The sequence below is a fragment of the Carassius carassius genome, chromosome 25 (assembly GCF_963082965.1).
Source record: "Carassius carassius chromosome 25, fCarCar2.1, whole genome shotgun sequence".
Classification (NCBI taxonomy): domain Eukaryota; kingdom Metazoa; phylum Chordata; class Actinopteri; order Cypriniformes; family Cyprinidae; genus Carassius; species Carassius carassius.
Window position 1 is genome coordinate 28,908,357 of NC_081779.1, and position 144,179 is coordinate 29,052,535.

Sequence of the window (144,179 nt, forward strand, 5' to 3'; positions counted from 1 at the left end):
TCCGAGTTCCCTCTTTTGTTTTGTTTGTCTCTTTGGACTGTTTGTTTTGGATTACCCTTTTTGTTAAATAAATGTACCTGCAATTGGATCTCTCCCTCTCCTTGTGTTTTCCTGGTGCACAATCGTCACAGAAGGACTCCATCGCAAAGATCCAGCGGTATGTCTGCAACAATTTCCTCCCCAGCCATCAAGCGGGAGAGAAAAGGTTTTGAGGGCACTCGCCAAGTTGTGTTCCGTGGGACCAGGGGAGGTCACTCCGGAGCAAGCAGTCGAGAGGAGGTCCGGCAGCGATCTCCACTGTGGGCTCCCGTTGACCCGGGGTTTGGTTGGGAGCCGCCATTTCCCCACTATGACCAGAGAGGGGAGAGGAGACGCAAATCGGCTGAGCCAGCGCCGCTGTGCAAGATGGCCGCCAGTCCTGTGCCGCTGCACAAAATGGCCGCCAACCCAGCACTACGAGGCAGCACAGCGCCAAAGCACAAAGTGGACACCAGTCCAGCTCCACAGTGCAGGATGGCCGACAGCTCAGCGCCAACGCACAAGATGGCCGCCAGCACAGCGCCAAAGCACAAAGTGTTTTGTAACTCTAGTGATTCTAGTAACTCTAAGGAGAGCAGTCTCAGTACTATCATACGGTCTAAATCCTGACTGGAAATCTTCACATATACCATTTTTCTCTAAGAAGGAATATAATTGTGAGGATACCACCTTTTCTAGTATCTTGGACAGAAAAGGAAGATTCGAGATTGGTCTATAATTGACTAGTTCTTTGGGGTCAAGTTGTGGTTTTTTGATGAGAGGCTTAATAACAGCCAGTTTGAAGGTTTTGGGGACATATCCTAATGACAATGAGGAATTAATAATAGTCAGAAGAGGATCTATGACTTCTGGAAGCACCTCTTTTAGGAGCTTAGATGGTATAGGGTCTAACATACATGTTGTTGGTTTAGATGATTTAACAAGTTTATACAATTCTTCCTCTCCTATAGTAGAGAATGAGTGGAACTGTTCCTCAGGGGGTCTATAGTGCACTGTCTGATGTGATACTGTAGCTCACGGCTGAATGGTTGCAAGTTCGGGAGTGAGTTCAGCTTCCTGACAGCCTGATGGATGAAGCTGTCCTTCAGTCTGCTGGTCCTGGGCTGGAGACTCCGCATGTCCTGGAGGGAGGGGAGAGAGACACCAATGATCTTCTCAGCTGCATGTGTGCTCTCCTGAAGTTGGAGTTGTGTAACGGTGTGCAGTCACAGGTCAGCAAAGTGAAGTGAAGGGGGCTCAACACACATCTTTGGGGGATCCTTGAAGGCAATTCATCATTGAATTCAGTGATGTCATCTCTGTTCAACTTAAATAGTGTCTGTGCATTTATTTGCAATCAAGTCAATGATATCGCTGTAGATGAAGTGACCCCAACTAAGCAAGCCAGAGGCAACGGCGGCAAGGAACCGAAACTCCATCAGTGACAGAATGGAGAAAAAAACATTGGGAGAAACCAGTCTCAGTTGGGGGGCCAATTCTCCTCTGACCAGACGAAACCAGCAGTTCAATTCCAGGCTGCAGCAAAGTCAGATTGCATAAGAATCATCTGTTTCCTGTGGTCTTGTCCTGATGGTCATCTGAGACAAGGTTTTACAGGGGATCTGTATCTGGGGCTGTAGTTGTCCTGGTCTCTGTTGTCTTTCAGGCATGTAGAGGTCCTTTCTAGGTGCCAATCCACCATCTGGTCTGGATACATACTGGATCCAGGTGACTGCAGTGACCCTCTGATCTGGATACAGACTGGATCTGGTGGCTACGGTGACCTCGGAATAAGAGAGAAACAAACTAAAATTAGCGTAGATGCCATTCTTTTAATGATGTAGCAAGTACATAGGGTGTTATGGGAAGTGTTCCCGGTTACGGTTTACCTAATTAATGCAGCCTAAAAATCCTTTAACGGATTTGGATATTAAAAGCATATTAGTATGTTATGTGTAAGCCAGGTTAAAGAGATGGGTCTTTAATCTAGATTTAAACTGCAAGAGTGTGTCTGCCTCCCGAACAATGTAATTTAGGTTATTCCAGAGTTTCGGCGCCAAACAGGAAAAGGGTCTGCCGCCCGCAGTTGATTTTGATGTTCTAAGTATTATCAAATTGCCTGAGTTTTGAGAACGCAGCGGATGTGGAGGATTATAATGTAACAGGAGCTCATTCAAATACTGAGGTGCTAAACCATTCAGGGCTTTATAAGCAATAAGCAATATTTTAAAATCTATACAATTATGATGAGGAAAGATGAGGACCCAAGAGCGATAATGCAAAAGGAAACTGCTTTAATTGAGTAGCTTATCAAAATAACCAGCCTTCGGTAAAGCCAACAAAAGCAGCCGAGGATCCGGCACCCAAAAGGTAAACACAAAGTCTTTTCTATAATCAGCAACAGAGGGGTCGGGCCGGCGCTCGGGCCGGCGCTCGGGCTGTGTGCGGAGATTGGTGTCTCGCCGACCTCCTTTCCGCGCTCTAGATAATCTCAGGTGGCGGGTATGGTCACTGTCCAATGTACTCGTCAGCACCAGCAGGGCTGGCCAGAGAGCAGAGCAGCAGGTTAACTTAAGACACTGTTAGATCTGACCTGTGACTGGAGTATGAGAGGCAGGGTAGGATCCGGCACGACAGGACAAGACAGGACAGGAACGAGATGGCTGTGAAGCTGCAGCAAACGAAATAATCAAGCAGAGAGCACAAACACGGGAACAAGAAATAGCCAGGATGATTAAGGAAAAGAGAGAACAGGTGTGAATCTATTAGCGAGACAAAGGAGAGATAATGAGGGACAGCTGAAGGGGTGAGTGAGTGTGGCAAAATAACCAGCAGAGGAGGGGGAAGAGAAGGAAAACCGAAACCATGACAACAATGTTTGATAGGGAGCCAGTGCAGTGTTGACAGGACTGGGCTAATATGGTCATACTTCCTGGTTCTAGTAAAAAGCAGTTGCAAGTAAATGATGTTTATTAGAGAAGTATTGCCAGGCTGGGTTGATGGTGGGTGACAAAGGGACCTTGATGACAGCACAGACTGGTGAGGAGGTGATTGAGTGAGCAGGTGGGTGATGGTGAGGGATCCGTATGATGACTGGTAATTCCAATAGCGACCGAACAGGAACAAGACACAAACGTAGCTGAGCAGATGGAACACAGACAAGAGCGGATTAATCGGAGAATGAAATACAGGCTTTATTTTAGATACATGAAAGGCGGGATGAATTCTCCTGTACGCTGGAGGAAGTTTAAGGCGGACTGCCACCGTACTAATTATCTTGGTGACAGTGAACGGGCCAATAAATTTGGGAGCCAGTTTTCACACTTTTTGACCCACGACGTATAGGGGAGGCTTAGACCGGTGGCGGTCGGCTTTAGCCTTGGTGCGCACCCCCACTTGGAGTAGAGTCTCGCGGTCTCTAGTCCAAGTACAGTGACACCTCTGGACAAAGGCGTGAACGGAGGGGACCGGAGATTCAGATTCAGTAATCTACAAAATTCACGCCAAAATTTGTACACAAATTGGGGTCCCCTGTCGGAGACCACGTCTGTTGGGAGGCCATGTAAATGAAAGACGTGATCTACAACGGTCAACGATGTCTCCTTGGCTGAGGGTAATTTAGGCAAGGGAATAAAGTGGGCCGCCTTCGAGAACCGGTCCACCACAGTCAAAACTGCCATGTTGCCCTGGGAGGGCGGGAGGGCGGTAATAAAATCTAGTGCGATATGGGACCAGGGTCTCGAAGGGACCGGCAGCGGTTGAAGTAACCCATCAGGAGGTCGATTGGAAGTCTTACCAGTGGCACAAACCGAGCAAGCCAAAACAAAACTGTGAATGTCACGAGGCATAAGTGGCCACCAGAATCATTGCTTGACCAAAAATTTAGTACGGTTAACTCCTGGATGACAAGCCACATTAGAGCAATGCAGCCCACTGAATGACGTTGGACCGTAATCCCTCCGGCACAAATAATTGATTCGGTGGGCACCCGGGCGGAGGCGTTATCCCTTCTAAGGCCGTCTTGACCTTCGATTTGACCTCCCATGTGAGTGTGGAGACCACTAATGTCTCAGGTAAAATACACTCAGGAGTAGACGGCGTTTGGAACGGTCAAAAATGCGCGACAAAGAATCGGGTTTGATGTTCTTGGAACCCGGGCGGTACGAGAGAGTAAAATCAAAATGCCTGAAAAAAAGTGCCCACCGACCTTGCCTGGAGTTCAACCTTTTGGCAGTACTAATGTATTCTAAATTCTTGTGGTCAGTCCATACTATAAAAGGAACCCCTGAGCCTTCTAACCAGTGGCACCATTCCTCCAATGCCATCTTGACTGCCAACAATTCTCGGTTACCAATATCATAATTGCGTTCGGCAGGGGATAATCGATATGAAAAAAATGCGCACGGGTGCATCTTGTCGTCTGATGGAGAACGTTGGGATAACACCGCACCTACCCCCACCTCCGACGCATCGACCTCCACCACAAACTGACGTGATGGATCAGGGGTGATTAGGATAGGGGCTGAAACGAAGCAGCTCTTCAGTTTGGCAAACACAGCTTCGGCTGTGTCTGACCACCTGAACGTAGTTTTGGGGGAGGTCAAGGCGGTCAGAGGTGCGGCTAGTTGACTGAAGTTGCGAATAAAACGCCGGTAGAAGTTGGCAAACCCCAGAAACCTCTGTAGGGCCTTACGGGAATCTGGACTTGGCCACTCTACCACAGCCTTAACCCTCTGGAGTCTAAGGGTATTTTTGGGGCCTGGAGAAGTTTTGTCATGCCCTGACATTTGTGCTTTTTTCAGTTTCTTATAAATATCTAAATGGGTAAAGACTAATATCACTGTAATCAGCACAAACTGGGCTATAATAATATGTGAAATATATGTCTGTACATGATTGTGTTTTTGAGAAAAAAAATATTATGCGTGGTTAGTGAAAAACTAAAAATTTTAAAAAACTTGAATAAGGCAAAAAAACACATAAAGAACAATGGTTCCCGGGATTTTTGAGAACTGGAGCTTGTAATCTAGAATTTTTCTTATAATGAGCATAATGAGCTGCATAATGAGCCATTCAGTCATCTGTGCCACTGTGAGGGAAGAGTTACAGGAAAGAATGTGAGAACAAAATAAATCTATATAATTTTATGTTTGTAGTTTATTTAGAATATATTTAATTATCCCACAACATAATTTAATATCCACTTGGGGGAGCAGTTAAACAGTTTATTAGAAACAATCAAAGCTGACTTTCAAACAAATTGTTTGGCATGCTTACTCCAGTCACACAATCCTTCAGAAATCCTTTTAACAATCTTATTTTCTACATAAAAAAAAAAAAAAACATTTGTTGTTATTATCATCATCATTATTATTAATGTTGAAAAGAGCTCAGAATATTTTTCTGGGTTTTTAGGGGGAATAAATTGAAAGAAAAGCATTGTTTTTACATTTGTTACAGTTATCTATTTGTTACATTTATATTATTTACATCAAGCTTTTGAAGGGTATAGTGTTGTATATTGTTATTGAAACTTTATAATGTTTCACTTGATTATACATTAAGTCGGGAATTATAGTTTGGAAAAAGTCTAACTAGTAAAACGTTTACACGTTATGTGAAAACTAGTACAAGTATATAAATAAATAAAAAGAGACTTACTCATGTTTATGATCTCTGCTGAATAAAGTGCTTCATTCTTTTTTTCTGAGGAAATCCATTTCTCAAATCATCAACCACATCACATCTTTTTGGGGTGAATTATGTGTTATTCCTCTCATCGCGAAGCAAACAGTAAAATAAAAAAAAACTTGAACAGTCTCGCTGCTTTTTCTTCTGTTATGGGCATATTCAAGCTGCGTGCCTCAGTTTGAATCTGAATAGCGCGTTCGGCGCGGGGGCGTGGTCACATGAGATATAATGAAGGGAGACATGAAAAACAGACATCGCGTTGTTTTCATATGGATAACTTTATCAAAGAATATCTGTTTTCGGCGGCACTTGTTTAGTTTAAAAAAAGACATGTCAAGCTTTCTATAGATATCTCTCTCATGTATTTTCGGAGTATTCACGGAGTTACAGTTCATTTAAATGACGTGTTTGTAAAAGAAGATCAGCGCAGACAAAGGCTGCAGACAGCGCACCTTGTTTGTTATCTTTATTTTATAAGTGCACAAAGTTTTGTTGTTATTATGTCTGTATCCAAAAAAAAGTAGACCCTCTACAGGTTCGATTGATGTATTGCTCTTATCTGTACGATTAAAACTGAAAGTGTAATTTAAGTTCTTTTCGGGGTTATCAGGAGAAAATGACTCAAAACGCGTATCCGCGTTAATCGACTTGAGAGGGTTAACCTTCTCGGGATCCATGCGTATTCCCTCAGTCGACACGATATACCCAAGAAACGGAACAGACTGTGCATGAAAAGCGGATTTCTCCGCCTTGACAAAAAACCCATTCTCTATCAACCTCTGAAGCACTAGTCGAACGTGCTGCATGTGTTCCTGGAGAGAAGAGGAAAAAATCAATATGTCGTCCAGGTAGACATATATGAATTGATCGATCATGTCTCGCAGCACGTCGTTGACGAATGCCTGGAAGACCGCTGGGGAGTTGGACAGCCCAAAGGGCATGACCAAGTATTCAAAGTGCCCTCTGGGGGTGTTAAAAGCCGTCTTCCATTCATCCCCCTCCCTGATACAGACCAAATGATAAGCATTACGTAAGTCCAATTTCGTGAAGATCGACGCTCCCTGCAACCTCTCGAAGGCTGAAGACATCAACGGCAAAGGTAAGTATTCTTTACCATGATGTTGTTCAGTCCCCGGTAATCAATTAAAGGTCGCAGCGATCCGTCTTTCTTCCCCACAATAAAGAACCCCGCCCCCGCTGGAGAAGAGGAAGGGCAGATGAACTTCGAAGCTAGAGAATCAGAAATAAATTTCTCCATAGCCTCCCTTTCTGGGACAGAAAGTGAATATAATTTGGCTTTAGGTCAGAATCAGAATCAGAATCAGAATGAGCTTTATTGCCAGGTATGTTTACACATACGGGGAATTTGTTTTCGTGACAGAAGCTCCGCAGTACAACAGAATGACAGCGACAGAATGGAGAAAAAAACCTTGGGAGAAACCAGGCTCAGTTGGGGGGCCAGTTCTCCTCTGACCAGACGAAACCAGTAGTTCAATTCCAGGCTGCAGCAAAGTCAGATTGTGCAGAAGAATCATCTGTTTCCTGTGGTCTTGTCCTGGTGCTCCTCTGAGACAAGGTCTTTACAGGGGATCTGTATCTGGGGCTCTAGTTGTCCTGGTCTCCGCTGTCTTTCAGGGATGTAGAGGTCCTTTCTAGGTGCTGATCCAGCATCTGGTCTGGATACGTACTGGATCCGGGTGACTGCAGTGACCCTCTGATCTGGACACAGACTGGATCTGGTGGCCACGGTGACCTCGGAACAAGAGAGAAACAGACAAATATTAGCGTAGATGCCATTCTTCTAATGATGTAGCAAGTACATAGGTTGTTATGGGAAGTGTTTCCGGTTCCGGTTTACCTAATTAATGCAGCCTAAAAATCCTTTAACGGATTTGGATAATAAAAGCATATTAGTATGTTATGTGTATGCCAGGTTAAAGAGATGGGTCTTTAATCTAGATTTAAACTGCAAGAGTGTGTCTGCCTCCCGAACAATGTTAGGTAGGTTATTCCAGAGTTTGGGCGCCAAATAGGAAAAGGATCTGCCGCCTGCAGTTGATTTTGATATTCTAGGTATTATCAAATTATCAAATTATCAAATAAACTCAAATTGAGTTTTGAGAAGGTAGCGGACGTAGAGGATTATAATGTAAAAGGAGCTCATTCAAATACTGAGGTGCTAAACCATTCAGAGCTTTATAAGTAATAAGCAATATTTTAAAATCTATGCGATGCTTGATAGGGAGCCAGTGCAGTGTTGACAGGAGCGGGCTAATATGGTCATACTTCCTGGTTCTAGTAAGAACTCTTGCTGCTGCATTTTGGACTAGCTGTAGTTTGTTTACTAAGCGTGCAGAACAACCACCCAATAAAGCATCACAATAATCTAACCTTGAGGTCATAAATGCATGGATTAACATTTCTGCATTTGACATTGAGAGCATAGGCCGTAATTTAGATATATTTTTGAGATGGAAAAATGCAGTTTTACAAATGCTAGAATCGTGGCTTTCTAAGGAAAGATTGCGATCAAGTAGCACACCTAGGTTCCTAACTGATGACGAAGAATTGACAGAGCAACCATCAAGTCTTAGACAGTGTTCTAGGTTATTACAAGCAGAGTTTTTAGGTCCTATAATTAACACCTCTGTTTTTTCAGAATTTAGCAGTAAGAAATTACTCGTCATCCAGTTTTTTATATCGACTATGCAATCCATTAGTTTTTCAAATTGGTGTGTTTCACCGGGCTGCGAAGAAATATAGAGCTGAGTATCATCAGCATAACAGTGAAAGCTAACACCATGTTTCCTGATGCTATCTCCCAAGGGTAACATATAAAGCGTGAAGAGTAGCGGCCCTAGTACTGAGCCTTGAGGTACTCCATACTGCACTTGTGATCGATAGGATACATCTTCATTCACTGCTACGAACTGATGGCGGTCATATAAGTACGATTTAAACCATGCTAATGCACTTCCACTGATGCCAACAAAGTATTTAAGTCTATGCAAAAGAATGTTGTGGTCAATTGTGTCAAACGCAGCACTAAGATCCAATAAAACTAATAGAGAGATACACCCACGATCAGATGATAAGAGCAGATCATTTGTAACTCTAAGAAGAGCAGTCTCAGTACTATGATACGGTCTAAATCCTGACTGGAAATCCTCACATATACCATTTTTCTCTAAGAAGGAATATAATTGTGTGGATACCACCTTTTCTAGTATCTTGGACAGAAAAGGGAGATTCGAGATTGGTCTATAATTAACTAGTTCTTTGGGGTCAAGTTGTGGTTTTTTGATGAGAGGCTTAATAACAGCCAGTTTGAAGGTTTTGGGGACATGTCCTAATGACAATGAGGAATTAATAATAGTCAGAAGAGGATCTATGACATCTGGAAGCACCTCTTTCAGGAGCTTAGATGGTATAGGGTCTAACATACATGTTGTTGGTTTAGATGATTTAACAAGTTTATACAATTCTTCCTCTCCTATGGTAGAGAATGAGTGGAACTGTTCCTCAGGGGGTCTATAGTGCACTGTCTGATGTGATACTGTAGCTGACGGCTGAATGGTTGCAATTTTATCTCTAATAGTATCGATTTTAGAAGTAAAGTAGTTCATAAACTCATTACTGCTGTGGTGTTGGGAAATGTCAACACTTGTTGAGGCTTTATTTTTCGTTAATTTAGCCACTGTATTGAATAAATACCTGGGGTTATGTTTGTTTTCTTCTAAAAGAGAAGAAAAGTAATCGGATCTAGCAGTTTTTAATGCTTTTCTGTAGGATATGTTACTTTCCCGCCAAGCAATACGAAATACCTCTAGTTTTGTTTTCCTCCAGCTGCGCTCCATTTTTCGGGCTGCTCTCTTTAGGGTGCGAGTATGCTCATTATACCATGGTGTCAAACTGTTTTCCTTAACCTTCCTTAAGCGTGAAGGAGCAACTTTATTTAAAGTGCTAGAAAAGAGAGAGTCCATAGTTTCTGTTACATCATCAAGTTGTTCTGAGGTTTTGGATATGCTAAGGAATTTGGATACATCAGGAAGATAACTTAAAAAGCAGTCTTTTGTGTTAGAAGTGATGGTTCTTCCATACTTGTAACAAGAAGTAGAATTTACAATTTTGGCTATATGAATTTTGCAAAGAACTAAATAATGATCTGAGATATCATCACTTGGCTGAATAATTTCAACACCATCAACATCAATTCCATGTGACAGTATTAAATCTAGAGTATGATTTCGACAATGAGTAGGTCCTGAAACGTGTTGTCTAACACCAATAGAGTTCAGAATGTCTATAAATGCTGATCCCAATGCATCGTTTTCATTATCAACATGGATATTAAAATCACCAACTATTAAAACTTTATCTGCAGCCAGAACTAACTCAGATGTAAAATCACCAAACTCTTTAATAAAGTCTGTATGGTGCCCTGGTGGCCTGTATACAGTAGCCAGTACAAACATAACAGGGGATTTATCATTAACATTTGTTTCTTTGGATAATGTTATATGAAGTACCATTACTTCAAACGAGTTATACTTGTAGCCTGCCCTCTGAGAAATCCTGAAAACGTTGTTATAAATTGAAGCAACACCTCCACCTTTGCCTTTTAGACGTGGCTCATGTTTATAACAGTAATCTTGGGGGTGGACTCATTTAAAATAATGTAATCATCAGGTTTTAGCCAGGTTTCTGTCAAACAGAGTACATCTATATTATGATCAGTGATCATATTATTTACAAAAAGTGTTTTCGTAGAAAGGGATCTGATATTCAATAAGCCAAGCTTTATCATTTGTTTATCCATATTGCTTCTGTTTTTTATTTGTTGAACCTCAATTAAATTGTTAATCTTAACTTGGTTTGGACGTTTTTTGTTTTTTCTAGTTCGGGGAACAGACACAGTCTCTATAGTGTGATATCTAGGTGAAAAAGTCTCTATGTGATGAGAATTAACTGACCTCTGTGACGGGAGGCAGCTAGCAGACGGTCGGTTGAGCCAGTCTGTCTGCTTCCTGACCTGGGCCCCAGTTAGTCAAGTATAAACACTAAGACTATTTGCCATATTTCTAGAGAGAAGAGTTGCGCCACCCCAGGAGGGATGAAGACCATCTCTTTTAAACAGGTCAGGTCTGCCCCAAAAGCTCGTCCAATTGTCTATGAAACCTATGTTATTCTGTGGGCACCACTTAGACATCCAGCCATTGAGTGATGACAATCTGCTATGCATCTAGTCACCACGGTAAGCAGGGAGGGGACCAGAGCATATTACAGTGTCTGACATCGTGCTTGCAAGTTCACACACCTCTTTAATGTTATTTTTAGTGATCTCCGACTGGCGAAGTCGAACATCATTAGCGCCGGCATGAATAACAATCTTACTGTATTTACGTTTAGCATTAGCCAGCACTTTTAAATTTGCCAAGATGTCAGGCGCTCTGGCTCCCGGTAAACATTTGACTATGGTGGCTGGTGTCTCTATATTCACGTTCCGTACAATAGAATCACCAATAACTAGAGCACTTTCATCAGGTTTCTCAGTGGGTGCATCACTGAGTGGGGAGAACCTGTTTAATGTTTTGATCGGAACAGAAGAGCGGTGTTTTGACCCACGACTACGCTGCCTCACCGTCACCCAGTTGCCCTGCTGCTGGGGCTCTGTTTCCGGAACTGAACAATGTACAGGAATCCCTGAGCTAGACGCATCCAAAGCCGTATCTAGAGCCCTAACATTTTTACTATCCTCAATTAAAGTTTGGATGCGTGTCTCTAATTCTGAAATCTTCTCTGTCAGCCTAACTATTTCCCTACATTTATCACATGTGAATCCCTCATCAGCGACAGAGATAGATAAACTGTACATGTGGCAAGAGGTGCAAGAAACAATGATAGGAGAAGGCATTACTCACCGTGCTTGATGAAAATTCTTACTGCGGTTGTTTGTTGAACTTGTGAAAAACTGGAGCGAGGGAGAGGAGAAAAGAAAACAGCGATAGGTTCGAATGAAGACGCTAATGACAAGCTAACGAGTGCTAACGCTTTGCAGGTGTACTGCACTCACGGAAATAAAATAAAAGTGAACGATCAAAGTTAATCTGATAAGATTGATCGATAATATCAGAAATATGGTGTGAATTAAGTTATATTTTACCACTTTAAAAAACAGAGAGTGATAGTAAGATAAAGATTCTAGAGAAAAAATAAAAATAAAAACAGCTACACGGAGCTACAATTTGCTACAGAAGGCCAACAGGAAGTAGAGAAAACACTGTCCAACAGCGACACCCGCAGGCCAAGAGATGGAGACTTACCTGACAGTAAATCTATGGCACAGTCATAGGGACGATGCAGAGGGAGAGAAGCAGCACGAGACTTACTGAACACTTTCTTCAGGTGGAGGTACTCCGCGAGCACGTTGGACAAATCCACTGCTTCTTCCTGAAACACAGACATAGAAACAGACAGACAAGCAGACACTAGACAAGACTCATGACACTTGTTACTCCAGGCCAGGATGGAATGCAATTGCCAGTCTATTTTGGGGTTGTGACGGAGGAGCCAGGGATGACTAAGTACTATGGGTGCAAGGGGAGAGTCAAGGATGTAGAATGAGATGATTTCTGAGTGGTTGCCTGATGTGATGAGGGTAATGTTTTCAGTGATGTGTGAGATGACCGGCAGTCTCTGTCCATTAAGGGCGTGAACCGTGATCTGGTGAGTGAGGGGTCTGAGGGGAATTTGTAGTCTGCATGCGAGTGCATAGTCCATGAAATTACCTTCAGCCCCGGAGTCCAGAAGTTCTTGACAGTCGTGAAATCGTGCTGACCATCTTAGTCTTACCGAGAGGAGCGTAGATGATGATGAGGTCTTCTCGGCCGAGATCCCACCCGATAGTAGCCTCATACTTACTACCAGGCTTGGCCTTTTACCGGACAGATGTAGGCGTGATGACCGGTCCCCCCGCAGTAAAGGCACAGATCAAGGGACCTCCGCCTCTCCTTCTCCTCCTGGGAAAGCCGAGATTGCCCTATCTGCATCGGCTCATGATCGTAGGAGGGGCTGGCCACGTCCCCGCTGCTGACTTGAAGATCCGTATGGGCTCTCGGTGTGGGATTGGGTAGGTTACGTCATTCTACTCGTGTTAGTCGTGCATCTACCCTCAGTGCCAGCTCAATGAGCCCATTGAGTGAGGTGGAAGGTCCAGGGCGTAGATCTCCCTTTGGACACGGTCAGCCAGCCCATGCAGGAACATGTCCCACTGCGCCTCCTCGTTCCATTGACATTCCATTGGTGCGCACCGACAACACATTGGTGGTCTCTTATATCAACCACCAGGGAGGTCTGCGTTCGCGCCCCTTGTACAAGCTGGCACACCAGATCCTTGTGTGGTCCCGGAGCAAACTCCTCTCATTAAGAGCAGTATATATTCCTGGGAAACTAAATATGGGAGCAGACATATTGTCGAGGCAGGGGCCAAGGCCCGGGGAATGGAAGCTTCACCCTGAGGTGGTGAAGCAGATATGGAGAGTTTTTGGCAGAGCTCAAGTAGACCTCTTTGCGACTCAAGAGACATCACAATGTCCCCTTTGGTTCTCTCTAGTTCATCCAGCTCCTCTGGGACTGGACGCTATGGTACAGACCTGGCCGAGGCTTCGTCTGTACGCCGAGGAACTAGGGTTACATACGTAACCTAGAGACGTTTTTGTTACATCATCAAGTTGATCGGAGGTTTTGGATATGCTAAAGAATTCAGATACATCAGGAAGATATCTTACAAAGCAGTCTTTTATGGTAGAAGTGATGGTTCTACCATACTTGTAACAAGAAGTAGAGTATGATGTCGACAATGAGTAGGTCCTGAAACGTGTTGTCTAAACCCAATAGAGTTCAGAATGTCTATAAATGCTGATCCCAATGCATCTTTTTCATTATCAACATGGATATTAAAATCACCAACTATTAAAACTTTATCTGCAGCCAGAACTAACTCGGATGTAAAATCACCAAACTCTTTAATAAAGTCTGTATGGTGCCCTGGTGGTCTGTATACAGTAGCCAGTACAAACATCAAAGGGGATTTATCATTAACATTTGTTTCTCTGGATAATGTTATATGAAGCACCATTACTTCAAACGAGTTATACTTGAAGCCTGCCCTCTGAGACATCCTGAAAACATTGTTATAAATTGAAGCAACACCTCCCCCTTTGCCTTTTAGACGCGGCTCATGTTTATAATGGTAATCTTGGGGGTGAACTCATTTAAAATAATGTAATCATCAGGTTTTAGCAAGGTTACTGTCAAACAGAGCACATCTTGACCTGGGCCCCAGTTAGTCAAGTATAAACTCTAAGACTATGTGCCATATTTCTTGAGAGAAGAGTGGGCGCCACCCCAGAAGGAATGAATACCATCTCTTTTCAACAGGTCAGGTATGCCCCAAAAGCTCGTCAAATTGTCTATGAAACCTATGTTACTCTGCGGCCACCACTTAGACATCCAGCCATTGAGTGATGACAATCTGCTATGCATCTAGTCACCACGGTAAGCAGGGAGGGGACCAGAGCATATCACAGTGTCTGACATCGTGCTTGCAAGTTCACACACCTCTTTGTTATTTTTAGTAATCTCCGACTTGCGAAGTCGAACATCATTTGCGCCGGCATGAATAACAATCTTACTGTATTTACGTTTAGCATTAGCCAGCACTTTTTAATTTGCCAAGATGTCAGGTGCTCCGGCTCCTGGTAAACATTTGACTATGGTGGCTGGTGTCTCTTTATTCACGTTCCGTACAATAGAATCGCCAATAACTAGAGCAATTTCATCAGGTTTCTCAGTGGGTGCATAGAGAAGAGCATTGTTTTGACCCAAAACAATGTGGCAAGAGGTGGTAAACTATACATGTTGGAAGAGGTGCAAATAACAATAGCACGAGAAGCCATTATTTATCGTGCTTGATGAAATATTCTTTCCACAGTTGTTTGATAAACTTGTGAAAATCTGGAACAAGAGAGAGGAGAGGAGAAAAGAAAACAGCGATAGGTAGAAATGAAAACGCTAATGACAAGCTAACGAGTGCTAACGCAATGCAGGTGCACTCCACTCACAGATTTAAAATAAAAGTGAATTATCAAAATGTATCAGATAAGATTGATTGATAATGTCAGAAATATGGTGGGAATTAAGTTATATTTTATCACTTTAAACAACAGAGAGTGATAGTAAGATAAAGATTCTAAAAAAAAAACAGCTACACTGAGCATAGGGTCTACTATAGACTATGGGTGTGCAGTGTATGGTGCTACAGCAAAATCAGAATTAAAGAAACTGGACAACATACAATCTAGAGCACTTAAGATCTGCTGTGGTGCAATAAGGTCAACCCCTCTAGAAATGGGAGAGAAGATAACAGAAAAGCTTGCAATGTATTGGGTTAATTTACAGGGTACTAATAAGAATCATCCTACAGACACAACTTTAAATGATTGTTGTGAATATAAAAAGAATGGAGGTAGTTTTGGATGAATGAACAGTGGGTCAAGGATTGTTGTCTGGAGAATGAAGTAATCTGTTCCAATATGCCTTTAAATAGGGTATCAGTTTGGAATACTCCTGAACCTGTTGTTGAAATTAGATTGTCGGAGGCCCGGGAAAAAGCAGAAGAACGATATACTAATAGTATATCTAACCCATAAAATCAATGTTTTTATGAGAGAAAATGTTTATCCTTTATACAGATCTATACAGATGGATCTAATGACCCAGTCAAACAAAAAGTTGGCATACAGTAGGAGTGTACATTCCAAGATTTAAGACGAGAATATGTTTAAGATTAAAAGACAAATTATCTGTATATTCTACAGAATTAGTTGCTATAATAGTAGGATTTCAGTGAGTAGAAGAGATTAAGCCAAATAGGACTCAGACTGTAATTTGCTCAGATTCTTCATCAGCTCTTAAAAGTAAATTGTCAACAAAAACTTTTAGAGAAGACCTGCTAGTAGAAATTTATACATTACTGTATAGACTGAAAAAATGAGGGTATAATTGTATACTTTTGTTGGTTACATATCAGGTCAGTAGGAAATGAAAGAGCAGATAAGTTAGCAAATGAAGCATTAAAGAAAAACTTGGTGAATGTTAAGGTGCCTCTGTGAAGAAATTAGTTAAAATCACTAATTAATAGAGAAATAATAAGAGTATGGGAATAAAAAAAAGATGGGAAAATAAATAGCAGCACAGGTTGGTGGTATTATAATATTGTAAAATCAGTAGGCAAAAACAGTTTAATAGAACACAGAAAGGAAGAATGATTTCTAGATTAAGGATGTGTCACACAGGACTAAATTCAACACTTGCATTAATGGAGAAGCATGAATATGGTGTGTGTGATGAATGTGATGTTTTTGAAACAGTAGAGCAAATGTAGTAAATATGAAGATCAGCGTAACAGTCTTTTTAAAAATATAAGGAACAGGCCAGTGAGTGTTGTGGACCTTCTGGGAAAGGGTTTGAGCTGAAGCTTGGGCTGAATCTCTGGGGTGGGTAGGGAATTGCAATGGCCTTTTTTTTCTTGATATTAATACAGACTTATCACCCATGTGTGCAAGATATGCAGTAGGTGGCAGTAATACTCCTAAGGAGTTAACGGCCATTGAACAGAAAGAAGAAGAAAATAATCATACCAGAGTTTCACTTTGGAGCCAAGCGACAACATCGTTCTGCTCCCTCCAAGTGTCTTCAGTGAATTAGAGTCTCCAGTTACTGCTGAATCCTGACCTAACCAGATAAGGTTGTCTATTTAATTACTGTCACTGTGATATTGTTCATATTTTATCCATACTTATATAAATTAATTTTGGTTATGAACAGGTTAAAAGCAACTGTTGTGGAGCAATGAAGGTTTATCAGAGCGTCCTGCTACTCTTCTGCTGCCAGTTCCTTCAAACTCTGGGTAAACAAATTTTTTTTGTATTTTTATGTGATTTTTTATTTTTATATTTCATATATTAAATTAAATTAAATTTATGCATTTAGCAGACACTTTTATCCAAAGCCACTTACAGTGCATTCAGGCTATCAATTTTTACCTATCACACACACACACACACACACACACACACACACACACACACACACACACACACACACACACACACATATATATATATATATATATATATATATATATATATATATATATAATAAAATCATATTTAAAAGTCTCTGTATTTGCAATCACTGATACTTTGCACCCTGTTTTCACAGCTTTAGAGTGCTCTGTGATAAACGGTAACCTGAAGCAGATAGACGCTGGCTCTGGCTCAGTGGTTGGAGTGAACAATATTAATGAAGTGTTCGTTCTGATTGATAATGTCTTCACAAAGATCAGCGGGTCTCTAAAGCACGTCAGTGTTGGTCCTGCTGGTCAGCTGGGGGTTAACCAAGCAAACAACATCTTTAAGTTTCAGAGTGGCAGTTTCATTCAGTTTCCAGGTGAAGAGTAACAGAGAGCAAAATACAGACGAGCCTATTCAGCCAGTTTACATATTTTAAAATAGCCTTAAGATATCATCTTATTAAGGTTTTTATTAAACTGACCAAACTTTCATCCAACTGTTGATTGTGTTGTTAGGGCTTCTCAAACAGGTGGATGCTGGAGGTGATCAGATCATTGCAGGTGTCAATATGAATGATGACATATTCTGTTTAAATATGGATGCTAACAACAAATGGCCATCCAGCACCACTCCTTGGGTTCAACTTAATGGAAAGCTTAAGTACTACAGCTGTGGTCCGTACAGCTGTTGGGGAGTGAACCGCAATGACCAAATCTACATCATGAAGGTAAAGTCACAAATACAAATGCTTTAGTAAACCAGGTTTTTATAAAGTAGATATCATGTAAAGGTATAAAGACACTGGGGAGAAAGTAGTAAGAATTTTTTTTTACTTGATGTGACTGTACAATGCATTGACGACTGTATTGTGTCTCTTTTGGTCTTGTGCAGGATGTGTCTAGCAATGTCTGTCCTGGGTCCAACAGTTTTAAGAATATTCCTGGACTTCTATCCATGATTGAAGTAGCCACTGATGGCAGCGTCTTTGGTGTCAACTATCAAGGGAACTTATACCAAAGGTGAGCTAAACAGTCATAACATTAAAGGTATTATGATCAATGATTAACTTGTCAAGCACAATTTTTAATAAAAACCTAAATGCTGCATTCAAGAAGACTTGTATTTTGTCTATTGCAGAACAGAAGTCACTCGCTCCAATCCCGAAGGCTCAGACTGGATCTCAATGGTTGCCTGTCCCAATGGTCACAAGCATGTGAGCTTTGACCTGGGAGTGCTGTGGGTCGTGTGTGTTGACGGCTCCATTCGTAAATGTTCTTTATAATCTGTCACTGCAGCAACAGAGGCTCAGTCATTGACCCTTTAAACATGGGGACACCCCCCACGAAACAATTCAAAATCTAATTACTAAGCAACCCCTGAATGGAATAATATAAATCAGGTATCATTTTAAAGGCTAGAATAATTTCGATCAACGAGTGCTGAGCAGTCCCTTTAAACCAAAGTGTACTGCAGGTGGGACGTCCCCCTCCACAACAATATTACTAATTATATTTTCAAACCACTGCTTTGATCAACAAAAATGGATATCATTTAAAAGCTTTACCATGAATGTAGCCACTTTGATTAAATCCGAAGTAGTGCCAAATTATTTGCTGATAAATGACAAAATTCTTATTCTTTTTTGGTGCTGTGTAATATCACGTAAATATATCACACAGCTCGGATAGTCATGTTTCATCATTTGAAAGGTCTCATTGAGTAAAATAAAACAAGCATAATTATTTGGGGCTTTGAATAAACTGGAGTTCGTTTTTGTACAAGAAGTCACCCACAGATCCATATGAAAATAATATATTGTTGTCACCATTTTACTTCATAAAACATGATCAGATGAGCTTAACAAAAAGGCCTGTTTTGTTACAAAATACTTTAACTTTCGAATATTTTATGCTATCACCACAACATTTTTAACTAATACAGCTGACATGTTGGGGAACATCATATTATCTTATTTTTGTCCTGAGACTTTGAATGTCAAATAAGATAGATATGAAAAATGTATCTAAATTTCAAACTCAAATGTTTCATTTTTTCAGCTATTTCTCAGCAGGAAAATGTCCAAAGGAATTACCCCACTGAATGTACAGAAAGTTTTCTATCAAACGATACCAACCTTTTGACTCTACGGGCTTCAGTCTTTGAGTTACAAGTCATTATTTTTGTGTATGACATTCAGAAAAAACAACAACTTCAGCGAGGCGAAAATGGCCTCAGGGCTTAAAGGGTTAAGAAAGCATGCATTGACTATAAACTGAAATAAAGTTTTAATTGTTGTTCAACAGATTTTGACTATAAATCGAAATAACTTGTTTCAGCCAGTATTTTAAGAAAAGAACTGAACCATAATTTTGAATTACATGAACAGCAATAATAATAAGAAAAAAAAATGATACCTTAAGTTTAAATAGTTCACTTGTAAAAACTAGTTGCAATGATTTGATATATTTTAAGTTATGCTATAGTTTAAGTTAAGTTATGTTTTAAGGCTGTTAGTTATAGTGTATCATGTACAGTACATATGTAAAGTAATGCAATAAAGTTTCTGTTGTAAATAAAAACTAAAAAATGTAATGATAAAAAACAACAATACCAACATTTGTACATTTCTATAAAGTATTACTAGGTTCTAACACATAGTAAAATATGAAATAATAACAAAATTTAAGCTTATTCCATTTAAAAATAAAAAAGTATATAGTACATTAAAAAAGCCCATAATACCCTGCTACACAACTCAAAACATTAAGAAAATTAACTCTTCTCAATATGCTAGTGTAATCCACAATAGTCATTATCATTATGCTATAAATCTCTGTATAAAACATAACATCAACAAATCCAATTAATATCATCATTGTATTGCAAGTCTTCCACACACAAGGGTTTGGACAGACAGGCATGGACACATGGGGTGGGGGGCTTTTATGTTTTTAGGGGGGACAAATTGGGGAGTATATATGTTCACAAAAACATTTAAATTAAACAGAAAAGCAAGCAGATGAGCATGATTTGGTGTGGCAGCCAATACAAATAATAACCATTTCCTTACCTTAATCCTGCGTTTGGACCTGACCGGTTGCAGAATAATGTGCTTCTGAAATTATGATATTCTTCAATATATGTAGTGTAGTAGTTGGCTTTCTCTGTGTCATATATGGCTGCTTGTCAAGCATTAAGTTGTATTTAAATTCTGAATAAAACATTGTAGGCTATAAAATATGCAAATTCTGCTCCCTTTAAATTTCTTAAAACTGTCACTCATTCACCATGATCTAAGAAAGTAAAAAATAAATAAATAAATTCCAATGAATGTGACTACACAATTAAACTTGGTGGGGGTGGTTTGGGTATGTGATTAAAACTGATGTCTGTGTGGTGGGGTCGTCCATGTATGGGTGCCATGGCCACCTCAGTTGGCTGATCCAGGTCTCTGTGAGCTAATTTAAGTCGATCAATCGAGACACACTCCGACCTCCCTCCTACATCAATAACGAATGTCTTGTCCGAAGAATCCAGAACCTGGAATGGTCCATCATTATGTCGAACGAACACAAACTTTGCAGACAACAGATCGCTGGGAAACCAAGTCTTGTGAAGGCCGTGCTGAGAAGTGGGCACTGGAATAAAAGTTGAGGCGAGGCTGTGCAGGGTAGGACAGTTAGGTGGGCCAGACCACGGGTTGTCGGTATCAGGAACAAAGTCACTGCCCATAAACCAGTTCCGCTGTACATGCAAGTAAATCCTCCTTAGGTGCCATATGAAGTCCCAGCAATACCCATGGGAGCCGTTCATACTAGTTGTCATCCTTCAAGGCAGCTCTCAGTGAATACTTCATGGTTCGGTGAAAACGTTCACACAGACCATTTGCTTGTGTGTGATAAGCTGTAATGTGATGAAGCTTAATGCAAAGACTACGCGCAACTGAAGCCCAAAGCTCAGAAAATAAAAGTTGAGCAATGTCTGTAGTTGACACAGACACCAAAGGAACCACTTCTGGCCACCTAGTAGTCCGATCCACCATCATGAGCAGGTGAGCGTACCCCCGAGACAACGGAAGAGGACCAACAAGGTCAGTGTTCACATGATCAAAATGTCGCTCCAGTATCTCAAAACACGCTAACGGTGCCATAACATGATGTTGTACTTTCGCTCTTTGACATGCAATGCATGAAGCAGGCCATGCTCTCACATCTTTCTTTAGGCTGCACCAGACAAATTTAGAAGCCATCAACTTTTGAGAAGCCTTCGTACCAGGATGTGACAAACCATGGATGACATAAAAAGCATGCCGTCTCCAGTTCTTGGGTAAAATGGGACAACCCAATGAAACATCACAAAGAAGTGAAACATCAGCCTTATCAAACATGACATCAGCCAATTTAAGGCTTGTGACTGCTGTCTTCAAGGACTGTACTTCCGGATCAGAACACTGGTGAGAACACCATCAGTTCGTAACAGTGAATGAAGAGGCATTATATCGATCACAAGTGCAGTATGGAGTACCTCAAGGCTCAGCACTAGGGCCGCTACTCTTCACGTTTTATACGTTAACCTTGGGAGATATCATCAGAAAACACGGTGTTAACTTTCACTGTTATGCTGATGATACTCAGCTCTATATTTCTTCGCAGCCCGGCAAAACATACCAATTTGAAAAAAATAACAGAATGCATAGTCGATATAAAAAAAATGGATGACGAGTAATTTCTTACTGCTAAATTCTGAAAAAACAGAGGCATTAATTATAGGACCTAAAAACTCTGCATGTCATAACCTAGAGCGCTGTCTAAAACTTGATGGCTTGATGTTTAAAACGCTATATAAATAAAGGTGACTTGACTTTTAACAAGAATTAATGCACAGTCAAACCAACAATTATTCAGACACCAGATATAATTTTTTATATTTTTTTATTTTACTAGTAAGTGCAGGACACTATAATTAATTTATGCTAGTGAGTAAAACAAAATAAAGTGAACTGTGACATATTATAACCAAAAATTCTTTATACAGTGGACTACTAGTGATATTAATAAAATAAAATAAAAAAAAAAACAGCAAAAGAGAAAAAAAAATACCTTGACCTGACCATGTTTTGCTCATGTGTTTTTTCCTGAATTGTTAATGCTAACTTTTCACACCACAGACTGATCAGAATTAAGCATTGCTCGGTAATTGATCAACAAAGTACTGATAGTTGTGTAAATATTGTCATACTAACAGCTGTCAGAAGTTTTGGTTGATTGTAATTCATTACACACCTTTCTATCAAAGTTAGCTGACATTATCAAGATGAATTTGTTCTGATACAGTTTAACTCTGAGTTCTTCTCTTATTTTATTACCATTTTCTAAACTATAGCAAACAAAACTGTAATAATGTGAGAAATGTTGAAGGTGTCTGAATAAATTTTGGTTTAATTGTATATAAAAAATTTTTACAGTGAAGACTATGCAGTGCTATTTTACATTTAATTATTCGGTTTTTGTACCTGAATGCCTACAAACTAAAAAAAACCCCAAACATTGTGTAAATAGCACAAATAAATAAATAGAAGGGGTCATATGAGGCAATGATAGTACGCTATTTTTGAATTTAGTCATTCAAACTATTCATTCAAACGGCTGATTCATTCAGTAACGAATCAAGTGACAGTCTTTATGAATAATTAATTGAATCATTGACTCATCTGTTTTGTTCAGAACGACAAATTCATTCATTCAACGAAACACCACCACGTGTTTTTCAGAGACGCACATTTGTTGTGCTGTGGCTTTGTTGGCAAAATGGAGCGAAAAAAAAGCCAATATTAAGTTTAAAATGTAACAATATTAACTTCTTGTTTATGTGACTCTTTATTGAACCGCTCTAATCTATGCCCTGAACATGTGAAATAGTGAACCTCTGCACAATGAACTAATTCCAGGTTACATCTAAGCTAAAAAGATCTCTGTGTTTTGTATGAAACAGGAAAAATGAGGGCAGTCGACAGGTATATGGGTCAGTTGTAGCCTAGCAGTGCTGGATGAAAGGACTGTTTCCATGGCAACCCAGGATGAACTGTTAGGCAAGTGATGGCAATGTCACCAATGCAACATATTTTGTATATAAAGCTCAAAAAGGTAAAGTGAAAATGGATTAATTTTAAATGTGTGTGTAGTGATATTGTCCAGTAGATGGCATCATTTAATTACTCTCATGTAAATTAGGGTTTAAAATAGGACTAATCTAAATTATGGGTAGTAATTTTTTTTCCCATTAAAAATACAGTTCACAATTTTCAGATTTAATTGCATAGTATATATGAAAAAAATAAAAAACAACAATCTTACAACTAGACTAATGAAATGAAAAGATGGCGGATATTTCATTTCAGTAACTTTGATGCCCAAATTAGCTATTGAGTTTTTTTTTTTTTTAAGCTTTTAACTTATTTTTGTTTCATAATATCAAAGGCTCTGGGACACATCAAATGTTAATGTGAAATTCTGAGACCCTTTTCTTGAAATTATGCAGCAGCTAATGTTATATATAGTTATTTGACAATAAATATAGTTATTTATATTGCTTTCTCTTCAGCAATTGGTTGTTTTTATTAAAACATTATGGTTGTGATTAAAGATAGCGTTGTGGTCTGGTCGTGTGTTTTCACAGACAGGGACAAGGCTGTGACCAATCACATTTTACTCAAATAGTTTTCATCAGTGCATTCATAGAAGGTCAAGTTAAAATAAAATACCTGAGAGTGCAACTTGATAGGCTTTTCATGCAAAATATGGTAATGATGTAAAATTTGACATTATAAATGAAACTCACATTTATTCAAATCAATACAAACTGCTATATATATATATATAATTAAAGGCCATAACAATGCATACAGAATCTCACATTATTCATGTACTACACACAGAACAACAAATATTTCTGTGGTTTCTCAAAACCATCTTTATTTTCCTATTCACCTTAGGTGCAAATGTCATCACCGTCACCGTCATCATCATCATCATCATCATCATCATCATCATCATCATCATCTGCCAAATCCAGGATTATTGTCTAGTGCAATGTCTCTTCCAGGATATCCAAATCACACCATGATCCAAACTCAAATTCAAGGCTCCACTGTCACACAGCAGGCTTGTACAATATGTTCAATTTGGTAAAGAAAAGAAAGTAAAATACATTTTATTGTAATGTTGGATAACTGATTCACATTCAAAGTTGAATTATGCCACCAGCACACTGTGGGTGTGATCAGGTAAATGTTAACGAAGACACATAGAAACAGAAGTACATGTGCTGTAGTCGTTTCTTAATGTTCAGCCTGGTGAGATCTGCTCAGTTTTTCTGAATATGGGCTTTAGGTTTTATTCTGCCATCCAGTGAGCATCACTTTTTGTGATTGGTTGTGCAGGATTTTTTTTAACATTGTAATTATTAATAGATTGTATATATTAGTTGTAATTAACATAGTTAAACAATGAATTTGGAATGATGAAACACATTAAGGAGAGATCATTAAAGCGAGTTTGTTAAAAAACAGGACTAAGAAGAGTCTTTAGTTTCCCTGTCGTAAAAGTGTTCATACTGTGCATATTACAAGTAAAAAAATATCTGCAGTCTGAGAAAAAATACAGCCTCTTTCCTTTACACCATAAATATCTTTATTGAAAATTTTTTTGTGGGTTTTTTTTTTTTAACCTGTGCGCTCAGAGGAAATAGTATTGACTCCCACCCAGCGTGTCTGTGCATGCATGTGTTGATCTGTGGCCAGGGTCCAGAATTAACTTTTGGCCAAAAAACTAAATCAAATACATAAGACAGCAACATAATGCACGACATAAATTAAATTGTAAAAACAATATCCTGAATCTCACCTGTGTGTGAGAATTTAACCTTTTCAGGGGTGAGTTTAAAATATTCTAGCGGTCCCCCCAGAGTGAGTTTTTAGAACTTACTGTTTCCATGGCCATGGCTGCGGAAAACACTGTATGACAGATGGATCTCTTCTATTTCGTTTTTCTTTTTTTTATTTAAAATATTCACAAACTAGCATACCATGTCATGAACAATCTGGTACTCCGATTCACAAATGATCTTGATTTTCAGTCGACTCACAGCACGTGAATTCATCAATCTCTCCTGAAATACAAGTAATAAGTGGCCGGTGAACTGGGTGAAGAAGAGAGTGAGTTTTATAGTTACTCTGATATGAATAAAACAGATCTGCAAATTAAATTTGAATGGATTGTTATTGATGCTTCCATAGACGCATGCGTGTATTTTTCAAACTCTAAATATATTGTTTAGTACTTACGTGTATTTAAATGTCTGAAACCTAAAATATGCATTATGTGGTTAAGGGCAGTGCACGTCTGTCTCTGGTTCAGCGCTAGCCACCGCGCGGATATGCAGTTTGAATTTGGCAGTTATGGGACGTCACCGAATGTTCTAAATCCCATATGTGGGACTGTACTCCCAGTAACATGGAAATAAAAATCCCATATGTGGGACCGTACCGCTCAAAGGGTTAAAATGATATGCATATAAATTACTAATATCTACAAAATTTTTTTATTATTTTTATTTTTTTATTAAAATAATTTTGGGAAAAACTGTAAAATACATTTTGCACAATTATGAAAAATTCTATTTCACGTTCATATGGGATGTTTTGCATGCAACCATAACTAAGGTATCATGGAGCTTAGCGAAGAGAAAACTGACAGTTGTGGCAAAATATTAATTTTGGACCCTGGCTGTGGCCCTTACTTCCCTCCACATTTTTTTATAACACTCTCTGCGAACACATTGATTGTCTGTGCAATGACTTTGAGTCTGTTGAACATCTACATTGGCGTGTACGTTTGTATATGTAATCCAAAACATGTAAAACTACTGGAGCAATTCTGTAATTTACAAAAGGCATCACTATAACAAAACACTGATTGAACATGCTCTGCGTTTTGAGGTGTGAATCTGAATTCATGTCCATCTTTCAACAGCAATAGAAGAAAACAAAACAGATGGACAACTGGTTCCTGATAATCAGTAGAGGTATGTGAGAGTCAAACTCTTTTGCAGCACAAGAAAGATTAAAAACACTACAGTAAAAGAAGAAAACCAGGACAGAAACGAGAACATCTGAAACAACAATCATTAACACATGTATGTAGCAGGGTTGACCACTGACCACAGAGTTTTATGTATTTGCATGTGTCAATCACCCAGACAGCACTCCCGGAGGTATAACGGCAAACTCATAGCACCAACAAGTTCAAGCAGAAGCATTGCCTTGGTCTATCGTGTGACAGCTAAAGAAGAGAAGAAGAGTTCAGCTGAACAGAGTCCCATCCCTGCGGGTCAATGGATCTAGTGATGGCTGGCTATTAAATCATGACTTCAAGTTCCTATGAGCAGTCCAACACAAGTCCAAACGGAGTACAGTTTTTTAGGGAGGTTTTTGGCACCTTTATAGAGGCATAATGAGCTAATGTTAGTGGCTGTTGGCTAAAGGGCTCAAGTTTAAGGAGATTTAAGATCACCGGAAAAACCTGTTATGTATAACTTGGAATTTCCTCTTTATGTGAACTTTAACTTCAGGATCATGAAGGTCTGCCTGTCCACTAACAAAGAAACAGGATTTAACCCAAGGGCACAACCAACATCAAAATTGGCATGCCACCATGCCATTTAGAAAGTAGATTGTTTTTTGTTTTAGAAAAAAAAAAAGTTTTGATTTCAAAACCCTGAGCTGCTTAGAAAATAGCAAATGTAGGCAATAGACAATAATGCATGCGTCTCACACGCAATGCTGCCTTAGAATGGCCAAAAATGTTAATTTATGCCAGGTAGACGCTACACGATTTTAGGCCCGATTTTCACTCACCGGCAAAAGCCTAAAATGTGTGATCTGAGAGAAGGACCGATGTACACTTAAAAATAAAAGTGCTTCATGATGCCATAGAAGAACCTTTTTGTCTAAATGGTTCCATAAAGAACCTTTAACATCTGAAGAACCTTTCTGTTTCACAAAAGCTTCTTTGTGGCAAAAGAAGGTTCTTCAGATTACAAAAAGGTAAGAAAGGAGGGTTCTTTAAAGAACCTATGAATGAATGGTTCTTTGTGGAACCAAAAATGGTTCTTCTATGGCATCGCTTGAAGAACCCTTGGAAGCAGCTTTATTTTTAAGAGTGTAGCAGGCCAAACATCTGTACCTGTCTGTGACTAAGAGTCTTGCAGCGTGAAAATGTGTTTTGTCTGAAAATTAGATCAGTGATGACCTATAGCCAATGAGAGAGCAAGATTCAGGGACTGGGAAATCACAAGGGCAGGAGTTGTGAGTCTTACATCATTCCCCCCCATCACTTATCTTGGTTTTTGAAATATTTTGTAGTGTGTGACCACAGCAATTTCAAAAAAGCCATGTAATGTGAAAGGAACAGCGATCTGACAACTTTAAAATGCATATAGTATATACCTGACATTAGAAAGCAGTGTTATTTTATGCCTACTTTACTTTCCACATGACCATTTTATTGCTCCAAAGTTGCTTTTTGAAATTTGCAGTGGTTTCTAATTTTTTTTTGTTTTTCTCCTAAAATGTTAGAGAAAACATGAGATGCACAAGATTACAGAGCAATTAAATGAATTTGGACAGCAGCTCAGATCATTCGGTATGGGCAGAATTTGATGTGTTCTTATTGAATTTTGTATTTTTCACCAATTTCAGCAGACCGTGAGGCAGCTGAAATGTAATCTCACTTTCAAGAGTAGAAGGAAAATTTAAGTAAAAAAATGTCAGTATTGGCTTTCCATTAAGTGAACAATTGAGCTATTTGTGATTTTGTCTCGATATGTGACCCTGGAGCACAAAACCAGTCATGGGGTCAATTTTTTAAAATTTAGATTATTACACAATGTCTGAAAGTTGAATAAATAAGCTTTCCATTGATGTATGGTTTGTTAGGATATGGCAATATTTGGTAAAGATACAACTAACTATATGAAAATCTGGAATCTGAGGGTGCAAAAAAATATTTATACTGAGAAAATCACTTTTAAAGTTGTCCAAATGAAGTTCTTAGCAATGGCTATTACTAATCAATTATTAATTATTACTAATCATATAAGTAGGATATTAGGATATTTACAAAATATCTTCATGGAACATGATCTTTACTTAATATCCTAATGATTTTTGGCATAAAAGAAAAATCTAAAATTTGGATCCATACAATGTATTTTTGGCTATTGCTACAAATATACAGTACCCCAGGGAATTAAGACTGGTTTTGTGGTCCAAGGTCACATATAAGGATGCATCTATGATGTCTTGAAATGTTGTCTAGGTAGTCAGCTCAGTGGCGTTTGGAACAGAACTATAAACAATCTATGGCTTGTAAGCATAAAATACCATTAGACTAACGGATAAGAGATGTGAAAGGAAACCAAATATTGCTATCTTTCTTTGCAGTGTGGTCTCTTTTCTGAGGCCTGACATTTGACATGAAACCCGAATGCATAGTTCATACTGTACATCTCTGTTAAGCGGCATCAAAGACTATGATCAGAAATAAAACAATTTAACGTTGGACGAAAAAAAAAAAATGCTAACAGAAAGGTGATTTTTCTTTTTACAAAAAGTGAAAGAAAACATTTGTTACGCTATTCATGTACATGTACCCGCTTTATAAAAGGAATGGTTCCATTCAAAATAGGCCAGAGAGCTACTCCTAGAACTATGGAATGAAAGATGCTCAGTAGTGCTAGAACAGAGTCATGTGACCGGGAACTGGGAGACAGAGTCTGATTTGTGGAGGTTGGTGGGAGCAGCTTGGCCTGATCGGTTTGCTGTCAGTCTTCGAACACTTCCAGGAAGAGGGGCGGAAAGAGCTCCGTGGGACACTCCACCTTCATGTGCAGGAAGCGGCTGGCATGGCAGGCACCGATCATGCGCAGATCTGTCACCTTCATCAGCAGCTTAGGCCAGAAGTGAGCCACCTTGTGCTTGCGGTAGTTGATATAATGTTCGAAGGCCAAAAGGAACTCCTCCTGACAGCGCTCTATCCGTTCAACGCTCGTTAAACCTGGACGATCTGTCGGTGAAATAAAAGGTCAAAGGTTTTTTTTGGGGCGAGTTTGATTTCGAAATACATTAAAACAGTCTAAATAAAAAAGCAGGGCTTGAAGATGATGCCATGTGATTTTATAATTCTTTATTCTATTCTGAGTCATTCAACTTCCAGAAGAAAAATAAGTGTGAACACAAGCCTATTGATAGTGTTTCAAAGGCATTTCTCAATCATTTCAATCATTTTCCATAGGGCGAATGGTTTTTCTATTGTACAAACTGTATTTTCTATCGCCTTACCCCAAACCTACCCCTCACACAAAACTACAGGCATTTTTAGATTTTCCAAACACTTCACTTTGTGTGATTTATAAGTTTGTTTCCTCACAGGGACCTAAAAAGTGTCCACACAAGGTCAATATTTACTGGCATTAATATCCTTATGGAGAAATTGTAGTCCACCGAAACAGTCGAGCAACAGAAAAGGACAGCAGTTTGTAAGTGTTTTAGCGTTTTTAGGAAACTTTGTTTCAAATATGTGCTAACGTTTGCCTATCGCAGGACTCTCCAGTTTCAGTTTGCTAAATAGTAAGGCATGGCCAGCTGACTTCAATCACAAGTACTCAGGCAAATATAAAAGTGGTTAGTTTCACAGCGGCAGAGGTCACTGCAGCCCTTGTGTGAAGCCTACTCGTGTAAAGACCATCGACTCTACCTGCGCGACTCCAATGAGCAAAGACACCGACAAGGCACTTGAGCATTGCCTTTCTCTCATTTCTTTACTTTTTGTATAGCTTGTTCTCAAATACTTATTTAGGGCAATTGTCCTTACTATGTGCTTTCAAATCTCTACTATTATTACGAACACTCGGAGAGCCCGCACTGTATGTTGGAGACAGGCCCATCCCAATCATCTACGGCCTGTCCCTCTGACTTCTACAACTTCATTCTCTATTCCAGTCGGTCTCTGTTAACAAAGCAGATTTTATTTTTCTATTACTACTCATTCCGGTTTCAACCTCATGGCCCTAACTGAGACTTGGATCAAACCTGAAGACACTGCCACTCCCGCAGCCCTCTCCACTAATTTCACTTGTTCCCACACCCCTCACACGACTGGGAGGGTACTGATCTCCTTATCTCAAATGAATGTAAATTTTATCGTCAACCATCTTTTACAGGCAACAGTTCATTTGAAATACATGCAATTACTATAACGCACCCTGTTAAAATCCACTTTGCAGTTGTTTATCATCCCCCAGGTGAACTGGTAAACTTCTTGGAGGAGTTGGATGTGTTACTATCAAACTTTCCTGAGGATGGTACTCCTCTGGAACTGCTCATCATCTACATCCACCTAGATAAATCCCATGCTGCTGACTTCAAAACTCTGCTCACCTCATTTGATCTCAAGCGAGTGTCTACTACAGCGACTCACAGATCAGGCAACCAACTGGACCTCATCTTCTTACGCTGTTGCTCCATGGACAACCGTTGCTCCATTTATTTGCTCCACTGCACACATTAGACCACTTCCTCATGACTTCTAACCTCACACTTACTCCTGAAATGGCATACACTCTACCGCAAGTCACCTTTCAAAGCAACCTATGCTCACACTCTCCCTCTCGTCTATCTTCTATGGTTTCATCCTCTCTTCCTTCAGGATCTCAGTTTTTCTGTACTGTACATGAACAGTGCTACTGATACTCTTTGCTCCACTCTAACCCCTTGCTTGGACAACTTTTGCCCACTGTTATCCAGACCAGCACGCACCACCCTATCTGCCCCCTGGTTTTCAGATGTTCTCTGTGAACATCGCTCTAAACTCAGGGCTGCAGAGAGGAAATGGCATAAATCAGGGAACTCTACTGACCTCAGTGTGTATCAGTCACTCCTCTCTTCCTTCTCTGCAAATATCTTCACTGCTAGAACATCATCCTAGCACAACAAAATAAACAACTGTTCTGACTCTTGTACACTTTTCAAATCTTTCTCTTCTCTTCTTTGTCCTCCACCACCTCCTCCTTCATAGACTAACTGAGACTTGTCATGGCACTTGTATACTGTTGTTGTTCTCTCATTGGTCTGATTGCTTCTATTTTTAGCATTTCTATTTTTTATTTGGATAAAAGCGGCTGCTAAATGATTAAATGTTAAATGCTGGACATTGTAGTTGGGGGAGCAGCGGCGCTCTTCAGATGCTTCAGGACACACAGACAGTGGAAGAGATCCATGAAGCTCAGGCAGCGTGGATTACGAACGCCATTACCTAGCATCCATCTGGCGAACCTCAGCTTTCTACCCAACATAAACGGACAAACTCCTTCTGCTCTCCCAGACAAATAAGCATTTTTCAAACGCTGCTACTCTGTGTTTCATGGAAACCTGGCTGAACGATTCTATTCCAGACAGTGTGCTCCATCTTCCCGGCTTTCCACTGTTAAGAGCAGATCCCAACACAGAATCAAGGGGGTGGGACATGCTTCTACATCATTGAGAGGTGGTGTACCGATGTAACAGTGTTAAAGCAGATGTGCTGTTCACATCTAAAAGTGATTTTCATTAACTGTAAGCATTTCTAATCGCCACAGGAGTTTAATTCACTCCAGTTAGTGTTTACATTCTTCCGCAAGCAAACGTGAGTTCAGCTTCACAGAAACTTGCTGATCAGATCACAGACACAGAACAACAACACCTGGACTCTGTTTTAATCGTTCTTGGGGACATTAATAAAGCAAATCTCTCTTGTGAACTGCCAAAATACAGACATCATGTTACACCAGAGACAGTAATAAACTGGATCACTGTTACACCACAATAAATGATGCATATCACCCTGTTCCATGGGGCAGCTTTCGGGCACTCTGATCACTGTTTGGTTTATCTTATACCGACCTGCAGAAAGTGAAATCAGCTAAACCTGTATTAAGGACTGTAAAAAGATGGACTAATGTAGCAGAGCAGGATTTAAAAGCTTGTTTTGTCTTCACTGATTAAAATGTTTTTGAAGCTGCTTACACCAATCTGGACTAGCTCACAGAGACTGTAACATCTTATATAAATTTCAGAGAAGATATGTGCATTCCTACCAGGACTCATTTAACATACAACAATAACAAACCAGGTCTTCCAGAAGCAGAAAAGGAAAAAAAGCACAGGCCCAGAGGGTGTTGCACCAGCCTTTCTGAAATCCTGTGCTGACAAGCTGGCCCCCATCTTCACACAGATCTTCAACAGATCACTGGAGCTGTGCGAAGTCCACTCATGCTTCAAATGCTCCAACATCATCCCCATCCCAAAGAAATCAAAAATTACACTTTCTTTGAACAGTTGCTATCTGGTCGACACTACAGAGCTCTGAGCACCAGAACGGCCAGACACAGGAACAGCTTCTTCCCCCAGGCAATCCATCTAATGAACACATTAAATTTGGAACACACTATTTATACACTTATTTATCTAACACACATACTTAGCCTACATTTAAATTTTCACATAATATACCTGTACATACAACTGTTCATTGTTCTTTTGCCTATTCTATTCTTTTCTATTCTATCCTATTCTATTTTACACACACACACACACACACACACACACACACACACACACACACCGTTTCAGGAGCTTAGGACACAGAATAGGACAATAACTCTTATTTCCTATTCAAGTTTATGTATATATTAAGTAACTGAAATAGTTACACTATTTCTTACATAGGGTAACTTGTAATCTGTAACGTATTACATTTCTAAAGTATTAACATTACTCAACAACACAAGTCCAACATTACACAACTCAAGGTTTTGTACATTAATTTTAAAAAGCCAGTCTAAAGTTACTGCTCACATGATGACGATACTGCCCCCCCCCTAAAACCCCGTTGACTTGTGGCTTTCAGTGGCACTGAAATGAATGAATCCAGCACATTTTATAAAGAGCCTCATGGGCATAGAAAGGAGGCATGTTTACCCAGTGAACAATGGCATTTTAAATACTAAACACTATAGTGGCACAACTTTTTACTTTGCCTGACTGGTCCTACCAGTGTGCTAGAAATTCAACACTTTAAAAAGTTTTCTACAAGACAAACAACAGCTGATTTGTTACAGTACTTAAAAGATTGTATGTGTTAATGCATAAAAAGAAAACCACCTCCTTCATTCTCTCTTGAAAACTAAATCAGAAAGACATTTAGGACACTAGTTAATTACCTAAACATGACATTATAGTCATTGATCAGGTCCGCTCTGCTGGAACAGTGTACAATCTGATTAAATGGGCAGGAATCAATATCAAATCTGTAGAAGAGTTCACGTGGACTGAAGTCTTTATCTATTGATTAAGACATTCTCAGTTGAAGTGTAATCCTGTTTTTACAGCGTTATTAAGTGGGTTTCCCTCAGTGGCCTGTGTAATCCTGTGTAATCAGTCAGTGCAGCTGGCCTAATAGCTTTTAAACAGACTCCTGGTGGAAGTCACGGCTAGTTTTGACAACCGGCATTAATAGGATTTTTTTCACTGTGCAAATTGATCGTTTTAGTCATAGTGCATCCTTCCTTAAGACATTTATGCCTCTCTTTGACTGCATTTGCATGCACAAGGATATTCTCATATTAACTGGAATTTGCTCATGTTTTGATTATGAAGGTACAGAGACAAATTGCTGCCACACATATTTTTTTCCACTCAAATATCTCGTAATAACGATATGTCATGGCATAATCATCTCAATAAAACAACATCTTTTCTTGCAAAATTCTGAGACCAGGTTTGATCGGATCATCTTAAATGAGTCATATCCTCTGAGTGATTTCTGGATAGCAATATATTGTCAACAGATCGAAGATTAATCCTAAAAATGCCACTTAAATAAAAAGAATAACATTAAAATACATTTAAAACTTCAGCAGTAACTTCAGGAGTGTGCAGATCTTTGTTTATCTCAGGACTGTGGCGACAGCAAAACTCAAAACATTTTTGTGAAAATGTCGTTATTATGAGGAAAAACTTTGTAGTTTTAACACGAAAAATATATTGTTTTAACACCATACCTCGTTATTACAAGAAAAGTGGAAATCGAGTGAAAAAAATTCTGTGTGACAGAAATGCATCACTGTAGGTGCCATGTAAACATGTTTTAACCCAATTTACCACTAGCCAATATTTTCTACTAGAAATCCAAAGACAACTTTAAAGTAATTGTGACTCTTTTTAAAATATTTTTCTTCAAATTGCCTGAAATAAACCTGCTATTCTGACCCTTTTCTCAGAATTGCAACATATAAGCTCATTATTGCAAATTATAAACACAGAAATGAGTGATATAAAGTCAGAATTGCATGTTATAAAGTCAGACTTTATAATTCAAAATTTTGAGTTTATATCTTGCAATTCTGAGAAAAAAAAGAGATAAAAAGTCAGCGGTGGAAACAGGCAATTGACAAATGCCTGCATCACAATTCTGGACCATGTAACATTCTTAGGATCTTTCACTGTGACAAGAAACTCTTATCTGTAAAGAAGGTTTGTGAGAAGAGAGATGGAGATCATTGCAATTATATTTAAAATGCCTGATTTTTGTGTGAACACATTTTACCATAATGTGATGGACAAGAAAAATAATAAATAATATGATTAAAACTGAGAATAGTACTGACCCGAGGAAAGCAAAATCACGGCTTGTAGCAATGCCACCTCCGAATCATCCAAGTTGAAGGATGACAGCGAGACGCCCAGATCAAAGATGGCATCGGAGACCACGCCCAGACCCCCGTTCTTGAGCTGGCCCCGTGTGACTGCCATCTCCCCATTCAGTGTCAGAGTCTCACTCTCTGGATCGTAACGCACCGCCGCTCGCAGAGACATGATCTCCATACAGCAGCCCTTCAGCAAAATGATCTGGTCCTCACAAGGCAGCTGAACAATGACACAAATTACACATTTATCACAGTTATAATATGTAGAATTGTGTATCCAAAGATGGGCAACTGCTAAAATGTGTTTCATTTAATGTTGCAGAAAGCGATTTCTGGAAAACGCTGTTGATATTTGAAATCGCCAAAAAAACACACTCCTGACCAAAAGGATGTCTCCGCCCCCACATTCATATACATATATTATAGCCTAAATATGATGATATCTAATCGATTACATTCAATGAAATAAATAAATAATCACCATTAATAAAACACCTGATGCTGTTGGGAGCTAACCAATTTTGTGAAATTTGGCTCGAAAGGAGTAACAGCACAATGAAGCGTGACTTGACGCGTGACATTGCAGAAAATGTGAGTTCACACTGTAGCCTATGTTGATCCAAATTAATATTAAATATTGATATGTCGTCACCGCAGCTGTACAGTTCCAAGTTCAAATACACACAATAGGCTAAAGCTTACTGCAAGGCACCAGCAAAGTAATTACCATGAATGTGTGAGGTGGAAATTATAAGTAATTTTAATAATATAATTTAAATTTTTTATTATTTACTAATAAATAGTGTTTTTTGAGTCGGTGTCGCAAGGATGAAGCTGCCGATCCTGACTCCATCTCCTTAGACTCACCTTTAGAGAGGAGTGCACCTGTTCAAGAGGAGACGGCAGAAAGCGCATCATGTTTGTTTTCTTTATTTAATAAAAGCACAATGTTTTGTTGCTATTGTGAGTGCACATATAAAGGTAGACCCTTTACAGTTACGAATGATGTATTACTCTTACTTTTATGAGAAATAATGACGGCAAATCCACTGAAACAAATGCAAGTGATCACGCTGGCACATCTATGACCCGCAAAGCGAGCTTTAGCGAACTGTCTGCACAAAATATGGAATATAGCGCTAAATATAGGCTAAACATCTTCAAGTGAATGGAGGGCAAACTGAAAGTTGATGCTGAAAGTCCAGCACTCTCCTTCTTTCACTGCTGCGATAACTCTTGTTTGTATGTCTTCATTCGCTGGCATTTTCCACATTTCGTTTTTTTCCCCTTAATAGCAAATGTGTAAATTCTGACGCTCAATTTTACCGAACTAATGGCTGCTGTTTACAATTTAAACAGAATTCTGCCAAAGTGCATGCGTGTAACTTTAACGTTGTGAGCACAGGTCTGCTTGTGTCTGAAAATAATATAATAAAAACAAAATTATTTTACATAAAACATTATAGCTTATATTTTTTTAGTATATTTTTAAATTAATGTAAAAACTAAAATGAACTGTAAAACTAAGTTATTTTTAAAAATTGTGTTCAGCAAGTTGGGCCGCATTTAAATTTGTGACGGGCCGCATGCAGCCCGTGGGTTGAGAACCACTGTACTAATGTACAAAGGCACTGGTAGATGTAACGTGTTACAATGGTAAACACTGTAAACAGGCTGCGTGGTCACAATTATGAAAATGGGACTGGTGATAAAATTAATCTGTTTTAGATGTAAAATAAGTTGAATCATTGCAACATAAAGAGAAAAAGTGGAGATATGGTTATAAAGCATGAAGCTCGCGACAAGACTGAAGACTCAACCCATAGCAACGCATTATGACAGCTATGTCTCATATAGTCTGAAGGTAGATACAACCCGAATTCCGGAAAAGTTGGGACGTTTTTTAAATTTTAATAAAATGAAAACTAAAGGAATTTCAAATCACATGAGCCAATATTTTATTCACAATAGAACATAGATAACGTAGCAAATGTTTAAACTGAGAAATTTTACACTTTTATCCATTTAATTAGCTCATTTAAAATTTAATGCCTGCTACAGGTCTCAAAAAAGTTGGCACGGGGGCAACAAATGGCTAAAAAAGCAAGCAGTTTTGAAAAGATTCAGCTGGGAGAACATCTAGTGATTAATTAAGTTAATTGATATCAGGTCTGTAAGATGATTAGCTATAAAAGCTTTGTCTTAGAGAAGCAGAGTCTCTCAGAAGTAAAGATGGGCAGAGGCTCTCCAATCTGTGAAAGACTGCGTAAAAAAATTGTGGAAAACTTTAAAAACAATGTTCCTCAACGTCAAATTGCAAAGGCTTTGCAAATCTCATCATCTACAGTGCATAACAGCATCAAAAGATTCAGAGAAACTGGAGAAATCTCTGTGCGTAAGGGACGAGGCCGGAGACCTTTATTGGATGCCCGTGGTCTTCGGGCTCTCAGACGACACTGCATCACTCATCGGCATGATTGTGTCAATGACATTACTAAATGGGCCCAGGAATACTTTCAGAAACCACTGTCGGTAAACACAATCCGCCGTGCCATCAGCAGATGCCAACTAAAGCTCTATCATGCAAAAAGGAAGCCATATGTGAACATGGTCCAGAAGCGCCGTCGTGTCCTGTGGGCCAAGGCTCATTTAAAATGGACTATTTCAAAGTGGAATAGTGTTTTATGGTCAGACGAGTCCAAATTTGACATTCTTGTTGGAAATCACGGACGCCGTGTCCTCCGGGCTAAAGAGGAGGGAGACCTTCCAGCATGTTATCAGCGTTCAGTTCAAAAGCCAGCATCTCTGATGGTATGGGGGTGCATAAGTGCATACGGTATGGGTAGCTTGCATGTTTTGGAAGGCTCTGTGAATGCTGAAAGGTATATAAAGGTTTTAGAGCAACATATGCTTCCCTCCAAACAACGTCTATTTCAGGGAAGGCCTTGTTTATTTCAGCAGGACAATGCAAAACCACATACTGCAGCTATAACAACAGCATGGCTTCGTCGTAGAAGAGTCCGGGTGCTAACCTGGCCTGCCTGCAGTCCAGATCTTTCACCTATAGAGAACATTTGGCGCATCATTAAACGAAAAATACGTCAAAGACGACCACGAACTCTTCAGCAGCTGGAAATCTATATAAGGCAAGAATGGGACCAAATTCCAGCAGCAAAACTCCAGCAACTCATAGCCTCAATGCCCAGACGTCTTCAAACTGTTTTGAAAAGAAAAGGAGATGCTACACCATGGTAAACATGCCCCGTCCCAACTATTTTGAGACCTGTAGCAGAAATCAAAATTGAAATGAGCTCATTTTGTGCATAAAATTGTAAACTTTCTCAGTTTAAACATTTGCTATGTTATCTATGTTCTATTGTGAATAAAATATTGGCTCATGTGATTTGAAAGTCTTTTAGTTTTCATTTTATTAAAATTTAAAAAACGTCCCAACTTTTCCGGAATTCGGGTTGTAAATGACTTGAGTGATTCATTACTAAAGTGTGCATCAAATACATTAAACGCAGAAGGTCAAATGTAAGTGAGACATGCTTGAACAGACCTCATTGGTTCTCGCATATCACATAAGCACATTTGAGCTTCTTCTTTTTCTTTTAATGCCGGTTGGCAAACATGCTCAAAGGCACATACTGCCACCTACTGAGAGAGAGACTCTTTGTTCTTGTCACAGCATAACTATTTGGTGTTTTAAACTGCGCATGTGTTTGCAAGAGAGAGCCTATGGAATCACCAATAATCAAAAAAATATACTTTCAAACATACTGATAAACTAACGTTAAATATAAAAATACTATTGTGACGAGTGGGGCGGGGCCGAGGGACATGGGAGCGAGGCCGGGGGAGTGATTGGAGATGAACTACACCTGTTCGTCCCACCGGTCTCTCGTCCTTCACTGTCGTCGCTCCAGTTTTATATCCTTCCATCTCCTCCATGGGCCTCGAGACCGGTGGGACGAACAGGTGTAGTTCATCTCCAATCACTCCCCCGGCCTCGCTCCCATGTCCCTCGGCCCCGCCCCACTCGTCACAACTATATTTAAAACAGCTAGTTCATATGAAGTCAGATGCAACCGTCATATCGTGCGTCCTGTGACAAATTTGTCTGATAGTAGATTTCATTAAAAGTCCAACATTTTAACACTAATATTGGACATGAATGAACACGTTAAATATAAAGTATTCAAAACAGGTAAGTTTATGTATTTGGAGTAAAATTTAATTGAACTGCTGCATCAGTCCTACAGCGCTCCGGATCGCGCGCCTATTGTCGATACACAATACTCTTGACTATCGGCACAACCCGGAAGCAATGGACAAATTATTTCAAACCTGAAAGACTGGGCGTGTAATGTTTGACATTAAACATTTACTTAAAAATATCTCTGAAGAAGTTAATATTTCAAATAATTTAACGACACATTTGCATGTTTACAATTTGATGTCGCTTAATGGTCAAACTGACATGCAGGCAAACAAATTAAATATTTAAATTTTAAGCATTCAAGTGTTTAATTTACATTTTATAATTTGATATAGTATTAGCTTTTTATCAGGTCACAAACCCACTGCAGTTTTTACATTAAAAGGTTGGTTCACTATTTTTTTTTTCTAGGCTTGATTGTGTTTATGGCGCGCAGTCTAACACGTGCTAATGTTCTGTTTAAAAAAAAATATATAAATATATATATCACACAATTGACCTTTATTCCACACTGCTCCGTCCCTTCTCTGAGAAATTCATTGATCATTTCCTGCTTTTATGAAGCCCCTCCCTCAGAAATAGGCAATGGGCTCTGATTTGGCTAGCCCAGTTTGTTATGATTGGATAAACCGCCTCTAATGCGCGTCTAAACGTCCCACCCCTTACTTCAGCGGCATGTGCTCAGGTTGTATTGTAAACAATATTGTTGTTAATATCGCTTATTAGTTTGAGCCTGATTGAGACCAAGTGTGCCGCACTAATCCTCAAAAGTGAAGCCATCGCGTTTGGCTGGTCCCAGTATTGGTCATAAACCCCACCCACTCCATGTAATTTAATGGGACGTGAGACAACTAAATGATTAAATTTCACTTTAAATATTTTGTTTTCAAACATGGTTTATGTAATTTGATGTAGATTTTATCATGCTGATGTAAGTTAGGGTGTTTGTTTTTAAAATAAGTTTGATTTTAGTTAGTTATGTGATGCTATAAAAACGGGAGTGTGACGTTATGATTGACAGCTGAGGCTGACAGCTTCTCTGAGCGAACTGAGGTGCCAACTGATTTTTTCAGGAACTTCAAGAAGAGATTAAAATTGTATTTACCTCATTTTAACACAAGCCTCTTATACGAAAAATCAGCGAAGTCAGGCGAATTAAAATAAGGGTCAGGTGCGTGTGTTTGCGATTGACTCTGTGGGATTGTGGGTGGAACATGGTTCCACTTCACTCTCTGCTGCGCAGTCTCTGGTCCCAAATCAGCGCAATATGGCCACGCCCTATTAGGATAATGGCAACTTCACTTTTGTTCAATGGAAGAGAATGTGTCTCATCCATCTTTTTTTACAGTCTATGATTGAGGATATTATTGAAGAAGATCGTGCAGAACCTGTGCAAACACGGCTTATAATGGTAGGCCAATGTTTTTTGTTTGTTGTTGTATCATATTTTTAGAAATGCTGTTATTTGTTAAAGCTACTGCTTATGTTAGCTTTTAATACATGTTTTTATCCTGATTAAAGCTTTAATATTATACAATACGGCAACTGCACGCGCGTCCATGTTTAATGCTTCTCATAGCTATGTGAAAATAAGTGTATAATTGGAACAGTTCATTGTTGGAGCTGAGCTGAATGAGAGAGAGAGAGAGAGAGAGAGAGAGAGATGCAGAGCGTGTGCAAAGCAGGGGGATGTGAGGAACAGTATTAAGAACTGCTGCTTTAGAACGATGATTCTGAAACTTGTGAATCTATTAGAATCGTTAGAAGACATAATCGCCATTCATATATAAATAAATTTTTACGTGCACCTCTAGTTTTCTAGGTTTATCTGGGTTTGTGATGTCACGGACCTTGGAAAATAACTCATTGTAGTCCCTTGCCAGCCGTTTTTGTAGGCATTAAATTGCCAGAATTTTAAAAGACGATATCTCCGTTTACACTGAACTTTCAGCTTCGTAACTTTGCAGATACTGTTATATAGATATGTTCAAACACCAACATTACACACTAACTAACGTGAAAAAAGTGAAATCGGAATCAACCACCCCTTTAAGCACAATTTGGGAAACCCTCTTCAAAAATTCTCTTTGCTTATTCATATCAATCTCTGCATCCGCTCTTAATGTTCTTACCTCACAGAACATGGGCAGCTTTTTGGCAAAATCCACAACACGAGTGATGGCGGGGGTGATAATTTTTGTAAACTGACTGAAGGCTTCGATGTCCACTTTGCTCCCCTCTGGTGCGTTGATGATGGGTGCAGAACCGATGTCCTCGGGCTGCAATGACAGGAAGAGGAGGGGCAGTGTGCTCAGTAACACAAGCACTTACAGGAAGTGGACAATCACAGAGACGAAGGTGTGACACAGCAAATCCTCATTCCCCTCTAAAGCACGAAGAAGGCCAGAGTTACAGCAAGACACATCATCGAAACGATTGGAGCCCAGTTATTAAGAGGGAAAAGAGGAAAGATGAGAAACTTAAACTAGAGGAAGATCAGAGCAGAGAAGCGTCTTTGATATCTCCTTCTGTGGGGAGTGTATTGACTAGGGTTATCCACTGATATTTGGATGTTATTTATTTATTTTATTTTATTTTTCTTCTTAAGATTTGTGCCCTTCTGACCAGAAAAAATGTGATGTGAAAGACATAGCAAAAAAAATAAAAAATAAAAATAAAACAGAAAGCCAGACTGAGGGTCAAAAGAAGACTGGGAGCTGAGTACAGCACAAATCCAGCCCAACATTCCCTTTTGACATTAGTCAATTATTCAGCTTTCCTCTTCTGTGTACACCTTCATTCTGACACAGCGAGCAGAGAGCTACACAAAAACGCCAAACAAATGCCTTAAGCATTCAGCACCTTGATTTATTTAAGAAATAAATAAAAACTAAAAAAATCGTGACAGAAATGGAAGCAGCTGAGAATTTGAGAGAGCGTTTCTTTTGGATAAAAACATAAATAAATGTGTTTGCTCTGCTGGTTCTTACCTTGGCTTCCTTCACCCCCACTGCACTCTGGTCAGAAGTACAGAATAAATTACATGTTATTTCATTAAGTAGCATTGCTTCCTCGACCTGTTGGGCAATCAACAGGGATCGTGAAGTTTCAATGAAGAACCCGAGTCAAGTCAACTAAAAAGAACAAGTTTAAACTGGAAAGGTGAAAATGCAGACAGAAAGTGACAGTGATTTATTAAGTTTGCGTGGAGTTTCCATGGATTTCGAGGCTTTAAAATCATCTTGTTTAATATTACGTTCAGAATAACTGCACATTATCACGGTGAAATTGCCTAGTGAATTGTATTAATGTTTTAGAAACATTTTAATTTTATGTTCTACTATGTAATGTATGAAAATTTGCACTGGGTGATTTTGGCTTAAATTTTTTCAGGCCTTTGACAAACATTTCATGATCTTAGCATGTTCACACAGACACTAGGCTTTATTCATGATCCCAAGCCATAAGCTTTGTTAAAAGCATTCAATTCAGTACAAAATCTTGAGTAAGAACATTTTATGCACAATTCACACAAGTTAATTTTGCTTGTGTTTCATGAATGAGGTTCACATTTGCTATTTATTTAAAATGTTATTCAAATAATTAAAATCAAATTAGGAGATATGGAACAATATATTATAAAGTAAAAAGATAAAATTTTGTCTTACAATAAAAAGACTTCTGAGATCTGAGAACATTTTTTGAGAAATTTGAACAAATCAATGAATCAGTTTTAGAATGGACAGAAATTAACTGAATTTATCAACTGTAATGCATTTTTCCTACTGAAGATTAAGTGAAGCTTAGAATTTCTGCACTTCAAGTGTCACTAAATTAAAAAAAATAATAAGTTATGTTGTTTTGTCTGGCCAATCAAACAGACAGACTGCAATTCCATTTGGTTTCACTAGTGGCAAAGAAAATACACACTTCATCGTTAAATCAGAAATGCTATTAAAACATCTTTATCTTAATATTGTAACTTGCAGAACTGCTAAATTAGTAGAATAACACTGAAGCAATCATAATGGCCAAAAAAACACAAAACTAAAAAATTAAGAAAAACATTTGACTGTGATGAAACATAACTGCAAACATTTTAAGAAGGCAACCAATCGTCTCATGGAAACCCACAGCAGTGTTAAAAGAGAACAGAACGTCAATCTGTAGAGGAGAGTTAGATTCAAGAGAACAGAAGAATTTTGAAACGATTAGAAACATGGTTAGAGAAAGACAGAGAGAAGAAGATCAGAGAAGAAACAAACATGAGTAAACAGTTGGGTTAAGGAAACAGAGATTGAGAATAGAAGGACAAAGGAGTTCCATTAAAGTTAGTGCTGCTGCCTTTGTGGAAGAGTCTCCAGCGTCCATCTAACACTCCCCACTCTACAAGGAGATACAAAAACATGGACATATTAACATTGGGAATAGCGGTGAAGAAGGGCTTGGGAACTGTGCAGGAAGGGTTGGGGAAGGGAAATCTAGGGTCTTGGTAGGGTAAACGAAGACCCATAAACAAACAGAATCCTATCCAAAATGAAATAAAAAATCCTAAAACAAAAGAAACATCGCTGCAATGCACTGGTCAGGGAAGAGACCTCTCACCAGGAACTTGCGCTTCTGTTTCCAGTGGTTGCCTTGGGCATTTGTGGCCATATGGGCCTCGGTGACGCCCCGAATGAGCTCCCACTCCTCCTGCGTGGGCTCGGGTCGCTCCCAAACCGTCTTCTGCTGCTCCTCGCGCCGCCGCCGCTCGCGGTTCTCCTCGATCAGCTTCCGCTTGGCCAGACGCTTACTGTCATCCAACACCACTGGAGGAGGAACAACAACATGTTTGCAACAACTTCTTGCCACTGGGATGGTGAAGTGCATGTACTTGCAGAATCATCCACTAACAGGGGCTCAAGCCATTGAAGTGTGTTACTCACAGTCTGTTGCCATGCCAACAGCGATGCATTTCTTGAAGCGACATTCTTGGCACTGGTTGCGGGTGACTTTGTCAATGACGCACTTGCCCTCGTACTTGCACGCATATGTCGGGCTCAAGTTCTTCTGAATTGTGCGGCGAAAAAAACCCTTGAAAACAAAATTGTATTTGTTATTACATGAACCTACCTAGAAATAAAGTTGTTTAAACAGAGTGTGATATATGTGGTACATGCTATTAATGTAATAAATTAATAGTGTAATTAATGCACTTAAAAAAAAAGTATGTAAAAACTGGGTCAAATGCACGGTTTTGATATGAAGGAACCTTCCATATTGATTTTGCACAGGGGTTTTTTTTATTACGCATGGTATTGTGTTGTGGTATTTTTTTTTCTTACAGTGTGCTTTTATAAGAGAACAGAAAAGCTAAACTCAAACACTCACTTTGCAGCCCTCACAGGTAATGCAGCGGTAATGATATCCAGTCGCTTTGTCCCCACACACAACACACAGCTCATCCTTGTCCAGATAACTTGGTATGTACCCTATAAGAAGTTATAGTTAAAGTCATAACACATTATATTAAAATAAGCACATTTAACTTCGAAGAAAATATAGACATAAAATAGATAAAATTGCACTTTGTGCAAACAAAATAAAGCAATGTGACAGATGAGAAGTAAAAGTTACTAGAGGAAAAAAGGTAATTTGATCAGAATGCTTTAATATTGAGAAACACAAGGAAATACAAGTTTTAAGGCACACGTAAGTTTAGGCAGTAGCTCAGGAATCAATATGATTAATGAGTGTTTCGTGGAGGTCAGAGGGAGGACATGATCTAAAACCGCCTGTTCCTCTGTCTGTGTCCTTACAAATCTGTACAACATACAATACCCCAAACCTCCATCCTACACTGAAGACCAATACATTACACAGTGTAGCTCTATGAATATCTGTTAAATTATCTCTATTCAGTCCAGAAGCCTAATTCAGCAGCTTTAATGTAACAAGTAACACAATCCGTTTACTATTTTCATGTAACTAGTAAAGTATCGCAAGAAAATATCTGTGTTACTTTATCAAATATGTAGTGCCGCTTTTTCATTTTATTAACCAGTGCTGTCTACTGACCTTTAATGATCCAATTCAAACATGCTAATAAGCAAAAATGAGCATAACTTCTTTATGGAGTAACGCAATATTGAAATAATTAAATAAAATTACTGCATGCTAGCTTGCCAACATTGATTAACATTTATGAGTGGTACAAATGAAGGATAGAACAGAGAACATGTATATAAAATGGCTATTCAGACTCTTAAGTCACACTTAAAAATTGCTGAATTTAACTGTATTAAAATGAAGTTATCAGGGCAAGTGTCAAACCAAGCTGTTCTGTTTCAAATAAAATTATAGTGTGTTCAACAACTTTACTGGAACATGTGGCAACTAGAACATCTGCCTTGAGGAAAACTGACTTCATATACTCACTACAAACACAAATGACTAGAACACCAGCTGATTACAAGTCTTCAGACAAATGCAGTTGAGCTGGGAAAAGCTCCTACAGCTTCCTATCGACTGCAGTGGACACATCTGCGAAAGATCCAAATGCTGTACATCTCATCAATCCTCAAACATCAGACAATAAAACACCGCATTTATAGTTACAAATCGAAATATTACTCTAAACTGAACACATCTGAATTTAAACACAGAACTTGCCGACCGTAATTGCTTCTTCTAGAGCTTGCGATACCTTTGTGGTGTGGCCCTTGCATCCACTGCATCTGAGAGAAGTCCGGCCTGCCGTCGCAGTAGTAGTCTGGTTGGTGGTAGTGACTGAGAGGCACGTCCATGGAGCACAACTCGCTCTTGAACACAGGGCTGCCCCCAGCAAACAGGCACCCATAGGGCTGGCTGGGTGACCAGGCCTGCTCCATGCTGGGAGGATGGTGGTGTAACGGCTGCGGCTCACAGCGAGTGAAACCGTGCCCTTCACCACCGTACATGCAGTACTCGCCTTCGGGAGGCACCGCATATCCCCCGCACACACCTTGGCCTATGTCATACATGTCTGACATGCAGTAATTCATTACGAAAAAGGCACACACACACACACAAAAATCTCAAGTTAATTCAACAAAAATTCCTGAGCTGAATGAACCGAATACGTTTGGCGGTCGCATTGACGTGCAAGCTGACAAAGTCATGAAGCAAAATGAGTGAAAATTGTCCGGAGGACACCAGCTTTTATATACGGAGAATCCACCCGCCCCACTCACCCCTCGCCCCGTCAAATTGAGTGGAAGATTTCTGAGCACGCTCTCTTAATCTGACACCGGACAAATCCAAGCCGGAGCGACACATCCTCGGACAGAAGGCCATCATACATGTGTGTGACTCACCTTCAAACAAATCAGATCATGCTAATATCAACATCAGACCAAGCCTAGCTAAAATGGCAAGATTATAATCACAATCCCAAAAGCCAAAGTTTATTGATTTCAAATATGAGACGCTTCAAGCGCTGATCTTAAGCTAATGACACATGTGAGGGCTTCAGCCATGGACGTGACCATGTAATGAATAAAATGTGGACCTCTCCTGCCATCAGTACACATACTGTCCTATAGAAAAAAAACACTTTAATACATGCACACTCGGATGCCACTTTGAAAACAGAATTGACTAATCAGTTCAGGAAACATTACATCAGATGAAATAACGTCTTTTCAAACATGAAGTACAATTTTTAGTTCACATTTTTATCCAAAAGAAGATCATATTTTATTCATAAATTGTAAGAATAACATTAATCATAAATGTAACCTTTCAAGTTAAAATATATAGACTTGTGTGGCTTGTTGTTGATTAATACAGAACATAGAAGATTGTTTCTTTTTTCGTTTTTGTTCATAAAAACAAACTGATTTTATTGACAGTTTTACACTTACAATGGAAATATCCTAGATGAAAATTCAACATTCTGTTGTACTCTTACCTGTAATACCGTTGTAACTTGTAACTGTATATGTTCAAATAAATACAGGTTACATTGAAATATTAAATTATTAATAATTATTTTATCCAGTCTACAATAAAATTCATTTTTCTCACTTTCCCCTGCTTCAATCAACATCTAGATACTGTAGTATGAGTACGATTGCTGAAGTCACTAAAAACTTCAGGAACATGCAATAAAACAGTGCCCGAGATCAAACAAACCCGGAGGTGGAAATTGGGTTATGACCCTGAGAGTTAAAACAGCCAAAGCAGCAGGTAACAGCTGTTTTTAGCAAGGGCTGCTGAGGCAAAGCCCCTCCACAACACAGCCTGATACCAGTTTAACTTTTTGATGAGGTGACCGTCTCACATAAGCCTAATCTTCACAGGGATTTCATAAAGACTTTAACCACCAAAAACAACATTCAGACATATTAGCACACATCTGAACAATCTGTCTCTGCTCAACAAAACACAACCTCCAAATATTAAGAAGATATATTTTCAGTATATGCAATTTATACTACTGCGAATAATACATCAAAATTCACCACAAAACTCATATAAAAATACTTATTAGGTTAGGAATCGTGAAATTCTTCAAATGCTTTATTGATTTTCTTAATCAATTTTTTTTTTTAATAAACTGACCAGGTTTAAATGGTTAAAGTGCTCTAGATCATGATAGTAAACTGCATTAAACATCTAGCGCTCCGGATTAGAGCCTGTGCCCTTTGACAGCTCTTCGCCACGGCATTTCCACCTAATTGCATACGATCATTATCCAATTTCCGAGTAATTAAAAATATCCATGACTTTTGATGTTCTTGACACTGCAGATGTTACCCCTCAACATCCAAACCCAGTACACCAGAACAGGTTTAAAACAAACACATACAGTTACTTTGGACTGCGGTTGCAGGTTATAATAATGTTAAACAGCAAACTCATACTGAAGAAGTTCAGTGACAAGAAAAATTATGAACTTACCAAAAATAACACTCCTAGATTCAAGGGAGAAATATCCACTCACAGTCTCAACCGTAGCCTCCTTAAAGCCTCAAATACCGCAAAGGAAACTGATCCATCACAGACCACTGGAGATCCTAAATCAAGAACTAGACACCGATATGTTTTTAGATACACATCCAGAACCCTACCACACACTCTCTGCATCTCAACACATAAGTCGCTGGTTTATGTAGGAACTGTGTGTTCAGTTTGGCAGGTCTGTGTGATTATGCACCTTCTAGCTTGGTTTCCACCAATTTATTCCCTCCAGGATCGATCACTTGAGGTCCCGGGTTCAAGGCTGGTCATGTTCAATTTTCGGTTGGTGACCCTCACAGCACTGGGGATAGGGCCTGGGTTGACATGGCTTCCTGAGCCAGATGTCCCCAGCCTTACCTGAGCAGACAGCTTCACTAAGGCCACCTTAAACACACAGCCAGGGTGACCTGAGGGAAAGACCAAAACAAAACACTCTCATCCCTACAAAACTCCCCAGCCTCACCGATGACTCTCAACAACCCAAAGACAAAAGACCCACAGCAAGAGACTCATAATGACTCCATGTGATTTACACGAGAATCAAATCCTGTCTGAACTACAAGCTGTCATGGCAAGAGGCCTTGATCAATACTATTCATGATCTAGACATAACTGATCAATACGGTTACTTGATCTAGACATAATTCAGCCAGTGTTTACAGCAAATCAAGGGCAGCGACCAATTAACTAATCATCTTAATTTCATAATCTGTGGCAAATGAAGACCAGTGTCAGTTTAGGACTGCTGGCAGAATATCTTCTTTCAGCATACTGGTAAAATTCTCTAGATTTATGAAAATATCCTCTCTAATGAGCTCCATGAAGACAACCAAATCTTCAAATCTATTCTTTTCTTGATCCACAAACAGTGCAATTCAGTCAGTTTCAACCATGCAGAGCTGATCAAGTTGGATCACACTGCAAAAAGCCCACAAAACCTACAGGACCAGTTGCATGAAAACCAGAACTTGCCTTTCCAAAGAGACCGGAAACAATACTTTGTCACTGAGGCGATGACACTTGCAAGTAGGGGTTTAGGGAAAAAAAATCAAAAAGGGTTGCCACTTCTGCTTAACTCCTAACCCTAAAGACAAACAGGGTTGTGAACAGGGCAGGACGGAGGAATAGGAGGTTAATTAGAGGGTCAGAAGTAATCTCTATCTCACAGGATCCATAGAATGGTAACCAGATGCAGATATGTGGACAAGGTCCTGACCAAACTGGATTGGTTCAAGACAACAGGTCCGAGATAACCCTTTTGGCATGAAGTGTCATTTTACATTTTTCTCCTAAAGTCCTACTTGCAAGTGTCATTGCCTCAATTACAAAGTATTGTTTCCTGAGGAAACTTGACGATGTGTGATACATGGCTATAGTTGTATATGGTATATCTCTTTGGAAAGACAAGTTCTGTTTTTCATGTAACTGGGTCCTGCAGGTTTGTGGGTTTTTTGCAATGTGATCCAACTTGATCAACTCTACATTTGAAACTCATCTGGGATCTGCCATCTAGCAATATAAGTCAAAATGGGGTTTTAAGTCTTTTTCCGAGTCAAGTCACGTTTATTTATTTAGCATTTTATATAATACAGATCATTTTAAAGGGGTCATATGATGTTGTTAAAAAGAACATAATCTTTGTGTATTTGATGTAACGAAATGTGTTCATGCAGTTTAAGGTTCCTAAAAACACATTATTTTTTAATTAACATTATTTCAGGGGAAGTCGTGGCCTAATGGTTAGAGAGTCGGACTCCCAATCGAAAGGTTGTGAGTTCGAGTCCCGGGCCGGCAGGAATTGTGGGTGGGGGGAGTGCATGTACAGTTCTCTCTCCACCTTCAATACCACGACTTAGGTGCCCTTGAGCAAGGCATCGAACCCCCAACTGCTCCCCGGGCGCCGCAGCATAAATGGCTGCCCACTGCTCCGGGTGTGTGCTCACAGTGTGTGTGTGTGTGTGTTCACTGCTCTGTGTGTGTGCATTTCGGATGGGTTAAGTGCAGAGCACAAATTCTGAGTATGGGTCACCATATGAATGTCACTTCACTTCACATTATTTTCCACATACTGCACATTATTGTTTCTCCTCTAAGTCCCGCCTTTCTGAAACGTGTAAATCATTACAAAAATAAAAAGTGAGGTGTGCGCTGATTTGGCCAGCTATCTACTGCATTGTAATTGGCTGAATACCTCAAGCGTGTGACGGAAATGTTACGCCCCTCACCATTCTGTGATGCCATCTCCTGGCACAATGAGACAAAATCGATAAAACCCATTACATACTAAATTTAATTAAATACAATTTATGCATTTAGCAGACGCTTTTATCCAAAGCGACTTACAGTGCATTCAGGCTATCAATTTTTACGTATCATGTTAATAACAAGGCATTTGTTATATCCAGTGGGGATATAATTACAGGTTATAAAGACTTATACAGTTTTTTTTGCACATTGCATATTGCACCGCGTAAACAAAAAAACATGTCTGCATTTGTGATTTGAGAAATGACAAACTACAAGTCCTACTCTACACCGCTCAAAACTCACATTTGAATCATCAGTGACACATTTTTTTAATATAAAAAAACGTACTTACAGTCTGTGAGTCAGAACAGCCAGCAGATCAGGAAACAGTCCTCCATTAAATGTGCTGAACACATCTGAATATTTGGGTTGAACTGTTCTGGAACAGTGTTGTAAATACAACTTAACCACTAATTTCTAGTCGTGTTTTGGAAGGCCAGACAAAATAGTTTAATAGTCAACATTCAGCTCAATTCAGTTCAATAACAATGTCAATGTTGCAAAATTCGTGTTATCATCCAGCTCAGTTCATATTTTGTTTTTATCTGAGAAGTTAAACTGATATTACTACTGAATATTAATTGTATTTAAACCCCATTTCTACTGAAAAAAGCAACAATTCTAAGAAAATTTAGATTGTAGAGAAAAAACACTTTTGCACCAAGGTCACCGTAGCCACAAGAAGCAGTCTGTATCCAGGTCTGATGGTCACTGCAGGCATACGGATCCAGTGATTGCACGGATACTGTTTAAACTGAACTGAGCTGGATGATGACATCACTGAATTCAATGATGAACTGCCTTTAACTGAAAGTTGAGTGTTTACTATTGTCATTTTGCATTATCAACACATTATTCTCCTATTTAATACAGTTAAGTGCTTTGACACAATATGTATTGTTAAAAGCACTATATAAATAAAGGTGACTTGACCAGAATTAGAAAACACAGCCAGATGCCCTGTTAAGTCTTTTTAGAAGGGCCTGCCAAAAACATCAGGATTAAAATCTATTGGGAGGAAAGTCTATCTTTTGATGCAAAGGTGCTTTCTGTCTACAAATGAATCTACTACAAAATTTTAGTGCAGGCAATATTTCTAAAATTAATCTACTGTGTATGATATTCAAATAAATTAAATCTCATCTATCAACATTTGCTGCTAAAAGTCCCAAAATGAAGATCCTTTAAAGACATTACTGTACCAGACAAAAGCACTTGGACAAAATGGACAGAGCGTGGCTTTTAAAGTCAATATAAAGTTTTATTTCATTTCATTCAGCCAACAGTCTATGTAAAACAATAAATTTTACTGGTTTATTAGGCAGTCTAAAGCAGACTCCTGGAACCATTTGCTTATATCAGGCAACTATGTTCAGACTATTTTGATCAATTAGAAGTCAGCCAAGGGGTGAAGAGTCTTGCTTTTCAGAATACACATTAAGCTATTCTGCATTTTTATGTAGTTGACTTGTAGTGATTATTTTTTGCTGGTCTTTGTAAACATGCAGACTGACAAGAAAGACACTTGAGTTTTCAGGGAAAAGAGATTTCAACAAATCTCTTTTGATTCATCAAGTCTTGTTATTGTTAAAAGGTACCTCTTTAGTAATGAATTAAATGATTAAACACACAAAAACCTTGTTAAGGACATCAGTTTCAATAAACACGCAAATACAAATGTGACATTGTCAGCAGAAGCCAAAACAAGTGAGCAGAAGGCTGGGCAGAAGCGTTTCAGACTGATGTGTCAGAGCTAAAGCAGGATCAGCACCACATGGCCTGAGTTACACGTCTGATGCAATGAAAGTTTAGAAAAGATGCACAAAACAGATGGCCTTGTTTTTCAAAATGATGCTGCATCTGAACACAGAGACAAAAATTTACTAAATAGCACTGTATTGCAATATATAAACCTTCATCATATCCACTACCATCCCACAACCTGATTTGAACAGGCAACATCATTAATGTTTTAGCTTTATACAAAAAGTTATTGTCCTCCTGGTTCAAGTCTTTAACCCTCACTGAATGCAACAGTAATAGAGATGTAAACTCCAGTAATCTGAAGACATGTGCTGGTTTATTTCTTTCCATTGACAGGATAAAGTACATAGCACTCACTTACACATGTTGACCCTAACTTGGTCTGACACTCTTCACAATAATGTCACAGAAACACAGGCTTTTATCATGCTGAATCCGGAGGATTTGTCACTCTCAATTAGCGCTGGTGGGATGGCAGCGCTCCTCTGAGGCTCCGTCCAGAGGGGCCCATCATGCAACAGATGGCCAGCAACCAGCATCATGATATCATGCACATCATGCTCATACTCACAGGCTGCTTATACAAACACACGTGGAGAACGTTGGCACTGGACGTCTCTCAGTGACCAATCAACATATTTGGTAATGAAGAAGGCCTAAACTTAACCTCTGAGTAACTAGTGTGGTTAGGAAGAAATTAGAATTTGAAGTCCATATTTAAAAAGTTGTTTATATAATATATTTAATTATTGTAAATAAAAAAACAACCTACATTGCTGGCAAATTTTGGAGATTAGATGATTTTAGAGATGATTTAGAGAAGAGAAGTCTCTTTTGCTCAACAAGGCTGCAATTACATGATTTAAAATACAGTAAAAACAGTACATTTTTGAAATTACTCAAGTTGTCAGTGCCACATGATCCTTCAGAAATTCTAATACTGTATGTCAATTTGCTGCTCAATAACCATTTCTGAGAATGATCAATGTTGAAAAGCCTGTTTTCACTAAAACATCTACTAGATCAAAAAACACAGGAGCATATTATTAGTTTTGAAAACTGTTTTCTACTTTTATATATTTTAAAATGTAATTTTTACTTTAATTTTACTTTAAAGCTTTTTCATTTTCAGCAGCCATTACACTAGATCCTTGTCTTAATAAATGCTTCTCTTGATTTTTCTTATTATTAGCACAGTTGAAAATGATTGTGCTGCTAAATGAAGTGAGAAAAATAAATTGTATGTCTCATTTAATACAGCTGTATTTCTTGCAAGTTGCTGTATACTGCCATGACAAATTTTGGTTTTAGCCCTGTAAAGCCTGGCATATGAATTATCAGTCAGAACAAATCTAGGTATTTTAAACAGGACAGTTTATTGCACCATTACAATATACATAAAAGAACATCTTAGAAAAGATTGCATATGTTTTGTAATTTGTACTCACAAGGCTTTTATTTCCTGGGAAAATAATGAACTTAAACTAGAGGATGAACATAAAAAAAAGGAAAAAAAAAAAGGCCCAAACTAATCAAAAAAAACAAAAACATGTACATTGGTCCAAAAAGATGCCATTCTAATAGCTTGTAGTGTAAATCAATGACATTTTATAATTGAAAAAGAGTTTGATACACTAATTCAGCATATTAGAATGATTACCGAAGGATTACGTGACCCTGAAGTTTAGAGCAATGAGGCTAAAAATGTTAAAATATTTACAAATATTACTGTTTCTACTGTATTTTTATCAAATAGATGTCCCTATGGTGAGCAGAAGAAACTTTCCTCAAACACATAAAAAAATTATACTGACCAGAAAACTTTTAAACTGTATTGTATATATTTACTGTAGTAGCATATATGAAAGAATGGCATCTCTGAAGAACATTTCAGGTCAAAGTCATTGACGTTGTCAGATCAGGGATTTCAGTGTGCTAAAACCCAGGTTATCATCCTTCCAAACCTTCAACCCCGGTTCAAGGTATGTTTCACACTTGCAATTTACATTTCATGCCTTATAATCACATGATTTGGTCATTAATGGAAACAATGCATGCTGTAGAAATAGTTGTTTCAGTATTTGAGGTGAAAAAAAAAGTCAAATGGTGACAGAAAACTTGAATTCGAATGAGTTTGTTTTATTTACATTATAAATTAATTCAGGAAAAACTTGATATTACAGTCAGCGATATATAATTCAATGCTGCACAATGCTAGAGCTGTTATGTCAACAGGTTACATGCTGCATTTGTTCAATCGAAGACACTGACAAAAATGCAAATAACAACATTAACTGAGACAAAAAAACCCCGAACACACGTGTATATAAGAGGGCAGCGCGCTGAGGAGTCGAGACCATGTCCTGGCCATTCAGCAGTGTAGTTCAAGGCTTTGGCAGGAGGGATGTAACGTCTCGGTTCCCTCCTTCGGGGAACAAGGATTATATACGTAACCGAGATGATCCCTTTCAGTCAGACACATTCGACATTTCATTGACACTGAAGATAGGAGTCCTTATGGAAAATGCCACAACCAGTGAACTATTTTATGGGGATTGACAATGCAGATCTAGGCAAGCTCTCACATGCCAAGTAACAACTGGCATCCCCAAGGTGCAACCTAACCAGTGCCCCATCATGGGCCGAATAGTCTTTTGTAGCGAAACAAAAATGAAAAAAGCAGTACTGACAGCGCAGAGGGTCACAGCTGCTACTCCTTTACCCAAAGTAAAGAAAGACCAGTTGCATTACACTGGAGAAGCATGCCTAAGTCTGTGCAGAGGAGGACACTACATCCTGCCCGAAGGAAGGTAACATGTGGAGAGTAACCATATGGACTGACCGGCTGGGCAGTACTACATAAGACAAGTCACTGCAGTAGATCCTGTCTGAAAGGGGGAGGAACTACTATCAAAGTAGAGACTAGCCAGAAGTAATTCTGTCAAGGGAAGACACAGGTTTACCTTCAGGGAAACCCTGCCATCGAAGAATACACACATAGGATTACCCGAAGGGAATCAATACATGTGGGGCACCGAGCAAGGTACAGGGGCTGACCGAAGGGGCAAGCAAACACAAGTACAGACTGGCAGATGCTCATTCCAGGGTTTGTTAGTTGAGGAACATGATTGGAGAGATTAATGGAACTTGTTCCCCCTATTGAAGGGGAATGGCACAGCAAGCAAGACACAGAGGCCTTTCTGCCACATACTTGTAAGTCTCAAACACACAAGAAAATGGCTCAACCCAGAAACTGTAAAACCTCACAAGGTGTTAGGTGTCGCCCAGCCCATGGCTCTACAGACATCTGCTAGATAGGCACCATGCACCAGCACCCAGGAGATGGTGACACGCCCAGTGGAGTGAGCCTTCGCTCCTAGGGGGCATGGCTAACCTCGTATTTGGTACGCAAAGGTGATGGCATCCACTAGCCAGTGGACCAACCCCTGTTTAAAGACAGCCTTCCCCTTCTGCTGTCCTCTGAAGAGAAAAAACACTGAACAAAAATGCTTGCAGGTCTACACCCCCTACAATGCTACACCCTCTAGATAAAGGTGAGAGCACTTCCCTAAGAGACAGGACCTTAAGCTTGACTGACTCTAGTGGCTAAAAGGGGGCTCCCTGTAGTCCAGAAGGACCACAGAGATATCCCAAGAGGGGACAAGGCATAGCCAAGAAGGGTTTAACCTTCTTGCACCTCTCAGGAAACTGATGACCATGCCATATTTTCTCACGGACCTGCTGTCCACTGCATCATGATGTGCTGCAATAGCGGAAACATACACATACACATTCTAGTTAGAGGTCCTCCACTCCAACCTCTCTTGCAGAAAGGAAAGCACAGCACTGATCAAGCATCTCCAGCCAGTCAGCGAACAGACTCTTCAGGACATAAGCCTGCCTGGTAGAGGGGGCTATCACTGTCTGTGACAAGTCACCTAAGTCCTCCGCATTCCATATAGGAGTAACACATGGAGGTTCCACAGATCTGGAAGCCGGTCAAGTCAAGTCACCTTTTTTTATTTAGCGCTTTATAAAATGGGGTATAAATGGCATGGTGTGGTTTCAGTCCAGGCTGCAACACAAGTAAGATTGAGCAGAGGACTCTTCTGGTTAACATTGTCTTGTTGTCTTGTGCTGATGGCTGTCTAGATGACAAGGTCTTCTCTGAGGATCTGTCTCTAGGGCTCATCCAGTTGACACGGTCTCCGTTGACATTCGGGGCTGTAGAGGTCATCTCTGGATGCTGATCCACCATTTGGACTGGATATGGACTGGATACGAGTGACTGCAGTGACCATCTGATCTGGGTGGCTATGGTGACCTTGGAATAAGAATGAAACAGACTAATATTAGCATAGATGCCATTCTTCTTACGATGTAGTAAGTACATCGGATGTTATGGGAAGTGTTGCCAAATTGTGGGTGCCAAATTGTGACCTGCTCCTGAGAAAGAAGGCCCTTTCTCAGGGGGATTCGTCAGCGAGGGGCTGTTGCGAGGAGCATCAGGTTGGAAAGCCAGGTCCAAGTGGGCCAGGAAGGTGTAACCAACAAGACCTGCTCCTCAACCTCCCAAATCTTTCACAGGGTCTGTGCAAAAAGGTTCATGGTGGAGAAAACGCATACTCAGGTTGTCTGCCACATGATTTAGCTGCCCCTGAATGTGAATGTTGCTTAGCAACCTGTGCCCGATTCCAGAAGAGGAGATGCTGTGAATTATGACAGGAGCATAGACCTCCTTGATGGATGATGTATTCAATGGTCGCAATGTTGCCAATGCAGACCAGCACATGCTTTCCCTGATGCAATGGTTAAAACTGGTGCAGTACAAGTAGTACTGTCAGCAACTCGAGGCAATTAATCTGCCACTGCAGTTGAAGTCCTGTCCAGGAGCCCAAGGCTGCATGTCCATTGCACACGACACCCCAGCCTGTCTTGGAGACGTCTATTGTAAGAACAACATGCCTGGACATTTGTTCTAAGGATACTCCTCCAAGTCATGCATAATGGACATGCTGAGTGTGCCATGAGGAGCACAAGGTCCCTGTGTCTGCCCATCAGATCTCGAGAGCCAGCTTGAAATATCCAGTCATCGAGATTGAGAGTAAGATTGCCCAATTTCCTTAGACACAGAGACACAGGGAAAGCCTGAAGTGGAGGTGGGTGGGGGGGTTGTACTGTTATGCCCGACACTCAATGCAAACCAAAGGAACTGTCTGTGTCAAAGCAATATTGAGATGTGAAAGTAGGCAACCTTCAGGTTGATCGCTGCAAACCAATCCTGTACAGTGCTTGATGTGGAAAAAAATAAGTACGGGTACTCAATCCCCAACCCTTATTTATTTATTTGTATTTTGTATATTAAATAAGACCTTTTCTTCTTCTTCTTTCGGCTTTTCCCTTCAGGGGTCGCCACAGCGAATCATCTCTATCCACCTATCCCTATCTTCTGCATCCTCAACACTTGCACCCCCTAGCTTCATATCCTCATTAATTCCATCTATATACCTCCTCTTTGGTCTTCCTCTTTGCCTCCTGCCTGGCAGCTCCATGTCCAACATTCTCCTACCAATATACTCCCTCTCCCTCCTCTGAACATCTCCAAACCAATTTAATCTGGCCTCCCTAACTTTGTCCCCCAAACGTCCAACATGAGCTGTCCCTCTGATGTACTCGTTCCTAATCCTGTCCAATCTTGTCACTCCCAAAGAGAACCTCAACATTTTAGCTCTGCTACCTCTAGCTCTGATTCCTGTCTCTTCCTCAGTGCCACTGTCTCTAAACCATACAGCATAGCTGGTCTCACCACTGTCCTGTACACCTTCCCCTTGATTCTCGCTGATATTTTCCTATCACACAGAACTCCCGACACCTTTCTCCACCTATTCCAACCTGCCTTCACTCGCTTCTTTACCTCTTTCGCACACTCTCCATTACTCTGGACTGTTGACCCCAAGTACTTAAATTCCGGTACCTTCTTCACCTCTTCACCCTGTAACCTTACTGTTCCACTTCCCTCCCTTTCATTCACACACATGTACTCAGTCTTACTCCGACTGACTTTCAGTCCTCTTCTCTCCAGCGCAAACCTCCACCTCTCCAGGTTTTCCTCCACCTGCTCCCTGCTCTCACTACAGATCACAATGTCGTCTGCAAACATCATTGTCCAAGGAGACTCCTGTCTGACCTCCTTTGACAACTGGTCCATCACTATAGCAAACAGGAAGGGGCTCAGAGACGATCCCTGATGTAGTCCCACCTCCACTTTGAACTCCTCTGTCTGACCTACAGCACACCTCACCACTGTCCTGCTCCTCTCATACATGTCCTGCACCACTCTGACATACTTCTCTGCCACTCTTGACTTCCTCATACAGTACCACCGCTCTTCTCTTGGCACCGTCATACGCTTTCTCCAAGTCTACAAACACACAATGCAACTCCCTCTGTCCATCCCTATACTTCTCCATCAAAATGCTCAGAGCAAAAATTGCATCTGTTGTGCTCTTTCTGGGCATGAAGCCATACTGCTGCTCACAAATTTCCACTACCTTCCTTAACCTAGCTTCCATTACTCTTTCCCATAGCTTCATTGTATGTCTCATCAACTTTATCCCCCTATAGTTGCTGCAACTCTGCACATCACCCTTATTCTTAAAGATCGGCACTAACACATTCTTCTCCATTACTCAGGCATCCTCTCACTCTCTAAAACCCTGTTGAACAAACTAGTCAAAAAACCATTAAATAATACCTTTTAATTTTCATAATTCACAATGTAGGCTGTTTGTAGTGCCCAAAATCAATCAACAATTAAATAAACGTCTCCAAATAAGCACGTCAAGTTGCGATACCTAAAAGGACCACAGGGAGACGCCAAAGACCACTAAACCTCCTGCCCTGATCTGACTGGATAAATTCAGAATGGCTAAACTTCTTACCACCACATAACACCTCAGCCAGCCAGTGTCCATTATAAATCATTCTTTATTTTAAGCCAAATAAACAATGAAAAGTATAATGTACTGACATCTGGAATTGAGTCACTGTTCTCTTCACAATCTCTTATGAAATCGGACATGTATTCTCAGCATTAGCGCTGTTTTGTACAAAGGTTTGAATTTGCTAAATGGATCTTCCTTGGAGATTATCGGTTTACATTAATGATCGCAAAAACCTGCTTCTTTTCATTTTAAGGTATTGTTTTCATTATAATTTAGTGATTAAAATTAGTAACTAATTAATATTCTACTTCTTCTGACATGCTCTTGCACCTCCAAAATTTTGCTAAAAGGAAAACAGTAGTCTAAAGTGAAACATTACAGCGCCTAAACATCCTCACATTATATTATTTAGCATCACTGATTCGCACTTCTGACACAAAGTAATAAACTAGTGTTACTGTAAATTATCTTTTAATTGTAAATCACTGGTAAAATATTGACTCGATACTTTTTAAAACTTTATAAGAACAAAACTTCTGTCAAGTTGTTTTGCGATAGTTTTCATTAATTTTCCCCTCACTGGTTAAATGATGCTGTGTGCCATTTGCTTCAGAAAGGCATGTTAAGTGCCAGCACAGCTAAAGACTAAAATACAGAAGTTTCGGTTCTGTATACCGGCCCACTTCAAGCACTGATCCTTTAGCAGAACAAACCTGATAATGCACCTCTGTATCAGTATCTTAAACAGGAGCTTGTATAGGGCCGATTCAAGGATTGGTCAAAAGCCACCGCTTGTGGGAGGGCGCCTGGCAAACTGGGTCTCGTTGTGGAGTCTGACTGCCCAAACGAGCCAGCAGAATGGGCTGGGAAGCACTAACCAGGCCCCAGGCTCTGTGCGAGTGATGTCAATGGGACAATGGAACCATGTTTCTGAAATTTCTTCATTAAAGAGGTCATATGATGCCATTTCAATTTTTCCTAAAGTCTCAATTCCTAAGAAATATTCTTTACCAAAGTTAAGACTCTGCCACACCCCCCAAAAATGGCTCATTTAAACACCCCCACATGACTACGTCACTATGTGGAAATATTTGCGTAATGCCCCCCAAATGTTCACGCAAACAAAGAAGGCGAGGTTTCAGTAACTGCGGTTAGTGTTGAAGCAACCATGTCAGAGAGATGCATCTGGGCGAAAGCAAAAACACTTTATTTGGCCTTCTGAAAGTAGATGCATTTATGAATCTTTAAGATTACTTACAACAAAATAGAAACCAACTTATGGATGAATGTTTCATTCTGATTTTACTATGACAATCTGGTGCTTCTGAATAAGCTACTTTAAATATGTTTTGTTATTAGTTTATGTACTTGCTATTGAATGTTCAAATATGGAGTTTTGCGCATCACGTGTGTGTGTGTGTGCTCAAGTGAGAGAGAGCGAGAGAGAGAGAGAGAGAGAGAGAGAGAGAGACTTTTTGCCCTTACTTTTATTTTTTACTTTTAAACACTTTAATACCAAAAAAGTTTTGCCTCATTTCTATTTAAAAGTTTCAAGGTCATTAACCAATTTGTAGTATGTGTATTAAATTTTTAATATTGATCTTCTTAAACCGATGAGCACTGAATCAACGGCTGTGTCCAAATTCAGGGTCTGCATCCTCCTTAGGATCCTTCCTACCCGGTTGAAGGAGGAGGGGTCCTCCGACGACCGCGAAACCTGGAAGTCGGTGTTTGTGAATTTGGACAGCCTACCCTTCTTTCAGTTTCCTCCCTTACCCGTTGCTCATATCCTGTCGCCTAGCAACCGTGACAGCGCTAAGCAAGAAGCGGGAAAATGGACAAACAAAGTTATTCTCCTCATTTTAAATCTTTTTGAAGGAATAAAGCAATTAAATAAATCAAATACTTTCTTTGCTCGTTGTCGGAGAGTTTTTTATATCAGACTACAAGACAGTCATATCCAGGTAAGCCATTATAGCCTATTTTCATTTTATGTTTTAAAACAAAATGCCTAACTAGACAACCACTGAAAAAAAATATTTTTTTGAAAAGCCAGTTTTTAAAAAACGTACACCTCTCCTGTGTCTGTGTCCAGATCAGAGGGTCACTGCAGTCACCCGGATCCAGTACGTATCCAGACCAGATGGTGGATCAGCACCTAGAAAGGACCTCTACAGCCCTGAAAGACAGTGGAGACCAGGACAACTAGAGCCCCAGATACAGATCCCCTGTAAAGACCTTGTCTCAGAGGAGCACCAGGACAAGACCACAGGAAACAGATGATTCTTCTGCACAATCTGACTTTGCTGCAGCCTTGAATTGAACTACTGGTTTCGTCTGGTCAGAGGAGAACAGGACCCCCAACTGAGCCTGGTTTCTCCCAAGGTTTTTTTCTCCATTCTGTCACCGATGGAGTTTCGGTTCCTTGCCGCTGTCGCCTCTGGCTTGCTTAGTTGGGGACACTTCACCTACAGCGATATTGTTGACTTGATTGCAAATAAATGCACAGACACTATTTAACTGAACAGAGATGACATCACTGAATTCAATGATGAACTGCCTTTAACTATCATTTTTTCATTATTGACACTGTTTTCCTAATGAATGTTGTTCAGTTGCTTTGACGCAATGTATTTTGTTTAAAGCGCTATATAAATAAAGGTGACATTGACATTGACATTTACTCTGGAATAGCCTTCCTGATAATGTCCGTGGGTTCAGACACACTCTCTCTGTTTAAGTATAGATTAAAAACACATCTTTTTCGCCAAGCATTCGAATAATGCATCTCGTAAATTGTGACTGCAGTTGTATCTGATCAAATGTGCATTATTACTCTTTATCTTTGGTTAAACTAATTCATTTTACTTTGTTGGAACAGCAGCTACGCTAATTATTTCTCTATTTGTTACTCTGTTCTGCCACGGGATTTACATCCGGTAACTAGGATTTACATAAGCTCCAGTCTGAATCCAGAACACTTGAGAAGAGATGATGCTGACCCTCAGAGGACCTCAGATGATGCTAACCCTGAAACAACATACAAAACTAACAAATATTGCTACAAGTGTGATTGCATCATATAATAATTGTTGTTAATAATGTTCATCGTCTGGCTGACTACGTCTTGTATTAATTTTTCTGAAAAACCCTGTCATATGCACATAAACTGACAGTCACCACTTATAAGCTACTACTAAATATTGTAGAAACCTAATTTTTTCCTAATTTTCTACTAATTTTCTAAGTTGCTTTGTAATGTTTTGTATTGTAAAAAGCGCTATACAAATAAACTTGAATTGAATTTAGACTCCTTTACGTTTGTAAGAGCATAAAGATGCAGTATCTTGACATACAATGTAAACAGTGATTTTTTCCCGGTATTGCTGAAACTCCCAAACAAGGTGTCTTAAAAGATAGTAGTTCAAAATCAGTTTCTTCCCAGCAATTTTTGCAGCCCATAGACTTTTTCTGAGTGATATATCTTTAGAAAGATCCAGATTCAATACAGAGTTAAAAAGCAATGGTTCTTTTCTCTTCCACAAACTTTGGGCATTGTTTAACTCTCTGGAAAACTTGAAGTTTCCATGCTTTTAGAAGTTATTCATAATATGATGTTAGTCCTGCAAGATCCAACTTGTTTATCTCCATCAGGAACAGGTGACAATCTAGTCCCATGTTGCCTGCTTTCCTCAATAAGGTACATACTATCCCAGCCCAGCCCACAAAATTCCCGTAGATTCGTCTCTGAGCCACTTGAAGTCTGAAGGTCTTTACACTAGATATGAAATCCACTAGGCCTTGTCCTCCTTCCTGTCTGTGCAGATTAGCACTGGTGCCTTTAACCAATGTTGGCCCGACCAGAAACAAAATCACCAAACATCTCTGAATTTGTCTCACAAGGTCTTCTGGGGGTTCAAGGATAATCATTCTGTGCCAAAGGGAAGAGGCTAAGAGGTTATTACATATCAACACCCTTCCCCTGTAGGACAGCTGGGGCACCAACCATTTCCAAGGAGACAACCGTGCACATACTTTCTCCAGCAGGTCCTCCCAATTTTGCTTTTTGTATTAATTTGTCCCCCAAAAAACACCTAGATATTCAAAACCTTCCATTCCCTTTTTACTTTTAACACATTGACCTCACCACACAACATCACTTTTACACCAGTTAATTTGATGGTGGCTGATGATTCCTTTCCATAACAATCTAGAGCATTCTTTACCACTTTAACATCATTATCTCCTCTGATTAAAAATGTAACATCATCCGCATATGCAGATAATTTGACAGATTGCTAGATCTTTCCTTAGTTTACATAACAAAGGTTAAATAATTATACTATAAAGTTGGCCCGAAAAGGGACAACCCTGTCTAATTCCCCTCTAAACTTTCACAGGAGTACTTAGGCCACCAGACATTTTTATTATACATGTGGCTTCAATGTACAATAACCTTATCATTGAAATAAATTTATCACTTAAGTCTCTTACTAAATGTAGATTATCTACAGTAGATCCATCTTTTATGCAGTAAGACTGATCTTTATCGGCAGACAGTCCATCTATTCCAGGTGCACGACCTACAGAGAGTGCCATAACAGCAGCCGTTACTTCTTTATAGGTAAGTTCAGTCTCTAATAATTGTCTGTGCTTTGAGGTTAAAACTGGAATATCATAAAGTATTTTAAGGTACAGTTTGTAGGACCTGCCACGAGAGGGCACACTACCAAAACAATAACAATCGCGTGGAATGATTGGGATTTGTTGTCTTCTACCCAACTGCTGACGGCCATCAATCAGACAGAAAGATAAATCATGGATTTAATGGATGAGGTAAAGTTTTATAAATGTTGTGTTTGATTTCATAATTTTCAATCGCGAGTTCAACGGTTTGCACGAGTAGATTACATACAAAGTCAATGCAAAAACGCGACCAGACTATGGATCAGACGCGTCTAGAGACGCAATGTCCCCACGTTTGACTGCTTGAAGCAAGCTAGTATTTGGTCTCCCACAACTAAAAGTAGGTCCTCTATTGTCATGCCAGGCTCTGGTACACACCTACACCTATTTCGGAGTGATAAATTATGTGGTTTGCCCGGGAATAGATGCCATCAGGGTGTCAAAAATTCCACTGGCACACAATAGAAACGTATACTTATTTTAACTTAAACTCGAATAATGATGGAGAAAGGAAAAAGAAAAAAAAAACATAAGGAAAAAAACTTTTTCACTTTTTCAAAACTTTTCAGAAGTGCACTCAGTCCTCCTCACCCTCACTCCCAACATGCAACAAGCAAAGAGAGAGAGAGAGAGAGAGAGAGAGAGAGAGAGAGAGAGAGGCGGTCACACGGTGGAGTAAGCTGTCATCAATTGTTTAGTCATATTTTTAGTAGTGCAGCAATGCAACTTGAAATAAATAATTTGGATTTTCTTTACAGTAAACTGGTGATTCAATGCTTATTAAAAATATGATGTAAATGTTGTAAATGTCGTTGTGCCTTTGTGGTGATCTAAGGTAGTCCATTGTATAGTATTACAATCTACACTCTAATAGAGTAAAAAAAAATGGTTCTAAAAAGTTTAGATTTTCTCCAAGTTAGCAGTTTTATTTATTTATTTAATTTATTTTTTTTATTGTGGGACGGAATATGAATAGGAATATTTTTGAGATTCAACCACAAACTGCACACAGTTTAGTATATACAGAAAAAAAAAAATCAAGCACTATTCCAAACATAATTTTCCCATTCCCAGTGGCATGGTTTTGACTGTATTGTACTTGAAGCTGGGCTGCAATATACTTTTACTGCCCCCAAGAGCCAGATTACAAAAGAGCAGTATAAAACAATAATTTCCAGATTAATCCAGGGCAGCAACTCAATCTCAAAAATGCAGAAACAAAAATGCATTATCCTCTTAATCTCAAAAATGCAGAAACGTTAATTCATGTGTTCATGACTTCAAGGTTAGATTATTGTAATGTTTTATTGAGTGGTTGCTCTGTGCATTTAATAAACAAACTCCAGCTGCCTGAACTCCATCTTGATAAACAAACTCCAGATTAAAGACCCATCTCTTTAACCTGGCATACACATAACACATTTTTGCATTTCTATCATTCAAATCCGTTAAAGGATTGTTAGGCAGCATTAATTACTATAGGTCAACTGGAACTGGGAATACTTCCCATAACACAGGTTGTACTCAATACATCATAAGCGCGGTGCAACAAATCCCAGACAGAAAACTGCTGAATCATTCTATTTATGATGTGCTGACACAAAGTTCAAATGATTTGCAGTGGTTTGTCGCATCCAGTGTAGATATACGATGTGACAGCAAAAATATGGCGAGTGTTACGTAAAGAAAAGTGGACACTGAAAATAGATGATTCAAATGTGAACTGGACAGTTTTGAGTGAGTGAGTGAGTGAGTGATACCATCTTTGTTATGGATGTTGGTTCGCAGTCAGTTTACGGTTTTAATGTAGTTTGCTTTAACATAATTTATTTTCAAGATCTGAGGTAAAGTATCTATTGTTGCTTTTACTATGGCTATAAAGATCATGCAAAATGATATCCAAACTCACATTAGACACTTTTAACACTGAGTAAAGCACATAATCATTACTTAAAAATTATCACTGTCATATTTTGTATGTGTTCCTGCCACAACGTCGCAGAAAATAAAAAGCAATTCTAAAACAGAACTCTGTGTAGCTTAATGTCACGTGTCACTGTTGCAGGTGGTTAGGACAAAAATTACATGGAAAATATACTTTTTATCTCATCGCGTCATGGCTGGTTGGGACACACGGTGTCAGTTTGATCCCCCCCCAAAAATCTAATTGAATCTGCAAATTAGGGAAAGCGGAGAAAAGAGATCCAGTCTAGGAATGAGCAGGAACAGTGGATTTGCATGGCAGACATGGGGATCCAGATATTTTGTTGGTTCATATATTTTTTATGTTCAACAGGCAAAGTTCTTCTGTATCTAAATGCAAAAATGTTCATAATTGTTTTAATAAAACAGACTAGTGGGGGATATATATATATATATATATATATATATATAAGGCATTTTAAGAATACTGTTCCCATCAACTGGTCAAAACACTTGAAGGTGTGCAGAGCGTGTGCGCTCTGATGTAAACAAGCACACATGAGAAGCACATCGGGAACACTTGAGAGTTTTGAGAGCACTCTTAGTTTCTCAGCCCTTACCCTGGGAACCCCATAAATAAAGCAGCTGCACTACTTACTAAAACATATTTAAATAATTTAAATAGTAATTCAGATTTGTGTATTCACTATGGTGTTCTTCACAGAGCCAAATACTTAAATATTTAGAAGAGTCTATTTATTTTCAAATATGTTTTTTTCATTATAATCTACAACATCTCCTAGATATTGTTTGAAAGTGTTTTGATTCTTTATAGTTAATTCACACTTTACATTAGGGCTTAATTAGTTACCATTAGTTGATTCATTAGTTAACAAACCACCAATGAAAAATTCTACTGAACATTCATTAATCTCAGGAATTCCAATATGTCATAACATATTGTTAAAATCTAAAGTTGCAACTGTATTATTTAATAAGCTAATATGAACTAAGACTTGTATTTTTTAACAAAGATTAAATAACTTCTGTAGCAAATGTAGCTATTGCACATTGTGAATGTTAATGGTTAACTAATGAGGTCTTATTGTAAAGTGATACCGATTGGTCTTTATAGTTCTTTTGCACTTTAATCTGTGTAAAACTTTTAAGTTTATATATCTTTCTGTATCGTTAAAGTTAACCTGTTATACTGTATTATGACCACTTTTTTAAACTAAATTTCAATACTCTAATACCGTGTATCATGACAAAAGCATGAGCAATTAACTGCAACAAGAAAATTTGATACCGACATATCCCTAATATATACACACACTCACAGGCCACTTTATTAGGTACACCTGTTCAATTGCTTGGTAACAAAGATTGCTAATCAGCCAATGACATGGCAGCAATTCAATGCATTTAGGCATTTAGATTTGGTAAAGAGGACTTGCTGAAGTTCAAAGCGAGCATTAGAATGGGGAAGAATGGTGCTTTAAGTGATTTCGAACGTGGAATAGTTGTTGGTGCCAGACGGGCTGGTCTGAGTATCTCAAAAACTGCTGATCTACTCGGATTTTCAAGCACAACCATCTCTAGGGTTTACAGAGAATGGTATAAAAAAAAGACTAAATATCCAGTGAGCGGCAGTTGTGTGGACGAAAATGCTTTGTTGTTGGCAGAGGTCAGAGGAGAATGGGCAAACTGGTTAGAGATTATATAAATGCAACAACAGTAACTCAAATAACCACTCATTACAAGCAAGGTATGCAGAATACCATCTCTGAATGCACAACATGTCGAACCCTGAAGCAGATGCACTACATCAGCAGAAGAACACACAGGGTGCCACTCCTGTCAGCTAAGAACAGGAAATGAAGGTTACAATTCCCGCAGGCTCACCAAATTGGACATTAGAAGATTGGAAAAACGTTGCCTGGTCTGATGAGTCTCGATTTCTGCTGTAACATTCAGATGGTAGGGTCAGAATTTGGCATAAACAACATGAAAGCATGGATCCATCCTGCCTTGTCTCAATGGTTGTGATGTAATGGTGTGGGGGATATTTTCTTGGCACAGTTTGGGCCCCTTAGTACCAACTGAACATCATTTAAATGACACAACCTACCTGATTATTGTTGCTGACCATGTCCAACCCTTTATGACTGAAGTGTACCCATCTTCTGATGGCTACTTCCAGCAGGATAATGCACCATGTCACAAAGCTAATCTCATCTCTTCTTGAATATGAAAATGAGTTCAATTTACTCAAATGGCCCCCACAGTCACCAGATCTCAACCCAATAGAGCAGCTTTTGGATGTGGTGGAACATGAGATTCGAATCATGGATTTGCAGCCGACAAATCTGCAGCAACTGCATGATGCTATAATGTCAATATGGATCTCTGAGGGATGTTTCCAACACTTTGTTGAATCTATGCCACAGAAAATTAAGGCAGTTCTGAAGGCAAAAGGGATCTAGCAATCTAGCTAATAAAGTGGCCAGTGAGTGTATGTATACTGTATATATATGGTTGGAGAGTTTGACTCCTAACCCTAAGGTTGTGGATTCGAGTCTCGGGCCGGTAATACCACGACTGAGGTGCCGTTGAGCAAGGCACCGAACCAGAGGTGGGTAGTAACGAGTTACATTTACTTCGTTACATTTACTTGAGTAAGTTTTTGGGGTAACTAATACTTTTCGGAGTATATTTAAAGATGGGTACTTTATACTCTTACTTGAGTAAATTTTTGGGGAAAAATCTGTACTTTTGCTTCGTTACTGTGGGCGACGCTGCTCTCGTTACTTTATCTTAATGCAATAAAGGTTATAAATGCTTCAGTTTATTTCAAACGCGCCGTCTACTTTTCTCTGGGCAATGAGCGATGCCCATTCACGAATGATTCATTCTTTTGAGTCAATTCTGTTCAAAGGCTTGATCAAACCAATTGGCAAACGAGTGAATTGGTTCATGAATCAGTTTGAATGAGTCGTTCAGTTCCCTGCCGCACGCGCTGAGCGTCTGAAGTGGTTCACTCGGAGTTGTAACGTTTAACATCAGCAGCGTTGAAAACGTGGCTGGAACTGCACTGAATTGAAAGCAAATCTGCAAAGGCTATTATTTGCTAGCGATGGAGATCCTTATTAGATGAACACCGCGTGTGCTGTCTACTGTTTAACAGGTAATAACTTGGGCTACATTCGATTACAGTACACGATACCACTGTGACATTAGTTTGTTGTAACGTTACGTGTGTGGCTTATAACAGAGGGGAGTCAAGTTGAATGCAGCTTCCAAAAGACAAAAAATAGCCGATTAAGATTTTATTAATTTTAATACAATCACACCGTTGCGAGTACGTTCAGCGAGTCATATTATCAGCTGCTAAATTCAGATCTGTGATCGCTTGCTGGCGCTGAGCCAGAGATAGATGTGTTTTTACAGCGCTGCGCATTATAACCAATCACACATGATTCTGTTGAGCTTATTAAAGCATTGGCCAATCAGAGGTGTTCAGATGAGTCATCGCTAAAATGCCGGTGCTTCCTTCACTCGCTCACTGACTGAATACCTCTTTCAGGCAAAATCTCTCTTTTCAGAAACAACAAAGTGCAGATGTGTGTACGAATCTTTAATTAAGATATTGATTTCACTGTGTTAACAGTTTCAGTGATTTTAATGGGAGTTTCTGAGAGTGATTGAAATCTAGACTGTCAGTGAAAATTATCTTTAATAATGTAAATGTTATTTGCTCTCTTTCTGAACAATGAAAGATTAGTAGCAATATTTATATCACATTAACTTTCAATGTTAAATTCACATTTAATATAAAGTCAGTCGTATTAAAAATATGTTATGGCATGACACCTATATCTGTTACTTAAGTAAACAGACAGGGTTTTATAATAAATTACATAAATTGGAGTAAAGGCTGATGAAATATATACATTTATACACACACACATACATTACATACATTTTATCTATATATATAAATAAAAATAGGCTCAGTATATATGACCCAAAGTAACTAGTAACTAACTACTTGAGTAGATTTATTATCCGATACTCTTTTACTCTTACTCAAGTAACTATTCAAGACTAGTACTTTTACTTTTACTTGAGTAAATATTTCTAGAAGTACTTTTACTTTTACTTGAGTACAGTTTTTGGGTACTCTACCCACCTCTGCACCGAACCCCCAATTGCTGCCCGGGCGCCGCAGCATTAATGATGCACACTTCTCCGGGTGTGTGTTCACAGTGTGTGTTCACTGCTGTGTGTGTGCACTTTGGACAGGTTAAATGAGGAGCATGAATTCTGAACATGGGTCACCATACTCGGCTGTATGTCACGTCACTTTCACTTTCACTTTCACTTAAATTTTATCAAAATGTCCCGAGGGAACTATTAAACCTTAAAGAAATCCTTTATGAGTGAATAGCACAAATTACCAATCACAACAACTGAAATAGGATAATTCTGACCACAGTCGTTGTAATGTGGAAAGAAAAGAAATGCAATACTGAACCTAGCTCTTTGTTGACTTTCTTTTACCACTGATGTTACTTTCTTTAATTCAGTCATGTTAGCCAATAGCCGAATATCATTGTTTCAGCAGACTCACATATGATAATCTGTATTCCCTCACAAAACAACCACTATAGCAGCACTTCACAAGAAAGAGAGATAGATGAGGATAAATGGATGATGGAGGGTGTTACTGTACCATTCTGCATGGGATCATCTTTCCAGCGGGAGGTGCATTTGTCTGGTTGCTCTAAAAAAAATGGGAGAGGCACATTATACTTTATTATAAAGCCATTTAAAAGAAAGGGAGAGAGAAATAGCTTGGAAACACCGTTTTGAAACAGCAGCTTCAAGATTCGACAATAAGGATGGTCTGAGGGCCAGTGTGAGAGAGGTTTGAGGTCAATTCAACCGCACCGTCTATGTGTTATAGGAAACTCAGAAGAAACCTGAGACAAATATGTATACATACATACTGTAATGTTTTGGATCAGTAAACTTTTTTTATATTTTTTAAATGAGTCTTTTATGCTCGTTTATTTGATAAAAAATATAGATTTAAAATAGCTGCAAGCAGCGTTGAAAGGGCCTTTGTACCTGGAGCCACATTCACCTGGTGACCTTAGCAAAACTGAATGGTGGGTTTTATGCATTCAAAGTGGTAAATATAGCAGGAATATTTCAAAGTCATTTATATATGACAAAATTCCTGCTGGTGACACTATGACTATAACTGAATGTGGGCATGAAGATGTCTTCAGGCCAGGACTTTTATCAAACATGTGAAGTTTGGTGCAGATTGAACACATTGGTCATGGAAGTTGTTGTAACACAGCCATACAATATCCGATCAGGCACCTGCTGGCAACAGGAAATTGCTTATTTTACACTAACTTAAACATGCAAAGTCCAAACTGCTCCAAACTTCACATTTGGTAAGAATCCTGGTTTGAAAACATCTACATGCCAATAATAAGTTACAGCGCCACCTCTTGGCAACAAGATGTATCATGATTTACACTCACTCAAGCATACCATGTTCAATCTGAACCAAACTTCACATTTGAATAAAAATCCTGGCCTGAAGACATTTGCATGCCAATATTCAGTCATAGTGTATGGAAGCATATGGGTAGCAATATTCAATTTGGAATGTAATATGCAAAATGACAATGCAATATGTAAAATGGCAATGCATTTCTGTATTTACATTTTCCAATACATTTGTGCAACGTTTGGTGCAAAATTAACCCGAATTATGTGCCCAGCTACATCTGATTCAAATATTATGCTAATTAACAGTGAGTGTAGTTTCAGACATTACAGTGCTTCACTCGCACTGACTCTTATTCTGTCTCAAAGAATGAAAAGACCGAGTTGAAGGTGGAGCGATTCGACCAATCAGATGAAAGCAGCGTTTCAGCTCCGCCCACAAGTGCGAATGAAATATTGAAGCCATAAACCGAAATGATCAAAACGTACACGGACCAACTGTCTTGTCCATGTTCTCTTACTTAAATCCTCTTCTTGAGATTTGAGTCTCTGACCTTCTGCAAGCCCCTTGTTCATGCAGTGATTGACATGGCGCGAGGGGGCGGAGACGTGATTGGCTCGGAATGCATTTTCAATGTGCACATTGAATTTTGCTACATTCATTGCGGGACACTGAATGAAAATGCAATCGTAAGTGTCTTGAGTTTGAGTGTTAATGCATTTAAGAAAAATAGCATTGAAATGATAATTTTGCCACAGTTTTTGCTTGAACATGTTATACATATCTAATCATTTCTGTAATACATTTTAATTTTGCAACTTATAAAGCGTTACAATTAGTATTCATTTTACATATTAAAACTGGTGTATGAAATGGCAAATGAAAATGATGTAATTTAATTTTCATTTTGCACCAAACGTTGCACAAATGTATTGGAAAATGTAAATGTAAATACAGAAATGCATTGCCATTTTACATATTGCATTGTCATTTTGCATATTACATCCCAAATTGAATATTGCTACCCATACGCTTCCATAATAGTGCCACCTTCTGGCAGCAGGAATTTTGACACATAAATGACTGACATATTCCTCCTATATTTACCACTTTGAAAGCATATTGCCCACCGATTTCCTGAGGCCACTGGGTGGAGGTGGCTCCGGGTGCGAGCGCCCTTTCAATGGTGCTTGCAGCTTTAATTTATATGTATATATATTTATCATAATCTCAGTATGAGCTCTGAAAATATGGCCATAAGTAAAAATCGTAACTATCTAGATTTTAGAAAAACTAAATATCACAAATACAAATTTTTATTGAGCCCTGAAGAAAGCAAGGCAAAAATAAAAGAGACTTGCTTTTGCTCTTATTGGTACTCTTGTCATCCAGGATCCTTTGGTCAGAATTATCAATGTGATGGCACAATCACAGATCACAATGTACATCACAGAATGAGAATGCCAGCAATCAGCATATCTCTGGCTGAGCTCCAAAACGCATACTCAGTGAGAAGGGACTTAGAGATGGTTAACCTAAAAATGACAATTTGATGTTTATCTGCTTACCCCCAGGGCATCCACGATGTATGGACGTTGTTTCTACAGTAGAAAACAAACAGAGATTTTTAACTAAAATTGTTGTAGTCTGTCAGTCGCATAATGTAAGTAGATGGGATTTACGGCTTTGAGAGTAATAAAACATACACAAACAAAAGCAAATTAAACCCTGCGGCTTGTGATGATACATTGATGTGTAAAGACACAAAACAATCAGTCTGTGCAAGAAACTGAACAGTGTTTATATCATTTTTATTTATTTTTTTACCTCTAATGTCTGAACTATCCTGAGCATGTCCATGTCTTCAGCCTGTGCGTGACTTATTGGATGCAGACTTATAAGTACATTACTGCCACCTACCTTTCAAATGGACCATTGACCCTCTAGAGATCGTAGATAGAGTGTTAATGGTCCATTTAAGAGGTAATGCACTTATAGGTCTGCGATCCGCCATAAAATAAGAAGAAGAAGAGGACGAAGAAGAAGAAGACACCTCACGTGTAGGCTGAAGAAGAACACGCGAACGTGCTGAGGACACACTCAGGACAGTTCAGACATTTTGCAGTGAAAATCAGAGGTAAAAAAACTATATAAATACTGTTCAGTTTCTTGCACAGACCAATCGTTTTGTGTCTTTACATATCAATGTATCGTCATGAGCCGCAGGGTTTAATTTGGTTTTGTTTGTGTATCTTTTATTACTCTCAAAGCCGTGATTCCCATCCACTTACATTATACGACTGAGAGTGTGGTTTGAATTAAAAATCTCAGTTTGTGTTCTACTGTAGAAACAAAGTCACCTACATCTTGGATGCAGTAAGCAGATAAACATCAAATTGATTTTTGGATGAACTATCCCTTTAATTTCAATAAGTACTTACTCAACGGAGTGCAAAAAGAGTCTGTACTCTACAGCCTGGTCGCATTAAGTATGAATGTGATCAAGACATCATCTGCCATGTTGATATTATCATGAACTTATGACATTATAACAAGTCCAAAAACTTAAAAGATATGAGCGACAAGTTTAATCAATCTATCTATAAATACTTTGATGTTGATGAAATTAGCTAATTTTGTGGTCTTGTTGAAGACACAGTTGCTCTTTTATTTTGTGATTTCATCCCTTAGACATATAAATAACTGCAATTTTTTTATGCATTATGATTATATGAATATTATGATTATTCAAATATATTATACCTCATCACTGTGCTTTTTTTCTGTGTATATAATCTCATTCTATGATGTACGCAAACCCATTATATATATATATATATATATATATTTTTTTTTCATTATGATTGTTCATTGTTAAAGATACAACCATCTTTCCCTGAGCTTGTTATTTTATTTACAATTTAATTTACAATTTAATTTTTTTTACTGAAGATTGTTTTAGCAAAACAAGTGAAATGTAATTTGTCTTGACATATGCCATAGCTATGCATGACTACACACTAGACAAACGCAGCCAAGGAATGAATTATTGCATACAGTAAGTTAATTAAATAAATATATTTTATTTTAAAATAATTAATACAAGTAACAATCACAATCACATATACAGTACAAGTCAACAACACATGAAACAAAGCTGTATTCAAACTTATTGTTTTAATAATCACATATTTACAGGCAGTGAATCCCACATCCTTCTGCCTCAACACAGCTGTGCCAGTTCTGCAGCTGACCACTGTGTCCACCTTCCCCTGTCTTTGCCATCCATCATGTCCCTCACCGCTGCAGTGAGACTGCAATCTGATCATGGATGGGAAAGGAACAGGGAGGCTGTTCTTTATGGAAGCATATGAGTAGCATTATTCAATTTGGGATGTAATATTCAAAATGACAATGCAATATGTAAAATGGCAATGCATTTCTGTATTTACATTTACATTTTCCAATACATTTGTGCAACGTTTGGTGCAAAATGAAAATGAAAATTAATTTTCATTTGCCATTTCATACACCAGTTTTAATATGTAAAATGAATACTAATTGTAACGGTTTATAAGTTGCAAAATTGAAATGAAAATGTATTACAGAAATGATTAGATATGTCTAACATGTTCAAGCAAAAACTGTGTCAAAATGATAATTTAAATGCTATTTTTCTTAAATGCATTAACACTCACAGTCAAGACACTTACGATTGCATTTTCATTCAGTGTCCCGCAATGAATGTAGCAAAATTCAATGTGCACATTGAAAATGCATTCCGAGCCGATCACGTCTCCGCCCCCTCGCGCCATGTCAATCACTGCATGAACAAGGCGGGGCTTGCAGAAGGTCAGAGACTCAAATCTCAAGAAAAGGATTCAAGTGAGAGAACATGGACAAGACAGTTGGTCCGTGTACGTTTTGATCATCTCGGTTTATGGCTTCAAAATTTCATTCGCACTCGTGGGCGGAGCTGAAACGCTGCTTTCATCTGATTGGCCGAATCGCTCCAGGTCTTTTCATTCTTTTCAGGCAGAATAAGAGTCAGTGCGAGTGAAGCACTGTAATGTCTGAAACTACACTCACTGTTAATTAGCATAATATTTTAATCAGATGTAGCAGCAGGGCCGGATTAACCATAAGGGCAACTGGGCAATTGCCCAGGGCCCCAAGACCTCTTAAGGGCCCAGGGCAGCAAGGGCACGAGCAAAATACTGTATCTGGTAATCTCCCACTTTATATTAAACAAACTGTCAACACGGGCTTTTGCGCTACACAGAGAGACGCTGCGCTGCCTATGACTTTGAACGTGAGTTGAGAGCGGTTGAGAGTCAGTCTCATGCGGAATGACCAATGAAGAGAGGGCCTCAAGTTAAGACCCTCTCCTCGTTGGTCAGTCCGCATGAGGTGTGTCAAATGTTACGCCAAGCGGGTTACGTCAGGCGTTGCTACAACAGATACAAATCTGACATGGAGAAGCTAAGTGGGAGCGCGAAGCGGAAATTAAAAAAGGAAAAGGACATCAGAAACGCAGAAAATGTAAAGTATATACCTAAAATAGGTAATTTCTTCACTTCTGTTAATGTTGCCGACAGTTCTGTTAAGTCAGCTTCCGTCAACGACGAGGACAACTCAGCTAGCCAGGACTTTTCTACAAGATGCCAAATGAAAGCAAACATGCACTTCCTCATTATTTAGGATTAAAATTGTGTGTTTTGCCAGGTTTTGTAGTATTTATTTTTATCTTGTCTTCTAGAGAGAAATTGTGTCACAGACACGGCTCTGCACTTTCTATTTTAGCTATTGGACATGAACTTGTTAGTGGCCTTGATTTTGAAGATGTTATACTGTACACCAGTTTGCACAGTCAAAGTCCAGAAAAAAGCCATTGTAAGATGTGTTTGCCAAATGAAGGCATTTCAAATTCAAACATGCACTTCCTCATTATTTAGGACTAAAATTGTGTGTTTTGCCAGATTATGTAGCATTTATTTCTGTCTTGTCTTCTTCAGAGAAATTGACAGATTTCTAAATGTTTATGTAGCACTACAATGTTTAACTGGTTAATTGTGCTGTGATATGTTGTTGTTCTATTTTAAAACAAGTTAAAATGAGCTTAGGATAAAAATGTTTATGAGCAGATAATAGTGATACTGCATTTTATTTATTTATTTTTTCCTTGAGGTGTCAGCTTTATTAAAATGCTGTATATTGTTGTGGAGGGATAACTGTCAGTTTTCATATTGTTTGTGTTGGACTAATAACTTGATTGCCTTGTTGAATTCTGAGGAGACAGGGTCACCCTGTCAGGGTGATTTCTGCTTAAAATGAGCTGAGGACCAAAATGTTTCTTGATGTGTTGTCTGTGGTCTTCTGTTATAGCTATAACATTTCTATTGGGAATAAATGTTGTTAAATAAACAATGGTTTGAAAGTGGTTGCTTATTTATTCATTTTTGTGAAAATGGAGGATATTTCCCTCCCTCTCAATGTAGTGGGTCAATTTTACCAGATTATACAGATGCTGATGTGTTTTGTTTTCATAGCATTATATGTGAGTGAATGTCTTTGATAGGGGACATAGTAGTGCATTTGTAGTTCTATGAGCATTTAAATATTTGTAAATCAAAATACACCTGATGACAGTTAGAATTTGAAGTATTGAGTATATTTACTGTATATTACAGTAATATATTCTGTATATGACCATATTATGGTGATCCCGTGATGATGGGGCCCTTGAATATTGTTGCCCAGGGTACAACAAAGTGTTAATCTGGCCCTGTGTAGCAGGGCACATAATTCGTGCTGCTGCGACCTGCAAATTATTTCTAGGTTGTAGTATTGTATGAATATTGTCCCACTGATAAATACAGTGCAAATAGTTCTCTCTCTTTGGATAAAAGTGAAGTGGAAATAAAAATCAATAATAGACTGAACAGTTCCATGTCTGTAACATTTACCACTCTCATCTTTTAAGTCATAAGGCACTAGGTATGTGTGTGACATTAATAAATAATTGTAAAAATTAATATTGTTACATTTCTAAATAAAAATAGTAAAATTAGCTCTGTGCTGCTCAGTGCTCCTGTAGCCTACCCCAGAGCGCCCTCTCGCGACTGTAGACGGTAATGTTTTCTCTTGGTTCTGAATAAATGCGACTTATATGTTTTTTTCCTTGTCATGACGTATTTTTGGACTGATGTAACTTATACCGAAAAATACGGGTAACATTATTATTATTATTTATTATGAGAGTAATTGACACAGGCTAGAGCTTTAATGTTTCACCAAATTCAGCTCAGATCTTCTGACTCGTGTTGCTGTATAACTGGCCAGACTTACCTTCCCAAAAAAATCCTATTTAATTTTATTTCATGAATTTAACTATATTTATTTCCACTTCACTGTTATCCAAAGAGACAGAACTATTTGCACAGTTTTTATCAGTGGGATAATATTTATACAATACAGTATACAACCTAGAAATAATTTAACGGGGTCTCTTGCAAGTCGCAGCAGCACGAATTATGTGCCCTGCTACATCTGGTTAAAATGTTATGCTAATTAACAGTGAGTGTAGTTTCAGACATTACAGTGCCTCACTCGCACTGACTCTTATTCTGCCTGAAAGAATGAAAAGACCGAGCTGAAGCTGGAGCGATTCGACCAATCAGATGAAAGCAGCGTTTCAGCCCCGCCTACCAGTGCGAATGAAATATTGAAGCCATAAACCGAAATGATCAAAACGTACACGGACCAACTGTCTTGTCCATGTTCTCTTACTTAAATCCTCTTCTTGAGATTTGAGTCTCTGACCTTCTGCAAGCCCCTTGTTCATGCAGTGATTGACATGGCGCGAGGGGGCGGAGACGTGATTGGCTCGGAATGCATTTTCAATGTGCACATTGAATTTTGCTACATTCATTGCGGGACACTGAATGAAAATGCAATCGTAAGTGTCTTGAGTTTGAGTGTTAATGCATTTAAGAAAAATAGCATTTAAATGATAATTTTGCCACAGTTTTTGCTTGAACATGTTAGACATATCTAATCATTTCTGTAATACATTTTCATTTTAATTTTGCAACTTATAAAGCGTTAAAATTAGTATTCATTTTCCAAATTAAAAATGGTGTATGAAATGGCAAATGAAAATTATGTAATTTAATTTTCATTTTCATTTTGCACCAAACGTTGCACAAATGTATTGGAAAATGTAAATGTAAATACAGAAATGCATTGCCATTTTACATATTGCATTGTCATTTTGAATATTACATTTCAAATTGAATAATGCTACCCATACGCTTCCATAGTTCTTGACTGAGTACACAGAGAGGATGAGAAAGTCCACGATGACGCCCCTGTACCACAGATCCTTGAAGCAAGAGAGAAGAGGGAGAACACAAATGGGACAATCCGGCTGCCACATGTATGTGCCTGATCTCCATGAGAATCACTACCTGTAAAACATTTACACAGGTTAAAACGTTTTACAATTCATGTTGTCAGCTTTCCAATTCTTGCCAAATTTAATTTCATATGTTTAAAATTACATTCTCATTTTTGTTAAAGCTTCATTACTTTTGAGGTAAGGTGGGCTAAACTACTGAACTGGTAAACAGAAGGTTACTGGTTTGATCTCTGCAGTCAGCACCACCAGTATATCCTTCTTCGAGGCTCTTTACTCCAGGTTCCTGTAATAAGAGCTCAATGGAGCCTGACTTTCAAAAGATTCATGACATTATTTGATGGTTCTTTTGAAGCTTCTGAAACTCGAGCTCCATTGACTGGTGTTTTATGAACAGAAACCAGCGGAACAAACTTGACCAAAACCACATCCTCAATGTCTTTTTCTAGATGCTCTGGCTGGCTCTGAGCGCACTGAGGATGAAGAGGCCACAGCAACATCTGGTCCATATGAGGCAGTGAGGGCAGGTGGAGGGTCTCATCCTCGGCTGCTGTGGGCTCTCCGTCCTCAGTGCTCACACCAGTCTGTAGAATAAAATAACATAAAACAAGTTTTAACAGCACAATGCCAAATGATTTCTGTATTAGAAGTAACCAGATTGGTTACACTTTATTTTGATGGTCCACAAGACATTCTACTAACTATACGTAACTTTGTAACTACATGTCAACTACATGTCAACTAAATCTCATTATTTGCAACTACATGTCTACTAACTCTCAGAGTAGACTGTTAGGGTAGGTTTAGGGTTAGCTGAATAAGTTGACAAAGAAAGTGTTAGAGGATATTAAGCAGATGGTCTACTAATACTCTACTAACTGCTAGCTGACATGTAGTTGCAAAGTTACTTACTGTTAGTAGAATGTCTAAAGTGGACTATCGAAATAAAGTGTTACTACAAAATTACCTTACTTTATATTTTTGTTTCAGATTTTACTTTTTTTTTTCCCACAAATGCCGCTGTTACCTTTCCTTGCAGGTCCTGCTCCACCACAAAAGCTCTGCAGCAAATGAACACAAAGAATCAGAAAAGTGCTGCAATAGCTCTGTCTGAAAGTATAATAATTACTTAAGGATTAACAAGATGTTTGATTAAGTCTGTAGTATACTCACTCAAAGCCTTTGATGGCAGCATTCCTTCATCAGTCACTCTTTCCCAGATAAACACACGTGTGTCTTATCTGTCCCTGTAACATCCAAACAAGAGTCAAGTTTCCTCTGTGATTTATCTGTTCAAAACTACATGTTTCCAGTCAGGTGTTAAACAGACATTTAGTAAGCCTCTTTAAGACGTGCATGTGCTTATTGGAGCTCCCCAGTTTGCTATACATGATAAAACCTGTTTTTACAGCAAAATCACAAATATACTACACTATTTAGCATCTTTACAACTTCCGTAATTCAACAGTTTACTCTACAGCAGTTCAACAAATATTATTTTAACACAAGGAACCATGTTTTTGGTTCGTAATACTCACATTTGTAAATACCCTCGTTGCTGTTCTCCGCTCAGTTCGATGATGGTGTATCCTCTCCCGTGGCCTCCTGGGATAGAAAAGTGTCCATTGGATGAGCTCTTCAGAATCTGGGCTGAAGCAGCAGGACATCCAGGGATTTCTTGCCTACTCCTTCATGAATACTGAGGTTTCGGACATACTACTCTCTTCAAGTACTCTTTTCTCCTACTACTGTATGCAGTAGTTACGTTGGCATATTCGGATGCAACTTAAGTATACGCTCATCTGAATCTCACAATAATTAGTACAGCATGCAGGTAATTCTCGTCTACTCTTTCACAATTATTCAGACATACTATTTTTGTTCACCTACTGCTTTTTGCCTACTATAGATATAGTAGGGAAGTATACGGTTTCTGTGTCTGAGTGAATGTGCCATCTAAGACAATGCCTTCAGTTGTGGCTCTTTTTTTTTTTTACAAAAATACAAAAGATAAAGCAATCAGGACACTGAGAGTCGGACATGATTCAGCTGTAAAGGAACATCACTCTTTACATTTACTCAATCCCAGAATCAATTATGATAAAAAAAAAAAAAAATTAATAGTTCTCCTTTTTTCCCTCTTTTTTTTTGTGTGTGTCCCTTCTGTGTTTCTCATATTGCTTCACAACTAATAATATTTTTTTTTTATATTTGTTACAATAGTTGATTATTTCCTAAAATGTATTTCCCAATATTGATTTGGATTCAACTGTGCATTAATATACTTATTTTGAACAGGGCAACTGCAGGCCAAATGATTAACTGTATGTAGCTGCATACCCAAAACAAGGTGAGAAGCATGATCCCGTAGCAACAGGATAACAAATCTGTCAACACTGCACAGTGAGTCAGAATGAATGCTCTGGAACAAACTAACCGGGAACATACTTTACTCATATGAAACAGAGAGGAGAAACTAACAAGATGCAATCAATCCTTTCTCTGTTAAACCAAAGTTGGTGGAACGCCAAAAAAAAGAAAGAAAAAAATGATGGGATTCTCCCTATGCAGATGAGACAGGTGAAGTGTGTTGTGAGTTTATTTTGATTTTTTTTTTACATTACCTGACATACTGTTGTATATTAGGCCTTCAACATCATGCTGTTATCCTCCACGGACTCGCTGATATCTTACACACAAAGTCAAAAGAACAACAACAAATAAGAACACAGCAGAATTCATGCAGTAATTCTGACAACACCTCTGTTCTGTGGCTCTGAATGAAATTTTCCATGGCCTACCTTGTCCTTTGTGATATCAGAGTCGTTCCAGAGTGGATTGGAGCAGCAGAGGCTGAAGAGACATGCAGAATGAGAGAGTTACACTTGCATAATGCATGAAAACAGTCTTCATCAGAGGAGGGCAAATAAGGATACGCATTAAACAATGGGCACAGCAGAAGTACTAAATACTGAACTGCTCATGTTATTATTGGTGTTTGGTAGATCATGCACTTGCTTTTACGTTTTTCTCATACTTAGGGGCTGATCTGAACAAACTAGCTTTGCACTTAATCTTGCATGGCATACACTTAAAAGGTTCACGCTAAAGAAAACCAAAATTCTATTAATCTTCTGGAATACAACAATTCTGAAATAAAAGAGCATGCAATGCAGAGTCATGGGTTTGATTCTGAAACAATGCAAGAACTCCTGTATGTCAAGATCCTGAGTGTGATGAGTCATTTTGTGTAAAAGATTAGAAAGCAATGCAATAGAATACAATAGAATGCAAATTGTAAAAAAAGGACATTTATTAAAACTAAGCGGCACACATTTACTCTCTATGAACTTCTGCAGATTCTTGACATCAAACGATTTGCTGTTTCTGTCTGTGCAGTGCTTGAGGTTAGAAAAACACTGGAAATAAGGTTTCTTTTATCTCTGATGATTTCTGTCTAATGTCTCAACAGTTTTGAGTGGTTCAGTGCTGATATTTTATGAATCAGTAAAATTGTAAGAAGCTGTTATTGAGGTACAGAAGAGCCCATATCAGACACAACAACATGTCAGTGAGCACTGACTGTTACTCAATTCAGAATGAAAAGAACACAAATGGAGATATTTTGAAGAATGTTGGGAAACAAACAGTTGACGGTAGCAATTGACTTCCATAGTATTTTTTTCCATGCTACTGAAATCAATGGCTACTGTCAACTGTTTGGTTACTAACCTTCTTAAAAATATATTTTGTCTTCAAAAGAAGAAAGAAACTTATCATGATTTAACAACGATAATAAAAATAGAACAAATCACTTCAAATAGAAAAGCCACATGCGAGACGACGTGTTACACACAAACAAAACCAGACAAAAGAAAGGTGAAAACAGAGCAACTTAATTACTGGACAAATGAGGGAAATAATGACCAACATCAGTGCAGATCAAACTAATTACCACAGGAAACTACTGAAAACTAATTAAAAGGCCATTATAACGAAAATAACAACAGAAAGACAGCCTGTGACAGTGAGAAAATAATGACAGGATTTTCATTTTTGGGTGAACCATCCCTTTAACTGGCTAAATGTAAGAAATAAAAAAATCAATCAATCACCGTTCTGTATGAATAAAGATGTAAGAAAGACTGAACTTTTTTGAAATTGTAAAAAGTATGAAGTTTACCAAACAGAAAGTACACCTAGGTTACTTAGGACACTTACCGTTTGAGGAATATCATTACTGCGCTGGAACACAAATACTGTAAAAAGAGATTCTGTTGTCTCTCAGACAGAGGGTAAAAGTGCAGAGTTTGAAACTCTAACCGCTGTTGTTACAGGACACACTGCTGCCAAGAGAAAAAGGCTCATTTCACCACAGAATGACGCCGAGTACACCACACACAACAGACTGAACAAGAGCAAAGGCAACTGACACCGCTTCCCTCGGAAAGATCTGAATTTCAGAGAAAACCAATCTACAAAGATCAAACTTTAAATTACAAGATCTACTGAGCTTCTAAACCCTTGCAAGAACAAAAATTAAACAAACAAAATGTTTGCCAGAAGCTCTTCACCGGAGAAACTTCAGCCTGCAGTATATATACAAATATGTGCAACACCTAGCAAAACAATATTCTGGAAAATATCTGCGTCTACGATTCTTTGTCAAAATGCTATATTTACTCTCATAAAAATATAAATATCTGCCACCACTGGCAAAGTTATTTAGAAAACCATAGTGAATAGTTATGACAAAACAGTGGCAACAATGGGTAATCTATCACTTTCAGCTGTCTTTTCAAGGAAGACAGTGTGATTATTAAAATGCACAAATGTGAGTAAATGTGATTATTCATATTCAATTTTGTGAACAGAGAAAGTAGATTAAAGTGGAAAGACTATAAGAATGCAAAACCAATCATTAGTGACATTGACTGATGTGTTGCAGATGTTTCGAAGAGGTGCACATCATATTGAAGACTGTTATAATAATGGAAATTTCAGAACTGAAAAGGGGTCCGTGTATCTTTTGGTCATTTGATTTTCTATTTAAAAATAAATAAAGATAAACGAGAAACGGTTTGATTTTCGTTTTTTAGTTTTGTTTAAGAAACGGAAAATGAAAATGTAGCTGGATTTTTCGTATTTTTGTTTGTGGGTAAAAAATGAGATTATGCTTTAATATTTGTTTGAATGTGTGGGCGGGGCTGAAACCCCCCTTTCATCCGTCTGTTCTGCACCGAAAAGCAGGAAACCGCAAGCTCGGTTCATTTTCACCAGCAGAGAAGCGGCAGACAGCAGAGCTTATTAATCCTGCCGATTCTTTGCTAGTGGTGCTTGCAAGATAAAATAATAATAATAATAATAATAATAATAATAATTAATTAATTAAATTAATAATAAAATAAAAAATAATATTATATTTTTCCAGCTGCTGCATTGTTATTGACAAAGCAGACTTGACAACTTTATTCATAAAACGCCATTTGAATTTTACTTTAGTCGTGATCTACAATGACATGGAATAAAATATAGGCCTACTACTAATTTTTTGCCTACTTATTTTATTCTAGGCCATTCATAAAAAAATAAAATGGGAAAAACCCAACCCCGCATTTATAATAAAATTTATATTAAAATAAGTTACAACCCGAATTCCGGAAAAGTTGGGACGTTTTTTAAATTTTAATAAAATGAAAACTAAAAGACTTTCAAATCACATGAGCCATTATTTTATTCACAATAGAACATAGATAACGTAGCAAATGTTTAAACTGAGAAAGTTTACAATTTTATGCACAAAATTAGCTCATTTCAATTTTGATTTCTGCTACAGGTCTCAAAATAGTTGGGACGGGGCATGTTTACCATGGTGTAGCATCTCCTTTTCCTTTCAAAACAGTTTGAAGACGTCTGGGCATTGAGGCTATGAGTTGCTGGAGTTTTGCTGTTGGAATTTGGTCCCATTCTTGCCTTATATAGATTTCCAGCTGCTGAAGAGTTCGTGGTCGTCTTTGACGTATTTTTCGTTTAATGATGCGCCAAATGTTCTCTATAGGTGAAAGATCTGGACTGCAGGCAGGCCAGGTTAGTACCCGGACTCTTCCACGATGAAGCCATGCTGTTGTTATAGCTGCAGTATGTGGTTTTGCATTGTCCTGCTGAAATAAACAAGGCCTTCCCTGAAATAGATGTTGTTTGGAGGGAAGCATATGTTGCTCTAAAACCTTTATATACCTTTCAGCATTCACAGAGCCTTCCAAAACATGCAAGCTGCCCATACCGTATGCACTTATGCACCCCCATACCATCAGAGATGCTGGCTTTTGAACGGAACGCTGATAACATGCTGGAAGGTCTCCCTCCTCTTTAGCCCGGAGGACACGGCGTCCATGATTTCCAACAAGAATGTCAAATTTGGACTCGTCTGACCATAAAACACTATTCCACTTTGAAATAGTCCATTTTAAATGAGCCTTGGCCCACAGGACACGACGGCGCTTCTGGACCATGTTCACATATGGCTTCCTTTTTGCATGATAGAGCTTTAGTTGGCATCTGCTGATGGCACGGCGGATTGTGTTTACCGACAGTGGTTTCTGAAAGTACTCCTGGGCCCATTTAGTAATGTCATTGACACAATCATGCCGATGAGTGATGCAGTGTCGTCTGAGAGCCCGAAGACCACGGGCATCCAATAAAGGTCTCCGGCCTTGTCCCTTACGCAGATTTCTCCAGTTTCTCTGAATCTTTTGATGCTGTTATGCACTGTAGATGATGAGATTTGCAAAGCCTTTGCAATTTGACGTTGAGGAACATTGTTTTTAAAGTTTTCCACAATTTTTTTACGCAGTCTTTCACAGATTGGAGAGCCTCTGCCCATCTTTACTTCTGAGAGACTCTGCTTCTCTAAGACAAAGCTTTTATAGCTAATCATGTTACAGACCTGATATCAATTAACTTAATTAATCACTAGATGTTCTCCCAGCTGAATCTTTTCAAAACTGCTTGCTTTTTTAGCCATTTGTTGCCCCTGTGCCAACTGTTTTGAGACCTGTAGCAGGCATTAAATTTTAAATGAGCTAATTAAGTGGATAAAAGTGTAAAATTTCTCAGTTTAAACATTTGCTACGTTATCTATGTTCTATTGTGAATAAAATATTGGCTCATGTGATTTGAAATTCCTTTAGTTTTCATTTTATTAAAATTTAAAAAACATCCCATTTTTTCCGGAATTCGGGTTGTAGGTTTTCCCCATAATTAGTCTACTTTAAATGTTTTAATTATAGGCTATAGGCTACTTAGAATTATGAACTGAATTCACGAATTCTGTAGATGACCATATGAATATAGTGATGGTGTGACATTACAGATAATGAGTTCAGACGGGAAACATTGCACCTCTCTAGGTTTCATATGAATTACATAGGCCTAAACATAAAATTATTATTATTGCTTTTCTATTTAAATGGCTTATTTTAAAAGTAGACATGTCCAGCTAGACATGGTTCGTCTGATACATAAACATGGTTAAATTCTGACGTTTCAGAAAGAAGTTCATGTAGACTGAGATGGCAGAAAGCACATCGTGTGGAGTTTTGTAAGGTTTTCATGTTATTTAGGGTGTCTTATGACCAAAACTGACAGAGCTGAAGCTCTTTCCTCTGTTATCAGGATGGAAGGTGTGGATCGGGATCCGTCGATCAGAGAAGTGCAGACTACACTCAGATAAAGCTTCAGTTGCTGTATGTAATAGTGAATGAAACCATGTTAGGCTACCTGTGAGGTTTTTCTTAAATAGCCATAGAATAATATTAGTAGGCTAAAAATCATCATATTTCATGTCGTTGTAGATCATAAGGGCCTACAGTAAAATTCAAATGTCATATAATAAAGTAATTTCTGTTTTTTCAATTAAAAAAAAAAAAAAAAAAATATATATATATATATATATATTGCAAGAACCACTAGCAAAGAATCGGCAGGATTAATAAGCTCTGCTATCTGCCGCTTCTCTCCTGTTGAAGATGAACTGAGCTCTCGTTGCTGCATGTCGGTGCAGAACAGAAGGATGAAAGGGGCGTTTCAGCGCCGCCCACACATTCAAACAAATATTAAAGCATAATCTCATTTTTGACCCACAATCAAAAATACGAAAAATCCAGCTAAATTTTCGTTTCAGTTTCTTAAACAAAACGAAAAAACGAAAATCAAAACGTTTCTCGTTTATCTTTATTTATTTTTGAATAGAAAATCAAATGACCAAAAATACACGGACCAAAAGGATTAAGAAAATCTGAATAAGAAAATGAGTAATTTGTCAATTTAATAAACATTGTATACTTTAACCAGCTGCAATGTCACAGCACCACTTCACATTTTCGGAAAACAAACTGCCTTTTTATGCAAATGGTGTATTTTCAAACTGTGGCGATATTAGCTTGAAACGTGCTCTTACCAGCACAAAAAGACTGGCGTGAACAAAATTTCATTTGATAAGGATATTTGATAAGGACTACCAGATATAAATATTTTGAGACATGAATCAAATTCAAGTAACCCTTTCCAATGGGCCTTAATGATCTCTGAGTGTGTGCTTGGTCTGCAGTTCAGAGAACTCATCGTCATGACTTAAATCCCCAAAACAGAAATGCTTTATGACAGCTTTTCTTGGAAGAGCGAAAGGGCCAAACTATGACATATTCACTAAAGCAGATGCAAAGACAAACACACACACACACACACACACACAGGTGAACAACAGACCTGTGTGTTCAGCGTCAGAGAATAACATCAACTCAGACACAGTGGAAAAATTACAAATTTGATTTTTAGTCTTTTAAAAATGTGGCAAAATCCACTAGTTCAGCTAGATGGGTTCACCAACTTGAGTCAGTGCAGTATGTTATTCCCATATTAGAGCAACGGAGGAACAATGTGAAAACACAGAGGCATGTCCTAACAAGTCACAACAAGGAATTTATAATTGTGGGGTGTTGTAATAAAAAAAAAAGATGATGTTGTAATTATGTAGTGCCTTTCCCAAGCTCAAAGTTGCTTTACAATAAGTTATTAAAGGGATAGTCCACCTAAAAGTGAATAGTCTTTCATCATTCACTTAATTACCCCCTGTTCCCCAGTTAAGCCCAGGATGGGCTCCTGTTCCGAGTCAATCCCAGGATTGGCTCCTGTTCCGAGTCAATCCCAGGACACGGCCTCCCGAGTCCCCTGCTCCGACACGGTGCCCAGAACGGTTTCCACTCTGGAGGCCACTGTCTTCACCCAGAAAGAAATGTCTATTAGACAAGTGAGAAATGCGAGCAGCTACCATCGGATAATCAGGATGGAATGAGAGGCAGAGTTGAATGTCATCAGCATAGCAGTGGTATGAAAAGCCATGTGTCTGAATGACAAAACCTAATGATGCCATGTAAACAGAGAAGAGAAGTGGTCCATGAACTGAACCCTGAGGCACCCCAGTAGTTAGATGTTGCGACTTGGACACCTCAACTCTCTAAGATACTTTAAAGGACCTGTCTTATGGGTAAGACTCAAACCACTGAAGTGTGATTCCTGAGATGCCCTTTGCCAATAGGGTTGACAGGAGGACCTGGTGGTTAACCATGTTAAAAGCAGCAGACAGATCAAGCAAGATAAGTATTGAAGATTTGTATTCCGCTCTTGCCAGTCTTAATGCTTCAACAACTGAGAGCAAGGCAGTCTCTGTTGAATCTCCACTTCTGAAGCCAGATTGGTTGCTGTCAAGGAGTTTGTTCTGTGTACGAAAGGCAGAGACTTGGTTGAATACAGCACACTCAAGTGTCTTAGCAATGAAAGGAAGAAGGGAAACTGGTCTGTAGTTCTCTAAAAGACTTGGGTTGAGGGTGGGTTTCTTAAGTAGTGGGGTTATACGAGCCTGTATAAATGTTGAGGGAAAAACACCAGTGTAGATATGTTAATGATGTGTGTGAGTGAGTGCAGGTACAACTGCAGGAGAATTGGCTTGAAGGAGATGAGATGGAATAGTATCAAGCGGATAAGTAGTAGGATGATTAGAAAAGATGAGTTTGAAAAATTCTGCCTTACAGAGTGAAGGATGTGAATGAGTGCATGTTTGCTGCTAAGATATGCTTTTACAGATTGTGGTGTGGAAAATTGTGTATTGAGGTTTTTTATTTTATTAAAAAACAAAAGAATTGGCAAAGTCATCTATTAGAGTTGATGCAGGAGGTGGAGGATGAGGGCAAAGGAGCGAGGACATTTTTTTAAAGAGCATGCGAGAGTTAGACGAATTTTTTTATAGTAGTATGTCATTTTAGCAGTGTAGACATTAGCAGAGACGGAAGAGAGGAGTGACTGATACACATTAAGGTCAGTAGTATTTTTGGATTTGTGCCACACCCTTTCAGCAGCTCTAAGCTTAGAATGATGTTCGCAGAGAACATCAGATCACCAAGGGGCAGAAGGGGTGGTACAGGCTGGCCTAGAAGACAAGGGGCAAACAGTGTCTAAACAAGATCTAAGAGTGGAGCAGAAAGTATCAGTAGCACTGTTAGCCTCAAAAGAAGTTACCACCCCAAACACTCCCCAACCCTACCACATCACAGGAAAAAAAACTGTCTGTAACTTTGTGTGTGTGTGTGTGTGTGTGTGTGTGTGTGTGTGTGTGTGTGTGCAATTTGAAGTGTTAGACACTTTGTTAGTAGGAACAAAGCTATGAAGCATGCATGTATTGACTGCGGTCCAGTACATTAATAACACAAAAATGAGATTGAGCACGTTTACATCCACACCAGTAAGCTGACAACGCAATTAAGCTGCGTTTACATGACTTTACTAGTAAATCAGGTTATTTCCCTTTAGTGACGTCAAAATATAATCATTTGCATATCTGACTCAGATTTTTCCATTTGTTTGTCAGTTGATGTTAAATCTACACTTACAATGCATTCCTTTCCAACCTGTCCTCCAACCAATACGCTTGTATAGGTCGTTTGTACAAATCCCTGAAATACGACCCATCAGAGCGTATACTACAATTGCGCCCCTATCGGCAAAAGGTCATTTTCATATTAATGTTTTGTACTCTTTTATTTGCCCTCTGGTTTGCGTTTCGTGTAGCTCAGTTAGTAGATTATTGCGTTATACCTTGATATGTAATCATGCTATCATGGGTTCGATCCCAGGGAATGGACGTGCACGAAAATGTATATGCTCAATAAATCATAATTTAGCATGTCTGTGAGGGTTAGGTTTAGGGGTGGGGTTAGGTGTGGTCATTCGAGCGAATAAGCCACCTAGTAAAATATGTAGGAAATACTGTGAGATCGGTGTAAAACGCCTACACATTGCATTTAAATAAACGTGCGTTTTGATTGGTAATGACGTTATATGTCAATTCATGACGACAGAGGCAACGCGATACTGTCATTATTTTTACGCCCGCTAGAGGGCGCTTAACTTTAAAACGTAATTATAGGTCGTAATAAATGCTTGCACAAACGACCTATATGGTCGTTTTTTGTTGGAGGACAGGCTCTTCCTTTCATGTATCACACCTGCACACTTCAATAAGTCGACAATAAGCAGGTTATTGCACTTACGTGCCGCACAAAATCAGCGTAAAAGTAAAAAAACTATCAATGTTGACCAGTTTATGCTTATGAGCTTACTCCGATAAAAGAAAACGGGTTACCGCGTTTATATGACCACATGCATTTTCTGCTCAATAAGCATAATCAGCTTAAAAATCAACTCACGCAGTGCAAGCAAGAAAGTATGAACACTATTATTAAGAGACAGAGACGGATATGGATTGGGCACATCATCCAAACAGAACAAGAATGGGCACCAGAGGGAAAATGAAAGTGAGAAAGACAAAAGACCCTAAATCAAAGCAGGGATACCAGTCAAAAATTGCCGAAAAGAAAGACGAATGGTAAATCTTAATTGCTGCCATGATGAAGATCACATAAGAAGCTCCATATGTATTGCTTTTCTAATGTTATACATTTGCTCGGTAGCTGGCCTAGTACATCACTGCATTTTTAATGTAGACTGCTTGGGTTTGAGACCCGGCACTCAATCCAGCAGCTCAAAAACTTAATAGAAGCAGTACAAAGCTAAAGTTGCTTCAGCAAATGCATTTTTATTGCATGTCGGCTTTAGTTAACAAGGTTTAGGGTAAAATTTAGTTTAGGTGGCACTTTTCAAACATGATACAGCATTAACCTTTTAGCTTCACTTAGTGGACATTTAATTTCTGAACTCCAGTGATATTTGCATTTATCTGTTCCAGGGAAGAATTTTGTTTTTACTGGACATTTCACTTTGAAAGTGTCAGGACTGGATTGTCTTTGTTGTGTTTCTCCCTTATTATTTGGTCACTCCTGTTCCTGTCCGCATTGTCTCTTGATTAATCATTCTGTTCACCTCTGTTCCTCCCAATTGCCTCGTTAAGTCATGTATTTAGTTCCAGTCTGTTTACTCTTTTGTCGGGTCTGCTAGTTGTGTACTCCTTCCCTTCCAAGTGTAGATTTACCTTGTGTGTTGGAATAAATAAATGACAGTTTTGTATATCCACATCTCCTTTGTTTCTTCCGGCAGCATCTTGTGACAGAAAGTGCTGTGATATGTCCAAAGAAGAGACATTATATCCTTTAGCAGAAATGCTGCCTAAGACATGTTTTTCCATGGATCCTGGGTTGTAATTGCACACTTTCTCTTCTTGAGACAAAACATACAATATTGGAACAACTTGAGAGCAAATGATCAGAAAATTGTCTTTTTCCCATTAACTATTCTTTAACTAATATTAGTCTGTTTCTCTCTCGTTCCGAGGTCACCGTAGCCACCAGATCCAGTCTGTATCCAGATCAGAGGGTCACTGCAGTCACCCGGATCCAGTACGTATCCAGACCAGATGGTGGATCAGCACCTAGAAAGGACCTCTACAGCCCTGAAAGACAGCGGAGACCAGGACAACTAGAGCCCCAGTTGTTTAAAGCGCTATATAAATAAAGGTAACTTGACTATTCATTTAAGTTTCATAGAGGACATAATGTGTAGCATATAATCATGTTCAGTATTTAACTTCACAAGAGTCGAGTAAACCCAAGCTGAAGTCTACTGTACTCACTGCTCACCCTTCTGCTTGTGTTTTCACACAGGACAGACTTGTCTCGCTGGTCAGACTGCAGTGTGCTGCCTCAGATTTTTTGAATAATGATGCCATCTGTTCCCTTGCAGGCTGTGTGTGTGTGTGTGTCGGAGACAGAGAGCTGTAATGTGGGAAAAGCCATCTGAGGAGAGCACAGCCATGCAGAATAACTCATGTGTGAACACGAACACACACACACACAACTCATGCTATGAAGAGCTGCACTTTGCCCTCATTGCCCTTACATGACCAATCACCACATTGTGACAGTAACAGGGATTTATGGAGAACAATGCAGAAAATATAAGATAGAGATATCGATGTATATTGTCATATCATAAAAAAATATTTGGCAGCACCATTGGATAGTCAAGAAATCAGACCATAACACCATATTATTTTGATATATACTCTATAGCGCTAAATGATTACCATGTTCAAATACCAATACCAGAGGTGAAGGAAGATCTCTTTTCACAAACTACACACAATGACGGACCTGTGCCAGTTTTTAACTCATGATGCATGTTTGAAGTGAATCAGACACACATGTAACCAGTGATATGCTGTTGTTAATGAACAACACAGCATTTCTTTTCGAAGGTCAGCTTGAAACAGGTTGCCAACCAAAGGAAAATCACACAGTAAAAATTCTTATCAAAGTGAATAAATCAAAGATAATGTTTTATAAGAAAATACTCTTTCAGTTTGTCTACTACAAAATTGCATGTACTGTTTAATGTGTTACTTGCCATTGCTTATAATTATTTGTGATATTTATTAAAAATGAAATGAACAAAGCAATGAACAATGAGTGAAAATTGTTTCAAATTAAATCCTACTCCATTTTTTTTTTTCTCCTTTCAGTGTACCCACCATACCTGCTTTTGGCTGGTGATGGCTGTTAATTTCTCACCATAAACAGATTTCATTGTACTTCAAATTTCTTCAAAGAATACCTTGGTATTGAATATGTGAAAAAATGGCATTACCATGCTATTATTGGTACTTTATTGTTAATACCATAATCTGCTAAAAAAACAAAAACAAAATGATCTCAGACAGAGCACCTGGCTCTCACCCCAACTCTTGAGTATGAACACAGGTGTATCTGAACAGCAGAGGATCATGGGATGTGATGAGCTATTAGTTAATTTGGTGGTGAGGATTAAATGATTTTATTAAATATAGACCCATTGACATGACAACAGCGACGTGAACGAGGACAGCAGATGGTGTTTTCATCAGAAGAATGTGTCTGATAAAAGAATAAACCGCCTGACTTTGTTAGTGTATCCTCTCTGAGCTGATCATATTACATGTTTTCTAATGTCACTGCAAACAATTGCAGCCTGTGTGGAGAACAAAAAAAAAGTCTAGATTTAAGTTCACATAAGTATACACAAAGACCTCTTCTTAGCCCAGATCGCAGTCTCATTTTAATGTTTTCTGGATGAGTGGTTGCTAGGGCAATGTGCTGTTGCTAAGGTGTGCAGAGCGTAATTCAAAAGTTAAAAGAATCCACAGCCAAGACTGTGTAACATTACGTTCTCTACAACATATGGCCTGTGTTTATGTTTTTTTTTTTTTACTGGTTTCACAAGTTTTCAAAAAATCTGCCTGATGACATGAAAATAAATGTCATCTCTCGTCAACAAGCCACATCATTGGAGTCTTCTGAAAATGCTTTTACTGCAAGTTACTTACTTTAGGTTAATGTAAGAATAAATATTATGATCCACAGTAGGAACAAAGCTATGAAGCATGCATGTATTGACTGATGCCTCAATTTTAGCAGTAGCTCAATTGGTTAACAGTAAAAATATACCACACCTAGGTATACAAAAATTTAATAGCTCAGGGGACATGAATAAAATAGCCTGCCAGTAGTAACCATTAGGGTTGTCAATCTAACATATTAATTTGGTGTGATTACTTATGAAAAAATAAAATAAAATAATGTGTTAAAATTATTAAACACATTTAACGCACCATGCTCCAACCCAGACCTGTATGTCACCATACATTGCATGCAGTTGCTGACGACCATGATACGACAACTGGCTATGTTTACTTTGCATGCAAATATCCTTTATAGGCTTATTGCATATTCACTGAGGTCAGGTGCTTTCTCAGTTTAGCATAACAATAAAGTAAGATGAAGGCACATTTCTCAGTCCAGCTGTTGTTAAATTGTCTGAAATCAAGCTTTTGTTATTTGCACATAAGTCTTAAATGTAAAGTTTAGGACGCGTAAATCATAGACTGGACTGGTGATGTTTAATTAGTGTATCTCTGATGGCGCGTTTATTACTATTTTACATGGAAAAACTACAACAGGTAAATATGTCATTATGTCAAATATGTTAATTCTAGGGTTGGATTGAAAATATTGATTTTGATGAACCAATGTATTTTAGTGTGTGCTGTTTTCAGTTAATATGTGACCAAAACTTCACAAAATATGTAGTGAGCCTACATCTAATAGTCGCAATAAGTGTTGTGCTTTGTTAACTTTCGTTCATTTTATTAAGTAATGAATGAACATCAGAAAGTATACTGAAAGAAATAGTACAACTTACTGAACTGCATTATATTTCATGCAATCCCTCAACCAGTGTTTCAATTGTGGAAAAAAATTCACAAAATGTTGCATTTACCTCAGGAGAGTCATTCAATATCCATAGCTCTTAAAAAAGTGGAATATCTTGTTAAATACAGGAACTACATTACATATTGCTTATTATAATCATTATAATTAAGCTTCTAGTGATGTCTTCATTGTGTAAGGTATGTTTGAAAAGCATATTTTATTTCAGCCATTGTTTAAAATGTTAATATTTCAACAATTATATCATTAAAAGTTGATATTAAAACTGTATTGTGTGCAAATTAAATGTTTGATGTTTAAGTGTTGATTATTATTATTGATTATAATTCATTTAGGTTTCTATAAATCTGTTAAATCTGTTCTTACCAGAAAAACGATGGAAGGTTTAGTCCTGCCAGGGCCGAGGTGGATGAATCCCTCCCAACATGAAAACCTAGAATAAAATGTTGAGAGCGATTAGAATACGTTTAAGCAATTTATCCAGACACACAACAAATTAATAGCGAAGAAGGTTAACACCAAATATTGCAAAGCCATCCATTTACTACTGTATGCACAATTTGTTCCTTAATGCCCTGTTCCGACTACACGGTTTTAGCCCGATTCTGTCACAATTTGCTTGATGTTGTGGGGATTTGTAAATGACAATGGGCGTCGGGACCATACACTGTATAAAAACATGGATGTAGTGTCCGTGACGTCACCCATTTTTTTCCGAAGAGTGTTTTTGAAGCCAACAATGGGCAGAGGTGGCCGTTGCCATCTTGGCAGCATGTCTCTGAGCGTCACTCCCGGATAATCGAAAATGGGAAAAAAGGCTGGAGCTGGTTGCTGAAGCCACGCCCACCTAACTTGACGCCGGTGACAGCAGAGGCAATCCACCTGTCACTCAAGTGGCTGAGCCCTTAATTATGCAGAACTTTAAGGCTTAATATAATTTTAAACGGTTGAGTTATTAAAAAAAATTAGCCCCCCTCAGTTGTCACGAAGGACAAAATTAGCTATATAGACCAAAATATTTTTTGTACCAGGTTGTAAACATGTTTTTTTCTTCTGTAAGTTTGAGCATTTTAACATGGGGAGTCTATGGGATTGACTCACTTTTGGAGCCAGCCTCCAACGGCCAGTTGATGAATTGCAGTTTTAGTCACTTCCGTGTTGGTTTCAAGAAAGGGAGCGGAAGGTTGCCGCTTTGTCTGATGTGTAATCAAGGAACTATCATGACAGAACAAAAAAAGAAAAATGCTGGCGAAAGATAGCGGAAGTGCTTCAGCAATGTTTACACTTTTTTCGGAAGTCATTCGCTAGTTCAGCTTTCTCGATGACATCACCCGTTAAAGACGGCAAGCAGCGTGTAGTCTGACATGTTTCTTGTACACAATACAACAAGATTTAAGTAGTCAAAAAAGTGTAATCAGACACAGTGACTATCGTGACAGACAAAAATATTGTGTACCTCTGAACCTGGCATAAATGTATTTTTTTCTTTACCTCTGGGGTGTCCGACACCACAAGTGACATTACAGATATAATGGATAACTCTCTTAAGTCGTATACACCTCTTTGGTTCAGACAAACATGCAATCCCACCCTAATCTTATACCAACTTGAGGAACCTGATATATTACACCACACAAACAAATGTCAGGAAAGTACCACAGAGCCAGTGTTTACACTCTTCTGAAAGTCAACCTAAGAATGACTTCCTTATAGTTAAACTGGGATGAGTGAAAGTAAAACACATATAACCACACTTCACCCTAAAGATACTATTATGCAACTATTATGCAACTTCCAGTTTATGGGTAGCAGTAAGCACGAGCCCCGTCTGTGTTGTATTGCAGGATATCTCCATGGCAGAGTGCAGGAAACCGGCCTTCCAGACGCAGCCCCGTCTCTCCCCTGAGGAGCATTACCATCTGCTTGACCTCTGCTGATCACCAGATGCTTTCCCACTTCAGGAGCCTTTTCATAACGCCTCACTCAGTTCTAGTCAAACCACTCAAGTGATCTTGCATCAAGTCACGTTCAAGTGGGAGAAACTGTTTAGAAGGTCTCTGAGGAGATGGCTTGGGTTTGAGGAATTTACAAACTAGGAACTCGTCGTGTCATGCTAATAAAGGAAGTACACCCACTAAAACAAATGCATACATTTTTACAGGGAAAATCTTGCTGTCAGCCAAGCTCTGAAATATCATTCAAATCTGCATATAATTGAGAAAATTAGAGTGCCAAGGCCTCACGCCAGGTTTGATGTCACGGATGCAAAAAGCTACTGGTTCTTGCATGTGTTGTAACAAAATGAAATGCACTGGTTTTCTCATGCAGAATGAAAAATGTGATTTGAGGGCTGCAACAGAGGGGAATATTTTAGTATATGATAATTTCTGTTCCTTGATGTTTAATATTATTTTGATGATTCAATGAATTTGCCACATGAAATGTTTGCATGCTAATTTTAGAGAATTGTAGTTCTGCTCACAAGTTTACATACCTTTCGCAGAATATGCAAAACATTAACAACTTTAACTAAATAATATGAATAATAAAAATGTATTGTTACTTTTTATTTAGTACTTTCCTGAATAATCTCTCTCTCTTTTGGCTTGCTCCCTTTCTTGTCGGGCATCACCACAGCGGAGTGATTCACAAGCCGATTTGGCACATTTTACACCGGATGCTTTCCAGAATAAACTATTTCGTATAAAACATATTTAAATATAAGACAAAATAATAACTGAATTTATTAAAATGACCCTGTTCAAAAGTTTACATGCCCTTGAATCTTAATAAAGCACTGTTTCGTTATCTGGATGATCCACGACTGTTTCCATGTTTTGTTTGAACTTCCCACTGTTCTTCAGAAAACTCTTCCAGAAACTGCATATTCTTTGCTTTTTCAGTTTCCTCTGTATATCTGACCCCTTTCCAACATGTATAAATTTTTCTTAATTTGTTGAAATATTTTTTTAATTTAATACTGCTCTTCTGAAGCAACATGAAATGTTTCCCAGAAGACAAAATAATTACAATTTACCCTTATCATCCAATTCAAAAAGTCTGGCTCTTAATGTATCATATTGCGTCAGTAAATGCTTTAACATTTTGTCATAGTTGTGCATGAGTCCCTCAGTTGTGCTCAGTGTGAAAAGATGGATCTCAAAATCATACAGTCACTGTACGGTCAAATATGCAGAAGAAGCTGGAAAACCTGAGAATTTTGCAGGAGCTGGAGGATTTTTCTGAAGAAAGCAGGCAGTTTAACTGAGGTACTCATAAACAACTAGTATAAAACATAAAAAAAAGAGTCTTGGATCATCCAGTTTATGACACAAAGCATTATGAGTCAAGGGTGTTTAAACTTTTAAATGAGGTAATTTTTATACATTCAGTTATTACATCTAGTTAAGTGTATGTAAACATCTGTTATGTGAAATAGCTTATACAAGCCAGCACTAAATCAAAATAACATTATTTTTTATGACCTCTTATTTTGTTAAAATGTTTCATATATTTTCATATATGAAAAAAGTTTATTGTGAAGTAGCAAGACTGCTTTAAGAATAGACAACATTTCACACATAACAATTAAAGTGGCTAGAGAGAGAAAGAGAGAGAGCGAGAGAGAGAGGGAGAGAGAGAGAGAGAGAGACAAATATATTCACCAAGCAAAACAAATATTAAAGCTAAAACAGATGGTCAGCTAGTACAAATGGATCTGATGCAATAGTGCTTCATTGTGAGAGATGCAGGTTTAAGCCTGGCTTGCAACAATTCCCCCATCATTTTCACATGCAGTAAGTAAATACTGCAAGCTTAATATTAAGAGATACTTGGACTTTTATATCTAGATCAGTGTCTTGGCTCTGTAGTTTCCATGGTAACTCAGTTCTATATGAATTGTGTGTGTGTATATATATATAATGAATTTTACACACACAAAAAACTCTTAGCTTTTAACAGAGGCAGTGTTACATAGCTTTCACAAATAGATTAGATCGGGGTGTCAAGCTCAATTCATGGAGTGCCGGAGCCCTGCAGTGTTTTGTCCCAGCCCGGCTCCAACACACATAACGTAGTTTTCAAATAAACCTGAAGAACTTGATTAGTTGGACCAGGTTTGTTTAATTAGGGTTGAATCTAAACGCTGCAGGGCTTCGGTCCGCTAGGAATTGGGTTAGACATTCCTCTATGATAATTTAGATTTAGATTCATTTTCATCATGCAGAGTACAAGTACAGAGCCAATGAAATGCAGTTATCTAACCATATGTGTTATTTATATATATATATATATATATATATATATATATATATATATATATATATATATATATATATATATATATATATATATATATATATATATATATATATATATAATTTATATTTTTTTTTTGAGAGAGAGAGAGAGAACGCGCAAGAGGAGAACTGTAAATACTAAATGACTGAATTAAAATTACAGTAAAAAAGTTGCTGTAAGAATAGGCAATACGGACACCCAGAAATTTGAAACTAGTCACACACTCTACTTCGGCCCCATCAGTGTAGATGGGTGTGTATGTGTGGATTGGGGGTCCACAATCAGTTCCTTGGTCTTCTGGGTGTTGAGTGCGAGATTAGGCCGCTGATCAGGCCTGCCACTCTGGGGTCATCTGCAAACTTGATTATGGAGTCAAAGCCATGTAAAGCTATGCAGTCATGGGTGAAGAGGGAGTAGAGAATTGTGCTTAGAACACAGCCCTGTGGTACGCCAGTATTCAAGGTGAATGGAGGAGGAGTTGTGATTGTTAATCCTAACAGATTGTGGTCTATTAGTGAGAAAGTCCAAGGTCCAGTTGCAGACAGAGGAGTTGATGCCAACGTCAGTGAGTTTGGAGATCAGCTTAAAACCAATCACATTATTAAAAACAGAACTGAAATCAATGAGTAGCATTCTGACATAAGAGTTGCTTTTATCCAGGTGATTCAGGGCAGTGTGGAGAGCTGAGGTGATGGCGTCCTCAGTTGACCTGTTAGGTTTGTAGGCGAACTGAAATGGGTCCAAAGACGATGGCCTGGGCCGGAGAGATGTTAGTAAAAGACATAACTAATTGTGGAAAAAAATAAAATAAATAAATGATGGCTTGTAGACTGAACTTCATTGAGATCTTCTAGAACAAAAGCACCTAACTTTATTTTTCATTGCAATACATGAGTCTTAAAACTTGAACTTGCCCTGTACTTCTCTGGTGTACAGTGTGTGCATCTCTCCTTTCTGAAACATTGCATTGGGTTATTTATGTTATGATGAGCTGTATATAAGTACAAACCAGCTGTATATAAATAGAAACATTAATGTTGTTACAGTATAATCTTAAAACGACAATAATTTCATTTGATTCAATTTGCTCTATATTATGAATATAAAATTTCACTGAAGGCCCAGATAAGGACATTCTCAGAAGTGTACAGACTTTTCAAAGAAACTGACAGTAGAAGAGTCGGCCAGTTTGCACATGCTTAACGGTATCTGAATGTCTGATGTAATCAAAACATTACACAGGTATTACTCACATTATGTTCTTCTCTTTCATTTTTAATTACTGACCTCAGTGCAGAGTTCGGACCTGCATCATTCTTAACAAATGCTGCCAAATACATCTTATGCTATATGACTGGACAGAAACACTGGTGTATTTCACACAGCACGGCAGAGTACAATAGAGCCGTGATCTTCCCCTGCTGCTCATCCACCCACAGTGTGAACACTTCATCAACACAAATACACAACTGCAGTGTGCTGAGGCACTGATGACATCTAATGAATGTGCAGACCAGGTTTTCTGCATTCAAACCTCATGCAACAAAAGAGGAACTATCCATTTCTTCCATCATTCTAACTTGAAAGGTAGTTATTTTAATGTCGATTCCTTTTATTTTCTACAGGATGTTTTCAAATGGCACATCCTAAAAATACTGTGGCCACCCACTATGATGATGTATCAGATGATCATATGATGGCATACTATTTGCACATATGTAGACAGGACTGCATTATGTTAATCACACGTGAGAGCAACAACAATAACAACAAAACATCAAGTAATGTGGAAAAAAAGTAAAGAGAAGAGAAAACAAGAACAGACAGGTGTATTTATAGTATACTTATGTAGTGATAGATATTTTATGACTTCACACATAGCTTATCTGTTTTATAATATAAGTTCTTCTGTTGACATGAGTCTTATACTGAATGATTTGAAGCTGCAAAACTTATTTTGGTTTGTGTCAATCAAGTTGCAAATAAAATCAAATAATTTTATTTTAAATTTTAAAAAGTATCAGGCATTTTGTGAACTATATTATTCACTAGACTGTACAAAATAGCCATTAGAGTATTCAATGATTACCACATTCATTAGTGAAGGCATTTACACAGTAAGGTGCTTCAAATGACACTATGGTTCTTCCGTCATGCAAGTGCAATAAGCATAAATAAATAGATAAAACATGCTTTTTTTTCTTTAAGAAAACCATGTGAGCCATGACCGTGACCAAAGACAGCATGTGTCAGGAGGACAATAGAAACAAATACACTACAGACCATATTCAAACTATTTTGTACTGGCTGAATGAAGATTTAAGTGATGTGAAAACAGATCTGACATTGCATGCAGATATTATTCAGTGTCAAAGCAGATGTTAACAATAGAGTTGTTGTTTTTACAATGCATGTAAGATACATAACTGTTACACAAATTGGGCTATCATTTAAATAAAAACTTGTTGACAAACTATTCTTTTTATTTATTTATTTTTTTAAATTGTAACAAACCACAAGCATTCAAGCAACTTGGGTATTGTCTTGAAGGGTCTGTCTGGGGTGGTATTTGGTCTGATTTAAATCACAACAGGCATATGCCTGAAATATATTGTATTAACCAGAGCCTTTTAACTAAAGTACTGCATTGAGAGACCAAAACAACTAATGTAAGAAAAGAATTTTCAGTGCAAGGCTGCTAAAAAAAGAAACCACTGGGATTAAAAGTGAGTTGAACTGACTGAGAGAGTGTGAGAGAGAGAGAGAGACAGTGAGATGTATGAGCAGGCAACAGGGGTCACGGACCAGTCATCTGTGTTTTCACTGACCTTGTCAAGCCACAGCGCTCAGTGCCTTACATTTTTATCTTTCAACAAACACAAACTATAAATCTATGAATATGAGTCTTAACACTCATATATGCCAGACAAAGGTTTTATTGAAGAATACTCAAAATAATAATAATAATAATAATAATAATAATATATACAGTGGGTACGGAACGTATTCAGACCCCCTTATATATTTCACTCTTTGTTATATTGCAGCCATTTGCTAAAATCATTTAAATTCTTTTTTTTCCCTCATTAATGTACACAAAGCACAACATATTGACAGAAAAACACAGAATTGTTGATATTTTTAAAGATTTATTAAAAAAGAAAAACTGAAATATCACATGGTCCTAAGTATTCAGACCCTTTGCTGTGACACTCATATATTTAACTCAGGTGCTGTCCATTTCTTCAGATCATCCTTGAGATGGTTCTACACCTTCATTTGAGTCCAACTGTGTTTGATTATACTGACTGGACTTGATTAGGAAAGCCACACACCTGTCTATATAAGACCTTACAGCCCCACTGCATGTCAGAGCAAATGAGAATCATGAGGTCAAAGGAACTGCCTGAAGAGCACAGTGGCCTCCATAATCCTTCAATGAAGACGTTTGGGACGACCAGTACACTTCCTAGAGCTGGCCGTCTAGCAAAACTGAGCTATCGGGGGAAAAGAGCCTTGGTAAGAGAGGTAAAGAAGAACCCAATGATCACTGTGGCTGAGCTCTGGAGATGCAGTCGGGAGGTTATTATTTTAGATTATTAATAATTCCTCATTGTCATTAGGATATGTCCCCAAAACCTTCAAACTGGCTTTTATTAAGCCTCTCATCAAAAAACCACAACTTGACCCCAAAGAACTAGTTAATTATAGACCAATCTCGAATCTCCCTTTTCTGTCCAAGATACTAGAAAAGGTGGTATCCTCACAATTATATTCCTTCTTAGAGAAAAATGGTAAATGTGAGGATTTCCAGTCAGGATTTAGACCGTATCATAGTACTGAGACTGCTCTCCTTAGAGTTACAAATGATCTGCTCTTATCATCTGATCGTGGGTGTATCTCTCTATTAGTTTTATTGGATCTTAGTGTTGCATTTGACACAATTGACCACAACATTCTTTTGCATAGACTTGAACACTTTGTTGGCATCAGTGGAAATGCATTAGCATGGTTTAAATCGTACTTATATGACCGCCATCAGTTCGTAGCAGTGAATGAAGATGTATCATATCGATCAAGTGCAGTGCAGTATGGAGTACCTCAAGGCTCAGTACTAGGGCCGCTACTCTTCACGCTTTATATGTTACCCTTGGGAGATATCATCAGGAAACATGGTGTTAGCTTTCACTGTTATGCTGATGATACTCAGCTCTATATTTCTTTGCGGCCCGGTGAAACACACCAATTTGAAAAACTAATGGAATGCATAGTCGATATAAAAAACTGGATGACGAGTAATTTCTTACTGCTAAATTCTGAAAAAACAGAGGTGTTAATTATAGGACCTAAAAACTCCGCTTGTAATAACCTAGAACACTGTCTAAGACTTGATGGTTGCTCTGTCAATTCTCCGTCATCAGTTAGGAACCTAGGTGTGCTATTTGATCGCAATCTTTCCTTAGAAAGCCACGTTTTGGGAAGGCCGGTGAGGAGCCCATTACAATAGACCACCCTGCTGGTGATAAAGGCATGAACAAGTTTCTCCAAGTCTTGACTGGAAACAAAACATCTAATTCTTGCAATGTTTTTTAAATGATAGTATGCTGATTTAGTTACTGCTTTGACATGACTACTGAAACTAAGGTCTGTCTCCAGAATCACACCAAGATTCCTGACTTGATTTTTAGTTGTTTGACCCCTAGAGTCAAGGTATGCATTCACCTTGAAAACTTCATCTTTGTTTCCAAATGCAATGACTTCAGTCTTTTCCTTATTTAACTGAAGATAGTTCTGGCACATCCAACTATTAATTTCATCAATGCAGTGGCAGAGGGAGTCAATGGGGCTGTAGTCATTTGGAGATAAGGCTAGGTAAATCTGGGTATCATCAGCATAGCTGTGATAGACAATTTGGTTCTTTCTCATTATTTGACTTAGTGGAAGCATATACAGGCTAAACAAGAGCGGTGCAAGAATTGAGCCTTGTGGGACTCCGCATGTCATGGACGTCCACTTGGACTTATGCTCTCCTAGACTCACATAATAGCCTCTCCCTTGTAAGTATGATCTGAACCATTTGAGTACCATCCCAGAAAGCCCGACCCAGTTTTCCAGTCTCTCTAGTAGTATGTTATGATCGACAGTGTCAAACGCAGCACTGAGATCTAGCAATACCAGCACCGATATTTTGCCAGAGTCACAATTTAAGCGAATATCCTTTATTATCTTAATGAGTGCTGTCTCTGTGCTGTGATGCGGTCAGAAACCAGATTGAAAATTGTCCAGGTATCCATTTGAGTTTAAGTTTTTGTTCAGCTGATTAAAAACTACCTTTTCTATAATTTTGCCTATAAAAGGAAGATTAGATATTGGTCTAAAATTGCTCAAAATTGTGTTATCAAGATTGCTCTTTTTCAGGAGGGGCTTAACAACTGCAGTTTTTAGGGAGTTTGGAAATGTCCCGTGAGGCGTTCACCACTTCTTAAAGATCTGCTTCTAAGCAGTTTAGCATACTTTTGAAAAAAGATGTGGGAAGTGTGTCAAGACAACAGGTTGATGATTTTAGTTGCTGCACTATGTCTTCCAGAATTTTGCTATCAATTGCTTCAAAAGTAGACATAGTATCTTTTTGATAGTGTGGCCGAATCTGTCTGACCTCTGCATTACTTGAGGATGTGCTAATCGCCTTCTTGATATTGATGATCTTCTCAGAAAAGAAGGATACCATTTCACTGGGAATCTGACTTGGGGGGATTGTCAGTCTCTCAACAGTGGCAAAAAGAGTACGAGTGTTGTTTAAGTTACTGTTTATAAGGTTTGAGAAGAAATTCTGTCTAGATGTGGCTTGTTTCACATTAAAATCATGGATGCTGTCTTTATAGATGCTATAGTGAATTTCAAGTTTTGTCTTCCTCCACATCCGCTCGGCTTTTCTGTAGTGTCTTTTCATAGTCTGAACTGCTGTTGATCTTCTCCAAACTGATTTCTGTCTGTTTGTTTTCTTACTGACTATTATTGGTGCAATATCATCAATAACATTCTTAACTTTTGAGTTGAAGGAATCAAGGAGAATATCAACAGAGTCTGCAGAAATGCTTGGTGTTAAAGATATTGCCTCCATAAATAGTACACTTGTGTTCTCTTTTATGCATCTCCTTCTGACAGAGACAGATCTAGATTCAGTGGTAGCAGAGATCAATATATCAAAGAAAATACAGAAGTGATCAGATAGTGATATGTCCTTAATAACAATGGATGAAATGTTTAGACCCCTACTGATGATTAAGTCTAGAGTGTGTCCACCTTTGTGTGTGGGTCCATGCACATGCTGAATCAGGTCAAAAGTGTTTAGAAGTTTTCATTTCTTTTGTAGTTTTGTTTTCTGCATTATCTATGTGAATATTAAAATCCCCTACAATTGTAAAACAGTCAAACTCTGAGGAAATCATTAATAACATTTCTGTGACCTCTTCAACAAAGGCTGGAGAGTATTTTGGAGGCCTGTAAATAATAATAAACAGAATGCGTGGGGCACCTTTCAGCACAATCCCTAGATATTCGAAAGACAGGTACTGACCAAATGACACTTGCTTGCATTGATAGACATCTTTAAATAGAGCAGCTACACCCCCACCTCTCCTAACAGTCCTGCAAACACTCATGTAAGTGAACTTAGGAGGGGCTGCTTCATTTAGGATTGTTGCACTGCAGCTGTCTTCTAGCCATGTTTCATTTAGAAACATAAAATCCAGATTGTTTGTGGTTATAAAGTCATTGATTAGAAATGATTTATTTTTTAGTGAGCGAATGTTTGAAAGTGCTAACTTGATGGCAGTGCTTTGTGTCTTTACAGCAATCTTAGTTTGATGCATAATAGGCCGCAGATTAGATGAGTTTGCCCTTCGGCTTGAGAAGGCCTTAGACTTTCTATCACGTGATACAACTGAAATAGAGAAAGCTCCAGGCACACTGGGTTCCCTCTTGTTCTGTAAGCATTTATGAATGTTGCTGCTTTTATAGCAGGGACCCGACACATATCACTGAGAGCTGCTATCAGTTGTTTTTGGTTCACCTTCAGCAGACAGAGGGTTAAAGGAATTTAGGCTGCATTAATTAGGTAAACTGGAACCGGGAACACTTCCCATAACACCCTATGTACTTGCTACATCATTAGAAGAATGGCATCTACGCTAATATTTGTCTGTTTCTCTCTTATTCCGAGGTCACCGTAGCCACCAGATCCAGTCTGTATCCAGACCAGATGGTGGATCAGCACCTAGAAAGTTCCTCTACAGCCCTGAAAGACAGCGGAGACCAGGACAACTAGATATACACTCTTAAATGTATATCCGGAGTAAAAACCTCTGGATTTTAAAAACAAAACACTGTATCAGGATTTCTCAGATGCAACAGACCAACTTTACAATCCCAGACAATGTTTATGTAATTGCAATGACCTCGGGAGACAGACATTACTATAAACCACTCAGCACATGTAAACAATGCATCACCCAAAGGTTAGTAAACTCTCAGTACAGTATTAAAGATTTTATGGGAAACAAATCACTCTTTTTAGATTACTAGTCCAGGACAGAAGCCTAATGCTCAAATGTTAGAACCCATTAAACAAAGTGCAGATTTTCCTATGTTGACATATTTTCTATTGACACAGGAAGGTTGGACAGTCATTGGTTTGTCAATCATAAATGATTTGCCCCTTGCTATTGTTAGCTGAACGTTAAACTTTCTCCAAAACCCATTACATTTTTTCCCAAATCCAAAAAGTTTTCCATTTGAATGTTTCTGGATTCTGTTTCAATGGTTAATTACATTTAAATAAAAAATATATATATGTATAATCAATTAATTTAATTTAATTTTAACAATTTAATAATTTAAATTATTTATGTGTTTGCATTTTGAATCAAAAATAGTGGTAATCGGATGTGTAAACCAACTTGCAAGCATCAAAACGTTCATATAGACAATGTGAATAATACATATGAATCGAGCTGTTCAATCCAAGTGTTTAGAAGATATACAATCTTTAATTTAATTTAATTTAAATATTTTATTCACATATGCATATTGATCAATGCACATACATAGAGCACATCAAATATGATAAATGGAAGCTCAGACTTGGTTGCCTGTGTGATTAGCGAGTCATTAGTCACATTATATCTGCAGAACTGAACATCAGTAAAGATGGCAGCTTTCAAACCGAACTTCTTCAGCTAGATTTAGTAATACTGTACTAAATGATTCCAGTTTCAGCCAAGATCATAAATAATCAGCTGACTAGGAGCCATGCGATCACCAAATGCCCTCCAACCATTCTGGAAAGAAAAGTCTCAGAATCATTTGCATTGCTTGTCTCAGTCAGCAGGAAAAGATGAATCTAAAAACCAGCAACTGGCTCATGATCTTTAGAGCTTGAAAGCACAAAGATAATTTCTAAGGATCTGAAAGCTTATATCACTGGCACATTCATAATCACAGAGTTTGTAAATAGAGCACACACTGTGCAACATGTGCATGGCTGTCCAGTGGACACCACAGAAAGAAAAGGGTGGGCAGCACTAGAGAATCAAATCCAGATCTCATGCATCAAAATATGGGAAAGTGTTTCCAGTGGTTTTGAGAAAACTTTTATGACCAATAAAATGTGTCAGCACAAAAGAATCCCCCCTCCCCCAAAAAAGGTTGAATAAACAGTAAACGCTGAAACTCTAGCTGCTTTGTCTTTATTAGGGTAAAGTAAAATCCTGTTTTTATAGAATCACTACCCTATACAAAAAAAAAAAAAAACTATTGTTCTATTGTGAATTCATTTGAGTTCTCTTAATCGTACGCCTAAACAGCTCATTACGTGAATTAGGCCTATGTAAATGATACAGGCTATTTTCAATTCACTGAAACACTCAACACAAATTTGAATAGTTCATATCATTGGTCATTTCCGTCAAATATTTAGCTACCTGCATCTTACCAAACACTCGTTCACTGTCAAAAACTGTAATTTTATGTTGACCTGATTGCGCTGAGGCAGACCAGCCTAAAAATTAACTAATGAAAAAAAACTCGCATTTTGGCCGTATCTGATTTTTTGGGGGGAACTTGTCTTGTCCACCTCAAGACTATGGTGGTTATCCTACTACTCTGTGATATATAACATTACAAGGATGCAAAATAAAGCACACACAGTAATAATAATGCTATCACATAGCAGGATATCATATTTTGGCTACTGTGACCCATGAATTACAGTGAGAGCATATGGCAGAAAAACAGAAGACAAGGGCTGGTGAGAGTCAGCTGTGCCAACGGAGCTGTGACGTGACGTAAGCTGTGCATTCACGTCACCATGAGGAGCTTGCCATTAATCTCTAAGAAAGAAAACAAACAATGATGTAATGTATGCATTAGTGAGTAGGTGTGTGTGCAGATTCATCACTTGCCGAGAACACGTCAAACAAAACACCAACTTCAAATGAAACTACACATTACTTCACTATTAAACATCCCATAATAGAAAAAATAGAGTCCTTTGGATTTCAGTTCATGTTTGTTAGCTTTAATGCTATCTATTTGCTAGTGTATTTCTGAATGTTGATAAGATTTAAGCAGATTTACGCAGTAAAAATACAGTCAGTGGAAATAACTGAATAAAAATATTGATGACTTGTATTGCACTGCTACAGTCCAATCAAATGCTCTCTACAATGTGAAAGTCCCATCCCTTAACACCACCTACACAAGCACAAGGGGGAAAAAGTCTCTTATGCTCATCAAGACTGCATTTATTTGATTTTGATCAAAAATACAGAAAATCTATGTAATTTATGTGGGAATGAAAGCAGGCGGCCTTTGAGGCTCTATCATGTGATTCATTCTCACCCTGAATGGCCCTGCTTTGGAACATTTTCCCCGTCGACAGACTCTGCCCTGGAACAGCCGGCTGCATGTAGATGTCAGAGCGGTTATGTAACACGCTGGCCTGCTCTCGTCCACTCTACACTGTTCATTTCTGCCTGCCTCTCTTTCCATTCTCATTCTTCTTTCATAACGCCCAACCTTCCATAATTGAATCCTCTCTTCCTCTCGTTTGCTGTACAGCATTATCCCATGCAAATAAAAACACTCATGTATTCTTCAAGAGCAGCTGCTCCACATGGAATTCTTTGGTCTAATTTTAACAACACCAGACTGCAGAGAATGATCGATTTCATCAGTACTGTTGATTTGAGCAAGAAACAGTTTATCAGTATTTTAAATTCAGACAGCCTTGCAATGTGAATTCAAAGGACTGATGTTAGATTCACACAGCAGAGTCACTAAATTAACAATATCCCGTATAGCACAAACTCAATGATTTTATTAACTAGTTAGTTAAATTCCCAGAATTTAAGATTTTTTTTTTCAAAGTTCTTGTGACTTAATACGCTGCACACAGGAACACATCTACAGTTGTGCTCATAAGTTTACATTCCCATTGCAGAATATGCAAATATGGTAATAATTTAGACCATGAAAATTGCATGTTTTTAATTTTATTTAGTACTGTCCTGATTAAGCTATTTCACATAACAGATGTTTATATTTATTCCTACTCTACAAGACAAAATAATAACTGAACTTGTAAAAATGACCCGGTTCAAAAGTTTACATACCCTCAAAAAAATTGTTTTTATTTATTAGACAGGAAATTAGTGAAATACACAATACATTTAAAGACTTGTTTCCATTGTGGTCCTTGATGTTAAGCACAAACTTCCCTCCTGGCAACAGGTACTGACATTGCATTCATTACAATAAGATTCCACAATTACAAAATGTACAATCACAATTAAACACATACACATATTACAATTACAATACTTAATAGACAACTTTTAAACTAAAACTACCCATAATACCTTCAATATCCAGAGTTAACTTATTAAATGTATGTATGACCATACATACATAGTTTTTTATGATAACCCACGAACCTTGAAGGCCCTAAGCAGTAAAACTGCCTGCTGTTCTTCTGAAAAATCCTCCAGCTACTGCACATTCTTTGATTTTCCAGAATCTTCTGTATGTGACCCCTTTTCAACAGTGACTGTATGTTTTTGAGATGTATCTTTTTGGACTGAAGACAATTGTGGGACACATTCTGAACTATTGCAAAAGGTGAATGATTTACTGATGAACTATTTCAAATTTGAGAACTATGGTGGAGTGGAAGATTATCAACAAACTACATTTTTTAGATCCTTGTTGTTTTGCTTTATTTCATGTTTGATTAGTTGCAGGTTCCCTCTTACGTCATACTCCGCGGTTGGAATGAAATGTAAAGAATGTACTGTATGTTAGCTTGCTTCTGCCCAAGAGCATCGTCCATGTCATACTAACGAAAAACTATGCTTTTAACCACAGGCTGAGAGCTAAAGTTCCAACCACACAACTCTGCGATGCTGCTTGCGAATGTTTGCTGTAACTATAGTTTTCGGAAATGGCAAATAGATGAAATCTTAATAAAGATGAAACTTGTAACTACATTTGGAAATGAACGGAGGTTTGTAATAACATGAGGAATGATTACAGAATGATTACAGAATTTACAGAATCATTGTAACACTTTACGTAAAGCCTCTTTTGTATAATGCATTATAAAAATATTTTGAATGCAGTAATTATGTCTTATAATGCATTGTATGATCTCATGCATAATTGTAACTACAGATACAATACATTATAATATTTATATATTCACTGAACACACTTTTAGAAAGTATAATGCATTAAAACAAGACCAATTTTTATCTGCAAACATTATAATGCAGTTTAACGTTGGGTACATGTATGAAAATATATGAAGTATTATTACATACCTTTGTAATGCATTATACATAAGGGATTTAAGTAAAGTGTTATCAAAAGCATTAATGGAATCATTAATGTTTCTTTCAGAAATCTGGCAAAATGGAAACATGACGACAGCTGACGTCAGACAGGACAAAGTCCTCTTTAATCCCACAGCATACGTGTCTGTGTTTCCCACCACATGACATGTGAGCTCAACCACAAACACACCAAAATAGACAACGATCACCTTACATCCTGCCTTACATGCCCTTAAAGCTTGTCATGAGAGCAGCCCACTTGCTTTGCCCTAAAGAGAAAACAAGAGACACACACATATATATATATATATATCTTATTTGAGTTTCCACCATCATTTTACCTTCAGCCCAAAGGGAAAGTAGACAACTGCAAATATATATGGTGGTGATTCAAAACAATGTGAATATTGTGATGATTTTAATGTGCTTTTTTATTCTGCCCTTAAGCCCTTACACTAGTTTAGACTTGGATAAACTACAGCCAGCCGGTCGGATTTGGCCCTCCATGTTGTATATTGGAACCCATGGATCATTTATCCTGAAAATGTTTGTTTTTCTCCTTTCAATAGCTCCATTATATTGCAATACGACCTAACAATCCTCCATATGTGTTGCCAAACCACCCAGTCAGAGCATTAAACCTGTACAATTTGGAACTAGTAAACCAATATTAGAATCAGTTGGTCCAATCTGGCAACCATAAGCATGTGCCCTTCTTTGCACTTGCCAAAAACAAAATTATTGATCTCCTTTATGCTACTCCCCTCAAAGAAATGTTGAGGATCCATGTTGAGGATGATTTTGGGATCCTTGTTCCTCTCGTCTTTGGCTCGTTTGGTTGGGGTTTACTTCAGATACAAAACGAGAGCTAAATTGAGCTGCTTAATAGCCAAATCAGATGTTTCATAACTGATGAATTTTGAAACTTCAACATTTTTATTGAACTGAACTGAATCAACACTGACTGATCTGAAAACGACAGTCGCCTTCCTATAGCTGCTTACAGCTGAATTTCGATTTTTTTTTTTTATATCTGCAATCTAGTCAAGTCTCAGTGATAAACTCTGCAATGCATTTGTCATCTTGTGTATAAGAACTGAAAATCAATCAGTTTTTGAGTCCTGCAGTTATTCAATCTATTTACAGCATTAAATCAAGAATATGCATGAACTCTTTCAAAAGCCAAAATCTATAATCAAACATTTACTATTGTAACTAAGTTTTATTTTATTTTTTTCCATTTGAAGAATTTTCATAAATTAAAAAATTAGAACATATTAAAAACTCACCGGAAAGTAGAGAAATAAACCATTTATAATCTTCCTTTTTCAAAGTTTTCCAACACCTCTTTGCAGAGCAATACTTCATGTGAAGTATTGAAGCTAGACTAACTTAAAAAGATTTCAGAGGAACAAGTGAGTAAATATTCTGCCGTCTGCTCATTTAGTCTTTTTATAATTGTGTATTGTTTCATAAGATATCATGAATCAAATTTGCTGCAATGCCTGTTTGGTTAAAATGATCCTAATTTGGTTACTCTAAGGAAGAAAAAAACTAAACAAAAAAGTTTCAATATCAAGATATATATTGAATATTAAATTATGTATTTTTGAACAACACTGCCCAGGGCTAAAGGAAAGAACAGCTAACACTAACGCGTGTCTGTGGGATGCCTCTGCTCATGTTACAGAAATAAGTGTGAAAGTCATTGTGTTGCTCATCCATCTTTGTCTTTGCCCTTCTCTGTCCTTCAGTGCTTGAAGGCCATCCAGTGAACTGGCACACGGTTTTGGCTCACGTAGCATGTTTGCTCTCAAATCTAATTCATATTTGCATTCCCATACAAAATGCCAGGACCGCCATGAATGAACCAAACCTGATGTAACTGATTTGCTGTGCCAAATTTAAATTTGCTACACATGAGATTTGAGAATGACTGTGAAGGGGAAGATTATAAACCAAGAACAACAACGTCAGATTGGGTCTGTTCATCAATTGTTGTTTTTGTCCTTTCTGGAGCTCAACAGCAGAGGCAGATAATCAAATCAGGACTTGAGCAGCATTTAATTCCACCAGTCATTGTGCTCCAATACTAAGTCAATACTAAAGCAGTTCGAATGAAATAAAGTCAATATAAAGGAGTTGAGGCTCCAGCATTTTTACTGAGCTTAATTATTCCCAGGTGTGCAAATCTTATGATTATGGATAAATAATATAAAACACAAATTGATGTAAAAAAAAAAAACTTAATGCTGGCCATGAGAGAAAGGTGTCAGAACACACAGTGCATTCTTAGTTTGCTGCATATTGGGCTGGGTAGCTGTAACCTTACAATGGGCGCATGAGCATCAGAGTGGACCAGGTAGTCACCTGGTTTGATGAATGACATTTTCTTTTAGGTCGGTTAAATTGCCATGTGCACAATTTACCTGGGGAAGAGATGGCAGCATGATGCACTACTGGAAGAAGGCAGGACCTTGTGCAGTGTCCTTGTAGTGGTGTAACTGTGCCACAAAACCCCAGCAAAATATAAATAAATAAAAAGGAAAAACACAGGAGACAATAAACTTGGAGACAGTAGACAAGTCTGATGTGGTGTTTTATAACTAAAATAGATGCAGCTTCTTTGTGCTCACTCTTGGGTCAACCAGAGAATGGATGAATTAATTTCAACATGGATCACAAATAGCCTTTCACATGGTCAGAAGCAGTCAATGTGCCATGCATAGCCTAGCCAAAACAAAAGAGTACTGTTTAATTACTGCCCTTTTATTTTTAGTATCTCTTTTTTTACTCCTTTTAAATGTATTCCCCTTGTGTTTCATTAATGAGGCTCATAATGTTGTCTACTGAATTCTGCACAAAAACACTGTTCCTGTGCTCAGCATGGACTTTAGATTTGTTCCCAAAAACTTCTCTTGAAGGATGTGAAGGTGAATTCACTCCACTGTTGCAGTGGCAGTCAGCTGGGCACATGCTACAGTGTGTGTACATGTGTATTAAAATACTCTCTACTCTACTGCAGTGCACACTAATTTATTGTGTTCAGTAAACTCAAAGTAAGAAATAGGTAGAATGGCATCCTGAAGTGTGGAAACACTGACTATATTGCATTTTCAGAAGACTGATCTGAATGATCTGAAGTTAGCAAGGAAGTGTTGCATTGCCTCATTAAAACAAACAAAAAGGGAGATCATGATCCACGTTCATAAAGAAGCAGTTTGGTTGTGAAAAGGTGTTCGAGGATGTGCTGAAGGAAAAATCTGCTTTTCTACAGTGACTGTAAACACATCACTCCAATAGGAGTTGAGTTTTAGATTTATTAGAACTCCAATTGCTGCCTGCTCTGTGTGTTTAGAGTCCAATGCAGCCATTTACTGTATATCTGAACCTCCTCATAGTTCAGACAGTCTCGTATAGCCAGACTATTGACGGTTGTCACATGGCATGTTATTCAGGCCAAATATCACCAACCTTGACAGGAAAAGATATTTAATGTAAAGTGATGCAACGTTTGTGTACTGTATATTTCTATGTAATAGATGATCCAATAGTAATTACACAGTATCAGTCCACGGTGTGGTTTTTGCCTTAATTGTCAAAGCAGAACAATACAGTGTTTTGACGATTATGTGCGTTTTTAATAAAAAATAAAAATAAATAAAATAAATTGAAGATTGAGAGGCAAGTTGATATCTTGCTTGTAGCCCACGCATGATTATAAAGCACAATAACATAGCAATTACATCTGGTAAATTCATCTGTTACAGTCTGAGACCTGAATTGGCAAATTTGTATAAAAGAGAATGATGAAAGGTTGAAAACTGCAGGAGAATAAGAGATTGTCTTTTCCCCTTTGTCATAAGGAGGAATCAAATGGGTTTATGAGGAGGTCATCAAAGAGCTTGTCTAACATAACCAGCCAAATCCTGACCCACCCTATGCAAGGACTTCTGGGAACGCCACTGAACGATGACATCATCTCAACAAACCAATTTGCTAAAATGAATCAGATTTCTGACGTTAGTTGACAGAGGGAGGCAGTCTAGGAAAATGTGTAGAATTATTGTCTCTGCTCACTCAGCTTACATTATAATGCAGTGTAAAAACCAGATGTACACATTTGTCACACTAGACTGCTACTTGTGGAAAAACAAGGCCTAATTGTTACTGAAAAAGCTACAATATTTTGAATAAATAAGTTGAGCTACTGTGACATTATTAAAATGTAAATACATAATATAAGTGAACAGCAGGACTTAAATCACAGTTTCAGTAATTTAATCTCAAAGTAATGGCATAGATTATGATAGAGGCTAGTTATCTTTGCCGGAAATTGATTTAAAAATGTGTTTTATGTTTTATGTATTAAATAACTATGTGGTAATGCCTATATAATACACTGAATTAAAAAACTTTCAGAAGTCATTCGATTATTATAATTTTGAACTTAATGGGTATGAGACAAATAAATCTCATAATTTAAGTCTGATAATAAAACAGTTACACATGATGAGTTAAAAACAAAATTACAACATCTTAATTGACATAATGGTTGATTTGGGAGACAGCTGCAACCTTGATTTGTTACTGTTTGGCATACTTGTCTAAAAAACACACTTTAAGATGTTCTTCCTCATTTTCACTTTGTCACTTGCTGACTACAGCATCTCACTCTATTTCCTTTCCACTAAAAGAAAAATAATGCTTGTGATAGGGCTGTACTTCTAGCTCAGACCACCTTTTACCTACTGTACTGAACGACTGTCTGCTGTATTTGATTCTGGCAGAATTATTATGCACAGCGAGTGCAGTTTAAGGATGCAGGATTCTCTTAACTTCTCTTTGACTAAACTGTACTTGTTAGTACTTTAAGTGCTTTTATAAAAATCAAACTCTCAAAAAGTCTTCAAAAACATTTTTTCCCATTACCAGATTACTCATTCAAGGCCCACAAAGAATCTGCAAACTTGCCTTTCCAAAATGTTGTCATTAATTACTCACCCTCATGTCAAACACAAAAGAGCTATAAAAATTATTAATTAAAATATTCGACACAACCACAAAAAAGCGCACAATTCAAGTTGTCCAAAGCATGGTAGCTAGGGATGTAATGATGCTATCAGTTAGAAATTGATTGGAAATCGATGAAAATATGTGATGATTTAAGTCGAGATGTTAAGCTAATCACGATACAATAAAAGTTTAGACGGTATTTAGTTTTTATATTGCTTCTGTTCAGAGAATGGGAATTTGACATCACAGTGCAATGTATTGTGGGAAATTTGGACACAGGAGCTACAGCACAGACTGAGTAGTAGTGACTGCAGGAATTTAATAGTGTTATATGTTCATATTATTCAGCTTAATACATTTACACACAACTTTCAGATGCCATCTTTATTTTTTAGCTCAACCATCACGGAGTCGAATGCACAGGATTGTGAGAAACATCTATGCTGTCTTCTAATGATGGTACAGTATCTCATAAGACATTATTATTATTTTTTTCTCTAGAATCTTTATGTTACTATCACTCTCTGTTTTTTAAACTGATAAAATATAACTTAATTCACACCATATTTCTGATATTATCGATCTTATCGGATTAATTTTGATTGTTCACTTTTATTTTATATCCGTGAGTGCAGTACACCTGCAAAGCATTAGCACTCGTTAGCTTGTCATTAGCGTTTTCTTTTCTCCTCTCGCTCCAGTTTTTCACAAGTTCATCAAACAACCGCAGTAAGAGTTTTCATCAAGCACGGTGAGTAATGGCTTCTCCTGTCATTGTTACTTGCACCTCTTGCCACATGTACAGTTTATCTATCTCTGTCGCTGATGAGGGATTCACATGTGATAAATGCAGGGAAATAGTTAGGCTGACAGAGAAGATTTCAGAATTAGAGACACGCATCCAAACTTTAATTGAGGATAGTAAAAATGTTAGGGCTCTAGATACGGCTTTGGATGCGTCTAGCTCAGGGATTCCTGTACATTGTTCGGTTCCGGCAACAGAGCCCCTGCAGTAGGGGAACTGGGTGACAGTGAGGCAGCGTAGTCGTGGGTCAAAACACCGCTCTTCTGTTCCGATCAAAACACTAAACAGGTTCTCCCCACTCAGTGATGCACCCACTGAGAAACCAGATGAAAGTGCTCTAGTTATTGGTGATTCTATTGTACGATACGTGAATATAGAGACACCAGCCACCATAGTCAAATGTTTACCGGGAGCCAGAGCACCTGACATCTTGGCAAATTTAAAACTGCTGGCTAATGCTAAACGTAAATACAGTAAGATTGTTATTCATACCGGCGCTAATGATGTTCGACTTTGCCAGTCGGAGATCACTAAAAATAACATTAAAGAGGTGTGTGAACTTGCAAGCACGATGTCAGACACTGTAATATGTTCTGGTCCCCTCCCTGCTTACCGTGGTGACGAGATGCATAGCAGATTGTCATCACTCAATGGCTGGATGTCTAAGTGGTGCCCATAGAATAACATAGGTTTCATAGACAATTGGACGAGCTTTTGGGGCAGACCTGACCTGTTGAAAAGAGATGGTCTTCATCCCTCCTGGGGTGGCTCCACTCTTCTCTCTAGAAATATGGCAAATAGTCTTAGTGTTTATACTTGACTAACTGGGGCCCAGGTCAGGAAGCAGACACACTGGCTAAACCGACCGTCTGCTAGCCGCCTCACGTCACAGAGGTCAGCTAATTCTCAGCACATAGAGACTTTTTCACCTAGATATCACACTATAGAGACTGTGTCTGTTCCCCGAACTATAAAATACAAAAAACGTCCAAACCAAGTTAAGATTAACAATTTAATTGAGGTTCAACAAATAAAAAACAGATGCAATATGAATAAACAAATGATAAAGCTTGGCTTATTGAATATCAGATCCCTTTCTACGAAAACACTTTTTGTAAATAATATGATCACTGATCATAATATAGATGTACTCTGTTTGACAGAAACCTGGCTAAAACCTGATGATTACATTATTTTAAATTAGTCCACCCCCCAAGATTACTGTTATAAACATGAGCCGCATCTAAAAGGCAAAGGGGGAGGTGTTGCTTCAATTTATAACAACGTTTTCAGGATTTCTCAGAGGGCAGTTTTCAAGTATAACTTGTTCAAAGTAATGGTGCTTCATATAACATTATCCAGAGAAACAAATGTTAATGATAAATCCCCTGTTATGTTTGCACTGGCTACTGTATACAGGCCACCAGGGCACCATACAGACTTTATTAAAGAGTTTGGTGATTTTACATCAGAGTTAGTTCTGGCTGCAGATAAAGTTTTAATAGTTGGTGATTTTAAAATCCATGTTGATAACGAAAAAGATGCATTGGGATCAGCATTTATAGACATTCTGAACTCTATTGGGGTTAGACAACACATTTCAGGACCTACTCATTGTCGAAATCATACTCTAGATTTAATACTGTCACATGGAATTGATGTTGATGGTGTTGAAATTATGCAGCCAAGTGATGATGGTGGGGAAGTCGTGGCCTAATGGTTAGAGAGTCGGACTGGCAATCGAAAGGTTGTGAGTTCGAGTCTCGGGCTGGCAGGAATTGTGGGTGGGTGAGTGCATGTAAAGTTCTCTCTCCACCCTCAATACCAAGACTTAGGTGCCCTTGAGCAAGGCATCGAACCCCCAACTGCTCCCCGGGCGCCGCAGCATAAATGGCTGCCCACTGCTCCGGGTGTGTGTTCACAGTGTGTGTGTGTGTGTGTGTGTGTGTTCACTGCTCTGTGTGTGTGCACTTCGGATGGGTTACATGCAGAGCACAAATTCTGAGTATGGGTCACCATACTTGGCTGAATGTCACTTCACTTATTTATTTTTATGATATCTAAGATCATTATTTAGTTTTGTGCAAACTTCATATAGCCAAAATTGTAAATTCTACTTCTTGTTACAAGCATGGAAGAATCATCACTTCTACCACAAAAGACTGCTTTTATCTTATCTTATCTTCCTGATGTATCCAAATTCCTTAGCATATCCAAAACCTCAGAAAAACTTGATGATGTAACAGAAACTATGGACTCTCTCTTTTCTAGCACTTTAAATACAGTTGCTCCTTTATGCTTAAGGAAGGTTAAGGAAAACAGTTTGACACCATGGTATAATGAGCATACTCGCACCCTAAAGAGAGAAGCCCGAAAAATGGAGCGCAGCTGGAGGAAAACAAAACTAGAGGTATTTCGTATTGCTTGGCAGGAAAGTAACCTATCCTACAGAAAAGCATTAAAAACTGCTAGATCCGATTACTTTTCTTCTCTTTTAGAAGAAAACAAACATAACCCCAGGTATTTATTCAATACAGTGGCTAAATTAACGAAAAATAAAGCCTCAACAAGTGTTGACATTTCCCAACACCACAGCAGTAATGACTTTATGAACTACTTTACTTCTAAAATCAATACTATTAGAGATAAAATTGCAACCATTCAGCCGTCAGCTACAGTATCACATCAGACAGTGCACTATAGACCCCCTGAGGAACAGTTCCACTCATTCTCCACTATAGGAGAGGAAGAATTGTGTATACTTGTTAAATCATCTAAACCAACAAAATGTATGTAAGACCCTATACCATCTAAGCTCCTAAAAGAGGTGCTTCCAGAAGTCATAGATCCTCTTCTGACTATTATTAATTCCTCATTGTCATTAGGATATGTCCCCAAAACCTTCAAACTGGCTGCTATTAAGCCTCTCATCAAAAAACCACAACTTGACCCCAAATAACTAGTTAATTATAGACCTCGAATCTCCCTTTTCTGTCCAAGATACTAGAAAAAGTGGTATCCTCACAATTATATTCCTTCTTAGAGAAAAATGGTATATGTGAGGATTTCCAGTCAGGATTTAGACCGTATCATAGTACTGAGACTGCTCTTCTTAGAGTTACAAATGATCTGCTGTTATCATCTGATCATGGGTGTATCTCTCTATTAGTTTTATTGGATCTTAGTGCTGCGTTTGACACAATTGACCACAACATTCTTTTGCATAGACTTGAACACTTTGTTGGCATTAATGGAAGTGCATTAGCATGGTTTAAATCGTACTTATATGACCGCCATCAGTTCGTAGCAGTGAATGAAGATGTATCATATCGATCACAAGTGCAGTATGGAGTACCTCAAGGCTCAGTACTAGGGCCGCTACTCTTCACGCTTTATATGTTACCCTTGGGAGATATCATCAGGAAACATGGTGTTAGCTTTCACTGTTATGCTGATGATACTCGGCTCTATATTTCTTCGCGGCCCGGTGAAACACACCAATTTGAAAAACGAATTGAATGCATAGTCGATATAAAAAACTGGATGACGAGTAATTTCTTACTGCTAAATTCTTTAAAAAACAGAGTTGTTAATTATAGGACCTAAAAACTCTGCTTGTAATAACCTAGAACACTGTCTAAGACTTGATGGTTGCTCTGTCAATTCTTCGTCATCAGTTAGGAACCTAGGTGTGCTATTTGATCGCAATCTTTCCTTAGAAAGCCACTGTAATGATAACAACCTTCATATTCATCCGGAAGAAGGAGGCGGGAACCGGCGGACAATCAAAAACATTTTAATAACAAAATAAACACAAAACAGCGCACCAGCCCCTCACGGACGACTGGTGCGCATAAAATAAAAACCAAAACACAACTAAAAGCCCAGGCCTGGTCCTCTCTCGTCCTTCACTGTCGTCGCTCCAGTTTTATATCCTTCCATCTCCTCCATGGGCCTCGAGACCGGTGGGACGAACAGGTGTAGTTCATCTCCAATCACTCCCCCGGCCTCGCTCCCATGTCCCTCGGCCCCGCCCCACTCGTCACATACCCCCATCGCCCCTCGCAGGCCGGGGGGTACTCCCGAGACTGCGCTCTACTCCCCCCCCCCCCCCCTCCCTCCGGGGGGGCCGCTCCCGGGGACCTGCGGGAACCTGGGGGTAGGACAGGCGAGGCGAGAGAAAAGGAGATGGAAGGAGGAGCGACAGAGACGAGAGAGGGGAGAGAGGGAAAAAAAAAAAAAAAATTCCGGTTCCCAGACGCACCGCTGCTCGGCCCTCCACCAGCTGGGCGATCTCCTCCGCGGTGCCTGGCGGTGGCACTGGACGGCCCTCGGCGGACGGCACGACACTCCTCCGCCGCCCGGTGGACGGCGACGGCTCCTCCGGTTTTGGGCAGCCGGCAGGAGTCCCCCGTTCCCTGCTCCTCCCCGTTCCGGCGGATGGCAGCAGACTCCGGCCACCTGGCGAACGGCGCCGACTCCTCCGCTCCCTCACGGACGGCAGCCGTCTCTCCACATCGTGGGCGGCCGGTAGCGAGCTCGCCCGTCCCCGGCAACTTGCTCCAGCCCACCGCCTCGAGCGTCCATGGCGGCACACTCCTCGCCAGCTCGTTGGCACCGCGGATTCACCACAGCGGCGAGGGATCTTCAGCAGCGCGTCCCTCCTTCTCCCGGGCTTCGGCACCACTGTAACGATATCAACCTTCATATTCATCCGGAAGAAGGAGGCGGGAACCGGCGGACAATCAAAAACATTTTAATAACAAAATAAACACAAAACAGCGCACCAGCCCCTCACGGACGACTGGTGCGCATAAAATAAAAACCAAAACACAACTAAAAGCCCAGGCCTGGTCCTCTCTCGTCCTTCACTGTCGTCGCTCCAGTTTTATATCCTTCCATCTCCTCCATGGGCCTCGAGACCGGTGGGACGAACAGGTGTAGTTCATCTCCAATCACTCCCCCGGCCTCGCTCCCATGTCCCTCGGCCCCGCCCCACTCGTCACAGCCACGTTTCTAGCATTTGTAAAACTAATTTTTCCATCTCAAAAATATATCTAAATTATGGCCTATGCTCTCAATGTCAAATGCAGAAATGTTAATCCATGCATTTATGACCTCAAGGTTAGATTATTGTAATGCTTTATTGGGTGGTTGTTCTGCACGCTTAGTAAACAAACTACAGCTAGTCCAAAGTTCTTACTAGAACCAGGAAGTATGTAAGTATGGCATCTACGCTAATATTAGTCTGTTTCTCTCTTATTCCGAGGTCACCGTAGCCACCAGATCCAGTCTGTATCCAGATCAGAGGGTCACTGCAGTCACCCGGATCCAGTACGTATCCAGACCAGATGGTGGATCAGCACCTAGAAAGGACCTCTACTGCCCTGAAAGACAGCGGAGACCAGGACAACTAGAGCCCCAGATACAGATCCCCTGTAAAGCCCTTGTCTCAGAGGACCACCAGGACAAGACCACCGGAAACAGATTATTCTTCTGCACAATCTGACTTTGCTGCAGCCTGGAATTGAATTACTGGTTTCGTCTGGTCAGAGGAGAACTGGCCCCCCAACTGAGCCTGGTTTCTCCCAAGGATTTTTTCTCCATTCTGTCACCGATGGAGTTTCGGTTCCTTGCCGCTGTCGCCTCTGGCTTGCTTAGTTGGGGTCACTTCATCTACAGCGATATCGTTGACTTGATTGCAAATAAATGCACAGACACTATTTAACTGAACAGAGATGACATCACTGAATTCAATGATGAACTGCCTTTAACTGTCATTTTGCTTTATTGACACACTGTTTTCCTAATGAATGTTGTTCAGTTGCTTTGACGCAATGTATTTTGTTTGAAGCACTATATAAATAAAGGTGACTTGACTTGACTTGACAGGAAGTGAAGCTAACTTTGGATTCGGACATGCCTTGATGCCTTGCTACCTTAGAATGCGTCTACCGAAGGCAGAATTTTTTAGTTTTCAGATGCAGCCATAGTGTTTATAAGCGAGCAGCTTTGCTTTGCTTACAGCAGTATTCAAGGAAACGCTGTATCGCTACTGTTCCATATGCGCCACCTGCTGCCAGAGAGTTATAAAGTCAGACGATTCTGTTGCATTCTGCTTTAAATGCATTTAAGTGCATTTTCTGATGAAACGTGGAAATGCTGATATTTCTATTAAACAACAAACAAACAAAACCTGTAAAAAAATAAAAATAAATTCCAATCCAAAAAGAGCAAACCCACCCCATTTGTCACACTAACATTTATATTGCAAATCTTTTCTTTTTGATGAAGATCCTGGTTTGCTAGTGAAAGATATTTTCATTTTGGGGTGGAATATCCCTTTAATATTGTTAACACTATACAATAAGTTTCATTAGTTAACATTAGTTAACTACTTTAGTAAACAAACTAAGAATGAACAATGTTTCTTCAGCATTTATTATTCTTAGTTTATGTTAATTTCAGCATTAATACATTAACTTACATTAACTAATGGAACCTTATTGAAAAGTGTTCCCTTAATATTAAAAATAAATATATAATTTCTATACACTTCTATGTAACAGAATCAGATATATTTTTTTTACTAATTATCCAAATAATGTATAGTCCTACAACGCTATTATTATCAGAACATATGAGCAGAGCATAGAGTCACTGAAGGTGGCATAATTTTACCAGTGTTGCCCAGTACAGCTGTTCTAGCCTACACCATGTTACTGCCTAGTAGCACTACTGCAAACAGGAGCAAGTATAATACATAGAAATGTCCTTTCTGAATGTTATTTGAGCAGACTTTACTTTTCTGGTGAGCATTAGCGGTACATTCTTTAATAGAGCTGAATATTCAGTAGAGCGTCAAACCGCACAGTGACGAAGAGACTGAAACATGCATGCTGAACAATGATGGGTGTGGCGCAGGGCAACATATGTATTATTATTATTATTATTATTATTATTATTATTATTATACTGAGCACTAGTGGCTCCCAGACTCCTCCGGGATTCCACAGAGACATCCCTTTAAAATGCTCTTCTCCAACATCAAAACTGCAAAGCAACAGTGCAGGTAAATCCAGATTCAAGCATGGTCTTCAGCATTTGGGCACATGTTAGCCATACAAAATCAGACTGTCGATTGTGGAATTGCTCGCTTGCGGGCCTGCTCTGGCAAGACAAAGTCATGCAAATCCCTGGATGCAACGTTGCTGCGTGCGTGGGACTTTGTTGCCATGTTAACAGTATTAACAGAGTTGCAATCACATCCATGTTTGCCAATAGCAATGTTACAGCTGTTATGAAGGAGAGAGTGGTGTCAAAATTCTTATCCTGTCAAGTACAGAATGTGTGAGTTTAGACGAGAAGGGATAAAAGGCCTGGACAGGACTAGTTTTCCCTAAGAAGCTCACTAAGTAAAAGTGTTTTTCACAATATTCAATTAATTTCATTTTAACTTTTCAGTTTTATGCACATCATAATAACTCAACTCTGAACTCAACTCAACCTTTATTTATAAAGCACTTACAAAACCATATATATGGACCAAAGTGCTGTACACAAGCAGCATATAATAAAGATCAAAAAACAAAACATTAAAACAAGTTATTCACAAATGTTCTGACCAACCAAATGCCGAAAGCCTGATAAAAAGAGTAAATCCTTAAGTCCTTTTTAAAAATGTCCATGCTTGATGAGGATTTTACAGGTAATGGCAGAGCATTCCAAAGTATAGAGTATAGTATAGTATATAGTATATGTAGTATAGTAATAGAAAAAGTGCAATCTCCACTCTGCCACATATGAGGCCATGGGACAGTCAAAAGCAAGCTCTGAGAGGAGTGCAATAGTCTATGTGATTGGTAAGGAACCAACATATCCCTTATGTACTCAGTAGCCTGATCATGCAGAGCTGTATACACAAACATCAACAAATTGTATTATATTCTATATTTAACAGGGAGCCAATGCAAAGATACCAACACAGGTGTTATATGATTTGGTTTCTAGTGTTAGTTAAAAGTGTCGCTACAGCATTCTGAATATACTTAAGACATGCATAACCAGAGATTCACTTATTCCTAAGTATAAAGAATTACAATAGTCCAACTGCGTTGAAATAAAAGCATGTATAACAGACTCTAAATCCTTGTTCAAAAGAATAGATTTCAGTTTGGACAATTTCCTTAACTGAAAAAAAATGTTTAATTGTCAGTCAAGATGGATTTCGGAATCAATAATTACTCCCAAGTTCCTCACATAACCACATAGATCACTGGACAATTGTCCCTGGCTTCCGACCATACCTTTCTGAAACTGCTTGTTACCAAATATAATTTTAATTATCTTCATTTAATTTAAACTAATTATTTGTAAACCAAGCCTTAACCTCTAAAGAGCATGTACAAAAGTTTGTTAAAGAAAAACTACCGTCAAGCTCTGAAGGCAAATAAATTTGCAACTAAACACTTTCGAACTGCTCTTGACAGTCGCGGTAGCATGGTCTCGTGTTGTTTCCACCAGCGTGGCAATTTGTTTTTTTCATCACTAATTGATGGATGTCTAAAATATGAAAGTAAGGAGAAAACAGGCGGGAAGCCCGGCCTGCATCTGAACTATGATTAGAAAATTGGCCTGAAGCCCGGCTCAAGGGCCATAAGAAAAGTCAGGGCCTGTCGGGCTCAGGTTGAAATGCAGGGCTCTAGTGTCTGTTGTTGAACCACAGGGAAACTTTGAGAGTCTGAGACTTTTTTTTTTTTCACTTGAACGGCTGGTCGTGCGATCTCCGATTTGTTTTTGTCGCACCATTGAGAAATTAGGCCACATGTGCAACCAAATTAGTCAAACTCTAGAGTAGGGTTGGGCCGATAGAAGGTGTCATCGTCCATCCCCGATGGCTGATAGACATCATGATGTTGCGCTGGCATTATGATGCCCTCCACCCCCTCCCTTTTTTGAATGCACAATTGTTTTTTAGTTTCACTATCACTTTCGAGATTTGCGATCGCACATACTCAGTTTATACTATGGAGCAGCAGTACTTACCACACATTTTACAAGATTATATGTTTGTCAATGGTACTGAGGATCTGCAAATCATTCCCCATTGTTCTCAATCATCTCTCATTAAGAGGGTCGCACACCGCCGCGCTGCCATATTGGTAATCCCTAGTGTGCGTTAACGTTCTATTAATTTAATATATAGATCAGTGGTCACACACCGGACGAGAAGTGTAGCGCCACGTCATGCCGTGCCACGTCTTTGAAATTTGAACACATTGTTTTCTACGAGTTACTGTATGCACACTGGCGGCGCCATTCGGCGTCTGTCCGCGGCGCCCAGCTACGACTCAGGACGCTGTTCAAATTCCTGTTGCACCACAGAGTGCCATCTGCATAGTTTTATATTAAATAAGCTGGAAACTGAGCTTGTGCGTATAGAATGTGTGCGTCTGGTGTGCAATACCTCGAGATGTCCTAGACATGGTGCAGAGCTTCTCATCTGGTGTATGACCGCCTTTACACAGTGTCTTCACCGGATGCGAAAGTTGTCGTGTGGCGCGGAGCCGCATCAGCTGAAGTCTGTCTAATTTAGTGTCAGCACGTCATTAACAGAACGTGGCAGCAGTTTACTGTCAGGGATTATTGGTGTCATGCCGCGCTGGATCCAGTGTAGACAGCACCACTGATTATACTGAGTTCTATTGACTGATCTGTAATGAACCTCTATTATAGATCAGTGGTTCTATAGTATTTTGTCATGCTGCACCACTCGCATCCAGTGTAGACACGTTGTTGGTGTTAGGAATTGTTAGTTGTTTTCCCTTATAAGGATTCACGCTTCGGGCACACCTCCTCCCCCCAGATATTGCTTATTACAAATAGAGTGTGAGAGAAATGTGTTGTTTAACCTCAGTAAGCCACCTTCATAATTGTATTTTTAATAGTGTTCTATGACAACAAATGTAAAAATAAAAAATGTGCATTTATATTGCAGACTCTTGTATGCAAATAGCATTTATGATCAATAAGGTGCCAAAAATATAGCATCTTCCAAGGCCACTTGCTTAGCACTCTTTTTTTTTTATAATGGAGAGTGTGAGAGAAAAATAAGACAAAATGCTTAATGTAAAAAATACTGCCCTTGTCCTTGGAATTTAGTGTCGTTCTTTTGCCAGTTGACAGTGTTCATGAGAAGGGAAGTGTGAGAGAGATGAGTTTTTCCCAGGGACTGCTGTGGTTAATTACAGCAAGATATATTAACTGTTTTTACCGTTAAGCTTTTGGAATTTTCCTCCCATCAGGTGTAAAATAAACCACAAATTCTGATCATGATCTACTGAGAACAGTATATTGCATTATGTTGTGATCACATGAATATATATATTTTTTTCATAATGCACACATTCGCATGACCTTCTGTAACACTCACTCTATTAATGACTACAGCAATCCCAATTCTGTTCCAGTCAGCACATAAAACCACACACGTTAAAAACTGTAAATAAAATAGTTTAGATAATCCCATCTGAATAGTTCTTAAAACAGCATACAGTACATCCAGGGTTTGTCACAATCACTTACAGTACTTAACAATATGTTGATATGCGTACTCCTTTACAGCGGTCAAAAATATGGATTCATATTGGATTTTGTAAGCAATTACTTTTTCCCCAAATTCAGATTAGAGGTTTATGAATAATTAGAATATTCCTTTAAATAACAACATACGATTGTGCATTCGTAGTCTCAGTATTTACATCTGTGCTTCAAAAAAAAAAAAAAAAAACAACATTTTCACTATTTTTATTATTACAAAAATAGGAATAGTTTAGGGATGTTCATTTCAACTGGTTAACTGCTGACCGACCGTTATGATTTTTGACCAATTAATACAATCAGTTAAACGGTTTAAAAAGTCATTTATTTATTTATTTCCAGTAATTTATCAAAATATGCGACGCATATAAAATGTGTGTTTTTTAGAGAGAAACATACATCGGGTAGCCTATTAATGAGTCGCATTTTATTATTTCATTCAGAAATAGGCCTAATGCTGATGCGAAATGTTTACAAATATCATAATAAACACTGTAAAACATAGTTATCCTATTTAAGTTCCCCTCACTCCACAACATATCCTTTCAACAGTAGCCTATTTAAAAAAGAACAAGCATAAAAAATAGCCTATAAGAAGTTATAGCAACATAAACGATAAGACTGGGACAATAAATCAATGCAGAATCGATTCGTGGATCGATTCTGAGCTTAGATTTTAACAGCAGATGGTGCTCTTATCTAGTTTTTATCCGTTTTTTAAAAGCTGAAGAGCGATGTGTGTTAGAGTCTGTAATTTCATCTCATCTTAGAATGCTTTTATGACGCCAGATTAAATGTAAACACGGCCCACTGTGACCACCCTTGTAATTCGCTTCAAACTTTACGAATTTTATGAATTATTATTTTAGGTTTAATTGTGTGTAAGGATTTGGAAATAAGCACAGTACAGCTGCTTCAAAAGCATGCACCACCATCTGCCGTTCAAAACTAACCTCAGAATCGATTGTTCGCGCATTGTTCGCGGTAAAATGAACATGGATTGCCACTGAAATGCAGTAATTTGATAATAAATGTTTACTAATTAAAGCTTACTGTGTTTCACTCGCAACATGTTTTTTTTGGATAGGATTAAAACAAGAAAAAGATTACATTTAAATAAACGAGGCAACATAATATATGCACTTTTATGGAAGCAGAAAAACAAAGTTCATTAAGAACCTGACTGCTTGTAATAAAGATTTAAATACAAAAGGCACGAGAGTCGACTGTTTCTGTCAGTGGTGTTTTAATTTTAAATATTTGCAATATCCCAACAAGTTTAAATATGTGGCCGCTTGCTTGAGCAGCTTATTATACAAACCTAGAAGTCAAATGCATGAATAATATGTTGTTTATATTTGAGTTAAACTATGATTATGAAAGATTGTTAATGTTCCGTGATAAAAGAGTCACAATGCTGACTGAATGCAGAACGCAACCGCGTGCAATGTGAACGCTAGAATCCGTTAATATGGGTGCGTAAAAAATAGACAACGCATACGCACTGCAGACAGAGTATGTGAAACAGTGTTGAGTGCTCCGCATCCTGCCCCTGACAAGCATCAAAAGTCCAGGTTTTGTGCAATAGATAAAGATACCCTGCAGTGACAAAAGCTGCACACTTTGTGATTAAATTACATGTTTAGTTTAATGTACAGTTCAAATAATTGTTCAGTTACACTGCTGCCATTAAAAAAAACAAATGAACACCATGACTCCTTTAAGTGTTTGTGTGTGTCAATTTTCCCCAACCACAAATTACTGACAAATTACTATAGAACCACTGATCTATAATAGAGATTCACAACATCATGATGTCTATCGGCCATCGTCTATTGGCCCAACCCTAGTTCCAGCATAAATATATTTGTAGTAATCAGCCAGCAAAAACATCAGCTCAGCATTTATGCACCAAATCATCTTTCAACAAAACCTTAATGCAGTAAAGGGTAATGGGACAGTAAGACTGTATTCTCATTCACAGACCAGTGGCTTTTGAGGGATCAGAGTAAAGACTGGGGTCATGTTTAAAGCACAGACAAACCGCTGCCAGCTGCTCTGAGATTCCCTGACATGGTCAGCAAGCTATCAGCTCTGGGCACGAAGAGCACAAAGCAAGCAACAGCACCAAAGAGAAAGCTGCCCATCAGTAACACAAATGCCATTGAATTATGTCTCTGAGAAAAGCAGCTATTTCTGAACACAGAATGTGTTTCCAAAAACCACTCAAATAGTTCTCTGAAGAGGCAAAATGTTTCTTGTTTCATGTGTTCATGTGTCATGTTTAAATGCAATTAAAGTTGTTTTTAATAATTAAATATGAATTGTACCTCACTTGCTGCATTCTAATTATTTCACCTGTGCTGGACAGAGACTGAGAAGGTGCCGCTGCATGTCATGCCAATCCTCTCACGTCAGCTTGACATCGGCCTTTATTGAGGCCACCGATCAAACTTCGGTAGCCGTTCAATCACAGCACCCCCCAAAACACACATTTATTTTCTTAGTTGATTACATCTACATTCACTAGTGGTCATAAATAATTTTGCATAAAGTTAAATAATTTTGTTTTGATCTTATCATGTGGGTTTTGGCTATCATGTGATGTACATAAACATGCAATTTTCTCATTGTATTCAGATGACTCCTATGCCTGAGTTGTAATTAGGCACTGAAAAAGATCCAAAACCTTTGTCTTTACTTGATAAAGTTGTGGGTTTTTATGTCACTTTTGCTTTTTTGTTGTCTTTCTTCTTCCTCTTAGTGTGTAGGCCTTTTAGTATTTCAAAGTGCCTCCAATGGACAAATCGACATATGATACTGTACCATCACAGTAGAGAGTACTTTACTATAAGTGATTCAGTGTCTTTGGTCTTGCTTGTGATGACAGATAAGCATTTGTTTGAGAAACCTCATTCTCCACATGCATGGAAAAAATCTGATAGAGCCACCACTGTCTGAGGAACTGAATTTCACAGGGTCGTGCACTCTATAGATGTCTGAGCATGCACCACATCAAATGAAGAACCACAGATCAGGGCATAAAGAGTTCAGCGCATTTTTACACTAAAGGCTTTTTAGAAAGACGTTGTGGTTGACAGCATTTTTAATGTAGACCATCTTAAGTCATATGCGGGTAAACAGAGCTGTGCTGTTTGTGTTCACTTGCTCAACAGCTATTGTCAGTGAAACAAAGGCCAAACAACAGTGCAAGGAACGTGACTGGACTCATATGGAGCTGAAAAATATATAAATATGCTCCTGCTCATATTAGCATTTACAATCAATCATGGTTAAAATTCAGCGAAATGAGGTCAAACACTCTTAATGCCAATGTCTCTATAAGAAACTCGGCCTTCTTCAACCTGCGTTTAAAAACAACACTTTCCTTTACTGAAGAAAAATGAACCCTTCTGGAAGATACTGCTATTGGATTTTCTTTCAGCACTTTTAATTTAGATATGAAGTAATTGAGCTACCAGGAAACAAATCCAAGAAAAAAAAAATCAAACATCACCTCTAAATAACACAAGCAGAGACAAAAATTATTTTTTACCAGAATTATGGAGCAGAATGTTATTGTTCAGATTCCCTTCAAATCTAATAGGCTTGGTGTGGCCCATAGCGCTGGAATCCCAGTCAGAGTGAAAACAAACAGTCCATTCTCTCCAACCGGCTCAAACAATCGCAACTGTAAACATGAACAGCATTTTTTTTTTCACGTCTTTCTTCTCTGCACTGTTTCCAGGGTCATTCAAAATATTAGAGAGCGTTGTTTCTTCCATCACCAGACTCAACACGGGTTGCCAGATGCAACTAGGAACGAATGCAACTGAAAATGTTAGCCAACGAGGATTACAGCAAACAAACATTATCCTTGTGTTATCATCCTCTCATCACAGAGCTTTTTTAGACGGATGCCAAGACATATTAGGTCAGGTAGAATTTGCAATCCAAGTTCGATTGCTGCTTCAATGTCTGCAATAGGGATGGGATGGGATGGTATGAAAATTTAATATCACGATTATAGTGACTAAAATTATCACGATTATCAATATTATCACGGTTTTGTTGAAACGAGATGAAAGTGTTCAAAAATAGTTTATGCTCACACTGAAAACATTTCAGCAAGTTTTATATTTAATAATCAACAAACAACTAATAAAACAAGCAACTCTATGCACTTAATTTAAAGAAAGATTAAATTCTGTGGCATTTCCTTCCTTACAATGAAAAGTGTAGAAGCATAGAAAAGCATAGAAAAGTCACTGACTTTCGCCATTCCTTCTCGAAAAAAAACAAAAAAAACATTGTGCGCTGCGCTTGCGTCAGACTGTTGCTGGCTGGACATGATTTAATAGCGAGTTATTAAAACCGCGATAATCAAACACGGTTTTAATGATAATTCATTTTTAAACGATATTACTAACCTTCAGCACATTTTATCACGGTTATCAATAAAACTGGTTATCGTCCCATCCCTAGTCTGCAATACGCCGTTTTTCTGTCGAAATCCTGTTGGGCAAACTGGCATTAGGCAGAATCACACAGACCAAAACAAAAAACAGACATTCTGACATGGAACACACATTTCACAGTAGAATAGCTGGCTGTAGCATTGCTTTTCAGATAAACAAGAATGTGAGCTTAGTTTGTTTCCTAAACATATCCAAATATATAAAATAAAACTCTTTCAGATTAAAAAGACTTTTTTTATCAGATGGCTACAAAAAAATAATAAAAAAATAAAAAAACTCGCGACTGCAACTAACAGCACGCTTCTTTCAAGCACTAGATTCCCTCAGAAATCAAGTGAAAAAAGAAACTGCTGCTGCGAATGCGTCGCTATGAGCTTGACTCCTTGTCATGCTTAGCTCTTTGCATAAACAAACGTCAGTGAAGACGAAGAAGAGGATGACATATTCATCCAGCGCCCTTTTATACTATGGTCACGGACTCACGGCAGAAGAGACATCCTAGGCTGTCATCAGCCAATGTTAATGTCATGTTTAGACATGTGCTTCAGACACCGGTCACGCTGAAGTAATTTCCCATACAGGCCACTAGAGGACGCAGTTCTGGCCAATGTTCAGAAGCGCAGCATCTTTATGCAGTTTGTGTGAATGTGTGTGTTATTTGCAAGTAGGTTTACAGTTGGTGTGCACAGCTGCAAACTGGGACATCAAGTAGTTATGAGAAATTTCCCTTGCTGCCATACTTCAGTCAATCATTTGGACCTCATTCAAGCAACTGGCCAACTGCTCTTTGCCCACTATAGTATAATCAAAATCCTAATGGCAGAAACAAGGCTTACACTGCACAAATGACTGTTAGATATTGTTAGATACTCGCGGTAGTCACTGTATTTGTTTAAATGGGTGGTTAATTGCGATTTCACTTGTTTAACGTTAGTTCGTTTGTAATGTTGCTGTTTGAGCATAAACAATATCTGCAAAGTTGCAGCACTGAAAGTTCAATGCAAACAAAGTTATCATATTTTACAATTCTGGCAGGAATTATGATCCATATTACAACGTTATTGCTTCGTTGGACTAAACGTGCTTCATGAGATGTCGTTCAGTGGACCCTTACCTTCCTAAATAAACAGGGATTTACAGCTGTGGATGCGTTTATGACTTGTTATTACGACGGATCTGGTATGTACATCGTTTTCATTGCTTATTTTTTTATGTGTACTGCTTACACAAATGTAGCAAATACAGTCTTTATAAGCTTTCCATTGAAAAACAGCGATCTGTCGTCGATGCTTGAGGCTTAGATCTTTATAATGATACATAGTTTGTCAAGATTAAATTTTTACCAGGACGGGCGTTCTGGTGCAGGTTAACAGGTTACTGCCTACAAAACCGGCTGGTAAGGGACTACAACGAACTTCTTCCCGGGTCCATTACGTCACAAACCCAGAAAAACCCCGCCCCTGGGAACACGAAACAAAGGGAACGAGGCCATGATGTGCTGCTTTAGATAAGAGGAAGAGAAAACTATGGTTGCACGTAAAAAACTGTGCATATATCAATTGTGATTCTGTCTTCTAATGATTCCAATGGATTCAAAAGTTTCAAAATCAATGTTCTAAAGCATTGGTTCTCAATCCTGTTCCTCACGTCGCCCAACTCTCTCTCTCTCTCTCTCTCTCTCTCTCTCTCTCACGCTCTCATTCAGATCGTCAGATCAGCTCCAACAAACTGTTCCATTTATACCCTTATTTAAACAAAGCAATGAGAAGTTTTATACATGGACACACATACGGTTACTGTGCTGTATTATAGCTTTCATCAGAATAAAACCATATATCAAAAGCTAACAGAAGCAGTTGTATTTACAACAGTGTATCTAAAAGTGTGAGACAACAACATTACAAACATACCATTAAGAGGCGTGCTTGCACAGGTTCTGCGCAATCCTCTTCATTAATAATCTCTGCATCTCAGTCGGGCTTAAAAAGATAAGCAATATAGAGGATGTCATTGTTTACAATACAACCAGAGCACATTCTGAGCTTGAGAGAGGAAGGGTGTTTAGACATGCTCGAGGCGATTTAGCGAATCACAACACACTTAGCCAGCTGACCAATCTCAGCACATCAAGTATTTCTGAGGGAGGAGCTTCATAATAACAGGAAATAAATCGAGGCTTCTGAGAGAGAAAGCACAAATCGCTGTGGAATAAAGCTAAATTATGTGAAAAATGATGCATGAACACGTTAGACTGCACCCCATAAACACAATCAAGCCTAGAAAAAAAAAACTGTAAACCACCCCTAAGCACATTACATTATCATGCAAAAACTTCAGTGTATGAATATGTTTATCATTCAGTACAATGTTATTTTATCATAAAATAAGCTCTTAAAATACATGTTCTGTGAAACAGTACTGTTTACTGGTATCAGTGAGAAATAGTGAAGATGTTTGGCTGTAAGGCTTTAGAGATTGACACTGAAAGCTTGCCTCTTCAGCTGCTGTTTACAGCACTACTGGGACTTATTACATTAAACTGAACATAATTTGTATTACCCTGCTTTAAAACTGTTTTGAACTAATGGAATCTGCCTTTGCAGCACAGAATGCTTCTGAGCATCTTAGGCTTTCTGCTGAATTTTGCAAAATCAACACTTAAAAAGTTCAGCAATTGAATGGACTCCAGCAGAATAACAACATTACTGTCTTCAATGGAGCTGCTTATAGCTGAATTGAACTTAATAATTAACTTTTTAAGTTTATTGAACTGAACTGAATCGACACTGAACTGACAGGAGCTGATTAAAACCATTATAGTCTTGCCACAGCTGTTTTACAGCAGAATTTGGATGGGTCTCATTTTTGGAGTTGGCATAATTAATTCTGCTACTTTCCTGCTTACAGTAAAGCTGCTTTTACTGTATTAAGCACTATAAAAACTTAACAGAGAATCATCCCTTTACCAGGCTTTTATCAGCAGAAAATCTAGATACATTTTAGAGTATCTGAGTGATTCTGTTTTGTAGACGTGTGCTACAGTTTCTGATTTAAAGGCAGGTGCTTTCATTCTTAGTATCTGCACTGCGCTCTTGAAAAGATGAGATAACACTAATAATAATTTTGTCAACTACTTTTAATTTGATCGTAGTCCTGTGTCAAATGTAAATTTTAGTTTTATCATATTCAGGGGTTAAAGTGGAAAAAAATCCTGAGCCTGAACTTTTTTTTGGGGGGTGGGGGGGGGTGTTTGGAGAGAAACTCCACAAATATTGACGATAGTAACAAAAATACAGTAACAAGAGCTTAAAGTGCTTAGAAAATGGTAAACAGTCTGAGATAGACAAGAATCTCTTCAATGATTATGTTTGGCACCATTTATTTAAAAGTACTATGTCAAATAAAGCGTTTTCTTCTAAACAATAACAAGTGCTTAAATAATTAAGTGCTCAAAGTGCTAAAGAACTGAACTGCTAAACTGAAGATTAGAAGTGAAATCAAGGCTATTATCACTTTTTTTCTGGGATGTAACTCGCATGTTGATTTGAAACCAACAGGCTAGTGAACGCTTTTTTTTTCTTCTGCCAGTTTTCTACACAGGGTGACCAGTGGCTCCGAAATTCTGAATGACAAATCATTTTCTGCTATAAATGTGCACACACATATTTTTTAAATCGCAGACATGGTCAGTCATAGACAACGGTGTGTCAGCTAGTTGCTCCCGGCTAGAGACCTGCACTCCCGCGGGAGTACCGCGGGACCCAGCGCCACCGAGTGCGGCGCGGGACAATATTTGATGGGTGAATGCGGACGCGGGCGGCAAGATATTGTGTGCGGGTTGCGGGAAAATAAAATTATTTGCGGGACAAATAAAAGACAAAATAACAAAACAAAATAAAAAGAACTAGAAACAAATAGACCTTTGTTTATAATAAAATTAAATAGACTTTGTGGAATGGGAGGATGCGGGTGATACCGTAGACAGCGACGTGTAATTCGATTCCGTAATAGCGATATATTTAAATGTCAAATTGGATGGATTAGAAGCACACAGACCGGATGATGTCCTCCAGTGGTGGAAAAGACGAATTTCCGAGATTAAGCAAACACGCCATGTACTTTGCATTCCAGCTAGTGCACCATCGGAGAGGGCTTTCAGTATTTGCGGTCGCATACTGGAGCAGAGACGGATTAAACTGAAGCTCTCAACAGAGAACGACATGATATTCCAGCATGGGCACATTAAGTAGTCGTACAATTTTTTTTTGTTTTTTTTTAGTCAATTCAGTTTATTTTTATTTATTTATTTACCTAATATTTAAAATTGGTCTGTTATTGAGGAATAAGGATATTTTTTGTTAAATGTTTGAATGAATTGCTCAGGCCCCATAAGCTACTTTTCCTTTGAAACTGAAATAAATCCAGGTTTATTATTATTATATAATTTATAAGGCTATATAGCCTAATTATTATAGGTAGGCCTATATTTTTTATTTTATTTACATTTCTTACTTTTTTTACTGTATATGTTCTAAGTTCCTTGTTCATGTTCATACTTTTAATTAAACGCAAATAGAACGAAACATTTGTTTATTTTCCGTTTCTTTTTAAATTTATATTCAACAGGGGAGCAAGTGAAAAAAATAAGAGTAGCAGGCAGAATATGCAATGTATTTAAAAAAAAAGAAAAACTACTGTAGGCTATACGGGAGCGGGAGAAAATAACATATTTTTGCGGGAGCGGGATGGAAAAATCCCTCCCGCGCAGGTCTCTACTCCCAGCAACGTCGTGGTAAGTTTGAGTGCACGGGCAGCGGCTTTCCAGGCAGGTTTTAGCTCGCCAGTCACTATTTCAAACCACGACTAACGACTTGACTTCTGAGCGAAGGGAAATTTAGCTAGATTATTAATTTTATTGCAATGTTACTTTGTCCTAAAATCTATTTTTCAACGTGTACCACTTGCATAAACACTGGCTGTTGTTTCGCGTGCTGTGTGACGTCAGAACTCGGAGTATATCGATCTAGTACGAGTTCACGGGTGGGAAGTCACGGGTTTGACTGCCGTTCCAGTGCACTTTCACGGGTTTAAGGTTGGAAAAACACGGGTTACGGGTTGCCTGGAACGCGACATAAATCATAACGAGCAAGCACTTTCTTACCGCTGCTGGCATACAGTAATTCCTCGAGCAAATCATGCAGAAACAAGCCCTGGGCTCTCTCAGTTTCTTGCACCAACTGCCAAAAAGCGCGTCCTTTATCTATTGCTAGGAGTCTAGGACATCATCCCCAGGCTTCATAAACTTGCGCTCCATTTTTGTTTTCTCCGACAACGCTAACGTGACATTGACGTATGGGCGTCAATCATCCTTCACGCCCTTCTCTGCTTCTGATAGGCTTGTAACGTTAGTTAAAGCTGCGTTCCTCTCATATGATTGGTATAAGAAATAAATTGGCTCGAAAATATTAAACTGCATGCGCAGGCTCTCAAATATTATATTATTATTTTTCCCTCACGGCCACACACCGGAGATCCGGCACGGTGCCGGAATAATTTAAGCCCTGCATATTTATTCAACTTAGTTTTAGTCAAATTTTAGTGGACTAAATGTCTGATTATTTTAGTCTAGTTTCAGTCAGTGAAAACTTAATTTCTGCCATATGTTTGTCTTTGTATACTGATTAAAATGCTTATATATATTTTTTTTTCTTTTTTTTAATATATATATAATATTACATTTTGTTGGCATTTAGGAATTGTTTTTTTTTATATTCAACAGAAAATTAATTTTATTTCATCAGAAGTTGCTCTTACACCAATAAGCACAAATCGATTGAATATCGACTCATATGCATGATTTATTTTACCACTGTGTAGTGTACAGATTCATATCAATTAGAGGCTAAATAAACAAAATACTTTATACACTTGCCCTGTCCACCTTATGAAAACTGGCATAAGTTTCAAATATGATAACAGAAAATCCTAATAGTAATTCCAATACTTCCAAACTGTATAAATATTTCTCTATTAAAACCACATTAAAAAATAAAATAAAATACTTATTGCTGCAGAGAGGACTGGCTGAATGACACTTTCATTTAAGCAGATTACCTCAAATGGAGCTTGCTAAACTTAACTTTAACTTGTTCACAGAAGTTTTCTTGAAAGGGGCCCAGAGTAGGGCTCAAATTATTTACAAGGTGTGGAGGGCCAAAAAAAATAACTTCAGTCCTTTTTCTGATTTAACTAAATGAAATTATTATCCAATGGTGTGAAACTTTATGAGACTCAAACATAAAATGAAGAGGGAGCAAATACAGAAATAATAAAATTGGGCCTAGAATGGAGCCCTGGGGTACCCCACCAGTGATGGGAACTGAGCTTGATAAAAATTCACAGAATTTCCACAGAAAAACTCCTATCTGTGATATATGATGCAAACTTATTTAATGCAGTATCACAAATGCCAACCTCACAATTTAATCTTTTTAACAGGATGCAGTGATCTACTAAACCGAAAGCAGCATTTAGGTCCAATAATAAAAGCATAGTAGTTACCAATGTCATTAATATGAAACAATATTAAAAACATTGAAAAGTCAACCATGAACACAAACTTCAATTAATGTCAGCACTGATGCATTATACCTAATAAACATGCACTAAGTCATTATTGGTCAATTTTTGATTTTTATTTTTTTTTTTATGTTTACTTTGTTTAACAATTTCAAGCACTGTGATATTCAAGCATACATGGGCAATTGTGAAGCAGTGATGCACTGACAATGGTTTTTATCTGCAGACATTGGATAATCTCTTATCCCTTGCTTTTATTAACACTAGAGGTTTAGGGTAGGGTTTATATATATATATATATATATATATATATATATATATATATATATATATATATATATATATATATCAGGGATGGAAATTAACTTTTTTGTCCACAGGCCACTGTGTCTGGTGGATTTCAAAATCTACCAGCCACTCAATGTTTTTACCAGCCACTTTCTTGTTTTTAACCGACAATGTGAAAATTGATACTACAAGATCTACAATACTTAAGCAGTTTATTTAATCTCAAGTCTCAATGAAATATTGACGTTTTCTCTTTCAGTGATGCTGAAAAATGCTGCCTATCTAGGCAGCTTACTAGGTTTTGAAACAGCCGACTCTTGCTGAAGCAGCTCATTCTCTCAGCTCCGTAGCCCAACCGGATGATACACTGCACTGAACTTTTTTAATTCACAGAAACATTTTTACGACATTCTAAACAATTTTCGTACGCATTAATAATGTTGTATTTAATTCCAAAGGAAAGGATTCACTAGTATTTGTATGTGTAAGTGTATTTATTTTTTTTGTGGTTGAGGGAACACGTGGGGAAAAGTCCCCTGTTCAACACTGTATCACTGAAAGAAATCTCGGCTTGCAAACTTTTACGCCATCGACAAACGAACGCACAGCATTTTTTAATACATCGTTTTTATGCGTCTCGTCACGCCAGAGCTGTCAAACATGTGTAGTGATACAATGTTGCTTCTACATAATAACTTACAACCCTCTACGGACACCTTGGCAATTGAATCGCCATTGGCTAGTAATTATTTTAGTTTACTTGCCCAGTCAGTCAAGCTTTATAATAATCAAGTATCATTACAAATAGAACTTTAGTAATTAGAAGTAAACTTGATAACCATGTTTGAATGCTTATTAGTCGTTTTAACTGAACATTTAAACTAGACTTGTGATGGTGCTATTTTGGTCATTCAGTGTTTCTGTAAAAACTAAAAAATAAATTTTTTTTTAAAAAATAAATAAAAATAAAATACTGATAAGATAATAATAATACGATTCCTACTAATAAAAACTATAAAACACACTAAGGATTACTAAGGATTAATGAGCTGCTGGATTCATGAATATTAATCATGTTTTTTGTGTTCGCTCGAAATGATTTGCTGAAATCAAAACAGGGATGATAATAGGTGAGCGCCAGCCAATGAGATTGTCATTTGCACATTTGGTCCGCCCACTAGCGGAAAAGCCGGCAGTTCTTAAACTGAGGAATTCCAAAGGAACACTTGTTATTTTGACAAGAAAATACAACAAAGAATATAATTTACATGTACGTGTCAATTTTACGCGCCAATTCTCTCTCAATCTCTATTAATATATGTGAGAGAAAGTGACGGCAGGGTGCGCGCCTTCACACTAGAGTTTATGTTAAGTCAAATAGGTGCACAAACATATCACAGTTCAGTTGAAGGAGAGTGAAACTCTATAGCGCTCAGTCAGGGAGTGTTCGGCGAGTGAAAAAATATCTGTGCTAAACTTATACTTAGCCTCCAACTCACACACTGGCGAGTAAAATCTGAGAAATTAGTAGCCATTGGCTAATATAAGACACAATTAAGTCGCCAGAGTGAAGATTTAGTCGCATATGCGAGTGATTTACTCGCAATGTAGAGGGTTGCTTTTAACACCACTCAACAGATATTTTACTTCCAAATTGTCAGGGTACAACAGCCACCATAATAAAATCATCAGTCACTGGACATTTTACTTTAAATGCACTGTTAAACAAGAAGCAAAGAAAATATCATTTTGAAATCAGAAATGTTGTCACAAACAACATTACTACTGTTGTAGTTCAATTAGATTGGTAAGCTAACATTACATGTAATCACTGAATCACATATACATTTAAGAAATAAAACTATGAATTTACAAAAATGCCATTCAATAAGGAGAAAAAAAAGAAGAAGATTTTTTCCAGTGTTGCATAATTATTAACAGTCCAGCCAATTTAATTTAGGGGTGTGATGTTTTCCGCAAATATCACATTTGAATATTTGAGCTCACAAAAAACGAATATTTGAATATTCGTTTATTTAAATTGTTTGATGAGACAGATGTTATTTTTCAGCAACATTTATTGTTTCCGTCATTTTGAACAAGCTTACACACAATAAGCTTGAACATTACACATCGTGTTTTGTAGCTGAAAACCTTTAACAATGCGTGCAAACAAACAAAAGTACAGATTTATAAATTAAAAAAAAAAAAAAACGTAAAGCAGCCTGCAGCAATTAGGCTATTGTAGAACGTAGCCTACACTTAACTTTGAAACTTTTAAACTGTCAGCAAATCTTTTTGCTTTTTTTGTATTGTTTTACATGTTCTTGTTAAGAAATACGGGCATGTAAACATGATCGGGGGACAGTCGGCTCCTTAGTCTGTTAACAATAAGGCCGGCGGCTCTGACGGCACAGACGTTGGCGGGACTCACAAATAAAGGTGTGCTAAGCGAATAAGTTTTGTGAAGCGCTTCGTGTTTTGGTTTCACCACTGAATGGGATCCTCATCTGGTGGAATACATGGCTCCAGCAAGAACTGTGCCCACTCGTCTCGGCTGGACTCTCTGTAATCATCGCTGAAGAACTGGCTCAGCCTTTTCCGATGAGTGGGCATTGCATCCTCTTCATCATTGATGGCAGCTGCTGCATCCGCACCACTCGCATCAAGGAAAATGTTCTGATAATGTTCAAAAAAGTTTTTTTTTCTTACTTCTCACGTTTTCATCAACGTGAGATGTTTGTGCCAAGGGTCTAGGGCGGACGCGAGAAGAGGAGATTTCACTGCATTCTCCAAGTTAGCGGTGTTTATTCGTTGCTTGAGAGATGCCACAACAATGTCCTTGAATTCGGTCACTTTCTGTGATTCTCCACAGCATATTTGAAGTACTGTAGAAGACCGCAGTTCTTATGGGCCGTTCACATATCACGTCTTTTTGCACGCTCAAGTTTGTTATTTCCAATGTAGGCGCGCAGTATGCACGGTCATAATGGAAGCGACGCGGTCCCGATGCGCACGCGATGCGACACGCCCGTTTTTTCCAGGCGCGTCCGCACCGCATCGAGTTAAAAACATCTCAACTTTTCAGAATGCCGCAAGCGCACCGCAGGTCATGTGACAAGAACTAAACATTCAGTTTCATCCTTTCCCATAACAATGTTGAAAGCTCAGCCAAGATGAAAAAAACAGCTGATCATAGCTGTATATGGATTGCCATTTTGAAATAAATTTAGTAGCAGAGCTACTGAAAGCAATTTTTAGTGCTGCAAATCCATTTATCCTGTGCTGAAATTTCCACGTCTTCATGGAGAGAGCGCGTCATTGTTTCTTAGCAACGGCAGACGCCCCAGGAGCGCTTCTGCCCGAGCGCCTTGGAAAGGAGAAAGCGGCGCGCCTAGCGTTTTCCACGCGTTTTTAGGTGCGATATGTGAACGGCCCCTTATTCATTCATTAATTATTTTTTGCTTGCATATATCTTCAAATATGCCGTGGAGAATCACAGAAAGTGACCAAATTAGGTTTTACTGTGAACTGTTTTTTTTTTGTGCAAAATTCGAATATCATTTTTATTTATCGAATAATTAAAGCAGAACGAATATTCGAATGATAGAATATAGATAGACATAGAACTTGCAGACCAGTCAAATGTACATATACAGTACAGCAGGAAAGGCGGATGACATAAGAAAGAGAGATAATAGAAGAGAATAGAGATAAGCCAATGAATGAATAAATGAACGGGTGAAGAGACTGTTAAACTGATGCCAATTTGCCTATCTTATCTGACAACGACCAGGAAAAAACCTTCTGGCCTTAGAAACATGAGCGCTCAATGCCCTAGGCCTTGTTCACATTACACCCAATCCCAATTTGGTTTTCAAATCTGATATTTTAAACTAGCTCTCCACTGTTCAAGTGATGAAATGTGATTTGTTCATACAGATAGTCTAGTGGTGAACATCTAGTGTGATCCACACTGGTTGCCATAATAACAACTTTGGGCATTTCCACATAAGAAAAAGCTCTTATATGTGGCTTCTGCAAGCTCGGGTCTGAGGGTGTGGAAGTAGTCAGGCAAAATTCAGCAAATTTGATTTCCCAATGCATAACTGGACCCATTTTTTGGAAGTCCCCAATGGTTAAATAGATGTCTATAAAGGTAATAGTTTGCCAAATAATTAATAATAAATTGAATTGAGAAGTCTTGTAAAGGTGTAAATCATGTTTTAAGCTTCAGAAAAAAGAAAAAAAAGAAAAATAAAGATCTACAGCATTTTACTGTTACGTGTAATTCATGAATTGTGAAACTGCAGCTTCATGCGAACACAAAATAAATATGATCTGTATTCTTCTGACTTTCATTTTATAGCACATACAGTTCTGGAATATTTTTTTAATACGTTTTTATTTTATTTGGCCAAATGCGGCTAAAATCATTGCATGCCTGTAAACAGCTATTTGCAAGGGAAAACAACAGCTTAAAGAACACCAAAATTAACTGAGCATCTAGAACCCTCTGTATGTCCAAATGTCTAAATGACTTGTAGGGCAAAATGTTCCAGAAATAACCTGATATGTACACTTCCTTCTTTCTTTTAGCTGCGCTTGCAGTTTTGGCATGATTATTTCATTTACTGAGTTTTGCAAGCATGAGGGGAAGGCTGGTCTACCTTCTTGTAGCCAATTAAGTGAGGTTCTCGCTGGCTTTTGATTTACTCTTATCAGATTGGTTCAATAAACATGCCAGATGCCAAAAGACATTTACAGTGTCCTCCACTAATATTAGCTTCCTTGGTAAATACCAGCAAAGGCTACTTTGAAAAGTCTGCATCTGCTCCATGATACCTCTGCACTGTCTGCTTGTCACTCATAACAAGCGCTTTTAAAAATGAAAAAGCATGAAACTATCGAACATTTTGTCTATCATTATCGATGATGGTGTACCGATGATAAATATTGGTACAGGTACAGTTTTATAGCCCAGTTCTAATTCCTATTTACATTAGTTTTAGCACACCAGGGTAACTAGAAGCATGCAACTGTCCAGCCATGACTTTTCCACAGGATTATATGAGGAACGTAAGGCCAAATTCCCTTATGTATCAATCACAAGGAGTAAATTCAAAAAGGGCTCTAGACTAACTTTTTGCACTGGTTGCATCGGTGCGCCTATCTTTTTTCTTAGGTGCACCAGCACAAAAGTTAGGTCCACCCAAATTTTCGACCACATTGCATTTAACAGAGCAGTTTTACTTTTTTCAAGTTCACCTTTTTTTTTTTTTTTTTTTTTTTTGATGTCCAAATAGGCAATATTGACTTGTAGCTAGGGCTCTGCGATTAATCGAAATCGATTAGAAATCGTGATTTGAGACGTTGTGATTTGCTAATCGCAAAAGCCTGCGATGTGGACGCGATATTACTCTGTTCCAGCATATGTCAGCCTTCAGTGACAGTCTTACTAACCAATTGAGTGAGCGCACCTCCGTTCTCCCCAATCAGCTCTGCTCTAGGCAGCTGTGTAAACGCCCACCATAAAAAAAAAAAAAAAAAAAAAAACGGAAAGCAGGAGAGAGACGGAGTGGGATTAAGGCGTCTACAGGGTCAGGAAATTAGCAAATTAAAACAAAAGAAAAACGCTCGTTAACTTAAGCTTTGAAAAGACAAAATTTACAAGAGCTGCGTGAGTCACAATGGATATCAAGAGCATCCCTTATTGCATGTTCGCTATTCCCAATTCAGAAGACCGCACACACAGCCAGTGTCTCTGAATGCTTCTCACACTCTCCCCTCTCTTCCCCACGCGGCGCGAATCCCGTGTCACGGACGAGCCATACACACCCGCCGCACTCACGCAGTCAGTTTCGTGACGCTCGGTTATATTCCCTGCACCGCAAATCTCCACGAGCGCATCTGGCAGTATGGATGAGGCTCGACGCAGGTTCGCGCCTGGCTCTCGTTTAAAACGAATGTAAATTCAGTCTAACTGCTTGCTAATTTCTCTTGAATGAAATGAAACATTCAGCACATTTT

General features: G+C 38.4%; 2 protein-coding genes and 1 long non-coding RNA gene across 8 annotated transcripts; 1 reads left to right on the forward strand and 2 right to left on the reverse strand.

Annotated features, from left to right (window-relative positions):
• The first annotated feature begins 16,395 nt into the window (after positions 1 to 16,395).
• LOC132104795 (fish-egg lectin-like) lies at positions 16,396 to 18,637 on the forward strand. 2 transcript variants are annotated; one of them, XM_059510331.1, is made up of 6 exons: positions 16,396 to 16,516; positions 16,597 to 16,678; positions 16,993 to 17,220; positions 17,360 to 17,571; positions 17,736 to 17,863; positions 17,982 to 18,636. In XM_059510331.1, exons 2-6 carry the CDS (start codon positions 16,621 to 16,623, stop codon positions 18,124 to 18,126), a joined length of 771 nt encoding a protein of 256 aa, XP_059366314.1. In that variant the 5' UTR covers positions 16,396 to 16,516; positions 16,597 to 16,620; the 3' UTR covers positions 18,127 to 18,636. The 2 variants fall into 2 exon arrangements, with proteins under 2 accessions (XP_059366314.1, XP_059366315.1); XM_059510332.1 differs by lacking the exon at positions 16,396 to 16,516 and having other exon boundaries at positions 16,601 to 16,678; positions 17,982 to 18,637.
• A 9,854-nt stretch (positions 18,638 to 28,491) lies between these two features.
• On the reverse strand, positions 28,492 to 112,889 carry LOC132104543 (thyroid hormone receptor beta-like). Of its 5 annotated transcripts, none has more exons than XM_059510104.1 (12): positions 112,814 to 112,889; positions 94,558 to 94,624; positions 81,223 to 81,274; positions 81,046 to 81,110; positions 70,210 to 70,260; positions 44,239 to 44,339; positions 43,794 to 43,941; positions 43,471 to 43,676; positions 41,856 to 41,942; positions 40,998 to 41,144; positions 34,605 to 34,863; positions 28,492 to 28,966 (listed from the first exon to the last, which is right to left on the reverse strand). In XM_059510104.1, exons 4-12 carry the CDS (start codon positions 81,050 to 81,052, stop codon positions 28,725 to 28,727), a joined length of 1,248 nt encoding a protein of 415 aa, XP_059366087.1. In that variant the 5' UTR covers positions 81,053 to 81,110; positions 81,223 to 81,274; positions 94,558 to 94,624; positions 112,814 to 112,889; the 3' UTR covers positions 28,492 to 28,724. The 5 variants fall into 5 exon arrangements, with proteins under 5 accessions (XP_059366087.1, XP_059366088.1, XP_059366084.1 ...); XM_059510105.1 differs by having other exon boundaries at positions 41,856 to 41,882; positions 112,814 to 112,887; XM_059510101.1 differs by lacking the exons at positions 70,210 to 70,260; positions 81,046 to 81,110; positions 81,223 to 81,274; positions 94,558 to 94,624; positions 112,814 to 112,889 and adding an exon at positions 45,554 to 46,349.
• Positions 79,444 to 80,389, reverse strand: LOC132104796 (uncharacterized). The gene is made up of 3 exons (XR_009423607.1): positions 79,960 to 80,389; positions 79,595 to 79,668; positions 79,444 to 79,482 (listed from the first exon to the last, which is right to left on the reverse strand). It is a non-coding gene; the product is annotated as an uncharacterized LOC132104796 (long non-coding RNA).
• Positions 112,890 to 144,179: the final 31,290 nt, after the last annotated feature.

What these genes read in the sequence shown, in the direction of transcription:
- LOC132104795 (XM_059510331.1), top strand. Translation starts at nt 16,621, where the DNA reads ATGAAGGTTTATCAGAGCGTCCTGCTACTCTTCTGCTGCCAGTTCCTT. An exon ending in CAGTTTCATTCAGTTTCCAG is followed by an intron (nt 17,221 to 17,359) that starts GTGAAGAGTAAC and finishes TTGTGTTGTTAG; the next exon opens with GGCTTCTCAAACAGGTGGAT. An exon ending in CAAGGGAACTTATACCAAAG is followed by an intron (nt 17,864 to 17,981) that starts GTGAGCTAAACA and finishes TGTCTATTGCAG; the next exon opens with AACAGAAGTCACTCGCTCCA.
- LOC132104543 (XM_059510101.1), bottom strand. Translation starts at nt 45,890, where the DNA reads ATGAATTACTGCATGTCAGACATGTATGACATAGGCCAAGGTGTGTGC. An exon ending in TTACCTGTGAGGGCTGCAAA is followed by an intron (nt 43,942 to 44,238) that starts GTGAGTGTTTGA and finishes TTTGTTTTCAAG; the next exon opens with GGTTTTTTTCGCCGCACAAT. An exon ending in AACAGAAGCGCAAGTTCCTG is followed by an intron (nt 41,943 to 43,470) that starts GTGAGAGGTCTC and finishes ATTGCCCAACAG; the next exon opens with GTCGAGGAAGCAATGCTACT.